The 125,244-nt window shown below is 40.9% G+C and overlaps 2 protein-coding genes across 7 annotated transcripts; both read right to left on the bottom strand.

The window, feature by feature from the left end:
- Positions 1-5,821: 5,821 nt before the first annotated feature.
- KIZ (kizuna centrosomal protein) lies at positions 5,822-118,365 on the bottom strand. 6 transcript variants are annotated; one of them, XM_032248132.1, is made up of 13 exons: positions 118,147-118,347; positions 112,194-112,256; positions 107,807-107,969; positions 98,672-98,761; positions 81,495-82,140; positions 80,817-81,132; positions 48,111-48,150; positions 38,614-38,779; positions 37,671-37,736; positions 23,982-24,086; positions 19,914-20,010; positions 8,509-8,552; positions 5,822-6,009 (listed from the first exon to the last, which is right to left on the bottom strand). In XM_032248132.1, the coding sequence occupies exons 1-13, from the start codon at positions 118,233-118,235 to the stop codon at positions 5,912-5,914; spliced, it is 1,983 nt and encodes a 660-aa protein (XP_032104023.1). In that variant the 5' UTR covers positions 118,236-118,347; the 3' UTR covers positions 5,822-5,911. The 6 variants fall into 6 exon arrangements, with proteins under 6 accessions (XP_032104023.1, XP_032104021.1, XP_032104024.1 ...); XM_032248130.1 differs by having other exon boundaries at positions 48,057-48,150; positions 118,147-118,346; XM_032248133.1 differs by lacking the exon at positions 107,807-107,969 and having other exon boundaries at positions 48,057-48,150; positions 118,147-118,365.
- On the bottom strand, positions 13,475-14,798 carry LOC116530140. The gene has a single exon (XM_032248135.1). The coding sequence runs from the start codon at positions 14,457-14,459 to the stop codon at positions 13,806-13,808; it is 654 nt and encodes a 217-aa protein (XP_032104026.1). The 5' UTR covers positions 14,460-14,798; the 3' UTR covers positions 13,475-13,805.
- Positions 118,366-125,244: the final 6,879 nt, after the last annotated feature.

Below are 125,244 nucleotides of genomic sequence, written 5' to 3'. Positions count from 1 at the left end.
AAAAAAAAAAAAAAAAAAAAAAAAAAATTTGAGAGACTAAAAAAGCCTATGTGCATAGAAAAAGTGTGGAAGGGCATCACCCAAGTGTCAATAACATTTATTGATGGAGGTGTTTGTGGAATTATTTTAGATTTGTTGCAAAGATAATGCAGACTTCTTACAACCCCTAGCCCAGTTTCAGTTGCCTTGAATATTATCATCTTACATTGCTGTGGCAATTTGTCAAAACTGAGAAACCAACCTGGTACACTAAACTCCACGCTTCACTCACATTTCACCAGATTTTCCATCACTGTCTTCTTCTATTCCAGGACCCCAACAGGGCCCCACATTGCATTTTACTTGTCATGTCTCTCTCGCCTCTGGTCTGTGACAGTTTCTTGGTCTTTCCTTGCTTTTCATGACATTGAAGGCGTTGAGGTGTGACGGCTGGGTGTTTTGTCAAATGTCCTGAGTTTATCTGATTTTTTTTCATGAATAGGCTATGGTTAAGATTTTTAGAAAGAACACTACAGAGAAGTGCCATCTCCTGGAAGCATGTCAGGTTCCAGATATCCACACGAGTCATCACTCATGGGTGCGAACCTTTATCACATAAGGGGGTGTCAGGCAGGTTTCGTCATTGTACCATTACTATTTCCCCTCTCCATCTGTATTCTGTGGAGGTGAGTCACTAAGTCCAGCCCACACGAGAAATGGGAGGAGGAGGGAGAATTCAGTTTTACCCCTTAGGCCAGTTCATTTGCTATTTTCCAGCTGAGATATAAACACATACCCAGAGAAATGCTCCAGATGCTGTGCCTGCTGTCCAGAGACCACAGGGGGCTTCCCAGCAGGCTGTAGTTTCTGGGAGTTTCCCTGTCAACAGTCTCCCTTTTATTGGCTACCATAGCTCAGTTCTAAATATGTCCCCCAACCCCTGCCCCAAGGTGTGCAACTTATTCCCACCTTCTGCAACTGTAATTGTTACCACTTCATTACAGATGCTTGAGGTTCTCAACTTGAAAAAGGAAAAAAGGTGTTCTTTATTCAGGATCAAATTTTCTTTAAGAAAATCTCGGCCAGGCATGGGGCTCACGCCTGCAATCCCAGCACTTTGGGAGGCCAGCGTGGGTGGATCACGAGGTCAGAAGTTCAAAACCAGCCTAGCCAAGTTGGTGAAACCCTGTCTCTAACAAAAATACAAAAATTAGCCAGGCTTGGTGGCGGGCACCTATAATCCCAGCTACTCAGAAGGCTGAGACAGAGAACTGCTTGAACCCGGGAGAGGGAGGTTGCAGTGAGCCAAGATCATGCCACTGCATTCCAGCCTGGGCAACAGAGTGAGACTGTCTCAAAAAAAAAAAAAAGAAAAAGTCTCAAAGGTGTAATGTATATTCAATAAGCATTTAGGAAACCTTGCAAGTCTCACCACTCCAAAACTAAATTACACACGGCCTAATCAGAATATACATAAGTGGTTGGGCATGGTGGCTCACGCCTATAATCACAGCATTTTGGGAGGCAGAGGTGGGCAGATCACTTAAGCTCAGGGGTTTCAGAGCAGCTTGGCCAACATGGTGAAACCTCTACTAAAAATGTATAAATTAGTCAAGCATGGTTATGCATGCCTGTAATCCCAGCTACTTGGGAGGCTGAGGCAGGAGAATCGCTTGGGAGGCAGAGGTTGCAGTGAGCTGAGATCCTGCCACTGCACTCCAGCCTGGGCGACTGAGTGAGACTCTGTCTCACACACACACACAAAAAAAGAAGAAAGAAAAAAAAATAAAAAAGAAAGAAAGAGAGAGAGAGAGAAAGAAAAAGAAAGAAAGAGAAAAGAAAGAAAGAAAGAAAGAAAAAGAAAGAAAGAAAGAAAGAAAGAAAAGAAGAAAGAAAGAAGGAAAGAAATAAAAAGGAAGGAAGGAAGGAAGGAAAGAAAGAGAAAGAAAGAAAGGAAAGAAGAAAAAAATATATACACAGATGGAAGAATAGTATATTGGTCAGGATAGGCCAGAATTTTCCTGTGGTAACAACCTCCCAATTCCAGTGGTGCAAACACGCCTCAGCAGGGGAGGTCTGCCCACTCTAGTCACTGAGGCACCCAGGCTGATGGAGGCTCCACTTGTCCCATGCTTCCTTGGCTGCTGACCCAGGAAAGAGGACACAGAATCACACAGCAGTTACAGCTTCTAACCAAAAGTGGCATTGGTTACTTGTATTCACATTGCATTGGCCAAAGCAAGTCACACATTTTTCCATTTAACTTCAAACCTTGCCAGGCACACTTCTTCCTTGTCTTCTTAGTGTTTACTTAGTATCTATATTGCTCTTCACTTGGCTGCCATATTTATGTATCACTTTTGATCAAGTTTTCTAAAATGAGAAGTTTTGATAAATAATGTCCTTTTTTGACTCTAAAATTCAAAGGACCATGTGATCTCTCAAAGCTTTTTCAGTCCTAAAATAGCATGATGATTCTAAATCTTTCCATCGTGTGCTTTGAGCCATAATGTATCCCCTTATTTATGCATAGAATTATTTAATAATGGTAGAAAGGGAAAAGGGAATATAGAAAACAGTGCTGTATAAAGCTTAAAAGTTTTAAAAACCAAAGAGTGAAATATTTTCTTATTAGAACAAATAATCCAGAACAACATAATGCAAAAAAACAAAAAAAAAACAAACAAAAAAAACAAGGCGAAACAACCAATATTCCTTGCCTCCCATCAAATGGATAAACCCATGGATTTCAGAGTTGTATTTACTTGCCCACAGTAGATAGGTGTTTCTAGAAGAGTGATTCCCACTGGGGTGCCTGCTAAAAATGCAGATTCCTAGTCTCTACATCAGCTTTGAGTTGGTTTCTATGCTGACCAAGCAAAGTATCTGGGACATAATAGGGTGCTCAACAAATAGCAGCTATTTTATTATTAGCAAATTAACAATACACAAATTATACCTTTTTAAGAAGAAAGGAAAAGGAAACCCACAGAAGGATCTTTCTTAGTTGCCAAGGGCAATATCAAGAAACCCAGGTGTGAAGGCTCAGATGAGGATGGTGATCATGGCCTCCAAGAGACAGGAAGGGCTTTGGTAATTTGAGTGAAAAGAAGAAAGAGTAAAGGAGTGAATCAAAGACAACTCCCAAGTTCTTGAACAGGGTAAGTGACAAGCAGGAGGTGATTTAAAAACAAAATACACACAATGCTTGAAAAATCATTTCAATTTCAGAGACTCTGAGTGCTCAAAGGAAGCCAGAGTAGTCACATGACCCACCATGACCCCCAGGCTCCTGAGCTGCACAATTAACTTCTGACATTGACTAAAGTGACCATTTAAAAGTGAGAAAGTGTTGCACCAAGAGTTGCCTGAAGTCACTCGACCCCAAAATGTATGAATTATTAATTTCCTTTTTCTAAACAGTAGTGACATGTAATTTACATAGCATACAATTCACCTATTTCAGGTGGACAATTCAATGGTTTGGGGTGTATCCACAGAATGATACAATCATCGCGACAATGAAATTTAGGACATTTTCATTATGCCTGCCAAAATCCTTCATACCCATCAGCAGTCACTCCTCTTCCAACCCCAGGCCTAGACAACCACTCATCTGTCTCTATGGATTTTTCTATCCTAGACACTGCATAGAAATGAATCTGACATTACGTGGTCTTTTGTGACTACACTTCTTTCAAGGTTCACCCATGCCATAGCATGGATTAGTACTCCATGCCCTTTTACTGAGGAATGATATGCTATTGTACGGATATTCTGTTTAGCCATTTACTAAGTGATGGACATTTGGGTTGTTTCCACTCTTTGGTTCTTAAGAAGAATTCTTTTATAAACATTCCTGTACAAGTTCTTGTGTTGATATGTTTTCATTTCTCTTGGAGTAGAATCATTAGGTCATAACCCCTCTATGCTTAACCTTTTCAGGAACTACCAGAATGTTTATCAAAGTTGCTGCACCATTTCACATCCCTGCCAGCAATTTCTCCACCTCACCACTCGTGTTACCTGCCTTTTTGATTCCAGCCATGCTAGAAGGCATGAAGGTGTACCTTACTGTGGTTTTGATTTGCATTTCCTTGAAGACCAATTATTTCAAGCATCTTACTGCTCATTTGTATATCGTCTTTGGAGGAATATCTATTCAGATCCTTTGCCCATTTTAAAAATTGGGCTGTCTTTTTATTGTGAGTCATGAGGGTTATGTTATTTATGTATTTCTGGATACAAGTCCATTTTTAGATGTATGATTTGCAAATACTATCTCATTCTATAGATTGTCTGTTCACTTTCTTTTCTATTTTTCTTTCGAAATGGAGTCTCACTCTGTCGCCCAGGCTGAAGTACAATGGCGCTATCTCAGCTCACTGCAACCTCTGCCTCTCAGATTCAAGCGGTTCTCCTGCCTCAGCCTCCGGAGTAGCTGGGACTACAGGCACACGCCACCATGCCCAGCTAACTTTTCGTATTTTTGTAGAGATGGGGTTTCACCATGTTGGCCAGGCTGGTCTTGAACTCCTGACCTCAATGTGGTCTTTTGCAACCACATCTAAGGGTTATAACTAAGGTGTTATATCTAAGAAATTGTTGCCTAATCCAAGGTCATAGAGATTTACACTTTTTTTTTTTTTTTTAATATGAAGTTTCATTGTTGTCACCCAGGCTGGAGTATAATGGTGCAATCTCGGCTCACTACAACCTCTGCTTCCTAGGTTCAAGTGATTCTCCTGCCTCCGCCTCCGAAGTAGCTGGGATTACAGGCGCCTGCCACCATACCCAGCTAATTTTTGTATTTTTAGTAGAGATGGGGTTTTACCACATTGGCCAGGCTGGTCTCAAACTCCTGACCTCAGGTGATCAGCGTGCCTCAGCCTCCCAAAGTGCTGAGATTACAGGCATGAGCCACTGCGCCCAGCCACCTATGTTTACTTCTAAGTTTTATAGTTATAGCTCTTAACATTTAGTTTCTTGATCCATTTTGGTTAATTTTTGTATAGAGTGTGAGGCAGGGGTCCAGGTTCATTCTTTTGCATGTGACTATCCATTTGTCCCAGCATCATTTTTTTAAAAGACTATTGTTTACTCCATTGAATAGCAGAAATTGCCAGTCTTGTCAGAAATTAAAATTGGCTCAAATGTGAGAGTTTGTTTTGGGATTCTCAATTCTAGATACATATAAATCAACAGAGTCAATATTCCATTGATGTCTGTTAATCTAGTACCACAGTATCTCAATTACTGTAGCTTTTCATTAAGTTCTGAAATAAGGAAATGTGAGAATTCCAACTCTGTATTTCTTTCTTTCTTTCTTTTTTTTTTTTTGAGGCAGAGTCTCGCTCTGTCACAAAAAAGCAGCTTACAAAACAGCAGGCTGGAGTGCAGTGGTGTGATCTCGGCTCACTGCAACCTCTGCCTCCCTCCCAGGTTCAGGCAATTCTCCTGCCTCAGCCTCCCGAGCAGCTGGGATTAGAGGTGCACACCACCCCACACAGCTAATTTTTGTATTTTTAGTAGAGATGGGGTTTCACTGTGTTTGCCAGGCTGGTCTCGAACTCCTGACCTCAAGTGATCTGCCCACCTTGGCCTCCCAATTGTATTTCTTTTTCAAGACTGTTTTAGCTATTCTGGGTCTCTTGAATTTCCATATGAATTTAAGATTGGCTGGCTAATTCCTACAAAGAAAGCAACTTGAATTTTGATGGGCATTGCATTCATCACTTTGCTTCATGATGACACTTAAAAATGATTATGCAAGTTCATATTTATAAAATTTCACTTGAATAGCAATGTAGTCCTAAGTTCTCCTATGAAACAATTAGAAAACTTAAAAGAACATATTTATTTTGGCTATCCCATATGAACACAGGATTTCAGTTTGTTTAAAGACTTCATTTCCAACAGATGTTACAGCATATTAGTCATAAAAATCATCAGAATCGTCGGCGTTATAGTTTCTAGGGCGTAATGCAGCCTCAATTTCTGAGTTGCTGTCGTCAGACTCATCCCAGACGGCTGGAAAATAAAACCAGACAGCCATTTAACATTTCTGCACTCTAGTTAAGAGCTTACAAAACAGCACAGCACTGAGGGACTGGTTGAGCAGAGTGTCAGTTTGCAAAATGCCTAACAGGGACACCACATGATGTACCTGACCAGATACATCCAAATGCATGTCCGTATTGCACAAATGTACACATTTCAAAGTGTATCCTATGCAGTGTTATGGAACACACTTTGTAGAATGCTTCCCTTTCCCTTCTGTTGTGCCCAACTCTTTATCATAGGATAGGGATTTAAAGTCAGGGTTAATGGCTGGGCGCAGTGGCTCACGCCTGTAATCCCAGCACTTTGGGAGGCTGAGGTAGGGGTATCACCTGAGGTTAGAAGTTCGAGACCAGGCTGACCAACATATAGAAACCCCAACTCAACTTAAAATACAAAATTAGCCAGGCGTGGTGGCACATGCCTGTAATCCCAGCTACTTGGGAGGCTGAGGCAGGAGAATTGCTTGTAAACCCAGGAGGTGGAGGTTGTGGTGAGCTGAGATAATGCCACTGCACTCCAGCCCGGGCAACAAGAGCAAAACTCCCTCAAACAAAAAGACAAACAAACAAACAAACAAATAAATAAAAATAAAGTCAGTCAGAGGTAACACGGAAGCAGGGTTCCCTGGGGTGTTGTATCATCCTGATGCCACCCCACCCCAGCTGCCCCTCCACTTTTATCTCCCTCTCTTCTTTATGAGAGCAGAGAGGAGAATGGAAAGATATGGCAGAGGAATAATCAGAAATGTTTAGCCTGAGACAGGACTTTGGTCCACATTGTTTACTTGAGAGGTGATCCCAGGAACCATGGAGACAGTGACACAAGGAACCCAGTGAAGGGTATGATGACGAGTAGCTGCCTGGCAGTGAGTGGATGGGCGAGGCTCAGCCTGCTGGGGCCCCTGAGAGCCTGAAGACCTCTCCCCAGATTGTCCCAATGAAGAGTAAGGGAACGGGGTTACCGATCACCAACTCACCTCTGCTGGCTGAGGGTTGCTCTCAACCCAGGGCATCAACTCCCCGGCACTTTGGGCTGTCCTGTGAGGGCTGGTCTGCTCCTACAGCCAGAGAAAGCCCTCAGGCAGACAGGCACAGCTGCCTGGTGGAGCTGAGGTGCCTTCAGGTGGCCCGGCAGAAATGTGGTGGTGGAGCTGACCACATCTACTACAGCAACAATCTCTTAACTCTGCTGACACCTGCACGCACCGCCTGCCAGCTCTGTGCTGACCTCATATGTGACCCCATCTCAACCTCACACCAGCCTAGCAAGGTAAGTATTAATGTTTCCATTTTACTGAGCAAACAAACTGGGGCTGAGGGGGTTAAGTAACTAGCCACAATCACAATGCCAGTGAGTGGCCAAGCCGGGAGTCCCACCAAGTCATCTGACTCAAGCCCATACTCCACATCACAACCCACCGAGTACTTGTCTCCCCAACTGTAGGTAGCTGTCCTTCTAGAAGAGTGATTCACACTGGAGTACTTGCTAAAAATGCAGATTCCTAGGCCTAGGCACTACAGCAGCTCTGAATTCGTTTCCATGCTGGGTTAGCAAAGTGGGACACATTGGGTGCTTAATAAATAGTAGATATTTTTGTTATTAGCAATAAAACTATTAATCAAATATACCTTTAATTTACGGTATAAGGGTAAGTTTAAGGAGACAGGAGCTGCGAAAGCCCAAGCTGGGCAACAGGTATGCCACAGTGTCATGGTAGAAGGAGGGCTAGATCTTTCCTGTGAGCTGGGTGTTGAAGGATGAATAGGAGCTCCCTGGGCTGAGGAGAAGGAAAAGGGACTCCCTACAGAAGGAACAACATGGGCAAAGATACAGAGGCATAGGTGTGGTATAGCTGAAAAAAGCTGACCGTGGCTTGACTCAAAGAGGGCAGGACCTTGGGAGGAATAAGCTGGAGAGCAGGGCTGGGGCCTCCTGGGAACGGAGAAAGCTCAGACTCTGCCCTGCAGGTGGTGGGGAGGCATCGGTAGTCCTTACACAGGAAGGTGGGGGAAGCCAGGGTTTGGAGGACCTGGCTGGTGGCCAGGTGGAGGACCGTCAGGAGCTGGGAGGGACTGGGTATGAGGAAACCGGTTAGTTACTTCAAGAGCCTGTCCAGTCATGAGCAACGGGTACTTCTGAGGATGGGGAGAGAGGCAAGAAACATTTTACTGGTAAAATACACAATGCTGGTAATTAATTAGATGCAGGGGCCAGGATCCCCCTGCAAAGCCATAGTTGCAAATTACAATGCTCTGCCCCTGTGGTCCATGGCACCTGTGTGGCCCTGTCTATGAAGAACTGTGCCTCCAGAGCCCTCAGGTCCCACCCCAGGGAGAGCTGCAAGGGCAGTCCCTGTGAGCATGGCCGCTTCAGGACTCACATGAGGGTGTAAACAACAAATGCATGTCGCAGAGTTTTTTGGTTAAAACAAAAAATGAAAATCTGGTGTCCAGTTATTTCTCTTACCATTAGATATTAAATTGATCATGGGTTTCTTTTTGTTTTCATGCCTGCAAAAAAAAAGAAACAGTCTTAAGTTCTGGAAAAAAAAAAAAGACAATGAGACTAACATTTTCATAACAAATGCATTAGCACTTTGAGTCACTGGAGGCCAGAACTTTGCACTTAATTCCCAGATTTTAAAAGTAAAAGGAAGATATTGGGATGCAGCGTGGCCTTGTTGGGAGGGTCGCTGCTCAACAGCATTGCTCCTGTCTTGTGTGTGTCCCCTCGGCAGGTCAGCATGGCCCGCCCCCCACTGCTAAGCTGTGCCTGGGTGGGGCCATGTGTTCCTGGGGGAGGATGATCGCATGGGCCCCTGAGGCAGAGGACCGGTTTCCCTTCAACAGACTTCTGGAAAACACCGATGTGTAAAGCTTTAGTGCTTTTAGGCAAGCTAAAAATGAAACACTTCCAGTAGGGAATTTAAGACGTTGTTGGGGGAAGTTAAAATACTTAGTCAAACCAGTGGCAGCAATGCTAACAGCTTAAGAAAGGATTCCAGAATAAACACCTGGTAGAGAGCACTGCAAGTGTCACATAAAAGCCAGTGTCCATGACATCCAGGACTGAGTGACTTCTCGACTGAGGCCAATACAGCAAGAAAACTGGCTCTATATGATATGATTTCTCCATGTGCCTTTTCAGGAGCTTTTGCAATTTTAATAAGTTTAAGATTCTTTAAGACTTGGTCACAGGAGATGTCAGAAGAGAAACCACTCTTGGTGCATGGCTCGACACCGCCCTACACCACGCACCACCACCTCACGGCCGCAGCCTTGCTCTTCTGGACAGAGTAAACCCTGCAAATACATCTTTTCCTTCCCTTTGGGCAAGTCTGGTTGACTTTTGGCTTAAAAATCTACCTTTTGCTATAATTTCCTTTTTATTTTTTTCAGAAAAACATGCTCCACTAAGGTATCATTTTCTAGGCTATCTTTCAGTGTTCGCTGTAAACTTAGTGCTTGTTTCTTTAATTACCATGACTGAGTAGTGCTCACAGCCATTTCTCCATGAAGCATGGAAGACCTCTATGAGCATCTGGAAGGGTCAGCAGCTGAATGACAGTCCTGGAGCTGCCAGGATTGTGGGGACCTGCCAGTGAGGTGAGCCTGCAAGAACCCATTTTACAGAAAGTGACACACACACACACACACACACACACACACACACGCACACACACACACACAAATGCAACTGTGGGGATGTCTATTATTTCCCCACCTCCCGATACCTGAGGACACAGGGCTAGGTGCTGCAGGGGAGGGTGGATTATAAAACTCTAGGAGGAGTAGAAAGAGCCTAATTTGCCAGCTGTGGTCCATACAAGAAGAGCCACAGCGGGAGGGGTAGAGAGCTTTGCTGGCTGGGGGGACTGAGAGCACTGTGGCGGCGATGGGGGAGCTGCAAGACCGCAGAGGAAGCCAGGTGCCTCCCAAGGCAGAGGCCTTCACAGGCTGGGACTGAGGAACAAGGTGTGGTGTGGTGGGGCAGCAGGGAGTCCAGGACACAGGAGAAAGGACACAGTGGCAGGAGAGCTCAGCCAGGTGCCCATGTCCTGGGTCACTTCTCTGAGCTCCAGAAAGAAACACATTCAGTGCCCACTTGGTGGCTTCATGTAGCTCCTCCGAAGTGCCTCATGGTCAACGCTCCCATCCACAACCAAACTCACCATCCTCTCTGCCAGACCAGGCCCTTCCTCCCATCTCAGCGAACGGCACCCCGACCCACTAGTCCTCCCAAGCCTCTCTCCAGTCTCCACTCCTCTTTTCTCCACACTGGCCCTTGTCCTGCTATTCCTCCCAAACTTCCACAAGACTTCGTGCAGTCCTTGCCAGTTCCCTGGGCACTGCCACCATACTGGTCAACAAAACTATCAGCTCTTACTTCTGTCTCTGCAACAACCTCCTAACTGGTGACACACTCATCTTGTCCCCTACAATCCACTTTCCACTAGGCAATTAAGAGTGAGCTTTCTAAAATGCAAATCTGGTCACTCCACTTCCTCGCTTAAAATCTTCAATGCCTTGCCACTGATTTCTGCTCAAAGACCTAAATCCCAAGCAGTCCAAGGTGGATCCCCAGGGGTGTCGTGCTGTCCCGCTGGAGCCTTCCCACTTCCGACTCCCTGTCTTCACCACTGAGTCCTCATCAAGTTGCTGTTTCACATTCACTTGTGCAGTGAACTGATGGGCCACCCTTTCCCCTCTGACTGCAAGCTCCATGCACGCAGTGACGACACCTGTTTCAGCTCACCTGGGTAATGCGGTGCACAGCACTTAACAGGTGATTAATGAACATGTTCACTTGGAATGAACAAGTGCTCCTCACTAAGCTGAGGGCCCTGATTAAAGGCATTTGATCAATATTCAATTATACAATACTTAATTTGCCTATTTCTATTTAATATTACACTTCAGAATCAAGTTCAAGTTTCTTTGGCTTTCCTGCTGACAAAGAAAAATAAAAATAAAAACCCAGAAAAGCTAAAGGTGGGGGAGGAAAGGAAAAAAGTCACGTACAATGCTGTAAACACAGACGCATGAGAACCATCTATGCGAGTGTGTGTTAGTAGTCACTTAACTCATCAAAAGCAATCAGCCAGCAACGCCGAGTCCTGCCACGGAGGTGACCCACTGCGCATTTCAGGGATCTCACTTCTGCATGTGGTACTCTAGGAAAAAATGATTTCCTGAAGCCATGTCTCTATGAGGCCACTTGAACTTGCTTTTTCTGTCTGTCCTGTGGTTATACAGTGTGGCTTTGAGAACATTTAAGCCACAGGGAGCCAGTAAACATCCCAGTGAAATGTGAATTAATTGTGTAATGGTTCTTAATTGTCTGTGTTATTGGTTTACTCACAGGAAACATGTTTCAGAGCTAAATGTGCGTGGTGCGTGATCTACCCACGGAGAAAGGCAGAGGGTGCTTTCCAGTGTTTTGTTCTCAACTCTCACATTGAAGGGGCAATTATTGTTCCTTTTGAGAAAATCTCTGAAAGTCAATGTGACCCTGCAATTCAAGGTTGATTTTTTATTATACAGAATTCTTAGGGTCAACTTTTTTTTTCTTTAGGTCATACCTAATATGTAAAGCTAAGGCAAGGTTGATGGAGAAGCCTGAGAACTTTCTCTGGTGTCCTGGATAGAGCCAACGACTTTGTCTACTAGAGTAGATGAAATAATAACAAAACTGCATTTCAGAAAGTAAAAGAAATCAGAGTGAAGGGTGTAGGCCATGGGATATGGTCACCATGTGGTCTTATGTGCTTGGAATCTGACTGCCTAATCTTTGCTGAGAGTGTAGAAGTAATGTTTCCATCTTGTAAGACAGAGGTTGGCAAAGGTTTTCTGTAAAGAGCCAGACAGTAAATAGTTTGGGCTTTGTGGGCCATATGGTCAGCTGCAACTACTGAATTCTGTGGTTGTAGCATAGAAACAACCATGGACAATTTGTAAACTAAAAGATGTGGCTGTATTCCAATTAAACTTCATGTATAGACACTGGAATTTTAATTTCATCTAATTTTCAGATGTCATGAAACATTATTCTTTGAATTTTCTTCCAACCATTTAAAAATGTGAAAACCACTCTTTGCTTGCAGGCTGCAGAGACCCAGGCAGTGGCTTGGGCATGGCCCAAGGGCCATTACAGCTGTCAAGAATTGCCTCACATGAGGCCCATGCTGCAAGCCTAAGAGCCTGCCTCTCCCCTGCACTGTGGCTCTGGGGTGACCCTTGGAACCCCAGAGAGCAGACTTGATATTTTTTCCCCAGAAGTTTACAATTGGACTGGAGGTCCTACTTCAAAATAAACCATTTTCAGGTAAGACACTAGAGATGATTAACTGAGTAAATTAAAATAAAACTATGTTCCGCTGGTCTCATTTTAATGGGACAATCAGCTGGGTGCGGTGGCTCTCACCTGTAATCCAAGAACTTCAGAAGGCTGAGCCAGGTGGATCACCTGACGTCAGGAGTTCGAGATTAGCCTGGCCAATATGGTGAACCCCTGTCTCTCCTAATAATACCAAAATTAGCCAGGCATGGTGTTATGCACCTGTAATCCTGGCTACTCGGGAGGCTGAGGCAGGAGAATCACTTGAACCTAGGAGATGGAGGTTGCAATGAGCCGAGATCACACCATTGCACTCCAGCTTGGGTGACAGAGCAAGACTCTGTCTCAAAAAAAGTTAATTTATTTTTATTAATTTAAAAATGATATGACAATTATCTCTGCGGAATTTCCCAGTAGGTTTGGTCATTTTTTTCTCCCAGTTGTACCAGGAGTGTCCTATTTCCATTAGGGAGATGCCCACTTATTACCATTCTGCCATATTGACTTCATCACATCTCTCCCCTCTACCTATCCATTAAGCCATCTCATTTCGGATGCATTTTGATAAATGCTTATCAATTCCCCTGCCATTGATAAGCCAGGTTAGGACAATTCTAATCAGAGTCACTTTTGTTCTCAACCTTGTTAAGAAGTGAAGGCCAGCCAGGTTTTAACAGAACAGGTTTTATCTGAGAGCAGTCCTGACACACGGTAAACATCCTATGCATGGGGTCAGGATGACACAGTGTGCGATGGAAAACAGTAACAATTACGTGTCAGTTGTTCACTTTGTAAGAGCACAAGGCTAACGTAGCTAGAATTGGTCTACACAGCCAACACCAATATAAAGTTACATAGTAAGGATTATTGACAATAACAAGTTTTGCTTTGTGGAGCCAACAAGTAAAGACAAAAATGAGACACAAGAATACCCAAGGCCAAGAAGGCTACTGTCAAATTAGAAGACAGCATTTACAGATTATCAACCCAGAGCCTTCGCTGTACAGTGGTTGAGCCCAGAGAGGTTGAGAAATGTGTCCTAAGACACATAGAACGAGCCAGCAGTAGAGCAGAAGTGGAAGAAAACACTCCTTTCGGGACACTCCTAAAATGCACACGTTGTAGACACCCACCCCACAGGACTCCTGAGAAGCGGGAAACACTAGGACAAGGAGAACCCTGCCGTCGTGCGTGCCTTGCTATATGAGCTGCTTTCAGTAGCTGAGACAGAATCAGCTCTGGGGCCAGACAGACTCTGCTCACCGCAGGGTATTGCGCAAGTTCCCTACCTCGCCAAGTGCCAGTTTCCTTGTCTGTAGAATGGGGACAGTAATGCCTTCTTGGAAGTGTTCTGATAAATTTACAGACAATCCTGTGTGAGAGCCTGTAGACAGCAGACCTCAGTAAGCAGTACCACTGCACAGTCATCACATTTGAATCAACAAAAGCATGGGCTCAGTTTGGTGATGTGCAGCCATGGGTTCCAGGTGGGGGTGATCAATACTCAGACACAGGGGCCAAGGAATGGGAGGTTCGGGGACTGATGGAGAGAAGATAGGCCTGAGATGCGTGGTTTCTTCCTCGAAGAACCTGATGGATGGGTGCCCTTGAAACGGGAAGAGACAGGGAAACTGCCTTAGCCAGGCCTTCCAGGAGCAGGGGCAGAGCAAGGCATCAGACTTTGTGTTGGGGCTGCAGCAGCAAACAAGACAGACTCGCTCCATGCCCTTGAGGTGCTTGTCCTCCAGTAAAGAGACTGACACCAGAATAACCACCATGACACGGGCTGAAAAGGCAACTGCAGGGTTGGCTGAGAACTGGCAACAGTGGAATTGGGGGATGATGTTCCAGGCCTTCAGCATGTTCCAAGAGCTCTCATCAAGGTCAGGGCCCGAAGCCAGACACCTCTCCATCAGCAGACAAGACAGCAGCCAGGAAAGACCCCCAGTGAGGCTCTCTGCAAGTGTGTTCAGCCAGGTCCTACTTCCCGAAACTGTGGATGCATCAGCAGAGGGCATATTCACAGTCACCACCAGTCTCCTTTTGAAAATGCATGTGTCTAAACACATATGCATACACATTCACACACACATACTGTCTCATACACACACAGTCTCTCACACACTTATGCAGATAACTGTAAGAAATGCATGATTCCCTGCAGCTCAAGTACATGATGCCATACAGAAGGGAGGGAACTTGTACAAACTGACTTTCATAAAAAACAAAACAAAAACTGGAGTGAATGGTGGAGCTATATATCCATGCTTACTCACTCAGGAAATGTAATGACTATCCAGCACCGGTGATTAAGAAACCCGCCACTGGGCATGGTGGCTCGCCTGTAATCCCGGCACTTTGAGAGGCCGAGGAGAGAGGATTGCCTGAGCTCAGGAGTTCGCAACCAGCCTGGGCAACATGTCGTTTCTACCAAAAACACAAAAAAATAGCTGAGTGTGATGGCATGTGCCTGTGGTTCCAGCTACTTGGGAGGCTGAGGTGGGAGAATTGCTTGAGGCTGGGAGGCAAAGGTTGCAGTGAGCCAAGATTGTGTCACTGCACTGCAGCCTGGGTGACAGAGCAAGACCCCGTCTCAATAAATAAATAAATTAATGAAATGTGCCACACTGTGGGAGGGAGGATACCGGGAAATGGCTTCTACCCCTACACTACAGATGATAACAGAAATAGCTAGGGTGACCACAGGAGGGGTATGCTGTACAGCCAGGTCTCTGCTTAGGAAACTTTCAGAAGGTTGAGTTAAGCCTTGAAAAATCTAGAGGGCCTTAACCAGGTAAAAGAGTGGGGCAGGAACATTCCAATGAAAGCTAGGAACATGAAAGAGTGGGTCATATGTGAGCACGACACGTGGTCTGGCTGTCAAGTATTCATGAGCAGGGGGGCAAGGGGAGCTGCCTGGTAAGGGTGTGCAGTGTGCAGACCACCCATGCTTGACAGGGTGCAGGTCCTCCTCAGAGATTCATGGCAGCAGAGGTGGGTGTCAGATACTCATTCCTGTTCCAGAGCGGGAGGAGGGGGCAGAGTTTGGAAAAAAGAGCAGAGGGAAGGCCTAATGTTTGTAACACATTGGCTCAATTTTGTGATCAATTTTTTTTTGAGACAGAGTTTTGCCCTGTCACCCAGGCTGGAGTGCAATGGCATGCTCTTGGCCCACTGCAACCTCAGCCTCCCAGGTTCAAATGATTCTCCTGCCTCAGCCTCCTGAGTAGCAGGGATTACAGGCCCCTGCCACCACGTCCAGCTAATTTTTGTATTTTTAGTAGCGATGGGGTTTTGCCATGTTGGCCAGCCTGGTCTCGAATTCCTGACCTCAGGTGATACACCCACCTTGGCCTCCCAAAGTGTTGGGATTACAGGCGTGAGCCACCACACCCAGTCATCATTTTTTCTGAAACAGTCTTGCTCTGTTGCCCAGATGAGTGCAATGGTACAATCTTGGCTCACTGCAAATTCTGCCTCCAGGTTCATGAGATTCTCCTACCTCGGCCTTCCAAGTAGCTGGGATTACAGGTGCATACCACCACAACTGGCTAATTTTTTTTTTTGTATTTTTAGTAAAGATGGGGATTCACCATGTTGGCCAGGCTGGTCTCAAACTCCTGACCTCAAGTGATCTGCCTGCCTCAGCCTCCCAAAGTGCTGGGATTATAGGCATGAGCCACTGTGTCCTGCTTGTCAATATAATGTTTTAAAAAAGAAAAAATAGTCATGGTCCATTATTAACAAACATACCCAAGTTACTGTGATTTTGAGGCCACACCAGTTGAATGTGGCAATGAGACTCAGAGGGGTCCTGCCAGGAGCACTGTCTATGGTGTCCAGGATTAGGAGGAATAGCTCCTGGCGGGAAGTGTCCTTCCAGTTCTGGAGTCTTATTAGAAGGATGAAAATAGCTAATTTGTGAGAAGACATGGTCTTTGGACTCCAAATTCTAAAATTTTTAATGGTTTTTGAATGCTAGCAGAAATCAGTGTTACAATTTCTAAAGGAGCAACTTCGGCTGGAATGTTCCTCAAAACAGACATATGTTTCTGAAAAACAGAAGGCAAAAAATAATCCAGAAAGAAAAAAACCCCAATGACTGTGCCAACAAATTTCTGTAAACACTAATTTTAGGTTTTAAAGGCCAACCAGTAATTTAACAAAGTCTGAGCGCCCCCTGATGGTTAATCAGGGGTCCTACAAAGGATGCCACTTTTAGTGGAGTGAGGTCAACTTGTTAACTTTTTCTCTTCAAATAAGCAGTGATTGTTCTTATTTGCTTTGTGCAGATAAAGAAAGTATGTGGGCTTGTGATAAGAAACATGACATATTTAGGAAGCTGCTAATTCAATGGAATTTAAGAACAGAGATTTGCCAAACCCAAGACAGAGAAGAGTGCTTTTATATAAGAACCTAAAGGACTTCCAGCAAAAACTCATTTTTATTTCATTGGACTACTGGTTCCTTATAATCTTTGTTATTCCCGGAAATATGCACAGTGACCAGGCAAAGACAGATGCCACCGCCCCCACCAGAGCATTAACTGTGGGCTGGCGCCCTCCACTGGCCACTCCGGTGGCTGCAAGGTTGGCACCGAATGCCACCCACGGTGGCCCTGCCAGGGTACAGTGGCTGGGTGACTTCTGCTACCTTTCCCCCAAGCAATTATGTTGCAAGCACACACCCTTTCCTTTTGGCAAAACATTATCTGGTCCAACCAGTAAGCTGAAGTTACAAGGCAGGAACCAGTAAGCTAAGGGCAGGCTGTTAAAATATACTCTCCACTGAACAAACGGATCCGGGAGAGTGAAAACCACTTGCTGGGGAAGGTAAAGCGAGACAATGTTTGCAGAAGAGAGGAAGCTCTGGCATGCACCCCTGAACAAAAGGGAACAAGTGGTCTTTACTTGGAGAACAGCTTCCTATTAGGACTCACTCCTTCGTACATTATGCCTTTCATCCCCACTCAACCACAAAATGATTTTGCTGAAGCAAATACAATGGTAGAAAAAGATTTACACTGAAAGAATCTTTAATAATAAACTGTTGCCAATCTGCCTACTTGCCCGTGATTTATAATACAATAAACATCAGATTCTATTACGGCTCATGCACTGAAGCTGCTGCTCTGAAAAACGGAATATGAAAGCACCCAAACCCCACCACCATCACAATGAAATGAGCATGTATAAATGTGCTAAGAGTATCTCTTTGCATCTTTTAAGCTTGTGTGTATTAATCTGTAACGCTTATTAAGAAAGTCATTGCTATGCAAAGCAGCACCCAATCCCTTTCTCTGGCTTTTCAACAGGAGTGCACTGTTTAGCCAATAGGACGGACCCTCTGGCCCTCATTCTGCATTCATCACAGGCAACATTTGCACAATGTATCTCTCAAAGGCGGCTGAAAAGAAGGCCTTAATACTCATGTAAACAACTGCAAACCAATTACTTAATGAATCAGGCCCACACATAATGAGGTGCAGACAAAGAGCTATAAATGCATTTTTGCGCCCAAGCCGCTGCTTTAAAGTAAAATCCCTCAGCTGTAGTTTGGGCTTAACTAGCACATCATAATTATTGTCTCTAGGACATCAGAGGAAGCCATTTTTTTTTTTTTTTTTTTAGTTTTTTTGGGGCCGGGGGGTCTTTTTTTTTTTTTTTTTTTGAGGTTGCTCATCAGCTCACTGACAAAATAGAGCAAAGAAGAATTTTTAAAGTGCTACAGCAGCACTGCACTGTTATGTTTATTCTCAAGTACCGGGTTTGAGACCACTTGTAAAAGCAATAAAGCACAAGGAGTGACTGCAGTAAGTGGGATCCTTAAATGTAAGCCTCTAAGAAATTTCAGTGAATCCAGCACAAACAGCAAAACTGGAGCTCTCCAAAGCCCAGGGTGGCGTATTAACAACACCAAACCCAGCACAAGAACCAAACCGTGACAAACAGCACACCAAACCCACGCACTCTGAGCCCAGACCTTTTCATCACTGGATTATTATCAAGTGCCTAGAACCAAGAGTTCCTTGAAGGCCTTTTTGTGTGATATTTTTTTTTTCCCCTTAGAGGGGATGATAAGATTACTTGTAATTTATTAGGAAATTAATTTCATACAGAAACAATGCTAATAACAAAAGGCCTCTGCCTGAATTTGAAGAAACAAAAAGGTTTGATTAGACAAGATGTGAAATTATTAGACTGAGAATTGTTCTACAAAATCCAACTGCTTTCTCAATGTGTTTAAAATTTTCCCAAAGAACCTATGTAAAGACTGTTTAGGAAGAACTGAGTTTTTTAGTGCCTCTATATATTATTAAGCCAAATGGTAACATTCGACCCTGAAAACAATCTGTAGAATTTATTGTCATTTAAAGACCTAGAACTTGAATTTATAATCTAATCATAATAACATAATACTTTAACACTCTTCCTGTCCTGTTTACCTCCCCCTTCCTTCAAAAATATGGATGAAAACCTGGGTATTAAAAATAATAATTTCTGATAATTAAATGAGTTGTTTCCCTAAAACTGAACTTGTCAAGCTTCTAAAACCATTTTAGAAATTCAATCTTGTTTTAATATATTCCACTTTCTAAAAACATTGTATTGTTTTATAAAATATGAATAAAAATAGAATTTTTTCATTTAAAAAATTCTACACTTCTGGCTCAAATCATTTTCTCTTATGAAACATTATATGTTACACTAGAAATGCAAAGTTCCTGTTCTAAAATTTCATCGGGGACAAGGAGTTAATTCAAATGTAATATAATCATCTAAAGGACATCTTTCTACTGAACAATACTGTTACAAAAGGAAACTTGCTATGCTATTTTAAACAATATTTAGCTCAAAGCAAAAGAGTAGGGTATTTCATCAGATGATAGCTTATATTCCCATCTACAAATTCTAAGTGACCTGAAGCTTCTGTGATTAGTATTTTATGTTAATGACAAATTCAGCACACAACTCTCTTATCACTGCTTACAAAAAGCTACTGCTACAGTTTAACAAATGTGAAAAGATAAATTTTGTTCTTTATGGAAAATAAGCAAGAAAGTATTAGAAAAGGAAAGAATCTATCCTAAATACTTGGTTGAAAAAAGAAGAGGAAAATAAAAATGAATATCCACGAATTACTAGTTTATATATTAGCCATCACAAAAAGAAGAAACATGCCACTTTATTTCTTTTAAGGCCTGATGTTTTCTCTCTGCCCTTTTTCTGACAACCTCCATTGTGTGGTCTCTAAGCAGTCCTACTGCGAGCAGCTGTAGACGCTAATTTGTGGTTCACTGAGGTGTCAATTGAGTCTTAAACCAAGGAAACAACAGCTGCAAAACAATACTTGGCTCTGGTGCAAATATTTTCAAAGGTAGACTAAAGTTTCAACTGTTATTTTAGATAAACAAAAACCCAAACCATAACCTTCCAAGTCACACAACAAAATAATATGCAGCCAGACTTTAATTCATTGCGTTGTGACATTTCTCATCTTGCTGCCACGATTCAGACAGCCTTTCACAACTTTACCTTGACAAAGGACTTCCTTCGCTAGATGAAAAACTAGCTTCCGAAGCAATTTTGTTAGTTGTCTTTGTCTCGAATGCACCGCTGCCAATGTTCAAACCTGTGATAAATGTAAATATGGAGAGTTAGCTTTGGCTGTCATGCAGCCATGGGACAAAACTAACAAAGTGGCTTCACAGTAAGTTTGGTGAAACAAACGCCAACAGAGGAAGATGGTGTTCAAGCCACAGAAGGCAAGGGAGCTTCTGAGGCAGAGAATGAAATGTTGGTAGAATATTGAAAGGCAGTGGGATGTTTCCCTGTGATACCTAAATAGAAATCACAAAAAATAAAAACTGAAATCATCCAAACAGCTCAGTTTAAAATGACCAAGATGCACGTGTAGGCATATGGATCTTTACTGTGTCACAAAGCACTGGATAATTCCCATTGTTAAAACACATGGGCAGCAAACCAGGGCTCAGAAATAATTGAGACCCGTGGATAAGTTACCCACCTTATCCACTCTCAAGCCCCTCTGCAAAATCCTCTATTTTCCATTCCACAGAGGAGACTGAATTTCCACTGAAAACCATCAAGACCACTCTTTATCAGCCTCTAAAGGTTGAGAAGGAGGATGCACACTCCACCTCTTTTCCTGGAGCCAGAAACCTGGATAATCCCATGCTGCCCCATTTGCAGGGTAATCCCTGATCTTTGCCTCCTGGGAGTTCTCAGCCTTGGATGTTTCTGCTACAGGTCCGCTTCTTAACTGGCAATCAAAATCACAGATACAGCATGCATGGGCATCTTTGCAAAAAGCATTTGCTGAGTTTGTAACCTGTAACCTGCCTGCTTGCATGTACGCTCTGCAGCAAAGCAATTATTTTTAAAATGTGTCCACATTCAGCCCAAAGAGGGTGTCCACATGCTTAACAGGAGGCAGTCTTTTCAGACATGAAAACTAAGGCTGAAGTTTTAAGTGGCTTTCCTCAGGACAGATCCAAAGACTCAGGAGTAAGTGAAACATGCACTGCTTCTTCACTAGTTAGATTTGGGGTTGGCTCCTTGAGTGCAAAGTGCACCACCTCCCACCCCTGCTATTTGTAACAGCACTGTGAAGCTGCCCTCCACCCTCCCAGCCCACTTTCTGCTTTTCTTTAGGGCTCAGATAAGTCCTTAGGATCAGAATAAGAGCAAGGGTGAAAAGACAACACACAGCCAAATGTAGGATGAACATCAAGGGAAGGACCTGACTACAATGACAATGACAGCAAACACAGGCAGGAGCACTTCCATGATTCTACTGCCAGAAACTCTGGAATCTTGCAAAACACGTAGTGCAATTTTGAATATGGAGTAAGGAAACTGGATTTAGGGGTGCTTGACTATACAACCTAGAGCGTCATTTCACTTATGAATAAATTAATAAAATGCATTAAACGTGAGATTAATAGTATCACAATCTATAATTTCTTATACAAATCCAAGGGACTACAACTTACATGTCAAATTTACTCATCTTTTGTTTTTTTGAGACAGAGTCCGGCTCTGTCACCCAGACTGGAGTGCAGTGGCATGATCTCAGCTCACTGCAACCTCTGCCTCCGGGGTTCAAGCCTTTCTCCTGCCTCAGCCTGCTGAGTAGCCGAGGCGCTAGTCACCATGCCTGGCTAATTTTTGTATTTTTCGTAGAGACGGGGTTTCACGATGTTGGCCAGGCTGGTCTCAAACTCCTGACCTCAGGTGATCTGCCTGTCTTGGCCTCTAAAAGTGCTGGAATTACAGGTGTGAGCCATGGCCCAGCCAAATTTACTCGTCTTTTGCACCTGTCCAATTAACTATGGAAAATAACACTTACTAGAAACAGATGTGTGGAGTCACTTTTCAGAGTATGTGTCAGCTATCCAGCTGTAAGGCTCTGAGCAAGGTGTTACTCTCCTGGGGCTTGGTTTGTGAAATGGGGGGGTTGGCTGCATTCTAATATCTCTCTAGATTCAAATTCCATGACTCAAATGTGAAGAATGTCATGGAAAGCAAACAGTTAAAGAGTTTGCAAGTGATGACAATCTCCAGCAGGACAGAGACCCTGTTGTTTTTTTGTTTTTTTTTTTTTTTGAGATGGAGTCTCATTCTGTCACCCAGGCTAGAGTGTAGTGGCGCAATCTTGGCTCACTACAACCTCCGCCGCCCGGGTTCAAGCAATTATCTGTCTCAGCATCCTGAGTAGCTGAGATCACAGGTGTCCATCACCATGCCCAGCTAATTTTTGTATTTTTAGTAAAGACGAGGTTTCACCATTTTGGTCAGGCTGGTCTTGAACTCCTGACCTTGTGATCTACCCGCCTTGGCCTTCCAAAGTGCTGGGATTACAGGCATGAGCCATCACACTCGGCCAAAGGCCCTGTTTTATACCTAACAAACTACAATGTCTTATGTTTGCAGAGTTCAAATCACCACTACCACCACAATGGCCGGCTCTCCTAGGGGGCTTTTCACTATCAGACACTGTGCTGGGCACTTAACGTGCAGTGGGTCACCAAATCTTCAAAACCACCAAAAGAACTGGATTTTGCCGCACCTGACTCCACCACTAGTATTATCCAGGAAACAGCTCTCCAAACACAGACAGCTAAGTCTGATGCACCCTAAGTATGTCTCTCAAAAATGTGTCTGAAGAAGACATTTTTTTGTTTTCTTTTTTAGATAGGGTCTTGCTCTGCTGCCCAGTGCAGTGGTGTGGTCATAGCTCGCTACAGCCTCAAACTTCTGGGCCCAAGTGATCCTTTTGCCTTAGCTTCTTGAGTAGCTGGGACTACAGGAACACACTAACATGTATGGCTAATTTTTAAATTTTTTGGTAAAAACAGTGTCTTGCTATACTGCCCAGGGTGGTCTCAAACTCCTGGCCTCAAGCAACCCTCACATCCTGGCCTCCCAAAATGCTGGGATTATAGGCATAAGCCACTGTACTTGGCTAAAGAAGACATCCTTGAGACAACTGGGAAATCTGAATATGGAGTGGGAATTATATGGTATTTAGAAACCACTGTTCATTCTGCTAGGTGAAATAATGGCATGGTAGCTAAGAAAGTCATTAATGTTCATTTCCTCCTGTATTAATCCATTTACTCTCACAGAGGACGTTAAGGTGATTTATACTTTAAAAACCGGTATAATGAAAGGAAAATCACTGAAAATAACAGATAAACAATAACAAAGTATAACAACCAAAATTACAATTAAACCAAAATCCTAGATGGAAGGAACTATAATCAAGTTTAAAATTTAGCTTTCCTGGCTAGGCATGGTGGCTCACACCTGTAATCCCAACACTTTGGGAGACCAAGGCAGGTGGATTGCTTGAGTCTAGGAGTTCAAGACCAGCCTGAGCAACATGGCAAAACCCTATCTCTATTAAAAAAAAAAAAATACAAAAGTTAGCTGAGTGTGGTGGTGCGCACCTGTAGTCGCAGCTACATGGGAGACTGAGGTGGGAAGACTGCTTGAGCCTGGGAGGTTGAGGCTTCATGAGCCATGATCATGCCACTGCACTCTAGCCTGAGAGACAGAGCAAGACCCTGCCTCAAAAATAATAAATACACACATACATACATAAATACCTAAATAATTAAAATTTAGCTTTCCTGGGATTTATACACCTTTTAGTAAAAGATCTCAAAGGAGTTCTTTTTAGTAAAAAAAACTCTTCCAACATTCTGGTGAGGGAAAGCAGCCCAACACAACACTGCCCACTGAATGACTAAGAAACTGGCAGCAATGGGGAAAAGAAGGAATTTGGGTGTGTCTTCTCAGGGTCACTGGTGACAAGTCACTATCATGACACGCCTGGCAGAATCCAGGGCCTGGGAGGGCCATTGCCATGCTGGCCAGCACATGTCTAGGACACAACAAAAGGGCTTTCCCACACGTCCATTTGCTAAGAATAGAAAAGTACTAGCTCATTCTGACCTGCTGACAGCTCATTACAGAGCAAACTTCAGAAACCTTCAAAGAATAACCACCCTTCCCTGAACACAGCCCTGCCTTGCCACTTTGGTCCCCTGGACACTGCCATATGCCCTTACTTACCTGACAAGTGTGACACAGGAGCATCTGCCTTTTGAAACCTGCTTTCAGTTTGATTTGTATTATCCTGAAGGGTAGCCTTCTTCAGCAACTGGTAGGCTTCTGTTTCTATTGATTAAAGAAAAACACAAAAACACTACATTTTTTACTGCCCAGAAAGAAGCTTCTTAAATTCTTCCTATGAGATTAACACTTCTCAAATGCATGCAAATTATTTTTTTCTGAACTGTCGCTTTTTAGACATTCTGAAAACAAACCAAAAACAATTTAGTTGAACCCAAGTTTCAGGACTCAAAGACAAGTAGTATGAGTTTATCTGAGGCAGCCAAATTCTAGTCATTGTTTTGAGTGGATCTGTGGATAGGTTCACTATCACAGTAAAGTAGTTTCTCTTCCCTCTGGGCCTTGTAGAGGCAGCTACTGGAATGAACCAGAAGAGAGAGCCAGTCTTTCTAAGTGGTCAGGTTACTCAGAAACACTCTTTCCTCCGGCTCTTGGACTCTCACATTTGAGTGCAGGGGCTCTGGCACAGGGCTGGGGGAATGGGGAGAGGGTCAGGAAGGATGGTGACAGCTGGATGAGCTCAGAGTCCCACAGCTGAGGAAATCTAACCAATTCTTGCATGGGGAAGGAGTGAGAGTGAGTTTGCAGACAGCAAAGCCAGGTGTTCACAAGGATCAGCAGCAGCCTGCACCTGCTCATGTTCATAGGATGCCCTTGGCTATGCAGGGCTTCTAATGGCATCTGCTGTAGATGAAATTGAGGAAGACGTGGGAAAAACAGTAAACAAAAATATGTAAAGAACCTGAGTGACACGACCTTCCCCATTACTCTAAGTTTCAAGGGCACCTAGATGAAATGGAGAATGGAGAATCAGAGTTTCAGCACAGACATAACAAAATAGGATCTATGTCTACATCTTCAATGTGGCACAAAGAGTCCCACTGTCAACGTCAGGGGCTGGCAATAGGTTGCATTTCTGCTTTTGCTGGCTTCATTTAAGAACTTAACCGTGAGACCCTTATTACGAGTACTTAAGATGAGCATTATACTTTGGAATATTAAATACTACGTAATTAAAATATGTACAGATCAGGGATTCTTCGCTCTGAAGATAAAAAATTCTAAGGTAACACTTGCTGGATTGTGAAATCAGTTTAGGTCGTTGAAACTAGTATTTTGAAAAATCTAACAAAGAAAACATCAGATAGTGCATACAGAGGGGAAAGTACTGTTTTGTGTAATGTGTGTTTGTGTGCGTGGGCAGGAGGGGTGGGGGCTGGGACAAAAGTATTTCCTGATGAGGCTGGTCACATTGTCCTAGGATGGCTCCGATGGGATGGTGTCATGATGCCCTCTGGCTAGTCTTTACATCCGCGTTACTTCAACTACACTGTGAGGTAACTGTGAAAGAGGGACAATGTTAACAAAATCAAAAACAGAGTGTCTGAATTCTAAAGGTAAAGAATCAGTGTAAAAGAGGTAAAAGTGCCCTGTTTCATTTTTATTTTATAAAAATCAACCAAAAAGTTTTTCAGCTCTCAGGATACAAGTCCAGATCTTAATTACCATATATTATTTCTGCATTCAATTAAACTTATTTCATCAAGGAAAAGAGAGCAAAGATGAAAATTAAAAAAAAAAAAAAAAAAAAAAAGGAGCAGCTTCTTGATCAACAAAGCCTCCTGGCCACTGGAAGCTGGAGCTGCACACTGCAAGTTCTCTTGTCCTTTGTCTGAAGGTAAATCACTTGACTCCAGTGATGGCTCTCCTGCTTCTCAGAAACCAGGAAAATGTGTCATTGGCAATCAGAAGAGGATTTCTGTCAGAAATATCAAGCTAGTAGTCTTGAGGTAATTTCAGATTTGGGAGGGATTACGCATTCTGCCCAAACAGAAGAAGGACTGATAATAAGGCCGGGCGCGGTGGCTCACACCTGTAATCCCAGCACTTTGGGAGGCCGAGGCGGGTGGATCACGAGGTCAAGAGATCGAGACCATCCTGGTCAACATGGTGAAACCCCGTCTCTACTAAAACTACAAAAAATTAGCTGGGCATGGTGGCGCGTGCCTGTAATCCCAGCTACTCAGGAGGCTAAGGCAGGAGAATTGCCTGAACCCAGAAGGCGGAGGTTGCAGTGAGCCGAGATCGCGCCATTGCACTCCAGCCTGGGTAACAAGAGCGAAACTCCGTCTCAAAAAAAAAGAAGGACTGATAATATTACTGGTTTGAGGTAAGCAAGGGAGGAAATTACCAATGTGAAGTGAAATCACTTATAGCAACAAGGGACCATTTTGATACTCTGGAAAAGATGGGCCCTTTCTATGCTCCACATTTTCCATTCTGGTACCCCTCCCTTCCTTACTGAAGAGTGTGGGCTCTGTAATCGGGCTTTCGCTCCATGGCTTTTGGCTGACCACCCAACCTGTGATGGCTCACCCTCCCGCCCCATTCAACCAGAGCCCACCCCTTCCCAACCACACTCCTCACCAGTGTTTCATCCTTCAGCCTTTGTGGCCCTTCTCCAAGCACAGTCACTGAAGCCCACCTGGATAGTTTTTATCCTGACATGAGTCATAAAGGGGTGGCAAGATCAGGCTGAGGACTGTTGGGCATATCTCTCGCCCCCAATCCCAGTGTGCACTCCCCTCCAATTGCTTAAAGGCAAAGTGAAGTTTAAAGGGAACAAAGATGAAGTGTATTCACCTGGAGGAATGACAACCACTGAGGCAGGACCACAGACATCAAAGCAGCTGGAGAGGGCAGAGCACCCAGCACTGCTGCCGTCTGATTGAGGATCAGATGCATCAGAGCTGAAGTCGTTTTCCCCACAGCATGCATCACACCTCTATTTAGTCAGAATTGTTGCACAAAACTATTTATGAAAGACCAGAAGATTATCCACATAGGAAAAACAAAATTAATAGGGCTGGTTAAAACAAATTAGAAGTGGTTAAAGGATGCATAGCCTGCATAGAACAAGGTTGGAGAAGGGAAGGAAGGTTCAAGGACAGGTATTGCAAACGGACTGGACAGGGTGGGCATTGTGGATGCAGATGCCTCTGGGGCCAAGCAGGTACCTCCACTAAGTGACTATGGCCAGGCAGGAGCGGCAGGAAGGGCCTGCCTTGCAGCAGGCAGGGAGGCACATGACCTGTCCACAGAGCACAGCTGCTCCTTGGCTCCAGCCAGTTGCTGCCTGGTGGGAAAGTGGGCCTGGTCTTGCCAGACTTCTGCCTTTTCTTTCTTCTTTTTAAAAATAAAACACTGCACAGACAAAACAGAACATATTTGTAGCCTCAAAACTAGATGGTAGTGAGCAACTTTTTGTGTTCACTGAAAGTGGTACAAGAATACTTAGGGAAAAACTGCAGCCAAGAATACAAGTTAGATGTTAGGAAAAGCTTTCTTGTTGAAAGGGTTGTTGGAATACGTTATCCAGGGAGGCATCAGCTGTATGAAGATTTTTAAGGAGCTGTCTGTATCAAACAGATCAGGTTTCAAACTATGGCGGGAAGAGGGTACTTTTTGCTAGAAGTTCTCAAACAAATCAGACATCCTCCTGAAACAGCCCAGAAGACTTGGCCAGGATGCTAACTTCATCAAGCAAGAGTGTAAAGCTATGGACACTCTTTAAGGTTTGTGGCAATTCAGGCCCAGGATTTTTTAGAAGGAGGAAAGACAGTGATGAACCAAGCAGTTAAAAGCTGCACTTTGTTGCCGCTCTGCAAATTCATAGTTATTAAATGAACGAACAAATAAAGAAGCAAAAGTAATCAATCTAGAAGTTCAAGTTAGTCTGTTATAAACAAGGTAGGGACAAAGTTGATATATGTCCAAGGGGAAAAGAATTTAGTTTTTTCAACTGCAAGTAAACTGTAAGTCTGAAAATTTGAGGACTGGGTGGCTGCTTTAAAGGCTTCACTTTCTAGCCTCACTTAGAACTCCAGGGAAACACTTCCTAGCCTAAAACACTCAGAAAACATTGAGTAGTAAAAATGTTTCAATAAAACAAACATTTCTAAAGAATAGAATTATTTTTGGTTGGAATATTCTGATACACACAGAAACAAACACACACACGCATGTTCAAGCCTTCAGTTCTGAATCTTTTGTTCAAGCATCAATTATATACTCAAATCAGTGCCTAGATTTAGTTTAAAAACCAGAAAATATTGCAGTTTAAAATGTAAGGCAAGACAAGGAGGGCCATCCCATGCAGTCTATAGCTCCAGAAGGTGAAAATCTATCCTTGTCTATTAACTCCTGACTGATGACATGAGATAAATGTATTTTCCTCTACTTTGTTACATAAGCTGCCTGAACCCAATCATCTTCCTGCAAAATGCTGAAGGATCCCTGAGACTGTTTATTTTTTGATATGTGTTTTGTGTCTAGAAAATAGAAACGGTGAGAGAAAGAAAGTGAAAACATGCTGAACAAAGAGAGGTGAGAGAGAGATGATGTTGAGAGAAGAAAGAGAAAGCCTCAACTTCTTATCTTTTTTCTCTTTTATATGCAAATGTACACCTGCTAAAATACTTCTAAATCTACAAATAAAAAGAAAATATCTGATGAACAAGTGCTTTTAACACCCCATTACAAGAGCCAGACAAACACGTGGTTCACCAGTCTCTAAGGGGTATCTTGGAGGCAGGGAATTTGCCCATTGCTTTTTCAGAAATCCTTGATGAAAAAAAGAAGAGTTGGGCCCGGAAAAAAAATAACAAAGGGAGATGCAAACAATACTGTCACTACGGCTAAAAAACTGACCTTGAACTGACAGAGAACGGGGCATGTTTGAGTAAGGGAGGATAACTGCTATTTCTATATGAAGTTAAAATGAAATCTGGAAAATATTCTCTGTCTACTGAGTTTTTACTTTTCACATATTTCTACACTTACGTGTTTTTTCATATTGTACTAGATGTGTTGCTGACAGGGCAAAACTCAAGTCATTTTCTGGAAAATATTCTCTGTCCACTGAGTTTTCCAGCCTTGTTACTTTTCACATGTGTTCTACACTTACGTGTTTTTCATGTTGTACTAGATGTGTTGCTGACACAACAAACTTGGTCATTTTTGCAAAATAAAATAAAAATTGTGAGATATATTTCTTAAGTTAGTTCTAAAGGTAAATATTATCATTGAAAATCCAGAAATCATTTGCCTAGTAATCTGCTTAAATAAAAATAAGGGCCGGGCGCTGTGGCTCACGCCTGTCATCCCAGCACTCTGGGAGGCTGAGGTGGGAGGATCACCCGAGGTTGGGAGCTCAAGACCAGCTTGACCAACATGGTGAAACACTGTCTCTACTAAAAATACAAAAATTAGCCGGGCATGGTTGCACATGCCTGTAATCCTAGCTACTCGGCAGGCTGATGCAGGAGAATCACTTGAACCCAGGAGGCAGAGGTTGCGGTGAGCCAAATGCCATTGCACTCCAGCCTGGGCAACAAGAATGAAACTCCATCTCAAAAAAAAAAAAAAAAAAATGGAGATAGGGCCAGTGGCTCATGCCTGTAATCCTAGCATTTTGGGAGGCCAAGGTGGGTGGATCACTTGAGGTCAGGAGTTCAAGGCCAGCCTGGCCAACATAGTGAAACACCATCTCTGCTACAAATATAAAAATACAAAAATTAGCCAGGCATGGTAGCAGGCGCCTGTAATCCCAGCTACTCAGGAGGCTGAGGCACGACAATCGCTTAAACCCTGGAGGTGGAGGTTGCAGGGAGCCAAGATAGCACCATTGCACTCCAGCTTGGGTGACAGAGCAAGACTTTGTTTCTGGGGGAAAAAAAAAAAAGAGAGAGAGAGAGAAAAGATATGGTTGCTTTTGCAATTCTCAAAATATAGAAAAGTCATCTATATTTAGGAATTTTTTTTTAAAAAGGCAGGAAGATACACAAATTTGGGTCCATAACAAGAATCACTTTTCACATCCAGACTTTCTGCAACAAACTCCACTCCACCAGTAGACCTGGACCTGCAAATTCTATTGCCAAGGCTGTTCTCTGTACTCCTAGGAAGAGGGCTGATGCACGAGAAGAGACCAGCCTAAATCACACGGGTTGCCTGGCGCTGCTTCAGAAAACAGAGATCTATATTACAAATTAATTTCTATGGGGCACTTAACAATTAAACCTGAAAACAAATTTCAGACTTGAAACTGACCTTTAACCAACATTCCCCAAATGAGCTGAAACACTTTTGCTGGTATTACTTCCTACATACACAACCACAGTGCTGGCCATTTAACACTGTTCAGTCATGAGAGGTCAATTTTCAACTCTCAACCTCATGAAACCTTTGACTTTTCAAAGCTTGAGTAATCTTAATCAAAAAGCTGTATTTTATTGATATAATTAAATAGATTTTTAAAAAACAGTATTTTTTAGCCATTTGTACTTAATAATTTATTTAATGAGAGAAATTAGAAACAATGACAATATTATCTTTACCATTGTTTATAGTAGGTTCCAGAATAATTACTGTACAAGATGAACTGGATGCTAAAAATGTAAAATATGAAGAAGTCCGTATTCCCTGTAGTTAAATAGTGCTGTTCCCCTCAACCCGACAAACTCATGGCCTCCCAGAACGTCAGAATGTGACCTTATTTGGAAATAGGTTCTTTACACATATATTAATAAAGGTTCTCAAGATGAAATAATTCTGTATTTACAGTGGGCCCTAAGTCCAACTTCTGGTGTCCTTTTAAGAAGAAGAGCAGACACAGAGACACAGAAGAGAAGGCCAAGTGCAGACAAAGGCAGAGATGGGGCTTACACTCCCGCAAGCCAGGAGCCACCAGCTAGCATATTCAGAGGCAAGAGCTCTGCTGACACCTGGATTTCAGACTTCTAGCTCTCACAACTGTGAAAGAGTGCACTTCTGTTGTTTTAAGTTTGTGATACTTTGTTCTAACAGCCCTAGGAAAATAATACACTCCAATCCCCGATTTATTAAAATATTTAAAGCTGGATTTCATTTCTCTCTTAGTCTCCTATGTAAAATGAGGGAGCTCCACAACAGGACCCTACAAGGGCTCTTCTGAACCAGGACCCCAGCTCCACAGTTCTCAAACCTAAGAATTCACCTGGATGTGTTATAAAGTAGTTATGCCTGGGTCCCACCCCCAGAGGTACAGAAATAGTTTGCCAAGGGTATGGCTGGGGCACGGGTATGCTCTAAAAGTCTACATGGGATTCTACAATGAACCACTGGGGAGAATTTCTCTTGGCATTTATGAGTTCATCTCCTTGAACGTAGAAGCATCCAGTCAGGAAGACCCTTTAGAAAGGTACCTTTTATCCTTTAATGACCATGTTAAATAAACAGCACTGCCCTGCAATATAATGAGGAATGTTTCGCTACTGCAGGTAGCAGGCAGCAGGCACCGTGGGTGAAGCCCCAGCAGGCTGACCCCTGGCAGAGAAACGGCCACGTGGACTTTCAATGGACAATCCAGCAACATATGGTGCATTCCTCTGGTTTTACAAAAGCCTGGCTTCCCTGTCTCAGGGACGACGGGTAACATGCTTTGACTGATTCTTGTCAGGGAAGTGCTTCTGGGACAGGACAGGTGAAGCACATTCTTGGTAAAGCCTCAGTACTTGCAGTGTTATACCACTGTGCTTTCCTCTCAGGATAAATCCAGTCACCAGTGACAACCCAGCCACTTATATCTTTCCAGCCCCTTTCCAAATTGACGTCAAACTCAAGCAATCATGTTTTGAGAAGCACTGCCTAGAACTCCAAGTGGCACCCTCTAAATCTATGCTGACCTCCTGGAAAGATTCTAAATGGATGTCTCAGCATTACCTTGCATATTTCAGCTTGCCAAAGAATATCCATGAGGAATGGCACAGTCAGGGAACTACTTTCAACACAGCTTGACCAAGAGAATTGGTGTCAAAAGAATGAGAGGCTGAATGGACATTCTTAGAGGCTTAATCTTCTTGAGATAAAAGCTGAGAGCCCTTTTCACATGGAGCTTAAGGAGACTAGTTTTGCCAGGATGGGCACGTGGGGTGGGAAAAGTATTGGTGGAGTGAATGATGGAAAGAGAGAGCATTCTGTCCTGAATCAACAAGCATTTAAGAAAATTCCTTAATATCCCTATTTTTATTCATTTGACAAATTAAGTGCCCACTCTGCGTCAGATACTGTGCTAGGTGCTGAATTTTTATGACATTTAGCATAGCTGCATCATCTGCTGAAATAAAAACTCACTTAATGCTGAAAGGTAAATTTTAGTGTGAATACAAACAAAATTGTCAATGTGGGGAATTTTCACTTTGGAGACATAAGTAGTTCAAAAGACAGACTTTCTCTCCCAATCTAGACAAGTATCACTTTCCTCATGGTCTGAGAGCTTCAGGAAACTGACTTCCCAACAGCCCAGCTGGGCTCAGGTTTGCCCTATTTTATAAAAGGCATTCCTCTTGGGAGAAGCTGCATTTGAAAATCCTTGCAAGCTGCCCACCTCTCCAGGCCTAACCCAAGAGAAAAAAAAGGCAATCTTTATCATTACTCTCAGAAGCAGCCTTGCAATGCTCATCTTCTGTTATAATGTACATTGATGTTTAATTGATCCTGATATCCTGATGCATTTGTCTTTTTGGTAAAATAAAAGAGGCAGGGTAGGCCAGGCATGGTGGCTCATGCCTGTAATCCCAGCACTTTGGGAGGCCAAGGTGGGTGGATCTCTTGAGGCCAGGAGTTTGAGACCAGCCTGGCCAACAGGGCAAAACCATCTCTGCCAAGAATACAAAATTAGCCAGGCATGGTGGAACACACCTGTAATTCCAGCTACTCAGGAGGGTGCCGCATGAGAATTGCTTAAACCCAGGGGGCAGAGGTTGCAGTGAGCCGAGATCATGCCACCACAATCCAGTCTGGGTGATAGAGTGAGGCTGTCTAAAAAAATATAAATAAATAAATAAATAAATAAATAAAAGAGGTAGGGCAGTGAAATGGAAGAAGTTAACACACTAGCTACACGGCCTTGAGCAGGCACTTTTCTAAGTTTATTTGAGCACTTGTAGGGTGAGTGCTAATGTTTACCCTATAGGACTGTTGTGAAGGTTAGAGATGAGGGAGGCTTGGTGAGGGCAGGGATCCCATCTTTTGTAGTCCCTGGTATCCCAGGATTCAGCCCAAGTAAAAGTATTAATTATATTAACTAATACAATTAAGGATTTTATATCTGATTATATATAACATATAACTAATATATATCATATCAATACATCTAATTATATACTACTTATTACATACAGAAAACCATACATTTAGAGATATAAAAATTCATCTTTGATTTCCACCAGATTCTTTAGTAAGCAACAACTAGACTAACAAAAGAGGTAGATTATATTCACAACAACAGATCATACAGGCTATGGAATATTGACTTTGTGTGTGTAGTTGGGGCAGCAGTGTGTGTCCAGGAGAGTTTCTATGTAAATCTCAACACAGAAAACTCACATGCTCCATAATGATTAACAAGGCAGATGTCTTCAAAGTGACAGCTGACTCTTTAAGGAGGAGCCCCTCGGCCAAGATAACCTCCATTTGGGGTGATGAGCAAATGAGAAAGGAAATGAAGATACGAGAATGCTGCCACACTGTATTCCATTTAGCACAGAGTCAGAAGCATAGTCCCTTGGCATTAGAAGGGATGTCAGGGGTCACAGAAACAAGAATTCCTTCCAAAATGCCTCTTTTAGCAAGTCACAGGGCCAGGCAAGGTAGCTCACACCTATAATCCCAGAATTTGGGGAGGCCAAGGCGGGCGGACTGCTTGAGCGGAAGTTCGAGACCAGACTGGTGAAATCCCATCTCTATAAAAAATACAAAAATTAGCCAGGCATGGTGGTTCATGCCTGCAATCCCAGCTACTTGGGAGGCTGAGGAAGGAAGATCACTTGAGCCCAGGAGATGGAGGCCGCAATGAGCTGTGATCACACCAGTACACTCCAACCTGGGCAACAGAGCAAAACCCTGACCCTGTCTCAAAAAAAAAAGTCATGGTTCCTGTCATGGTTTAAGCACTCACACCTGGAAGGTACTGATCTTGGTTTTGCTGAAATGAAGAGCTAGAAAGTTGTTTTGTTACTGAGCTACTCTCTATAATTAAGCTCAATAAATATTCTGCCTGGTATATGGCAGCTCCTCAAATATTTAAAGAGCTACTGTGCACTTCCCAGGTTAAACATCCCCAGGACCCCCTCATTCTGATAATGGTATGGCTTCACAGCTTTCCACCCCCAACCTCCTGTGACTTCCCAGATTTCACCCCAGCCACGTCTTCTCTTATACATCTTCTGAAATGGCTAAAAAGCAAGTAAAGACACACAGAAGGACCCCACACTGAAGAACAGTACCTCTGGGCACCTTTAGTTACTTTAGTTACTATTGTAACCTCCTCGTCAATTCAAGGAAAAGCAGTAACAAGCAGCTGTCAGTCATAACATCTGGGTGTAGTTACACTAAAGTAGCCCCAAATCTCATTACAAAGCAATCTCACCCACAAAGGAGCTTCCCACAAAATGAAGCCACAGGAAAATGTTGAAGATAATTTTCGTGTATTGAGAAAGCTGGTGCCCCCACTGGACTCACTGCTTTAAAAAGTGTTCCACATATATGTGTGTATATTTTACAAAGCATGCTCCACAGATCATTAATTCTGTTGGATGTTAGGAAGAATTCCATTATCAAAAAAATAAGTTATCTTAAACTCTAGGATCACACTTCTAAACAATTCCTTTGCTGAAAGTTTTCCGAGTCTTCACTATGCTTCTATGCATTATGCATACTGCAGAGAGAGAGAAGGATCACACAGGGCTTGACAACAAAATATGTGTTAATTGATGTATTTTCTGAGTGGAGCATTGCAAAGAACACATTTTGGGAAATGCTGCATTAGCTCATCAATACTTGTGGGGCAGCACACACATCAGGGGAGGTCTGCCAGCTGGTACCCTACAACGTCTTCCACTGTGAGTGCATGGGGTTACTAAGGACACAGGGGCACTCCCAGGCAGAGATGCCTGGGCCTTGACTAATGAGATCTTCAGGAGTACTTCGGCAGCTGTTTGGGATTTTTCTCAACCGATTTCCGCATGGGACTAAGTGGAAGTTGGAAAAGTATCATCAAACTCTCCTTGAGATTCCTTTTTGATAACGTAAACATCCTTCTGGATTTGAATCTCAATTGTGTTCTCAAGTAGCAATTTCTTGCAGAAACTAAGGGAAGTACCGTCTTGCAGGTATTGCAGCAGCACTGTGCTTGTGTGGGTCCTGGTCCCAAGTGGTTACCACAACTCAGGGAAGGTATGCAGGTCCACAAGAACAGACTGGAAGTGTCCACTCTTCTGGGGGTTCATCTCGGGACGGCACTTCTGTCTTGCTGCAACCTCATTCTCTCTACTTCTGTTCCTCTTTCAGTTTGCTTTGTGAGGCTCCTCATAGCTGGTATGGAAATGCTGGGGATTGTGGGGGCCAGCACAGAAGACCAAGAACTCTAACAATGTTCACATGAATATTATTACACATCACAGATAAAATTGACTGTCTAGTATCTGCTTGGCACTTTCACAAATGATTTCATTGAAACTTTAAGATAATTCTATTGGGCAGTATGTCTGCTTTCCCAATACAGAGGCTCAGAGAGGGTGGAGAAACAGCAAGGAGTAAAAGAGCTGACAATGATGGCTCGTCCCAAAGCCCCAGCCCAATTGCTACATTTCCTCAACCCCCAGCAACATTTCTTTTCTTTGGAATATTCTAGAAGGAATGCAGCCCATACATACACAACCAGCATGCACCCACACAAACAGGAAACTCCAACAGAACTATTATAAAGAGGCAGGCAGACTCTATCTTAAACTACGTACTTGCTTTACTCTACCAAAAGCCAAATCTCCCAAATAGTTATGACAAAGTCACAAACATTTAATAAAGGGATGATAGTCAAGAACTTAGAGAACAAAGTAGCCACAATGATGGACAAAGCAACTGTATTAGTAGTGCCAAGGTGCATGAGGCCCTCAAACATGAATTTCATGGGAGGTCCCTGGGTGGGGAGAGTGCACTGGCAAGGACAGAACAGCAACACTTTAACAAAGTATACGGCTTTGCTAAGCCTTTTTTTTTTAATTTCCAAAGGTTTTCTTTATGTCTAATATTTTGGCACAAAATAGGCACAATGCATTTTTTTAAAAACTGCCAACTATTGATTAATCAATAGCAGGTTGTTAGAATTACAATTTCTTTTAAAATCTTAATGGCAAATAGCCAGGTTGCTTCTAGGCATATTGCACATCTTTCTGCATAATGGAGGATTTGAAACCCTGGTACTTAACTATCGGTTTTCTTATAAAGAAAGTCTATGAGAAAATACATTTGCATTACCTTTGGGGAGAGTCAACTGCTCCCAGCAAGGGATGATTATAAAGAATAGTGAAAAGAGAAGAATGAACAACTAGGTCATTTCCTGGTTTTGCCTCAATAAGCTTTTATAATTTTAACTGAAATAAATTCAAAGGCCATTAGATACTTCTGCATCCAAAAGTAAATGCAAGGGAAAAGCATCCAAATGACTTCTTGGTTATCTGTAGTTTGGGATCATCTATATTTCTATTAATAAAAATAACAGGGAACCATACCAGATTTTTCTGAAAATGAAAACTAAAAACACAATAAACATATCATTGGGGAAAATGTTTAAAATTATAAAAAAACACCTGCATTTTGGAGTGAAATATTATCTGGATGCATAATATACACAATAATTGTTCCACCATAAGCTCCATTTTCAAAACCAGAGTTCATCACAGAAACATGAGTTTAAAAAATTAATCATCATGCCAGGAACTGCACTGCCATAAAAGCAAGTCATTCTTTTCTGCTTATAAACAAAAACAAAACTACCACATATGCAGATGCATGCCTCAGTACCTTGGTGCAATGGTGTATTTACTTGTATAAATATTTAAAGTCAAACCTTTGAATTTATAATGAAGTAGTACACCACTTTACAAAATAAGGTACTAGTAAATTCAGATGTATGACAAATAGAACTCTGTACAGAATACTAATTGCTGCTGTTGCTATTCTAAAAAGAAAAAAAATAATGATATCATTCAGATTCCACCTAAAAAAGCCTAATACATGTGCAGAAATCTTAATAGGTCTTGATGAAGCCTGATTGGTACAATTTTTAAATTATCAGACAGGCTTTGTAACTGAGGCAAACGCAAGCTTCCTATCTGGCATTTTAAAAAAAATTTCCTGCTCTTATTCTAATATACATATTCAATTACAACAGGAAAAAAAAGAATAAAATCAGACACATCTATAGTTTGCTATGTAATGACTGGGTGTTCCCCAGGGAGATGGACCTTTTCACACAGACGCAGGTGCTGAAAGGGTGCGTGCTGGAGGATGTTACAGATGTAAATATATAACATGGTGAGGAAGAATTCAATAGACACGGTGATTTTCCACCTTAGTTTATGTTAACATAAGCATTTACGTTCTGCCCTTATGATTAATCTCCTGCTCCAGCATGCAGTAGCTGAATATACTTGCTCTTAGTGGGGTCCAAAAACCACTAACCAAAAATGTTCTGATTATATAAAAATGCTAAATTTTGTGTTTGAAACTCTTATACAACCATGGCTTTACCTGTGATTGGGACATCTGCAGCCACATTTTCTTTCTTGCTCTTGTCTCCACAGCCACTTGAAACTTCTAAAAATTGAATGTATAGTAATAAAAATATATTTCAAAGTTAAGAAATAGATCCTTTGGATGTTTAATTGCCATTCCTTTTATGTTCACTTTTTTTGTTGTTGTTAATGTATTTCTTGTCTGAAATAATACTGTTCCTAAAAGGAAACCTATTCTAAAATTAAGGTATCTCATAAATGAAAATTTAAAAATAAAATTAAATTAAGGTACTCTATGTTGCTTTCATGCAAAATAATTTGCCCTGACATCTATCAAATTTGGGTGAGACATAAAATAAGTGAGTCTCACATCCTGCACTTGTACATCAACTCGAGCAATTCCTGAGGCATTCATAGCTGTCTTGGAAAACCATTAAAGCAGTTAAATGGCATGTCTTAGCAGTAATGCTAAAATAATCACAGTTTCTGGGTACTCAAAATTGGTCATTAAATTTTGGGGGCATAAATTCATTGATTCTTAATCAACTGTTCGGACACTGAAAAGGTTCTACTATAACTAAAAGGTATGTTTACAATTATGAGTAAATTCTACTAAGAGATATCAAAAACTTCACAGTATTTTATGGAATCATCTTCATCTTTGTGGGAAAAAAATTATCTACTGCCAAGTGATTAGCTTTGTTAAGATTTCCTAATTTCTTCATACTTATTTTATTAGAAATTCACTAGACCTACAGAGTTACAGTTAGATTTCCCATTCCTGTTAGACTAAAGGAGAACATACGTATTTATTGGAAGGTGGTATAAAACAAATAACATATTATGCATATTAAAATCAGAGGTATTCTCTAGTCAGTGATAGTCTATAGGTATACCTCAAGAAAGGTGATGATCCTGAATGCCTTTTTGCTGTGGACACACACTTTAACAATAGTTACCTTGTTCCCTTGTAGGAACACTGTTGAGCCATACAGCAGGTTTGGGTTCCTTTACTCCACTATTGCTATTCAGAATAGATGACAAGCTGCAAGATGATTCACTACTGTGAATAGTTGACCTATGGCCACACTCTTCTGTAAGGGCTTTTCTCAATAATGCTGTTGCCTACAGTATTTCAAAAAAAAAAAAGCACAAAGAAATAAAAAACTGTAGCCACATTTCCCTTGTTCTCAAAGACATAGCCTTCAAATATAATTTTAAGTTAAGCTTTACTTAGGATTTAATTTGTTTCCTACATTTAAATAAAATTAAAATGTCAAGATAAACAACACCTGGTTATTTTCTACTATAATCTAATTCTTTGCAAGTTACCCTCACAAGAATACACTTTTTGAGGGCTGAATCTTACATAATGCAGAAATGTTTTTCTGTTTGTGAAATATGTATATGAAATGTGACTACCTCTGTTAATCTGGGCAGGTTTATCCTCCCTTTGATACATACAAATGGCAGAGCCTCAGACCTCCTTTCTGAAGGAAAAATTTATTCTGTCATTACACGAATCCTATTTTCTAGGCATGTCAGACAGAACTACTCTGAACCGGGAAAGAGATCTGGAAAGATGTGACCTTGCAATACCCATATCCTCCTAAAAATGACCCATACACTTCCCCTAAACAAGAAGATTGCAGAAAAATTTGTAACTGAAGAGGATGCATTGGGCAAAAAGATAACTGCCTTATTCTAAATCCCAATCTTCAATCAAGTACTAACATGGTCTGCACTTTGCCTCTAAGTTGGCTGGGGATCTGGGGGAACTCACCCACCACATTGCTTATCTTTTTTCAAAGGCATTGTCTTACCTATATACATCATGTATTCTGAGCAAGGATGAGGACACAGGTTTTTATCAGAGCCAACTTTAGAGGTGGAGAAAAAGGGGCAATTCACAGGACCTGGGTTTGTAGTAGCCATGTCTCTTGATTTTCAGGTCAGTACTTTCCCCCAAGAAATAAAAATATGCTCGTAACAAGAGTTAAACTTTTAGTAGATAACCACTGATCACATTATCCTGCTGCCAGAGTGTACATTTCTTTCATTTCCTATTGACAAGTGGCGATTTCCTTAGGTAGCTGGAGGGGAAACCTCAGTGGTGGTGGTGGTGGTGGTGACCAACCGCTATCTGATAATGACAGTAAATACTAGGTAGTGCCCAACCCAACTGTGGGAAATGCACATGAGAGTTTAAAATTAACATGAAGAGCAGAACTGGACAAATGTTCACAGGTCACCTTTAGTCCAAGAGTGAAGGGGTAACAACATAACTACCCAGTGAACAAGGTGGGAAAAATAACCTTCCTTGTTAACATGAAAGAAGATGAAGACACGCTGACAGGGAGAATCACTAAAGCAGAGCATGGATGGTCTGGCCTTGCATGTTTGGTGTTTCAGACACTTCAAAGCAACTGCCTTTAGTCCTGACATCCCTGCAGAGTTCTTGCCTTCTGCTCTCCCTAGGACTGGCTGACCTCCTAGGCCCATGGCCTGCCCTAGGGGCTGGAACAGCTGATTAGGGGAATTTAAGGAGTTCTAGTCCCCTTGGCCAAAGAACTTGGTGTCAAGTTAGCCTTGCAGCCAGGACCTTTCTGTGGTACAGTTCTAGTGACCAGGGGCTTTTCCTCTGTTTCTAGAAACTACTCCCTGAATTTCACTCCACTGTGATAACTCTGTTGGGATGACCTGCTCAGTATCCCCATTTCTGCAGACTAAGGGGAAGGCATAGGGTCCTGCCTTTGAAGCCCAGGCCAACGCTGGTTACAATCAATGCCCCCCCCCTCCCAATTGCCTACAAGGACCACTGCACTGTACCTGCTTCTGGAATCTACCATGAACATCTTTCCAATGAGTCCTTGTATGCTTGATAAGAATACCGCCATTGCTAACTGTTCTACACTGAGCCCTCTTTTCCATGGTGAGGTAAGTGATGTGGTGAGCACGCTGTACTGCTAGTTTAATTTACTTTGTATACAGACGCTCCTTGACTTTATGAAGGAGTTACATCCAATACACCCACCACAAGTTGAAAAAACTGTAAGCTGGAAATGTATTTACCACACCTAACCTTCTGAACATCATAGCTTAGTTTTGCCTACCTTAAACTGCTCAGAACACTTACATTAGCCTACGGATGGGTAAGACAAAGCCTATTTTATTATAAAATGTTGATTTTCACATGTAATTTGTTGGATACTATACTAAAAATGAAAGATATAATTGCCGTATGGGTATCTGCAGTATGGTTTCCACTGAATGCCTATCACTTTCATACCAGTGTGAAATCAAAAAATTGTAACTTGAACCACTGGAAGTCTGGGACTATCTTATCCCATTTATGTTTACTACTCAGTACTTATCTCCAGGATTTCTGTTACTTTTTTGATAGAAATGTTTATAAAAGAACATATCTTTTAAGATAATTCTATAGATAATTCATCAAAGATGATAAGCAGGGACAAAGACAAAAGTAGCCTCAGACAAGGATAGACAAGAATAGGTCACAGATTTTTAGTCAAAAACAACTTCTTTTTGAGATGGACTCTCATTCTCTCGCCCAGGCTGGAATGCAGTGGTGTGATCTCAGCTCACTGCAACCTCTACCTCCCAGGTTCAAGTGATTCTTGTGCCTCAGCCTCCCAAGTAGCTGGGATTACAGGCGTGTGCCACCACACCAGGCTAATTTTTGTATTTTTAGTAGACACGGGGTTTCACCATGTTGGCCAGGCTGGTCTCAAACTCCTGTCTTCAGGTGATCTGTGCTCCCTGATCTCCCAAAGTGCTGGGATTATAGGTGTGAGCCACTGCGCCTGGCAAAAACAACTTCTGCAGTCAGGAAAACATCTGTAACACATTCTCAAGATGTACTGTTTGCAGATGTTCCAGAAAAGCATATTTCTTTTTTTTTTAATAGAAGTATCACAATAGAATCAAATCATTTTTAATGTAGATTAGCAAGCTGTGTTTACATCACTACGTGATAAAAATATTGTTCACTGCTGGCCCAGCTAGCACATGATGTTTACTCTTGCTACATTGGGTAGGTATTTGTTTTTTTTTTTTTAGAAGAAAGAAAGAAAGGAAGAAAGAAGAAAGAAAGAACGGAAGGAAGGAAGGAAGGAAGGAAGGAAGGAAGGAAGGAAGGAAGGAAGGAAAAGAATAAAAGAAAAAAAAAATAAAAAGAATAAAGAAGAGGAAGAAAGAGGAAGAGGAAGAGGGAGAGAGAACAGGGGTGTTGCTTTATTTCCCAGGCTAGAATGCAGTCTAAAAATGCGTATACCTGTAATTGTGTTTAATAATAGAGACATGGAAAAAAAAAAAAAGGCTACTTTTTGTCTTTGTCCCTGCTTATCATCTTTGATGAATTATCTATAGAATTATCTTAAAAGATATGTTCTTTTATAAACATTTCTATCAAAAAAGTAACAGAAATCCTGGAGATAAGTACTGAGTAGTAAACATAAATGGGATAAAATACAGATAGTCCCAGACTTCCAGTGGTTCAAGTTACAATTTTTTGATTTCACACTGGTGTGAAAGTGGTAAGCATTCAGTGGAAACCATACTGCAGAAAAGCATATTTCTAAGGAAACCTCCAATATGAAGGAGCTTGCAATCTGTGACTGATGACACTAACCCACAGAGAAGCTCAGAGAAGAGTTAACAGGTTGTTTTATTACATTTCATGCTGGGACTGAATGGGTTCTGCAAATTGGCGCTAATTCTCTGAAAAAATATCATCAGACAACAATTTTACCGCAGGCTTTCTGATAGTGCTTATGAATAAACAATGCATGGGCTCCAACTTACCTGTTACTAATAAAGGCTCTCTTTGAATCATGTACATTTGGAGCCCAAAAGAGATAACTAGAGATTGTTTCATTGTTCTCAGCAGTCTGAAGCCTAAGTCAATACCAACAAACCACCCTCTCACTTTTCAGCCTTCCCAGGAGTCAGGAGAAAGGGCTTGGAAATTAAATGTCAGGGCACACACTACTTGTGGAATGACTGATGTTGATACCTTCATATTTCAGACATTACGGCAGATAAAGTGTTCAACGAATTACACCTACAGTGCTATTCCTTTAATTATTAGCTCAGTTCTACTAGAATTTTCCTCCATATTCAGTTTAAGTATTAATCTTGCTATGTCTAGAACCCCAAGAATCATCTAGGCTGACTCTTAAATTATATCCAAAAATTTAATGGTTGTGATATTCAAATATATAAACAGACAGATGAAGATACTAATGGAAATGACATTGTGTCCAAAACACCATTAAGAAAAATACATGAAAAAATTAAACTGCTAAAAATATTGCAACAAAATGTCCAAATTTATATTTTAAAAGTTTTTGCAAGTCAATAAGAAAACATATTACTAACCTAATAGAAAAATGAGCAAAGAACATGAGCTGACGATTATGAAAAATGAAATACAAATAGCTAATAAATAGGTAGAGAAAAAGTTTGACCTCAATTGTAACAAAAAGGTCAAATGAACAAAAAAAAAACATTGGATGTCATTTTCATCTCTCAAATTGGTGAACCTAAAAAAAAAAGCTGATAGTATCTAATTTCATAAAGAACTCAGAGAAATGATATTTTCATCCATTACTGGTAACTCTGATGACCCTTCTAGAGTGAGAGCTGGCCATGCATAGCAAAACCCTGAAAGCTATATCCACCTTTTGACCTAATAATTCTACATCTAGGAATTCATTCTAAGGAAATATTATAGATATTTGTAAAATCTGAATTGCACAGATACTCTTTGAAACTTTTTTACTAGAGGAAAAATTAGAAACAAATGTTGAACAACAGGTAAATAACTGAAGTGACAGTAGATAGGGGACCTCCAGAAAGCCATTTGAAATGATGTAAATAGAACATGTAATGGTATGAAAGAGTTCACCTTGCAGCATATGGGGATAAAAAAACGAGGTGATATGTACAAATAATGCAACCTATGTTTTTCAACATACTGAATTTTTTTTTGTTTCCTTGAGATGGAGTTTCACTCTGTCACCTAGGCTAGAGTACAGTGGCGCAATCTCGGCTCACTGCAACCTCTGCCTCCCAGGTTCAAGCAATTCTTGTGCCTCAGCCTCCCAAATAGTTGGGATTACAGGTGCGTGCCATCATACCTGGCTAATTTTTCTATTTTTAGTAGAGACAGAGTTCTGCCATGTTGCCCAGGCTGGTCTCGACGCCTGACCTCAGGTGATCCGCCCATCTTGGCCTCCCAAATAAATATATTAAATATTAGAAACCATACATCATAATGTTAACAGGGTTATATATAAATAGCAGAATAGTAGGATCATGACCAATTTTCTTCTTTTTGTTTATCTTACTATTTCAAGATTTTTTTAATGCTTGTTTTTAAAAGAAAACATATGCTAGCTCTAAAGAAATCCAATTTCTGCTATTCGTGGTACCAATACACAGAGAAAATGAATGCAAACGCACCTGATAAAACTAAATTCCCTTCTATATGCAAACCAGTGTTACTAACACAGACACAGAAAAGTAAAATAATTAAAAATCATGGATGTGGACAGCAAATGATATTTTCCCCTAATATGCAGATTTAACTGACTCTTCCTCAAGGTTCAAGAATATTCCTTTTGGACACTGGAAGTAATTTCTTGGTCTTTAAAGAGAATTGCAAGCATCATCACTTAAGTTCTAAGTTAAAGGGAATGAAGGGATTTTATCTGCGCAGCATTTTTTTTAAATTGGGAAGATATTTATATGACCCAGCAAATGAGTATGCAGGAGATAAGAACAAGAAAACAGTCCAGCATTTGGGGAAAGCATCTTCCCGGTGAATAAAACTGGTCTGTGTGTATGGTGAGGGCAGGACCCGATCTACTCTATGAGTGTCACCAGCAAGTTGCTCTGCTGTGACAAAGTTCTCCAGGGTAGAAACAGATACCATTGGGAGAATAGTAACATTAAGCACTTTGTATTTTAATGAAGCACCCAACTCATTTTTTCTCTACAAAAAGTAATTACAAATTTTTCTGATTTAAAAGCATGCAGCTCAATTATGTAATTGCCTAATAGGTTATGCGGGCACTGTGGACCTTATCTGGTCTCCAGGGGACATAATCTGAGTTTCTGCGGCTTTGATGATGTATTTACTCAAGAGAAGGGATTGACTCGCTGACAGCACAGGGACCCACAGGTAAACATCATTTACATGCGGCTTTTTAATTAGCCATTTACCCAAGAGATCAAAGTAAATATTTCTGAGCTTCATCAGACTCTTAACCAAGTAGTTTCTAGTAGAGCTTTTTTAAACTTTGAAAATCACTTACTTTTAAGATTTTATCTAAAGAGAGAGATTTAACTCTAGTATTTACTAAATGTGTACATGGTTTCAAGATACAGAAACACTCAAAGACACTTTATTTTACTAATTGAAAAAGGATGACATGTAAACCAAAACAGTTCTAGGACTTACAAAAGCATTTTGTCCTTAAGTTCACAAGCTTGCCCTGCTTGCATCGTTTTGTTAGTATTGTTCTTTTGGGTTGTGCATTTCTTCAACCACAACCTAACTGTATGAAAAATTACCAGTTTACTTCCATTTTTAAGGCTAGATTTTGTCATTAATGTATTGGTAATTTTTATGATTGTCACTAAAGTGATTTAAAAATGAACAAAGATCTTTTATGAAGGCAGAATATAATTTGATTCATTAGTTATTAGTTGGACAGCACCCCCTCCCATTATTGGAAAAATTATGAGTAGATTGAGTGATTGGGACTTGGACCATGTTTTCTAATATAAACAATACCATTTAAAAAAAAAAGATTAGGCCGGGCGTGGTGGCTCAAGCCTGTAATCCCAGCACTTTGGGAGGCCGAGGCGGGTGGATCACGAGGTCAAGAGATCGAGACCATCCTGGTCAACACGGTGAAACCCCGTCTCTACTGAAAATACAAAAAATTAGCTGGGCATGGTGGTGCATGCCTGTAATCCCAGCTACTCAGGAGGCTGAGGCAGGAGAATTGCCTGAACCCAGGAGGCGGAGGTTGCGGTGAGCCGAGATCGCGCCATTGCACTCCAGCCTGGGTAACAAGAGCGAAACTCCGTCTCAAAAAAAAAAAAAATAAATAAATAAATAAATAAATAAATAAAATTAAAAAAAGATTAGATAGCAAAAGACAGCCAATCAACACTTATTTTACCCTTAAAATGCCTGAGATGTGATATACTTGCAGTGAACAAGTATAAAAAATAATGGTGTTATAAGACAGTGCTAAACCAAAGGAACAATAAAACCAAAACAATATCTTTCTTAAGATCTACGTTCATCGGCTGGGCACGGTGGCTCACACCTGTAATCCCAGCACTTTGGGAGGCCAAGGGAGGCAGATCACCTGACGTCAGCGGTTTGAGACCAGCCTGGCCAACATGGTGAAGCCCTGTCTCTACTGAAAATTAAAAAAAAAACCAGCCAGGCATGATGGCATGTGCCTGTAGTCCCAGCTACTTGGATGGCTAAGGCAGGAAAATCGCTTGGACCCAGGAGGCGGAGATTGCAGTGAGCCAAGATCATTACTGCACTCCAGACTGGGCAACAGAGCAAAACTCTGTCTTGAAAAAACAAACAACAACAAAAAAGATCTACATTCATCAACAGAAGGAATTGATCTAGGTTATCTTTGAAAAGGGGCATGAAATCTATAAGAGGCATACAGGGGGCTGTATCTATCTTTTTAATAATTTATTTCTTCCCCCTAAAGCAAAGGGGAAGGGGAAGGAAGTTTGAGGAGAAGAGAGAAAGAGCAGAAGAGAGAGGAGGTGGGTGAGGTTGAGGGAGGACACAAGGAGGAGGAAGGGAATGGGGTTCGAAGATGAGGGAAAGGTGGACGATGAGGAGAAGGGGGTCTGAAACAAATATGGTGCAAAGGTAACAACACATGTGAATTGGGTTGTGGGCATGGGATTAGTGGGTCTGTCCTATCACTGAATATATGTATGTTTGAAATGCTAAAACACAAAAGTCCTGCTACTCTCTTAATTGGAGAGGCAAGGAAAGAGGTGTCTGAGTAGGACTAGAGGTGCTCTGGAAGGCTGGAGGGGCAACGCTAGATGCTTAGACGGCATAGCTACGTGGGCATGTGACTTTAAGACAGATGCAGCAACACTTGTCTCCAGAAGGTGCAGATATATAATCCTTGAACTATGAGCATGGTAATAACAGTTTTTAAAACACCTTAAAAAGAATCAAAGCCAGAAAATTCTATATTATGTATCAGGATGAAAAAACATGCTTTGAAGCAAGACACATTCCCAAGACGTTCAACCTAGGAGAAGAACGGCTGTTTCCCTGGGTGTGGCTTTTCTAGGGAATGAGGACAGAATGTGCCAAAGGACATGCTCTAAACTTGGGCTTCTGGTTCCTCCCTTCACAATTTGCTTGTGAACTTGCTCCATCCATTTCCACTTTCTGTTCATCCTCAAACTCTCTCTTGGCACCAGCTCCCAAATCAGGACCCTCCTTCCTCTTCCCTGAACCACTGCAGGGCTCTCTCCTTCAATGTCTCAGTCCCAAACCAAACATGAAGGCACTGCAGAAATCCTATTACAGTGCTGTTCAAAAAGCTCCAGTGGCTTTTCAAAAGCTACGAAACTAAACACAGTCTCCCTGGCCTGGCACTGGAAGCTGCAGAGCATGGCAGGAAACTACCTCTTGTGCTCCCCAGACTTGAGCCCACGCTTTGGCCTCAGGATGGCTCTGTTGCCTGAATATGTGTTGGGTTCCCCAGTGTGTTCTTTGGCTCATGGCAACCCTTTCTTGTCGCTTCTGCCCCCATGCAACTCATACCATCAAAAACCTGTCATTTAAGCGTTCTCTAGGAGTCTTATCTTGGCTCTTTTTCCTGAAAGCCCGTATTTTTGCCATTTTCTTGTTACATGCATCCCATGATGTCAGACCCCAGAAGGAGGGGCCACATTTTATTTGTCTCTTTCCCTCTAATGGATCTGGGCTGATATCTGTGTATAGTAATGGATCAATGTGTATTTGCTGAATTGACGTGAATGACTACACAGTATTTCTAAAGCATGGCGTGGACAAGGAAAACCAGAGTGTTATAAGATGCCTTGATATTTCTTGGAAAATGAATTCCTACATAAAACATTATGCAGAAGGCCTGAGATCAGAAAGTCAAAAACCAACCAACCACAAAACCTCACTCACTACTTTTCTTATCTTTTTTTTTTTTTTTTTTCCCCAAATATAACATTTCCTCAAATTAGTAACTTGCACATCTGGAGATGTATTTTTTTTTTTTAAGTAAAAATTACTAACCTTTCCCTCTGGTCCACATCTGCGATTGGGAAAACTTCAGATAGTTTAGCTACTTACCTCTTCTTTGAGAGAATTATCATGTTCTTTCAAGGTGGCAACATGCTGACCCACCTGTGCTCTCGGTCTGCTTAAGTCTGGTGCTTGTCCAGGTCTATAAAATAGAAACAGGACACTCACTATAGATTTGTTATAAGATTCCTACATTTTTAAAGGCCTCAATTATGTTAGGAGAAGATAGTTTATCCAGAAAAGTCTGGAACTCAACATATTCTGGACTAAGGGAGTTTTGAGTATAAGTATCATTTTTTTAAAAAACTTTTAAAAATTTTGGTTATTATTTCATTGCTAAATGAGTATTCTCAACTTTTGCTGCACACAGAACAACCTGAGGAGCTTTGCACAATCTGGGTGCCTGGCGCCACCCCTACAGAGTCCAGTAAAATTGGTCTGGGGTGTGGCCTGCCAGTGGGATTTTTTTTTAAATTTTATTTTTAAATTTTAATCTATTTATTTAGAGACTGGGTTATGAGACTGACTAATTTTTACATTTTTAGTAGAGGCAGGCTTTCACCATATTGCCCAGGCTTGTCTTAAACTCCTGGACTCAAGCAATCTACCTGCCTCGGCCTCCCAAAGTGCTGAGATTATAGGCGTGAGCCATCACGCCCGGCCTGGTCCGTGGGGTTTTTAAGGCTCACAGGGTGATTCTAAAGTACAACAGCGGTTTTGAAACACTGCAGAGATGATCAGTCTCCGACATGTAGTTAAGAGAAACAGATCACATCTTCATCTCAACAGCAGTTGTTGTTACACTCTTACCATGGTCTACTTACAATATTTTAAAAATTAAGATATTAGGAAAGAGTTAAAAAGTAAGCCTATGTTGCTGCCCAGGTTGGGGTATTTATATACTAAAAGGAACCAGAGTTCTTTAAAGAAATGCCCTACTCAGGGCTGGGGCAAGAAATGCACAAGATGAATCTGAAACTTCTTGTTGTATCAGAAAGTAAGGAAGCTCTCCAAGCTGTGTCAAAAGAACTGAAGATGGGGAGGGGGTATCTTGAGGAAGCTCCCACTGTCAAAGGTGGGACAATTTAAACAGCAATAACTGTAATGGACTGAAATATAGGGAATACATAAAAATCCATGAGTTCATCTAAAAATACATAAACAAAATTTAAAAAATAAAAATAAAAATCTTTTGATTCAGCCTTAAAAGGAAGGAAATCCTGTCACATACTACAACATAGATGAATCTCAAGGACATTATGCTATGTGAAATAAATCAGTCAGAAAAGGACAAATACTGTATGATCCCACTTACATGAAGTACCTAGAATAGTCAAATTCATAAAGACAGAAGTTGAATAGTGGGTGCTAGGGCCTGGGGGGAAGGAAAAATGGGGAGTTGTTTAATGGGTATAGATTGTCCACTTTATAAGATGAAAACATTCTGGAGATCTGCTGTACAGCAAAGTAAAGATATTGAACACTACTGAACTGTACAGTTCAAAATGGTTAAGATGGTTAATTTTACATTTTTTTAAACCACAATAAAGACAAAATAAAAATAAACTTTAAAACCTTTGGAGGCTGGTAGGGCAACAATTCATTATTCTGCAAATTGGTAAAGAAATAGAATTAAGCATTTCTCCCACTTTTGTGGTCAAATAAATACATTTCAGAGTCACCAAGTAGTTTATAAGGGAAAGTTCTTCCAATAAATGCAGAAGAAATAATCAAATTAGAAAAGTCACCATTTTATAAGTCCAAATTAATGAATTTGTCTAGGAAATAGTCATAATTTTATAAAAATTATATAATAGTAAACTTCTGTACTGAAGTCATCAACCTTCCAACATTTGAACCTACAGATCGGTCTCAGTATCACTAACCATGGGGTGACCAAGTATCATGAGCTGCCCAGTTTCAAGTACAAGCACCACCCATGACATTTTCTTGCCAAAATAACTGGCCTGGAACTTAATCACATATTTGGATTTAACCACCAGTTTACAGGTAATAAAGAGTAAAGAGGAACTGGTTAAACATACCAACCAAATAAAGAATGTAAATTCTCCCGGATAAATGACCCAATTCCTTCAACAAATCAATAGTATAAAAAAACAGAGGGAAGGAATGTTACAAAATTAAAAGAGATTTCGGAGACATAGCCAATTGTAATATGTGGGCCTTATTTGAACTCTGATTCAAACAAAACAAATGTAAAAAAAAAAAAACATTTTTTGAGATAAGCAAGGTAAACTGACAAGGATTAGGTATTAGATAAACTGAATAATTTTGTTATGTTAAACAATAATATTTTACATCCTTATATGTTAGCAGTATAAGTATTTGTGGGTGAAATGATATGTTGTCTGTTTTAAACTACTCTAGAAAAAAAGGGTTAGAGAAAGAGATAAAACAAGACTAATGAAATGTAGCCAGTTGGGTGAATCTGAGTAATGAGTATATGAGACTTCAAATGTTTAAAAATGTCAAGCTAAAAAGTTAAATGTATGCTAGTGTCTGCAACTTACTTAGAAATGTGTAAAAAGAAGAGATTGATGGAAGGATGGATAAACAAATATGAGAGTGCAATAAAATGTCAGCAGTAGAATCTGGGTGGCATGTATACAAATGTTCACTGTATGATTCCTTTTACTTTTCTTTATGTTTGAAAAATTTCATAATAAAATCTCTGGAAAAAAAAGTAAGTCTCGGTATAGTTCAGAACCTTCCTTAATAAATCTTAATTGTTATAACTGGTACCTGACCTAACCCTATTTTTTTTCCAGGACTTTCATAAAGTGAGATGAGTCACTAGAATCCTTTAACGTATTTAAAAGCTTCCAAAGAGTGATTCTAAGGCTTCTGATGAGTTTGATGGAAAGACCTTTCAGCAACTTGCCTTTCTTGGTTAATACCATACTGCAATGATGTCATTAAACTACCCAATTCTTTTGTCTTGACCTTTGCATCTATATTCGGTTTCTTAACAGACTGCCCTGCATTTCAGGGAAAATGTACTGACCAGTCATCAGCAAATTCTAGCCCGTTCCGCAGGTATATTTCTTATAATAAGTAATACAACTATGCTTTTGGCTTGAAAGCAAGTTTAATTAGGATGAACTAAATTAATTAAATAACTAAGTGAGTCAAATTAGCAAAGAACAATCCCTCTGGTGGCTAATGCACATGAATTTCTGCAGAAGCAAAACCAAGGCAAGACTCTGGTTACTAATACGCCACTCAATTGCAACTACCCTTTGGGTCCAAGCAAGAAAAACTAGTTAAGACTTCCTATAATTATTATACTTTTTCCCACAAAAGGGCAAAATCGATTAACTGACTTGCACAAGATCAAATGGAAAATGAGCTGGAAGGAGGTACGGCACCTAGGGTTTGTGACTTCTGAACAACGAACACAATCCCTAAAGCACAAAAGCAAGCTGACTTGCAGATTTACTTCAGGACAGATGAGGCAAGAGGGCAAGAGCCATGGCTAACTTAAATGGAGTTTTGCCCATGGCACTACAAAAACATGCCGTATCAGAAAATTTGCAAAGTGGTACAAGGATTTAAAGGAGATTTTTCTGTTTTGTCTACTTTACATTGGAAAATTTATAACATTGATGACACATAGAAAAAACAAAGTTTGATGTCAGGTAATTCTTTAAAAATGTAATGAAGAAATATACTTTAAATTGTCTATAATTAATTTCACGTACTTGGAAGGGCTTCCAATCACAAAACAATAGCTTGGTCCTCTACATGATAATAGTAAACATCGCATATGAGACTTTTTTTTTTTTTGAGACAGTGTCTTGCTGTGTCACCCAGGCTGGAGTGCAGTGGCACAATCACAGCTCACTGCAGCCTTGACATCTTGGCCTCAAGCAATCCTGCCTCAGCCTCCTGAGTAGCTGAGACTATAGGTGTGTGCCACCACACCATGCTAATTTTTTTGTATTTTTGGTAGAGACATGGTTTCTCCATGTTGCCCAGGCTTCAAACTTCTGAGCTCAATCCACCTGCCTCAGCCTCCCAAAGTGCTGGAATTAAAAGTATAAGCCACTTGGCCCATATGAAAGTCTTAATCCTTGATATAACATAAACAAATAATGATGACAAGAGTGATTTGTTCTTTTTTTCTCTCAAGATGCTTCATTTTGTGAGCAGAAATTCAGAAATCTTCACATCATCTTCTAGAGCAGGGGTCCCAACTCCTGGGCCACGTACTGGTACTGGTATGTGGTCTGCTAGGAACTGGACCACAAAGCAGGAGGTGAGTGGCAGGAGGACAGAGCATTAGCTCTTCCTGAGCTCTGCCTCCTGTCAGATCAGGGGCAGTATTAGATTCTTATAGGAGCACGAACCCTACTGTGAACTGTGCGTGCAAGGGAGCTGGGCTGCATGTTCCTTATGAGAATCTAATGCCTAATGATCTGTCACTGGCTCCCATCACCCACAAATGGGACAGTCTAGTTGCAGGAACACAAGCTCAGGGCTCCCACTCATTCTCCACTATGGTGAATTATATAATTATTTTATTATACATTAAAATGTAATAATAATAGAAATAAAGTACACAATAAATGTAATGTACTTGAATCATCCTGAAACCATCCCCCTGCCCACACCCCCATAACCCCGGTCAGTGGAAAAACTGTCTTCCATGAAACCGGTCCCTGGTGTCAAAAATGTTGGTGACTGCTGCTCTCGAGTATGCTACCGCGGGTGGTGTCTCATTTTACAGATCAAGCTTAAAGGGATAGATGTGAGCTGCTGCTATACCACACACTCCTTTAAGGACTTTGTAGCCAGTCAAAGCCTTTCCACCCCACCTGGATTAGAATTCTATGACACTAGGCCAGGTGTGATGGCTCACGCCTGTAATCCCAACACTTTGGGAGGCAGAGGCAGGCAGATCACTTGAGGCCAGGAGTTCAAGACCAGACTGGCTAACATGGTGAAACCCTGTCTTCTACCAAAAATACAAAAAATTAGCAGGACGTGCTAATACAAAAATCCAAAATACAAAAAATTAGCATGCACACTTGTAATCCCCAGCTACTCAGGAGGCTGAGGCACAAGAATCCCTTGAGCTCAGGAGTAAGAGGTTGCAGTGAGCCAAAATCATGCTACGGCACTCTAGCCTCAGTGATAGAGCAAGATCCTGTCTTAAAAAAAAAAAAGGAAAAAAGAATTCTATGATACCAGAGTTATTAACCATTAAAGAACAAGAATAAATCATTCTCTCCAAACCAGTGTTTCTGCAATGGTTGATCAAACTGGCCAGATGATGATCACAAAGCAGACAGGTCTATTTCACTTAGCCTTGGAGTTCCCAGCAGGGACTTCTGGGTGCTAAAGGGCACAAGGGGAAGCTAGGGTAAAGAGGGCAGCAGGGGAGCCTGGTGAATAAAATCCATTAGAAAGAATCTGTATTTAAAGACCTGACTGCTGTTCTCTCAAAGGTCACAAATACTTGGCACTTTTTCAAGGCGGGAGAGTGAACCAATGACAATCAGTGTGCATTAAACTCCAGTCACAACGTATGAGGCAATTCTAACTGTAGCAGAATGTAATGCTGACAGCAGAAAACATTCTTGACTTCTTTATCTGGCTATAAAATATGATTGTGGTAAAGAAACAGTTTTGAAGACTCCAGATATTAATTTAAATATTTGTGGTGGTCATAAAGAAAGATCATTTCTTATGGAAGGCTGATTTACACATAACTGTAGATCAATAGTCATGTAAAACACAACCTTTCATAATGGAAATCAATGCTCTATCATGAATGATGAGAAACTCTAACAATCGTTAGTCTAGTAGGTGCAGACATCATGGCTTATCACCTATAATCACAGTTTGGCAGCCTAGGTTAAGAGAGTCACAAAATGAATCATTTAGTTTAACAACTCGGTTTGCACAGAGAATTATAAATGCATATATCCTTCCCATGCTACACCACAACTGTGGTTTATGCCAAATAGTGTATAAACAGATATAAAAGGGAGTGAAAAAGAAACAGGAGATTAAAGAGCCTTCTAACACATAATCACCAAATGACCTAGAGAGCTCAGAAGGACTCCTCCCAAGCCAGCTTCTTCCACCACGTTGTAAAGGAGTATTTTAAGACTGTGGTTTTTATTTTGCATGATAAAAATGGAAAGAGGGTTTTCTTGCATTGCCCTTTACTGCCTTAGGTTGAAAAGCTACTGACTGGGAAAGTCATTTCCAGCATTTTCCATAGCTTCAACATTACAACTACAGATGCAGAAGTTAATGTAAAACGGAGCCACTTCATCCGGTGAATTTTTCTTGTGACGAGGTCCCTTTAAAGACTATTATCCTGGTTTCTGTCCACCCTTTCACAGAATCCAATGTGTACTAGATTTAAGCCGAATCCTCTAAATATCCTATTTATATCATTAACATAGAACAGCCTAAATGGCACATGACAGGTAAGGAAGACAGCACCATTTGTAGGCTAAGCAAACCCAAAGCCACGCGCTCACTCGGCCAGCCAAACAAGGTCCCTTCAGAGGGGCTTTCACAGACATGCATCTACTGACCACTTCTGAGTAGTAATCTGTTCTCTGCTAGTAAACACTGCAGATGTATTTTAATAAGAGGATTGCAACTTGACGATCTTTTTGATTTTGGAGCATTTAGGAGCAAGAATGGCCATCCCATCACGACAGCAATGCCAAGCCAGTAAGACTTGATTTGCTTTTCATTGCTGTCACCCCCAGGTAGGAGTCCTGGGAGCTAGTAAGGACAGCTGCCCTGTGAGCTTCAAGGTCTTCTTTCAGAATGTCACTGTGATTACAGAACCTATAAAATAAAACAGGTGCTGCAGGAGATGCTTATATAAACACAGATTGCCAGCTTCTAGAATCTACGGTGGTTCTTCATGGTTTACTGCAATATATTTGTAATATAATCTGAACATTAAAATGCAGCAACTATACTGTCTCTCAACAAAGATATAAAATGGGGCAGTCTGAAAAACTTGTTTGTGTGTATGTGGCAATTTTAAATCCATCAGAGGGAGCCACTTTTAACCCTTTGCTGACTTTACTGATGTTCAAATCCACAGCTGGGCAATCTCATTCCACATTCCACCTGACTGATAGGTATGCTAGATAATCTTAACAGCAGAAAAGGCTAATTTTATATTGTCAATCATAACAAAGTTAGATCCCCACAACTCATAGGAAATTTACTTAAATTGTCACTGCTAAGAAATTGAAAACTTCTGGCTAAAGTATAGGTTACGTCCTCTATTTCTGAATGTAGAAAAATGACTATCAATTTTTCATTCAGATCCTATTGTAAAATTTTCTTTATTCTTAATAAGAATAGGAAAGTATGGAAAGAAGGATTTACCCTCAATTAGCTATATCCAGTCTGCTGGGTAAGTGATAGAAGTCTTAACAGTTTGGTCACTGTTTTAGGTTAGGTCTGTCATTGCATCATAGTAGCCTTCAAACAGATTGGTTAGTTACTATCTTTAAAAAAATGTCTATTTTGGGGGATACATGATTCTAAAAAGCTACATGAGAAGACATTAAAGACAAAACAGCGTTTCTATTTTAAAGCTGTTCACATTTGTAGTTGGGAATATTCAGCACATACCCCAAAAAGAAAATGAAGATTAGGTTACAAAGCAACTTATAAAGCAATATGTTATTTGCAAAGTACTAATCTGTAAATAGTACTACAGTTGGTGGTTACTGGACCTAGCTGATGGCCATGTGCCTGATGCGATAAGGATGAAGGAGACGTGGTCCATCTATTGCAGGGTGAGTGACAACTGCAGACTCAGGCTGAAGTGTATCTTTACACTGGGAAGGAAACAGTAACAGGCACACAGGATTCAGGTGCTATTCTTGACTCTTACCCACACTGTTGGTGCTCCAGCTCCTTGCCAAGTCCCAAGCTTCTGTCTAAACTCTAAGCCTGGATTCTTAGTTCTTATAGATCAGACCCTGAGTTGGGTCCTTCACTCCTCCATTCTGCTACCCCAAAGCTTCCAGACTTCAGGCCTACCTGACTTATTGTACCTATGAATACCTCTTATTGCCTAGGCAAAATTTGGATCCTAATTCTTCCTGGAAGCCTTTATCTTGTTATCACTCAATTCCCAGAATAACACCTGCCCTTCAGAGGTCCCATCAATGGTGAGCCGATTTTAGGGCAGTGAAAGAGAACATGTAATCAATGGTGAGAGGTAAAGAGCAGGCCACCAATCAGGAATTATCAAGCAGTAAAGACAGAGAGAGATCACTGGAGTCCCGGGGCACTAAGGAGGAGGAACCTGAGACAGGCAGGTTTTCAGGGAGAAGAGGAGATGATGTTTGAAACTAAGGAGAGACACAGGCAAAAGTGATGGGAAATGGCAGGGTAAGGAGGTGTGGGGACCAGCAAGGGAGACAGGTTTGGCTGGGTGGGGGTTGCTGCTGGTGATAGGATAGTAATGGAGAATTAAATTCAATATGAAACATTGGAAAGAATATAGTAATAAGCTTGCAGATTTCTGAGCCATCGCTGGCTCGAAAGCAGTGTTTTTCAGACGGTTAGCCTGGCAGCCCTGCAAGCAGGGAGTTGGTGAGGAGAGACCCGAGGCCCAGAGACCATTCAGGGGACTGACCTTGTGCTATAGATGGCAGACGAAGAACAGTAAGTAGGTGAGGCAAGGGAGAAAGAAACAGTCCTTCACCGGTCACTAGGATGGCAGAGATAAAATACACCCTCCCATGGAGGGAACCTGCCCCCACTGCATCGTCCGCCAGCACCGACAACAGAAGGCAGGCTGACTTTAGTGGTCTTATTATTGTTTTCAAATTCTCCCACAGAATGCACCTACTTATTACCTGCATCTGCCCTCCTGCAACGTCCCCTCACTACCACCATGCCGTGGCACGTCAGTGCTCAGTAATGCTTGATTGTCCTGCCAGGACAAATGCTAGATAACCTGTGTTCTTTGCCGATCTGATCAATCGAAGTGTCAGACTTACTTAGACTAGCTCATCTCACAGCCCACTAGAAGCTTCCCTGACTACCTTACTCATAGGAATCTTTCTTACCCCTGAATTCTTTAGCACAAAAGAGACAATATCTGACCTTCTTACCTTGTGCTATTCCATAGTTGAGTCATGCCTGTCGAGTCTTCTCAACAAGAGCAAAAGCCTGGTGAGAATAGCAACTGTATTTCTGAATTTTTATTTGACTTCGCATTTCTCACAGCACTCAGCACAATGCTGAGCATATAACTTAATGATACTACGTGTCTAATGACAAGCCGAAACTTAAACCCAGATGAAAGAAATTCACATGACACACTCATCTTTACAGTATACATATATTTTATAAAAACGAGATGGGGTCTCGCTATGTTGCCCAGGCTGGTCTTAAACTCCTAAGCTCAGGTGATCCTCTCTCCTCAGCCTTCCAAAGTGCTGGGATTACGGACATAAGCCACTGCACTGGGCCGACAGTACTTTTTGTAATGTTGTTGTTACACCAGTCCAGGGCTTTCCCCCTTGGTATTGGGTGATCAATCAGCTGGCCACAAGTACTATGCACAGAGCTTATGATCTACTCTAACTCAGAACTTTGTCTGGCTAAAAGATGAGCTGGCTTATGCTGAGGATTTCTAACAGTGCTCTTCCCAGATACCAGACTTTAGTTTATAAAATATCATCAGTTCTTTTGCTGAAAAGAACTCAACTAAAGAATTCAAACACTGTATGGAGTTAAACAGTAAACACTATGTGTTATAAGAACCCTGTAACTGTTTTAGAACTCAAGACCTCAATTCCTTTTTCTATGTGCATTCCTGCCAAAATCATTCCAGCTAGAAGGGCACTGGCCTGAGGAACTCGTGTCCAGTCTCTGGCACCAACACACTAGCCCTCCCATCACCTTGCTCTCTGTGAGGTCTGGCAGGTAGAGAAACTGCTGAATGACAAGTAACCTTGGGATGCACAAGTGGCACTTTAAAGATGTAGATCTTATCCAACACAGTTAAAGCATATAATAAATTTTTAAAAATTTGGCCAAATTAAAAATAATTGTGTTCTAGCTTCATTTTTAGTCACACAGAATTTGGGAGACAACTCCACTCCAGGCTACTGTGAACACTGAAATTAAGGCACAGATTTTTTTTTTTTTTTTTTTTTGGAGATGGAGTTTTGCTCTTGTTACCCAGGCTGGAGTGCAATGGCGCGATCTTGGCTCACTGCAACCTCTGCCTCCTGGGTTCAGGCAATTCTTCTGCCTCAGTCTCCTGAGTAGCTGGGATTACAGGCATGCGCCACCATGCCCAGCTGATATTTTGTATTTTTAGTAGAGACGGGGTTTCACCATTTTGACCAGGATGGTCTCGATCTCTTGACTTTGTGATCCACCCGCCTCGGCCTCCCAAAGTGCTGGGATTATAGGCGTGAGCCACCATGCCCGGCCCAAGGCACAGAGTTTTTTAAAGTGAGTAAGAGAGAAAAGGTGCTACGCTCAGAACTGCAAACTGAGAATTACGTCTTGGAAAAATGACCCTGTATGAGGGCTGCAGAAAATAAACTTTTCCTTAACCCTACCAGATAACTTTTACATATTCCTGCCATTGTTATCTTTTTGGTGAGTTAACTGTGTTTCAGTTGTGGCACGACAGGCTTGATTTGCGGATTTTATTTTCTCCAAGGAACAGCAATCTCAAAATGGTGTGGTAATCCCTGATCATAAATAGTAACAAGTTTACCAACATTGGGGCTCAGAAGCTGATATCCCAAAATACAGCACTTTGAAATGCTGGGCTGCAGCAGCGATGCAAGGTCTCTCTGATCTTCCTCACCTTCCTGTCTCTCAATTCTCTGTCTCTCCTAAAGCACAGGATGCAATTGTTCTCCGAAGTTCCCTTACATGCCTAAAGTCTGGACCTGCTGGAAGAAGAAAACAATCACCTCTGGTCCCTTCTCTGAATTTTCATTCTCTTAACTTACACTGCAGGAAGAAAGACTAAGTCTGTCAACACACCTGGACAGGTTTTGTCACAAACCACTGTCTACTCTGCAGGGCCAACAGACTTTGTCCCAGGCCACTGTTTGTTCTTCAAGTCCATTCATTTTCCCCTAAAAATCATTTACTATCCCCCAAATTGCCACCTTTCAACAACTCCCCTCCTCTATGAAGAAGGGTAAAAAAGTATCCATGCCCCAATGGGTTATTGGGTAATCATTCTCCTGTGATTCCCCTGTGCTGTGCATGTCAAAATAAATGTCACAAGTCTTTTCTCCTATTAATTTGCCTTGCATCAGTTGATTTTTCAGGGAAGCTTATGTGTTCCCTAAGTGATGAACATGTAATTCAGGGATACCTGTATTCAGAAAGGTGGGAAGAGGCAAGGCAGCCAAGCTTTGTTATTCAATTCCGATTGTTTTCCAGTGATGTGAAAAAACTGGCTAGGAAACTCAACTACCATCTTCTCACGGGATTGGCCCTACCTTCCGTCCTGGTCCTGTTCCTTGAAGCCCTGGTTTCCTTTCTTTCAATTCCAGTGTACTCCTCCCTGCCAGCAGGAGCTGGAGTTGGACAGTTCCCAACAAAGAGGGTTTGTGAGTGGAATAAACTAAAACATTCTCCATAAGGGAGCTCCGGGCTGCTTTTAATGCCTTCTCTCACTAAACTCCTTTTACTGGTAGCAGTCTGGGGCTGCTTTTTTTTTTTCTTTTAAACAACCCCCATCTCCTTCCCACAAAAAACAAAACAAATTTGTTGTTTAACCTCATATACTAAAATTCTTTTCAGGTACAAATCAACGAAGGTAAGTTCCCTCTTGGATGCTTCCTCACCCTCTGTTCTTTTTTAGCATGTGTACAAAGACACATTAAAGCAAAAGGAACAGGCTTCCTTATTTCATATTTTAATTTTTAAACCATGATGATTTCTTTAGCCTCTGTGAGGATCAACAAACATCCAGTCACTGCCTCAAAATTTTCCAAAGTTAAAATGCAAAAAATAATTTAGTTGTGGTTGTTTTCTTGGAATGCCAAAGCCTTTGCCGTGGCTCACCTCTCCAGGAATGCCTGGCCACCATGCTTTCCCCCTAGGCTCAAAACAACCTTTCCTGGGGAGTACCCCAAAAACCCTTCCACCCAATGCATTCAATTTCTTTAATGTTTCTTAAAAGGGCAATATTCATTTATAAACAGTTGTATATACTTTCCTTCTGCCTATTACATGGAAAACTTGCAGGCTGCAAAGTCTGTTTAAATTATGTTTACCATCCTGACCACTCTCAGCAACCAAAACAATTCTCTTTACTCCACATGCAATATCACTAAATTCAGTGGCTAACACCATGCCTGAGATGGATACTTATTAACTATTTGTTTAATAAATGAACAAATGCTTTATGAGGGAAAAATAGTGGAACTGGTGATAAGGTGGTAATTAAAATGCCCCAAGCTTTGTCTTCATTCCAACCAAGCATTCCAAACTCCATCAATTTTCATCCATTTAATGCAGTTTAATACCATCTCTTCCTGCCTAGCTCCTGACCTGCTAGTTTCCTTCCCTGTCCACTCTCCCCCTCCACCGCCCCCCCGCCACCACTCCGTCTTACAATTAGAACTCACTCAGGCCTAGGCTGGGCAATCTGAAATTGGTGTGCAGTTCCAGCTTACGCTATGAAAAGACAAATTCATCTATTGTTTATTGACAGGGCAATTCTAAACATAAACAGGCTTTGATCTTTAAAAATATATGGTCTGGATAGAAAAAGATTACTTTCAAAACTATCACGTTCTGGTTTTGGTTTTTGCATGTAATTCCCAAAGAAATTTGTTGCTTACAATCAACGACATTTAGAATTCTCCTAACACATGGACACGGGGAGGGGAACATCAAACACTGAGGTCTGTGGAGGGGAACTAGGGGAGGGGCAGCACGGGGTGGGGAGTTGGGGAGGGATAACATGGAGAGAAATGCCAGATATAGGTGATGGGGAGAAAGGCAGCAAACCACATTGCCATGTATGTACCTATGCAACAATTCTGCAAGTTCTTCACATTTACCCCCAAACCTAAAATGCAATTTTATATATATATATATATATATATATATATATAGAATCCTCCTAAGACCCATGAAAATTTTTACTTGAAACAGATGTAGAATAATGCATCCAGGTACCAAACACTCAAAGACCACAACTGCTACAAAATATTATTAATGAACCAAAGCAGGCTATTGCCTGCCAGTTGGAACCTGAGAGGCTAATTCAGTATTTGTGACATACAGGTTATCCCGAAGCAATTTAGCCCCCTCATCAATAAGAGAAATCTCTAGTGAGTCTCCCATCCACAGGTACATAAATCCAACTGGGAACCAGAGAGGTCTGTAGAAGCTTTACCTCCATAAGGATGCAAATTAAGATTTAAACAGTGTAACAATTGGCTAGCGCTAATCCTTTTACAGAGGTGTAAATGGCTATTGAGAACTGAATTCCGGGCTGCCAGCTTTTGTTAAGTAGCATTACAGGCAAATTTCACCCAAGAGCAATACCCAGCCGTCAACTCAGGGCTATTGATAAAAAAAAGTTTAATAAAGCCAGTGTAATTTGCTTGTTTTGACATCACATTTCTTGGCCATAAATCTAAGCATGTAACTAGAAACCACATCAAGAATTAGTGTCCTGGGAAAATAAACTGGAAGCGACTATCTCAAGGCTGACACCCGATGGCTGGAACAGCTGTATGTGAAGCCACAGTGAAGTTTGTATACAGGGTTTTGTTTGCCACACAAAACAGTTGTAGAAAGGACAAACACATACATAGTTAAATGGTATTTTTCTTTTAAAGGGCTGTCTTACAAAACCTGTGTTTTGGTGGCTACCTCAGTCTCCATTGTGCAGCCCCCTGGGTGGTCCCTTCCAGGGGGCCACTTGAAGGGAACACAATGCCAAAAAGGAGGGAAGGAGGGGACAGTGACACAAAGGCCAGCAGAGCAAGGCGACCACAGCAGGCTGTGGACCAGGGGTCAGCAAACAACGCTCCTTCTCTTTACCCAGGAAACAAGGGCTCCTTCTCTTTACCTGGAAACAGTGTGATGAAGCTGACAGCTTGAATGGTGGGCTACATTTGGTAGGGTACCGTCTGTCTGCACTAATGTCCTCTTCATTGTAGCACCGGCTGCACAAGCAAAACCCTTGCCTTTTCCCCACTTTGGCCTCTGAACAGACCTCATCATTCTGCTTCATTTTAATTTTCAGAACTAACCCCCTCCCATGTGACTTTTTTAAAAAGTTTCTTAATTGGAGAGCTGGAAGGCCTGGGAGAATTTATAATACATATTTCCCTCCACCTTAAAGAGAGAACCCATCACACATTTTTCCCTACGTCCTTAAATTGCCTGAACCCATCACCCATTTTTAATAGCCAAGCATCATTTGTAATGGTGGCAGACATCCTTTATGAAATGAATAACATTCTCTCTTTGATAACTCTATGGATCCCAAACTTAACCCCTTCACAGAACAGAGGTTCTGTTTTTTTCAGGTTGAAAAAAATCCTGAGTCCACTGGTACCATCTGAGGCTTGGGCAAAGCCAGCCTGAAGACTGTCTTCCACTGGACTGCATTGACATGTGTAATGAAAGAGTCCCAGTGCATACAAAGAGAAAATACACTTTAAAAAGAGGTGAAAGGACCGAAAATAAATCCTGTAATTTACTATTTCTGGATCAGTTTTATTTTCATTGTAAGCATGCTAATTCTTTGATTACAAAATACAAAATGTTTTGCATGGCCTGAAGAATATTTAGCACATATGTAAAAAGAAATGGTCATTAAAACATCCCCATTATGGGAAGATTTCCAAGGCCATCCATGAAAGCCGTGAAGCTAGCCCCACAGCCAAAGGTGCCCTTGCCTCTACAGAGCTGTGGTACATGCTTTTAAAGCTTTGGAATTCAAATTTATTTTTAACTGCTCTACCGAGACATGATTCACTGATCATAAAATTCACTAATTCACTAACACTTTAATAGTTTTTATTAGTATACTCAAGAGTTGTGCAGCCATCACACAAATGAATTTTAGAACATTTCTGAAAGATGGTTTTAATTTTTTTTCTGATTATAAAAGCTATCTATTCATCCCAGACAACCTGCCTGTGGCATTCCCATTTTAACCCACCAGACACAGGTCAAACACCTTGCTGGGGTAGAGTTCTGTCTCTAGACTCAGTCCCTTTGGCTGTTTCCTACATCTACTAACCTTCCTTTGGACCAAATTTAGCAATGCTGTGGTTGCCTACTCAATGTCCACCTCCCTTCTTCCTTTTTGTGGAACCCCATTTTGTTCAGTAATCAACTTCTCTCTTGTATAACTCATGGGGCAATACCTCTTGCCTGATTCAGGAGTAGACTGTGATTAGTCAGTCTACTGACTAACCAGGTGTGACCAAATCCAGCCAGGGTGACCAAATCCAGTCACAGCCTGATGTTGTATAGCTCTTAAGCATACACTGAAAGAGAAGACAGAGAGAGGGAAAAGGAGGAGAAAAGAAGTCTAAAATATTTATTATTATTATTATTATTTTGGAGACCATCTTGCTCTGTTGCCCAGGCTGGAGTGCAGTGGCACAATCTCAGCTCACTGCAACCTCCACCCCCCAGGATCAACTGACTCTCATGCCTCAGCCTTCTGAGTAGCTGGAATTACAGGTGCGCACAAACACACCCAGCTAATTATTGGTATTTTTAGTAGAGACGGGGTTTTGCCGTGTTGCCCAGGTTGGTCTCGAACTCCTGAGGTCAGACAATCCACCCACCTTGGCTACCCAAAGTGTTAGGATTACAGGTGTGAGCCACCACGCCCAGCCTTACTATTTGGTCTTTTACAGAAAAGGCTTCCTTAGTCTAGGCCAAATATAGTAACTCTTGCCAGTAACTAACTTAGGAATGGGTCTCTGAACAAATTTTGGTCAACGAGATGCAAGGAAAGCATACTGAATGCTTTCCTTGCTTCTAACAGAGACCCAAGAAGAGAGTGTCTCTTCCTGTCTTTGGAAGCTATTAGGCTGTAGTGTCTAGATGGGGTCCTTGGTACCTACCCACCTTCTCACTCCTCACTGTGTCCTCAGATGGTAGGGGAGAGAGAGCGTGCCCTTGTATCTCTTCTTATAAGAGCATTTAATTCTACTATGACGGCCCTACCATCCTGACCTCATCTAACCCAGATTACCTCCCAAAGGTCCCTTCTCCAAATATCATCACACTGAGGGTTACAGTTTTAACATAATGAATTTTAGAGGGACACAAACATTCAGTCCATGATAGCACTGCTGCTGTCACTTTGCTCCTGGCCATAGTAAGAGGTCAACACTGAGGATGTCAGAGCAGGGAAATGGAAAGGATCTGGGTCTTTGACAACAAAAGTGAAGGGCAGTACCAAGCAACTCCATGGCCTGTTCTACTTCTGGACTTCCAGAAATGAGACGTAACAAATGTATTTCTTGTTTAAGCACATGCGTTTGAGACAGTGTTCCTGTTATTGGCAGCCAACAGCATCCTGATATATCAAGATAATTAACAGCTGCATGTTCAACAATGCCAGAAAACTAAGTTTTAAAAAAGAACTCTGAAGCCAGGTGCAGTGGCTCACACCTGTAATCCCAGCACTTTGGGAGGCCAAGGTGGGTGGATCACTTGAGGCCAGAAGTTCAAGACCAGCCTGGGCAACATGGTAAAGCCATGTCTCTACTAAAAATACAAACATTAGCCAGGTGTGGTGGCGCATGCCTGTGATCCCAGCTACAAGGGAAGCTGAGGCATGAGAATCACTTGAACCTGGGAGGCAGAGGCTGCAGTGAGCCAAGATTATGCCACTGCATTCTAGCATGGGTGACAGAGTGAGACCCTGTATCAAAAGCAAAAAAAAAAAAAGAACTCTGATAGATAGCTTTTCAGTAATTCGAATTTATGTTTCACTGAAAAGAATTTAAGGAGGTATTTTTAAAAGACAAATGTGCGTCCTGCCCCTAACATGTCTCCTCTTTGCCCTTTTAAAAAATCTGAGTTAAAAACAGAACCCTTGCCTTTGGTGTAGCTAAGGCAGCAAGAGGCAAGAAGAGGTGGCTGCTCTTGTGTGGGGACTGGAGAGATGAGGAAAAGACACTCTGCAGACCCTCACTGCATCCCCTGGGCCTGCAGTGCTGCTATTTGCTGGCATGTGAGCCACTCCTTCAGCTGGAATAACAACAGTTCCCAGATATGGGCATGCTGGCTTATCTCCAGGCCTCTGCTCAGATGCCATGATATACAGAAAACTCTAAAGATCACATACACACACACATGCTGCACACTGTTAGAATTAATAAATGAATTCAGTAAAGTCGTAGGATACAAAATCAACATACAAAAATCAGTTGTGTTTCTATACACTAACAACAAACTGTCTGAATATGAAATTCAAAAAATAACCCCATTTACAATAGCACCAATAAGGATAAAATATAAAATACTTAGGAGTAAACTTAAGGAGGTCAAAGACTTCCATGCTAAAAACTACAAAACACTGATGATAGAAATTAAAGAAGACACAAGCAAATAGAAAAAAAAAAAATCCATGTTCATGGATTAGAAGATTTAATATTGTTAAAATGTCCATAGTACAAAGCAACCTTCAGATTCTATGAAATCTCCATCAAAATCTCAATTGAATTTTTTTTTTAAGAAATAGAAAACCAAGACTAAAATTCACATGGAATCACAAAAGACCATGAATAGTCAGGACAATCTTGAGAAAGAAGAAAAAGTTAGAGGCATCACATTCCTGATTTCAAAATCTATTACAAAGCTACAATAATCAAAACAGTATGTATTAGCATAATGAGAGACATATAGATCAATGGAACATTCAGAATAGAGAGGCCACAAATCAATCCATGCAAATGCAGTCAACTGATCGTTGACAAGAGTATCGAGCATATATAATGAGGAAAGGACAGTCTTTTAACATATGGTGCTGGGAGAAACTGGAAATCCATATGCAAAAGAATGAAATTGGACTCTTATACCACACACAAAAATCAACTCAAAATGAATTAAGGATTTAAATGTGAGACCTGATGCTTTAAAACTCCTAGAAAAAGACATAGGGAAAAAGCTTCATAACACTGGCAAAGATTTCATCGATATGACACCAAAAGCACAGGCAATAAAGCAAAAATGTCTAGACAAGTGGCACTACATCAAACTAAAAAGTTTCTGCACAGCAAAGGAAACTATTAACAGACTAAAATATGGGCTAAAGACTTAAGTAAACATTTCTCCAATGTCTCCCTAAAATATACAGATGGGCAACAGGTATATGAAAAGATGCTCATCACTAATCATCAGGGAAATGCAAATCAAAACCACAGAAAAATATCAGTTCATATCTGTTAGGATGGCTATTATCAAAAAGAACAAAAGATAACAAGTGTTAGCAAATATGTGGAGAAAACTGGAACTCTAGTACACTGTTGGTGGGAATGTAAAATCATGCAGATGCTATAGAAAACAGTATGGAGATTCCTCAAAAAATTAAAAGTAGAACTACCATTTGATACCAAAATACTCAATTTTGGGTATTTATCCAAATACCAAATGCCAAAATACTCAATTTTGGGTATTTATCCAAAAGAATTGAAATCAGGATCTCAAAGAGGTATCCTTAAAGAGGAACACTTCAATGTTCATCATAGCACTATTCAAATAGTGAAGATTTAGAAACAACCAAAATGTTCATCAATGGATGAATGGACAAAGAACAAATACATACAATGAAATACTATTCTGCCTTAAAAAGGAATGAAATTTTGAGACATGTCCTAAAATGGATGAATTCTGAAGACATCATAATAAGTGAAATGAGCTACATATCATTCTCTACCAAGTCCAATCTACTGGTAAGCCCATCAAAGGCATTCTTCATTTCTGTTACAGTTTTTTAATTCTAGCATTACTTTATTCTTCATTATAATTTCCATCTTTCTGTTTACATTATCCATCCTTTCCTACACATTGTCCTTTTTCCTTTAGAGCCCTAGCTCCCTAGCATATTAATCAGTTATTTTAAATTCCTAGTCTGACAAATCCAACATCTGCCATATCTGAGTCTAGCTCTGATGTTTGCTCTGTCTATTCAAACTGCATTTTTTTTTTTTTTTTTTGCCTTTTAGTGTGCCTTGTAATTTTTTGTTGAAAGCCAGGCATGACATACTAGGTAAATACTCCTTTAGGGTGACTATGTAAACAGGCCTTCAGGGTGAGGTTTCATGTTCATCTGGCTAGAAGTTGGGCTGTGTTTATTGTTTGTTGTAGCTACAAATGTAGGTATCAGAGGCTAACATTTCCTTGGGTGTCCTTGTTTTTGTCTTCTTCAGGTTTCCCTGAAGACTTATTTATTTGCGTTTTTGAGAAAAGTCCCACTCTGTCACCCAGGAGAGGGTGCAGTGGTGCGATCTTGGCTCACTGCAACCTCTGCCTCCTGGGTTCAAGGGATTCTTGTGCCTCAGCCTCTCAAGTAGCTGGAATTACAGGCACCTGCCACCACGGCCAGCTAATTTTTGTATTTTTAGTAGAGACGGGGTTTTGCCCTGTGGGCCAGGCTGGTCTCAAATTCCTGACCTCAGGTGATCCACTCGTTTTGGTCTCCCAAAGTGCTGAGATTATAGGCATGAGCCACCATGCCCGGCCTACTTTCTTTTTTGGACACGGTCTTACTCTGTTGCCCAGGCTGGAGTACAGTGGCACCATCTTGGCTCACTGCAACCTCTGCCTCCTGGGTTCAAGTGATCCTCCTACTTCAGCCTCCTGAGTAGCTGGGACTACAGAAGCACCACCATGACCAGCTAATTTTTGTATTTTTTGGTAGAGACTGGGTTTCACCACATTGGTCAGGCTGGTCTCAAACTCCTGACTGCAAGCGATAGGCCTGCCTTGGCCTCCGAAAGCTTTGGGATTACAGGCGTGAGCAAGCCACCATGCCTGGCCTCCTAGAGACTTCTTAACTAAGGTCTGAGACATGTGGTTCATTCAGTTGTATAATAGTTTCCTGCTACTATACAGGATCCCTATTGATGTGGTGGCAAGGTATGGGGGAGGGGAAGCCTTTATGGTCCGTGGATTAAGTCTCAGTCTTCTAGTGACCTGTGCCCTGACCTGAGCTGTGACCTTTACAAGTGCTTCTCAGTTCCTATCTAACCCCTGCCTTTGCTCCTTGTCACTCATGTTCTTCTGACTGAGGCTAGAAGCCTATATGGTGAGATGGCTGGCAAAGGATGGGGAACTGGGTTCATTCAAGTTGGCCTATGGAGACTTCTTTTAATATCTCCTATACAGACATCAAGTAACAATGACTGTGATTATGATTATTGCCCATTTTGCTGAGGATCATGTCTCAGGACTATTCCCTTCTTAGAAACCTGGTTTGGACTTTTAAAAATTTAAACCAAAACAAGGATAATGAAAGTCTTATATTTTTCAGATCAAACTAGATGAGCTAACGGGAAAAGCACAGGCAAGATAAGAATGAAGTGACAGGTAGAAAACAAAGGGAATACTCTGATGGCCACACCTACTGGAACTGGGTTATTTTTCCGGAAGTATAATGCATAGCCTTACTTTGGGAACAAAGGCCAGAATCTGTGTGGTGGCAAGAAAAGCCTCAGGGGCCACCTGTGTTGAGGGGCAAAGGTCATGTTCAAGAAAAACAAGCAAATGTGCTGATGAAAACAGAGAGCTGAGAACAGACATTTAAAGGCATCGCCACATCTGCAGGAAAGCTGAATTTCTAAATATGCTTCCAGCTCCTCATAAAGTGAATTTAGGGTCAATTCTAAAAGAACATAGTACAAACCTATTATTCCAGGCACATGACTTTTAGCAACAAATTTTTCTCAGATGCAATAACTTCTTTTCTACATTTAACTTTGAAGAGGGGCTAAATTAAAATCACTGGATGGGATTCAATCTATGTGATCACATTTTCATGACCTTGAGAAACCAAGGCTTTCATGTGACTTAGTTTAAAAGGCAGCATTACATTCTGTTTTCAGTCACACTCCAGGGGGAGAGAGAACAAAGCAACTTTGCAAGTACTTTGTTCAAGCTTGAATAAAGGCAGATGGCACTTCATCGGCCTATTTGAGGCTGGAAAGCACAAAAATCAATATGGACGGAGCAAAAGGTCAAATTGCCACTGTTTAATTTCTTTTCTTTTTCTAATTAAAGAATCTAATTTGCTTCTTGGGCTTCCTATTTAACCTTATAAAATATTATCCTTGATGATACTCCTACTATCTAGGTAGTAAAGATTTACTGGGAGACAGCATAGGGCACCAGTTAAGAACACGAATTCTGGACACAGAGGGCCAGTTTGGCACACAGCTGTTTTATGACTTTCCATATGTTACATAACTCCCCGTGCCTCAGTTTCTTCATCTGTAAAATGATGCTGATAATAGGATTAAATTATTATAAATAAAGGTGTTAAAACAGTGCCTGGCATGGAGTCAGCAATATTGAAGGGTTGTGATTTAGGTGGTAGCAAACAGAACATAAGAGCATGTATTCTGGCATCAGACTGTTAGTTTAGACCCTAGCTGCACCTCTGTGGCTTGGGCAAGTGATTTAAGCTTTCTAAACCTTATCTGAAACATTCTACTTGCCACCTGCAGCACAAGACCCCGTCTTGGTTCTTGTTCTTCCCTGCAGCATCTTCTCAAGACTCCTTTCCTGATTCCTTCTGATCTTCCCGACCCTGAACCGTGGAGTCATGCCCTGGGCCGCTTTCCTATTTATATTCACTCCCTAGTGTTGTTCTTAGGGCCCATGGCTTTAAAATGCATTTATACCCTGATGATTTACAAATTTACTTCTCTAGCCCTGACCTCTCTCCGAATTCCAGGTTCATGAAATCCATCTGCCTACTCAGCATCTCCCTGTGAATGTCAAAAAGTCATCTCAAATGTAACATACCCAGAACTTCTTTCTTTTCTTTCCCTCAAGTCTGTGCCTCCTACATGTTCCTTATCTCAATAAATAACTCAATGGTTATTCTCCTAGTCACTCTGCCCCCAAACCTTGGAGTCATCCTTCTGCTCCCTTTCTCATAACCCACACCCAATCCATAAAGAATTCAGCTGGTTCTTTTATATAAAAATATATCCAGAATCTGACCACTTCTCACCACCCAACTGCTGCCACCACAGTCCAAAGCAACAGCACCTCTCTACAGGATCTCTGCAATATTCTCCAAACACTCCCTGCTCCCATCCTTCCCCCCAGTTTATTTAACATAAGTGGCCAGAGTGATTCTTCATTCCTCTTGAGGTTCAATCCAAAGTCCTTCCTTCAGCCTACTGACCCTTCACGATGTAGCACACTGATACTCTCTGACTCCAGTCTCTCCCTTCTCCCCATCACCTGTCCAAATTCAGGTGCACCAGCCACTTTACTGTTCCAGGAAACAGTATGCTCCCACTGCATGGCCTCTGTACTGTGGTTCCCTGTGCCTAGTCTGCTCTTTCTCAAGACATATCCCATCCCGCTCTCCTCTCTCCCCCAGAGAAGAGAGGAAGCACAAACTAAGAAACAAACACATAGGCTGAGCACAGTGGCTCACGCCTGTAATCCCCGCACTTTGGGAAGGCCAAGGCAGGCAGGCCACGAGGTCAGGATTCGAGACCAGTCTGTGCAACAGAGTGAAACCCCGCCTCTACTAAAAATACAAAAAATTAGCCGAGTGTGGTGGTGTGTGCCTGTAAGCCAAGCTACTCAGGAGGCTGAGGCAGGAAAATTGCTTGAACCCGGGAGGCAGAGGTTGCTGTGAGCTGAGATCGCACTAGAATAGATCAGGTTAAGTGGATAGAGAAGGCATGGGCACAACTGAATGTGGCTTACCAACTCTCTCACTTCAGGTCCTACTCAACTACCATCTTACCACAGAGACCTTTCTCCACTATCTTGTATCCTATATTAAAATGCACCCATGCCTTCTCTATCTACTTAACCTGCTTATTCTTCATCACAATACTTTTTTTTTTTGAGACAGGGTCTCACTTTGTCACCCAGGCTGGAGAGCAGTGGCACGATCTTGACTCACTGCAATCTGAACCTCCCGTGTTTAACTGATCCTCCTGCCTCGGCCTCCCCAAATAGCTCAAGCATGCACCACCACACCTGGCTAATTTTTTTTTGCATATTTTATAGAGAAGAGGTTTCACTATGTTGCCCAGGCTGGTCTTGAACTCCTGAGCGCAAGCAATCCATCTGCCTCAGCTTCTTAAAATGCTAGGATAGTACGTTAGTCATCGTGCCTGGCCCTTTGTCATAATACTTTTCACACAGATTGTTTACTGGTTTATATAATTCCTTCCTCTCCTCCACATGCATGATCATAAATACCATAAGAGCAAGAACAATGTCCAGCACAGAGCAGGTGCTCCAGATTTAATGTTAAAAGAATGTAGCCCTTTACACATTTTCTACAGATTCATAACAAACTACCTCAAAACTTAGTAGCTTAAAACAACCAACAAGTCATTGTATCTCATGCTTTTGTGGATTAGGAAAGCAGGCAGGGAGTGGCTGGTGATTCTTCTGTTTCACATATTATCAAGAATATTTAGCCTGTGGATGGACTTGTCTGGAGAGTCCAAGAAGGCTTTACCAACATGCCTGGCACCTTGGTGGGGAAGACTGGAAGGATAAGGCTCAGCAAGGACTATGGACTGGGGCACCTACACATAATTTCATAGCAGCCCTAGAATGATCAGACTTCCAATATGGTGGCTCATGGTTCCCACAGTGAGAGTGCCAGCGAATAGGGTAAAAATTGCAAGGCCTTTTAAATATAACTCAACCTCAAGAGTCATATATCAATAGGCATGGCCTGGTGGCTCACACCTGTAATCCCAGCACTTTGGGAGGCCAAGGCAGGTGGATCACCTGAGGTCAGGAGTTCGAAACGAGCCTGGCCAACATGGTGAAACCCCACCTCTAGTAAAAATACAAATTTAGCCAGGCATGGTGGTATGCACCCGTAATCCCAGCTACTTAGGAGGCTGAGGCAGAAGAATTGCTTGAACCCAGGAGGCAGAAGTTGCAGTGAGCCGAGATAGCACTACTGCACTCTAGCCTGGGCAACAGAGCAAGACTCCATTTCAAAAAAAAACAACAACAACCAAAAAGAAGTCATATAGCAACAATTTTACCATGTTCCATTCTGTTTAAACAGCCATAAGTCCACCCAGATTCAAAGGAAGTGGATGGAGATCCATCTTTTGACAAGAGGATACTGAAGAATTCACATTCTATTTTAAACTGCTACAACCTCACAACAAACAGACTAGAGCTTTTGGCATAGCAGGTGTCCAGGAAATTTTCGTTGAATCAAAATGGAATTATAGAATGGTATTTTCAATTATGGTACTCTAATTGGAAGGGAGAGTAGTTTGATTATTTAGTATAAGGGCTTAGAAAGAATAATTAATTTACATGGTGTATAAACTTTGAAAACAAAAGTAAACATCAAACTCAATACAGAATGCCTGTGGTGGGCACCAGCAGACTAGACATAGTTAAGATAAGAATCAGAGAGTTTGAAGATACATCAATACAAACCTCCCAAACCGAAGTGGAAAGAAAAAAATTAAAAACTGGAACAGAATATTCAAGAACTGTAAGACAATTTCAAAGGGTGTAAATATATGCAATGGGAATACCAGAAGGGGAAGAAAGAAAAAGGAGTAGAAGAAATATTTGAAGTAATAATGGCTGAGAAATTCCCAAAATCAATGACAAATCCCAAATTACAGATCCAGGGAGCTCAGAGAACAGCAAGCAGGATAAATACCAAAAAATCAATACCTAGGAATATCATTAACATCCTTAACATATATGTGCCTAACAAAGGAGCATCAAAATACTTAGAAAAAAATTAGCAGAGCTGTAAGGAGAAATAGGTAAATCAGTCACTACTACAGTTGGAGATTTGCACAGACTTCTCTCAGTAACTAACAGATCCAGCAGGCAGGGAGGCAGTAAGGATATAGCTCAACTGAATAGTACTATTAATCAACTAGACCGAACTGATAATTTATAGGCTATTTCATCCAATAACAGCAAAATACACATTCTTCTTAAACCCACCTGGAACATTCACCAAGACAGGACACATTTTGGGCCATAAAACACACCCCAACAAATTTAAGAGTAGTCATAGGAAGTTTGCTTTCAGGCCAAACAAAATACCATAGACCGGGTGGCTTAACAATTAAATTGTATCTCATAGCCCTCGAGGCTGGCAGTCCAAAGTCAAGGTGCCGGCCAGCTCAGTTCCTGCTGAGGCCTGCAGATGGCAGCCTTCTTGCTGTACTCTCACACGAAGGAAGAAAGAGATCTGGTGTCTCTCTTCTTACAAGAGCACAAGCACCTTCTTATATGGGATCTCACCTGTGTGACCTCATTTAACTTTTATTACCTGAATTTGGGGAGTTGGGGAGAGACACAAACATTCAGTCCATAACACCAAAGTAGCTAAGAAAAAAGACAAGAGAAATATCAGAAGATACAAATACCAGCAATGATCATCGTTACTAATCCCAAGGATATTAAAAGGATAATAAAGGAATACTATGAGCAACTCTATGCCCAAATTTTGATGACTTAGATAAAATTGACCAATTCCTTGAAGGACACAATCTACCAAAACTCACACAAAGAGAAACAGATAATCTGAATAGGCCTATATCTATTAGAGAAATTTAATCAATATTTAACCTTCCAAAACCAGACCTAGATGAATTCAGTGATGAATCCTATCAAACATTTAAGAAAAAAATTATACCAATTCTTTATACTCTCTTCCAGAACAATAGGAGCAGAGGGAATACTTCCTAACGCGTTCTATAAAGTGAGCATTATTCTGACACCAAAACCAGATTAAAGATATTACAACAAAGGAAAATAATTGAACAATCCCTCATAAACATAGAGGCAAAAATCCATAACAAAACATTAGCAAATTGAATCTAACAACATGTAAGAAAATTATATACTGTGACCAAGTGGGATTTATCCCAGGTATACAAGGTTGATTCAACATATGAAATCAGTAAGTATAATCCATCACATCAACAAGCTAAAGAAGAAAAACCACATGATCTTATCATTGAGTGCAGAAAAAGCACCTGACAAAAGCCAACATCCATTCATGATAAAACTCTCAGCAAACTAGAAACAGAGGGGAAGAGGGGAACTTCCTCAACTTGATAAAGAAAATCTACAAAAAGCCTACATACAGCTAACATCATATTTAATGGTGAGGAACAAGATGCTTTCCCTATAAAATCAAGAACAAGGCAAGAATGTCCCCTCTGATCACACCTAGTCAATGCAATTAGTCCTAGCTAAGGCAATAAGACAAGAAAAGGAAATAAAAAAAATACAGATTGGGAAGGAATAAACCTTTGTTTGCAGATAACATGCTTTTTAAATGCAGAAAATACCAAACTGACCAGAAATCTCTTGGCACCAATAAGCAATTACAGCAAAGATGCAGGATATAAGGTCAATTGCTTTCATATATGCCAGCAATAAACAACTGGAATTTAAAATCAGAAGCACAGTATCTTTTATTTACTACATTAGCACCAAAAAACCTTAAGGATAAATCAACAATATATGTGCAAGAGCCACATCAACAAAAGGTCAGAACTCTGATGAAAGAAGTCAAAAAAGATATAAATAAGTGGAGAGATGTTCCATATTCACGCACAACAAGGTTCAATGTTGTTAAGATGTCAGTTCTTTCCTAACTTGATTTCTGGACTCAATACAATCCAAATCAAAATTTCAATAACTATTTTGATTAAAAAAAAAAAAAACAAAAAAAAAAAACTAGTTCTACAGTTTATATGTAAAGGCAAAAGACCCAGAGGAGACAACACTGTACTGAATTAAAGTCAGAGGACTGGAACTATATATATGACATCCAGGCTTACAATAAAGCTGCAATAATCAGGAGGGTGTGGTACTAGTGAAAGAATAGACAAACAGACCAATGAAACAGGATGGTGAGCTCCAAAACAGATGTACACAAATATAGACAACTAATCTTTTACAAAGAACCAAGAAAATTCAATAGAAAAAAGGCAGTTTTTAAGAAATGGTACTTGAAAAATGGACATACACATGCAAAATATATATATTTTTTTGAATCTAGACAATGACTTTATATCTTGCACAAAAATTAAGTCAAAATGAATCGTAAATCTACATGTAAAATGTAAAACTATAAAATCTCTAGATAACAGTACAGGAGAAAATCTAGGTGACCTTGGGTTTGGTAATAAGTCTTTAGATACAACACCCAAAGCACAATCCATTAAAAAATATTTGTTAAAATTTAAGCCAGGTGTGGTAATACAAGCTCATGCCTGTAATCCCAGCACTTTGGAAAGCCAAGGCAGGCAGATTGCTTGACCCCAGGAAATCAAGACCAGCCTGGGCAACATCGAGAAACCACATCTCTACAAAAAATTTTTTAAAAATTAGCCAGGCATGGTGGCATGCACCTGTGGTCCCAGCTACTCAGGAGGCTGAGGTGGCAGATCACCTGAGCTTGGGGAGGTTGAGGCTGCAATGGGCCTTGATCCTACCACTGCACTCCAGCCTGGACAGCAGAGTGTGACCCTGTCTCAAACAAACAAACAAAATACATTTTAAAAAATAAAATTTAAAACCTCGGCTCTGTAAAAGTCACTATTCAAAGGAAAAGACAAGCCATAGACTGGGAGACAATATCTGCAAGACACACGATCCCCCTGATAAAGGACTGGTATCCAAAATACAGAAAGAGCTATTAAAGCTCAACAATAAGAAAATAATTGAATTAAAAATGGGTGAGAGATCTGAACAGCCACCTCATTAAAGAATATATACAGATGGCAAATAAGCATATGAAAAGATGTTCCACAGCACGTCATTGGGGAACTACAAATTAAAACAATTGCATACCACTAAACACCTTTTAGAATGGCTAAAATTTTAAAAACTGACAATACCAAATGCTGACAAGATAGAGCAACAAGAACTCTCATTCATTTCTAGTGATAATGTAAAATGGCACAGCAGTTTCTTACAAAGCTAAACATAGACTTACCTATTTAGCCATAGAAAAGAATGAGATCCTATCATTTACAACAACATAGATGGAACTGGAGGTCATTATGTTAAGTGATATAAGCCAGGCACAGAAAGACAAACTTTGCATGTTCTCATATTTGGGAGAGCTAAAACTTAAAACAATTGAACTCATGGAGAAAGAGTAGAAAAAAAGATAGTTACCTGAGGCTGGGAAGGGTAGTAGGGTTTGGGGTGAGGGGAGGTGGGGAAGGTTAATGAGTATAAAAAGATAAGTTAGAAAGAATGAATAAGATCTAGTATTTGACAGCACAACAGGATGACTATAGTAAATAATAATTGTGCATTTAAAAATAACTGAAACAGTATAATTGGATTGTTTATAACACAAAGGATAAAGGCTTCAGGGGATGGATACCCCATTTACCATGTGTAAAAAATATTTCATGTACCCCATAAATATACATATATATACCTACTATGTACCCACAAAAATAAAAAATAAAAAAACAAACCCAAACCAAAAATAGACTTACATATGATTCAGCAATGACACTCCTTGGTATTTACTCAAATGAGTTAAAAACTTAGGTCCACACAAAAACCTGCACAGAGATATTTATGGCAGCTTTATTCATAATTGGCAAAACCTAGAAGCCACCAAGATACTCCTCAGTAGGTGAATGGATAAACTGCGGTACATCCAGACAATGGAATACTATTCAGTGCTAAAAATAAAGTATGAAGCCATAAAAAGACTTGGAAGAACCTTAAATATACATGACTTAGTGAAAAAAGCCAATCTGATAAGACTACTTGTTACATAATTCCTACTACTTGACATTCTGGAAAAGACAAGACACTAAAAAGATCAGTGCTTGCCAGGGGTTCAAGTGGGGTTAAAGGAAGAGGGGTGAGTAGATGGAGCACAGGTGATTTTCAAGCAGATAAACTATTTTTTAATGATACTGTAAAGGTGGATACATATCATTATGCATTGATATATAAAACAAAGCAGGCCGGGCGCATGGTTCATGCCTATAATCCCAGCACTTTGGAGGTGGGCAAATCTCCTGAGGTTAGGAGTTCGAGACCAGCCTGGCCAACATGGTGAAACCCCATCTCTATTAAAAATACAAAATTAGTTGGATGTGCTGGTATACTTCTGTAATCCCAGCTACTTAGGAGACTGAGGCACGAGAACAGCTTGAACCCGGGAGGCGGAGATTGCAGTGAGCCAAGATCATGCCATTGCACTCCAGCCTGGACGACAAGAGCAAAAACGCCATCTCAAAAAATATATATATATAGTGAAACAAAAAACCCACTAGCATGAGAAACTGTTTGTTGATTAATGCGGATAGGCACACCCACTTTTAAAGTCCCTATCAGTCTATAATGTTCTACCACTGCTACCACAGTATGAAAACGCACTTGCTCAGATGGTGAGGATACAAGGTGAGGGGAAGCACAGGTTACCTTGGCTGCTGGATCACTCACTCAGATACCTTATTACCATGTGTTCCCACAACGAACCCTGAACATGTCCAATTTAGCTTGTTTCCAGTCATTATGGGTAGACACTTCAATCCATACAATCCTAGCTTCCAATTCTTCAACTGAGTTGTATTAATTTTCTTATTGCTGTATCACAAATTCCCATAAATTTATTATTTAATAGTTCCCATGAGACAGGAGTCTGGATCTGGGTGAGTGGGGTCATCTGCTCAAGTTTTCACCAGGCTGAAATGAAGGTGTCTGCTGAAGATGCAGTCTCATCTAAGGCTCAGGGACCTCTTCCAAGCTCACTGGTTATTGACAGAATCAATTTCCTTGGGGCTGCAGAACTGAGGCCCTCAGGCCCTAGAGGCTGCAGGCCATTTCCTGTCATGTGATCTTTCCCACAAGATGATAGTTTGCTTCTTCAGGCAAACAGGAGAGTATCTTAGCTGTTTTACATCTCTCTGGCTTCAGGCTGGATGCAGCGGATCATACCTCTAATCCCAGCACTTTGGGAGGTCAAGAGGGGTAGACCACTTGAGGTCAGGAGTTTGAGACCAGACTGGCCAACGTGGTAAAACCTGGTCTCTTCCCAAAATGCAAAAACTGGCCAGGTGTAGTGGTGGGCATCTGTAATCCTAGCTATTTGGGAGGCTAAGGAGGGGAATAGCTTGTACCCAGAAGGCAAAGGTTGCAGTGAGCTTAGATCATGCCACTGACTTCAGTAAAGGCCCAGTCTCTTTTAAAGTCTCATCTGATTAGGTAGGTCCAATTGGGATAATCTTTATTTGACTAGCTCAAAGCCAACTGATTTGGGACCTTTATTATATCTGCAATATCCTTCATCTTTGTCATGTGACATAGCTTCATCATGGGGGTAAAATCCATCAAACTCCCAATCCTGCTGACTCTCAAGGCAAGGGGATTACGCAGGGCACATACAACAGGGAATGGGAATCTCGGGGCCATCTACACTTCTGCCTACCACACGGATAATTAATCCTAATAAACTAATGCTGTCAGGTTAATCCTCCTAAACCAAGCCTCATCACACTGTCCTTCTCCTAAAATAACCTTGAACAGCTCTACAAAGCATAGAAAGTGACCTCTAAATTCATCAACCTGATATTCCAGGCCTTTCTTAACCTCAACCCAGGTGGCATTTTGAACCTTAACTCCAAAAGGCCCTCCTTGCCCACAGGGTCCTTTGCTCTGTCCCCCCATTCCCTCTGTGTTCTCTGCTCTGCATTCCTTCTTGTGTTTTCCTCCAACCCTATTTGCTCTTTCGCTCCTCCTCCTCCTCCTTCAAAGCCTATACAGCCTTCAAGGAGCTGCACACATTCTACATTCTGGATCACATGCTCCTATATGTCCTTCTTTGTCCCATTTATGTATTTTTGCTAATTAAATTCATTCAAGTGATTTTTCTCCAGGCCCCCAACAGACCCTGAAGTAAACTGAAATACTAAACTGTTGGGGTTATAGTGTTAGCACTATAAATATGATGCTATGGTCTTAGACTAATAACCCTCAGAGCAAAGGGGGAGAGCTTCAGCTAAACAATAAATTAAGAAAACGCGGGGCCTCAAATGCAGTGGTGATGTCAGCAAGTTAACTAGCATCATTTAAAACCACCTTCAACCTATTCCTAGAGAATATTCTTACCTAGAAAATCAGTAGTCTTAAATTTGATAATACAGACACAGAAACAACCACTGCTGACTGACATTTTCATTTTGGGAACATTTTATTAAGAGAAATATTCAAAATTCCCCACATGCCCATATTTTCCATTAACTATTGGGAAACAATATGCCAAAACTCCAAGGAGCTTGACTTTATGCCTCCAAGATCATTAAAAAAAAGTCATTCGAATGGAGACAGAATGAACATTCTTGACTCTTAGAGAAATGTTAAGTAGGAATTCCATACACATACTCAATTTTTTTTCACCTCAGAAAAAGACCGAGTCCCGGGTAAGTATATTATGCGTTAGCCTACCAAAGTACTAACTTGTCCATGATGATGTAATATGTGTTACCGGCGCCTCTTTGATGACAGAAGTATTATTATTAAAAAAATCCAGGCTGGGCACGGTGGCTCAAGCCTGTAATCCCAGCACTTTGGGAGGCCGAGGCGGGTGGATCACGAGGTCAAGAGATCGAGACCATCCTGGTCAACATGGTGAAACCCCGTCTCTACTAAAAATACAAAAAATTAGCTGGGCATGGTGGTGCATGCCTGTAATCCCAGCTACTCAGGAGGCTGAGGCAGGAGAATTGCCTGAACCCGGGAGGCGGAGGTTGCGGTGAGCCGAGATCGCGCCATTGCACTCCAGCCTGGGTAACATGAGTGAAACTCTGTCTCAAAAAAAAAAAAAAATCCATTTGGCTCGCCTCCCCAATAAATCAAATTTCCCAAAGACTGGAACCATGTTGGTTCTTTCATCCATAGTGCAAGAACTCCGAGCAGTAGCACAAAAGCATATATGAGCTTTTATCAGTCGGATATTATAAGTTTTCAAAATGTATAGAGCTGATGTTCCCATTTAACATTAGAGATTCCAATGTTTCCTATTTACATTCAAAAAAGGATAGCTTGTAATATATACAACTAGAAGAACTTATTAACTCATATTTAATCAGATGACAAAAATGATACTATGGCAAGGAATATAAGGATTAAGCAAATTAATTAGGCATAAAGTTCTCAGGCTCTGACGCTGCATTCCTAGTAAGTTAAACTGTCACTTTCTGTGGTACCAAAACTTCAAAACAGATTTATTTTCTGAAAGGCTGGAGAGTAGGGGGTTGGGGAATGACTTACAAGTTAAACAGGGATTATGTGTATATAAGCTGTCAATCACCAGGATTCAATGATATTCAAACTTTTAAAGCTATTTTGGTAAAGAAAGAAAGAAGGAAAGGAGGGAGGAAGGAAAGAAGGAAGGACAGAAAGAAAGAAAATTAGTTCTTACCTAAAAGACTAGTTATGAGACTTAAGGAATTTACACATTCATGGCTGAGTGCTCAACAATACATTCCCAGTGGAATGGTCTCTAAAAATGTCTACAATTAAAAACAGAACAGTAGGAAAAAAAATTGAATGGCTTACTTTCTTATTGGTGCGTTAGTGGAAGATTCCTTTTCTGAATCAGGAGAGCTTAGGGTTTGCAAAATACAATTATTTTTTTCAGTAGATAGGGCATCTCTTTCTTGCTCAGAGTGGATTAATTTTAACGCCTCTATTCCATCTTCTCCCTCCACCTTGCCATCCGGATTTGGCTGTGGTTCCGGGCTCTTTAAAATCAGATCATCTTCACTTATAGAAACGGTGAGGTCACTGCTGGTGCTCCAACTTTCCTCCTCCTTCTCTTCCTGCATTTTTCTGAAGGGCTTTTGTGACTCTGGGTCCCCATGAGCAAGATGATCTGCAAGTGGGGACATTAATCGATTACCAATCTCTGACTTCAGGGGGAAGCAAGGGAACACACAGCAGAATTATTCATCAGTTATAAACATGGAGGAGCAACCCACAATTAATTACAGAACTTAGAAGCTTAAAAATATGTTCAAATGCTTTTTAAAAAATCAGTGGGTTTAAAAATCAGCAAATTCATTTGCATTTAAGAGTTCAATAGAATGGAATTTGTTGGCAAAGACAATATTTTATGACAAAGAGATATAACTGGAGAGTATATTTTGTCCTTACGTAAGATCACTACCACCCAGAAAAGGTAAAAATCGCCACCACCCAGAAAAATCAGCAACCAAACTCAGCCTCCTGTCCCACCTGAAACACCTTCCCAAGCAGAATGCTTCTCTTGAGACCACTTAGTTTCAGATCCACGGTATTCTGAAACTGATATCGGAGAGACTGGTGGGCTGGCTCTTTCTTCCTCAACTTCAATATGTTCCCGTGTCAGTATTTCTCCCTCTGATCCCCCTGATCTGCTGGAACTGTCACACTTTAAATCAGTGGTTCTGTTCTCTGGACTTAATCTTTCCTGTAATGGGGAATTGAGTTCAGCAGACTTTTTGCCTTCAGATAAATTACTCTTGCCACGACATGTGTTACTTCCTATCTCCAAGCAATGAGTTTTTTCCTCCTCAGACAATACACTGGCTGTGACTGGCGTTTTCTCACCAGTCTGAAGAGATGCCTTTCCATCTATGTTGTCAGACTTATTTAAGCACTGTGTGTCACTACTAGTTTGTACTACACAGCTGTCTGTCACATTACTGCTCTGGGCTGTCTGTTGGTGTGAATGTAGGTCAGGAATTGAAAAGTTCTTTGTGGGTTGGGGAGATTTGTGCTCTGTACTGCAATCTCCCATGCTTGAGACGGCTGACATTTGGCGGCCCATAAAAATTGCTGCTGGTTGATACAATCCTCTCGACATGGCTATTCCTGAGTTAATTCCCTCCTGCACTGCAACCTGCAACAACAAAAGAGATGTGAGTTAAACATACTGTGTATGAACAACTAGGTGGGTTGTTTTTTTCTTCAGAAATAAAAGGAGGTCAAACAAAGCATGACTATTGAAATCAGCACCTATCATGTTTTATAAAACTCATGGCTTTCTACATAATGAATGAGAAAAAAGCAGCAAAATCCATACGATTTAATTTTAATAATAATGATAGTTCATAAAATAAATATAGTAAAGATAGCAAGCCAGGTGCAGTGGCTCACACCTGTAATCCCAGCACTTTGAGAGGCCAAGGCTGGCAGATCACCTGAGGTCAGGAGTTCGAGACCAGCCTGGCTGCCATGGTGAAACCTTGTCTCTACTAAAAAATATAAAACTCAGCGGGGCATGGTGGTGGGTGTCTGTGATCCCAGCTACTCAGGAGGCTGAGGCAGGACAATCACTTGAATCCAGGAGGCAGAGGTTGTGGTGAGCCGAGATCATGGCACTGCACTCCAGCCTGGGCGACACAGAGAGACTCCATCTCAAAAAAAAAAAAAAAAAAGAGAGTAAAGAATATGTTTTTGAAAAAAGAAATACATGCTTTGAAAAGACATCATTAGGAAAGTGAAAATAGAATCTACACAATGGGAGAAATTAAATTATCTGATAAGGTTCTAGTATCCAAAATACACAAAGAAGTCATATAACTAAATAATAAAAAGGCAAACAGCCCTTAAAAGTAGGGAAAAGATTTGGATGGCCATTTCTCCAAAGAAGACATATTAATGGCCAATAAACACACAAAATGATGCTTAGTATCATTACTCATTAGGGAAACATAATTCAAAAGCACAATAAGGTATCACTTTCCCCACTATGATGGCTATCTTGGTCTGTTCAGGCTGCTATAACAAAATACCATGGACTAGACAGTGCATAAATAACAGAAATTTGTTTCTGATAGCTCTGGATGCTGGGAAGTCCAAGGTTAACACAGGAGCCGGCAGATTCTGTCTCTGGTAAGGGCCTGCTTTCTCTCAGACAGCATCTTTCTGCTGTGTGCTCACAGGGTGGAAGGGGCAGACAAATTTCCCTGGGCCTCTTTCATAAGGAAACTAATCCCACTCATGAAGGCTCTGCCCCTTGACCTAATAACTTCCCAAAGTCCTCATCCTCAAAAACCATCACCTTGGGGATTAAATTTCAATATATGAATTTTGCGGGGTGCACACAAATATTTAGTCCATGGCAATGGTTATACTTTATACTAAGAATGATAGGTGCTTTAGTTTAAGATCTTTAAGATGGAGAGTACTCCTCCAATAATCAGAAGAAATAAGAGATGGAAATAAAGACATTATCACTTACAGGTTCTGGGAGCACACAGCATGCCTGCAAGCCAAACACACAAATGTCAGGGAGTACAAGCAGAGAGAGAGAAAAGGGACCCATATCCTCACATGGTAGAAGTGGGGTTTGTGGGGAAGGACACATGAGCCAATGTCTTATTTGAGTCCCAGGTGTTTCCAAACAGATTTCCCACAGGCAGCATGGAGTTTTTTTTGTTTGTTTTTGAGATGCAGTTTCGCTCTTGTTGCCTAGGCTGGAGTGCAGTGGCGTGGTCTCAGCTCACTGCAACCTCTGCCTCCTGGGTTCAAGCGATTCTCCTGCCTCAGCCTCCTGAGTAGCTGGGATTACAGGCATGCACCACACGACTGGCTAATTTTGTATTTTTAGTAAAGACGGGGTTTCTCTATGTTGGTTAGGCTGGTCTTGAACTTCTGACCTCAGGTCATCCACCCGCCTTGGCCTCCCAAAGTGCTGGGATTACAGGTGGGAGCCACTGTGTCCGGCTGGGGAGTTTTAACTGGTGAGTTTAAAGCAAGCAGGCATGAGTTCTGGGAGGTTACCCAGTGACTGGGAGGTGGCCACTGTGGCATATCGGTGTGGTCTATGGGGGATGCGAAGGTCAGAAGGGCCTGTCAAGCAGGCTGCATCCAGCTGTCCCACAGGGATGTGGTCACCAGAAAGTAGCTAGATCGACCACACTGAGGAACTGGGGAGGAGGGTGGAACTGCAAACTGTGTCAGGGGTGACTGAGTCTTTCTTCTGGTATGAGACGGTTCAATTTAGATTTAAAACGGATGCCGAGGCAACATAAGATTATAAGAACTCACTACAACAGGCAATAACAAGTGTTGTCCAGGATGTGGAGAAATTAGAATCATACAGTGCTGATGGGAATATAAAATGGTGCAGCCACTTTAGAAAAGTTTGGCAGCTCCTGAAAAAGTCAAATAGAGTTACCATCTGATCAGTAGTTCCATATCTAGGCAGAGGTATGGAGAGTGTAAACATATGACTATACAAAAATTTGTACAAGGATATGCATAGCAACATTATTTATGATAGCCAAAAGTAGAGATAACTCCAATGGCCATCATTAGATGGCTAGATAAAATGTAATACATTCACACAAGGGAATAATTTTCAGCTATGAGAAGAAATGAATTACTGATACCTGCTACATCAGGGATGAACTTTGAAAATATCATGATAAATGAGAAGCCAGTCACAAAAGTCCAATTACTCTAAGATTTCATTTACAGAAAATGTTCAGAATAGCCAAATTTTTAGAGACAGGAAGTAGTTAACTGTTTGCCCAGGCTGGGGACTGAATGGAAGGGGTGGGTGATGGGGAGTAGAAGGAATCTGAGGAGGTAAAGAGTGATTGCTAACAGGTGTGGGGTTTTTTTCAGGAATGAAACTATGCTCACATTGATTGTGATTATGGCTACACAACTCTGAATATAACAAAAATTATAAAGCTATTGCCAAAAAAAATGAACAAACGAATAAAAAATTCTCAGAAAAGAAATTAAGTTATGCAGTTAATCTGAGATTAGAAAAAGTTCCCAGCACTGAGGCTGGGGTAGGAGGATGGCTTGAGCCCAGGAGTTCGAGACTAGCAAGACTCCATCTCTACAAAACAAAAAATTGAAAAAAAAATTTTTTTTAATGAAAGGATATTCAGGCACCTGTAATCCCAGCTACTCAGGGGCACTGATGCAGGAAAATCACTTGAACCTGGCAGGCAGAGGTTGCAGTGAGCCGAGATCACACCACTGCACTCCAGCCTGGGTGACAAAAGCAAAACTACATCTCAAAAATAAATAAATAAATAAATATTAGCTGGGCATGGTGGCACACATGTGTGGTCCCAGCTACTTGGAGACTGAGGCAGGAGAACTGCTTGAGCCCAGGAAGTCAAAGCTGCAGTGAGCTATGATGGCACCACTGCACTCCAGCTTGGGCTACAGAGTAAGACCCTGTCTTCAACGAACAAAAAAAAGATTAGAAAAAGTACATCTCTCCCATCTCTCCCCATAGAGGGAGGACGGACAGGAAGATCCAGCAGGATAAAAAAGTACAGAGGAAAAAGGAAGTTCTACCTTCATGATCCTTTATTCCTCTAGCTGTTCTCCCCAGAGAAAGCAACTCTAGGTTCCTGCAGAAAGGACCTGGACACACCAGTAGGTATGTGTGTAAAGGGTGACATACTTTGCATTATATAATTACAGTTTTTATTACATTCAATTTTAACAGCTGCATATTATCCTATTCTATAGATGTACCATAATTTATGTAAACAGTCTGCTATTGAAGGACACTGGTTTGTTTCCCACCATCTTCCACTCCAAATCATGCTGCACTGATTACCCCTGAGTGTATGTATCTCTGCACACAGGCGAGGGTATCAGTAGGATGCTTTTCCAGAACTGAAATTGCTGGGTCAAGCCTGACTTATAGAATAGTGTCATTTCACCATCCAAAGAGGCCATTATGTCATTTTAAAGAATTTTCCATTATTCCATGTGGTTTAAATAGAAAAATGATATTAATCAACATTCTAACTCATCAATGAATAGTATTTGTAATACATGTGTCTTCTATTCTTTTGTAATAAAAAAGCTGATATATATTATACTGATATAATAACAAAGATAAATTTTAAAACAGGCCTGTAACAAATCAGGAGTTATAAAAAGGTGGCCCTTAATGACATATAAAAGCAAAAGTCTGTGGATGATGCAGGGCCCAAAAAAGGCAATGTGTAATCTAACAGCTACTTTCATTTTTCCTGCAAATAGATGGCTCTGAGGGTGGAGACTTCAGCAGGCTGGTTGGGGGCGGGGTGGTCTCAGAGCGGCTGTGCAATAGCAGTCATTTGGTGGAGACATGAGGCAAATCACTCTCAGACTTGTAAGTCTGAGAAGCCTTTAATTTTTCATGTTCAAGACCAGTTTACGAAGTGTTAATGCACCAACACCAGAGCAACGACTAACCCAGTACAGGGAGGACACAGGAGGCCTAAGCACCTTCCTCTTTTGATCTGCTAAAGGCCAAGCCAAAGCGTAAAAGAAAGCACATTTCAGATACGAGAAAGTCAGCTGAGGAGGGCCAAAGGAAGTGCCCCTGAGTTACTCCTTTCAACTAGTGATTCTCAAATGTTTCTCGCCCACTAAGAGAGGCAAAACTTAACAATGAATCCAGAGCCAAGGACTAGAGAGAAATAACAATCAGATTGGTCATCTGTGCAGTCAGGAAAAGTAGTGGGGAACCATGATGCAGCATATAGTAAATGCTTCAGAACTACAGAACATAAAAATAAGGACTCAATTCAAGAGACAACACTGTTAGCAGAGGTTTATTTCCCAAAAAGAGGAGCATTTACCAGTCTCTGTGACAGTAAGTCATTATTAACTGTTTTGCAATTGCCAAACTTCTTGGAATACTGAACTCTGGGTCCTCAACAAACTCCAGTAATATACTAATTAATAAGTACATGGCATGTTAGTTGCCTGTAACAAGTCAGGAGTTATAAAAAGGTGGCCCTTAATGATGTGTAAAAATAAAAGTCTGTGGACAATGCAGAGCCCAAAAAAGGCAACTTGTACTTAAGGATCTGCTTTGATTCAACAGGAAGGTCATCTTCATCTTCCTGCCATATTTCTGGTGGTTGCCAGATTTATTTTTAGGAAGCAGTAACTTTCTATTTTGACATAATTAAAAAAAATTTTTTTTTAAACATAGAGAGATGAGGCCTATGTTGTTCAGAGTGGAATCAAACTCCTGGGCTCAAGTGAACTTCCTGCCTCAGCCTCCCAAGTAGCTGGGACTGAAGGTGTGCACCAACATGTGTGGCTTTATTTTGATATAATTTTACACTTACAGAAACACTACAAAAATCATACAAAATATTTCCCTAATAGTGTTTAGTCAGATTTACCAATTGTTTACATTTTATCTCATTTATGATTTTCTCTCCCTCTACATATATGAGTTTGTATCTATATGTGTGTATACTTAAATATAAGCATAATATTTTTTTTCTGAATCATTTGAGGGTAAGTTAGGACACCCTGCCTATCTACCACTAAGCAATTCAGTGAGCATTTCCAAAGGCACAGGGACATTCTTGTTCTTGAGTAAAGTTCATGATCAAAATCAGAATATTTAACATTGATATAATCTTGTTTTCTATTCCACAGCCCATAATCCAATTTTGTCAACTGGCCCAATAATAAGCCAGTAACAAACTCAATTGTTATTATTATTCCAAGTATTATATACTATACATTATTGATTGTGTTATACTTTTATACAACTGGCAGCACAGTAGGTTTGTTGACACCAGCACTACCACAAACAGGTCAGGAATGCATTGTACTACAATGTTAAGTCATTAGGCAACAGGAATTTTTTCAGCTCCATTATAATGCTCTGTCTAAGACGGACAACAATGTGATACCATTCGATACACATTATACTAAATTTTTAAAAATTAAAATTGTAAAATCCTGGATTGGGTCCTGGAACAACAAAAAAAGAAGACATTAATGGAAAAACTGGTAATACCTGAATAAAGTCTTGAGTTTAGTTAATAGCAATGTACCTGTGTTGGTTTCCTAGATTTGACAAGTGTGGCATGGTAATAATGTAAGATGGTAACAATGGTGAAAACTAGGTGAAGGATCCAAGGGAGCACTCTGTACCATCTCTGCAACTTTTCTGCAAATCTAAAATTATTGTAAAATAAAGATGATTTTAAAAAATTATAACTCCCCAGTACCAAGGAAGGTTAGGTGAAATAGAAGCTCTTAAACTATTGTTAGCTGAATAAATGGGCAGAATCCTCTTAGAAAAGAATCTGGCATCAAGAGTTCTAACCATGCTGTTGTCTTTGATTCAGTAATTCTACACGAAAATCCATCATAATAAGGAAATAAACCTAACAGAAAAAAACAGCTATGTGGACAAACAAGTTCACTTATAGCATTATTTAAAATCATAAAAAGCTGGAGCAACCTATATGACTATAAAATAGGGAAAGATCATGAAGTCATAAAAATGAGACAAAGACTATGTCATAACAAAGATACTTAGATATGATAAACTTTAAAAAATGATATACTCAGTATGCTTCTAACTATATAAAATAAATTCTAAACACAGGAAAAAATATTTACCAAAATGTGTTTATATAGAATTATGTCAAGGATATTAACATTGCTATTCTCTTTTCTTTTTTCTGGTTTAATAAATTCAACTTGATTTAAACTTTTTAAAACCATTTTACTGAGATATAATTCACACACCATAAAATTTATCCTTTTAAAAGCATATAATTCAGTGGATTTTGTGTGACCATCACCACAATCAATTTTAGAACATTTTTTCATCACTCCAACAAGAAACCCCATACCTTTTATCAGTAACTCCCCATCCTCCCCAGTCAGTCCCCAGCCCTAGGCAACCGCTAATCTACTTTCTGTCTGTAAAATCCGCTTATTTTGAAAATTTTATTAATATGTAAGTGGAATCATATAATATGTTGTCTTTTTTGATTGGTTTCTTTCACTTACCACAATGTTTTCAAGCTTTAGCCATTTTGCGGCATTTATCAGTATTTTTTTTGTGGCCAAATAATATTCTGTTTTATGGATATAGTGTATTTTGTTTAACCCTTCATCAGATGAGGGTATGTGAACTGTGTCCACTTTTTGGGTACTATGAATAATGCTGCTATACTTTTGTCCACTTTTTGTGTCCAGTCTTGTACACAGCAACGTGTGACTGAAATTGCTGCCTCATATGGTAACGATATGTTTAACATTTTCAGGAACTGCCAAACTGTTTTCCAAAGTGTTTGTACCGCTTTACATTCCCACCAGCAATTACATACACACAAAAATGAGAAACTTGCAAAAATTAATTGTGCTCACTATAAGTTGCAAAAATTAATTGTGCTCACTATAAGTCAATGCTACATTTGAACTAGCTCAACACTTGCAAAGTAAAATAATGGCTCCGGTAAAATGCAAGCTGGGTTTCTGTAGGCTGGCAGGTTTCCCATTTGCTGAGATCAGGCTCTAACACAGGTGTCTCTTTTCTTTTTTAAAAGTCTGTCATTTTATTAGCTTAGCAACAGGAAACAGAGTGCTCTTTAATCTTAAATTCTGAACATTATTTTATGTCTTCTCAAAGCAGTTTCTGAGCCAGGGAAGCTGAAAAGAGAATGCCATGTTTCACATTATTGTTGACATAGGAATAATGTTAGGAATTCAAAAGTTTTTGAGAGACAGGTGTTATTGCCAAAAGCAGCGGCATGTATCAGTATTTAAGGATCTGACATAATGACCAATGCTTCCACACCTTCCTATTACTTTCTGTAGTTGAGTGCTAGAGATAAATCTATAATCCAATATTTTAGTTCAGTTCTTCATTTCTTGTCACAGTTATTCATCCGCAGTCTTAAAAAATATTGGGAGTTGGGGGAAGCAATAGCAAAGCAAATGAACATGACTGAAAATATTTATTAGTGAACAGAAGGTAACTTTTAAGTTAGGAATTCATCTCTACTGGGGAAAAGAAGAGGAGTGAACACAAGAAGATATTAACAAGTTTAGAATTCTAATGATGTCTTAATCATTATGAACTATAGTATTTAAAGGCACACCTTAACCATTAATATACTTTGAAAAAAATGTTATGCTTCATGGTTTGCAAAATGCTAAGGAAATCTTTATTTTTTCTTCTTATCATTATTTTCACAGACAAGGGAACGAAAAACAGCAAGTTAAATGCAGAATGGAAATGAAGCTGTTAGGCCAAATTTTCAGCTTTTCACATGGTACAATTATTGTTTTTAATTTCTATGTAAGTAAGTTCTTAAGTCATATTGAGAAGATTTTTAAAAATCCATTAACAGTAATTTACATGCGATAATCCTAAAGAAATTATTTTGCTTTACCACATATCATGCACTGAATTACGTCCAATTCATACGTTGAAGCCCCAATCCCCAATGTGGCTCTATTTGGATATAAGGCCTTAAAGGAGGTAATTAAGGTTAAATTCGGTCATAATGGTGAGCCTTTAATCCAGTAGAATTGGTGTCCTTGTAAGAAGAGAAAGAGACACCAGCAATCTCTCTGTTAATGCACACAGAGAAAAGAGCAAATGAAGACACAGTGAGAAGGCCCCTTCTATGACTCAAGGAGAAAGGCCTCATCAGATGGCAACCCCGTTGGCACCTTGATCTTGGACTTCCAGCCTCCAGAACTTCAAGAAATGCATTTCTGTTGTTTAAAACACCCAGTTTGTGGTATTTTGTTATGGCAGCCCTAGCAAATTAACATAGCATGCCATTGTGATTTTTAAGTCTTCTTACATATTGCCACCATGATAAATTATAGTCACCACCAAAATCTCACAACTTAGACCACAAAGACATAGCTCTGGTGATGAAATTCAACAGTTATTGGAACTATCTAAATTTTTAGATGTATCTGTTAAATTAGGTTTTAACGGTATAATCTGTAAATTATGTTGCACAGTAAATCACTACGAAATTAATCTTCATGAGGTGTCACCATCAAGTGGCATTACCTCCTATTTCTTCAATTCATAGGTAGTGTCTACGCTCACACCAGCCTCTTCACTATCTTAAATAAGTGGCAAGAATCAGGATCAAAGTAAGGCTACCCTAGTGGAGAACAAAAATGGTGATGATGGTGTTGACGGTGGCACCAAGAGCAGTGAACATTTATCAAGCACATACAGGTGATAAGCTGCAGCTAAGAGATGTATATTATCAAAACAACCGTTATTATTAGCCCTACTCTTATGGGATGTAGCCAGGTTGAGGAGCTTGTCCATCCTCACAGAGCCAGGATTCAAACCCAGACACCAGGACTACAATGCAGATTTCTTACACTACAATATCCAAAAGGGAGTCAGTCAAACTCAAATTGCGTTACTTAACCAGGCTTTTTAAAACAAACAAATATAAAAATTCCTAATAATGAATCTGAAGGCTGCACCTTATTTCTAACTTCAAATAATTCAAAATCTGATCTCACTAAAATAGACCCTGAATAGAACTTATATATGATAAATAAAACCTACCCTGTATGGGGCAAATGGAAGAGTAAGAGAATAGCAAGTATGAGCTTTCAAGAGAAATCCAGCATTCCAAAATAATGCCAGCAGGTAACTTTCACAAAATAAACATGTACACCCCAGAACCACTCTCTCTTAACATCTGTAGGCCTATCCAACTGTGTTGGTCAAAGAAATACAAAGTTAAGTTATGGTTTTCAAGTAACACTTCCTAAGAGGCTTAACAAGTACCTAAAAATGTCAAGGTAACAGCCCTTTCTTTTTATAATACAATTCATATTCCCTGTAATGCCCCACCATCCCCAAATAGGGTAACTTGGGATAGAACTCTCTTAAGAGATCCCCATTCACAAAAGAAATATGCAGAACTACATCAGAGGGATAGAAAGGCACCTCCACTTTCTATAATTCTGAGGGATTTGAGTAAGGACATAAGCAACCCACACTCCCCCACAAGTAAAAGAACAGTCTCAACCACAAGCAGGCTCCTTCTTCCTAAAATGAACCAACCACCTGCTCATCCCTTCTTCATACGTTTAATTTTTAAAATTGCATTAAAATTATTAAATTATAGAAATGAGACACAAAGCAAAGATATGTAAAGAACAAGTTACTTATTTTCCCCACCTCACTGCCTCCCTCCACGAGGTAACTGAAGCAAACCAGTTAGGATGCCTATTAACACCTTCCTTCAAACCCATGACAACAAATTCCGTACTAAGGTTTGGCTACTTGCACAAAGTGAGGGTGTGTTGTAAGCAACCCCTTGCAACCTGCTTTTCTCTCTTAAGAATATTTCTTGGACACTGCCCAGATCAAGAGTAACGCACTGGATTCTGGGCACCATATGCAGAACACTTGATCATGAGGATGCACTCTCTCCCTAGCTCAGCCTCTCCTCTGCAGCTGCTCATTCAGGCGGCTTCCATGTTTTTGCTACTACAAGCAATGCTGCAACAGACAGACTATATTTTTGCTGTTTTGAACTAAAGATTTTCTTTCTAGGGGACATACTGCCAAAAGTGGGACTGCCAGGACAGAACATGTGTATGTATGCATCGTGATCATTATTGCCAGATTATTTTCCAAGAAAGTTCTAGGCACTAACTTTTTTTCCCAGACTGCATGAAGTGTATCTTTTTCTAAAAATACATTATTTCATGGACTATAAATATATGAATTTGTAAAGTCTTCTAAAGAACAAGAAATCAATACTTGTTCTCCCGTGGAACTTCTATAAACCCTTTTCTACTATCAAAAGGAAAAAAGAAACAGTCTTTCCCCACAAAATTTATCTTCATCTTGTTAAACTGACTTATGTTTCTTTTCCCCTTCTCATCCACTTTTTTTTCTCTTCCCTCTCACTCCACTACACCACAGGCACCTGTATCTGTGAATACAATTTTCTCACTTGTTAGAGCCTTTGTCACATGATAGACTTGCACAGAGGAGAGCAAAGGAAGATAGCTGGCTAGCCAAATGTCCCCACAAAAGGTAAGTTTTAAAAATAGTTTTTCTTTCATTCTTGACTATAAGAGAGTAGCTAATACCTTTTTAAAAAGGCCCTCTCCCACCAAGTTAATCCTTTCTTCCAGTAACTGAAAACCAGGCTGATGTTTATTAAAACTTCAGACCAGTGTGCCACTTACCAGCTGTGTGACTGAGAAATTAAGTGACCTAATTTCTTTGAGCTCCCATTTCCTAATCTGTAAAATGGGCATTAAAATAGTTCTTATTTTGTAAGGTTGCTGTAACCAATGTGTATTTGTATATGCCTATATATACAAAGTCCTTTGTACAGTGCCTGAAAGACTAATGGGGGAGCTGTCCATCAGAGCCACACTCCCCACTTAGCTCCTTGGAAGGCACCCCCAAAAGCAGGAGTGGAGAGTCCCAATGTCATCTGCCCTTGAACACTACATGAAGTGGGGAGCATCCGTCAGTCAGAGAGCAGCTCTCTCCTCTTCCTCCTTTCAGGTCAGCAAGCCATCATCACTCACCAGGTGCAGGGTGCTGTGGGGTGGCGCGGCAGGCAAGAAGGGGCTGGGCCTTGCCACGTGGAAGCTTACTGTCTAGTAAGCTGGGAAAGAGTATGCTCTACCCACTCCTGAAAAAAAGGTCTGCAGATGTTAGGGACAGGGCTTGAAATACAATTTGTATAATTCGGGTTAATTTTTAATTGTTTTCTGAATATAAACACATATAAATAAGAGATCAATTAATATAAAAAGGGCCAGCTGAACAAAGAAAGACTAGTTTTTGACTTGTCATGGTTCTGTGTAAGTCAAGTACAGCCCCAGTTTTGAGGATGGCAGAGCTGAGGGCTACATTCCCTGTGAAGGCAACTACTCAGAGCCCCCCTCTAGGGAGATTTTTGTATTGTTTACAGTGAGCAAGGAGACTGCTGGTGAAGGCAGCACTGTGGGCTAGTAAGGACTACCTCCTCCACCCACTGTTCCTTCCCATAGCAGGTGAGAGGGCGGGCCTATATCCCTGGGCCTTCACTGTTCCAGTACCTGCCTGGCATCCTCCTGTAAGCACCTGTGCCTCTTGGCCCAAGCACTTCTCTTCGCTGCTGCATAGCACCAGAAGAGGAGCCAGGCATGGCACTTGGGCAGTGGCAGACCTGGAGGGGAAACACCTCCCTTTCCTACTCCTCAAATGGGATATCCCTGACACATGCCCTACACAGTCATCCAAGTTTCCCAATGGGACTAAGCACCAGGTGCTCTGAGTGGTAACCCACTCAATCACACACTCCTACAGCCTGCTTTCCTTTCCCCATGCCACTTCCTCCCTCTTCTATCTGTGCTTCCTGGGACTGCCTCCCAAATAAACTGCTTACACTCAAATACTTGTGTTAGGATCCTTCCTGGGGGATTCCAACCTAACTCACTTGCTCTTTCAATAGGGACACTTCAGTTTAGTTTTAGGATTCCTTTCCCCTTGCTGCGATATTTATTTCAATCAGGTTTCCCCCACACAAGGTATCTGGTTCCTTTACTCCTTGGAGATGAGCCAGGCCCTACAGTGGGGGCCTTGGTCTTATGAATGGTGCTCAGATCCTGGGAACAGCAGTCTATCTCATCTGGAATGTAAGAACCCTTTCCACCATCTCACACTGGGGTGTCATCTTCTCTGTCTTGTGCCTCTCCTGCAGTGGCACTGGTCCTGGGAGCACCTTGGACACCTCTCCTGACATGCTCATTTCTGTGGCGAAAGCCACTGCACAGCTCATCCCTGCACACCACGCACACAGCCATCTCCTGTGGCTGTGCAGGCTTTCTCCCTTCAAGTTCTTCTTCAGTTGAGCTGTAAGGCATTTCTTCTGCCCAACAAAGCCAACAGAAACGGATGCTTCTTTTATTGCAAACGTGGGCAGTTTAGGGGGTGGGTCCTCTGCTTGCCATGGCTCACCTGATTCAGTTTCAAATGCTACAGCACCAAGGAAGATCATTTCCTCCCTTAAGGCTAGGTAAAAATGTAGAACTTAAAGTTGATTTTATTTCACCAGGAATTTCTCCAACATTTGAAGAGCTACCCCTACTACCCTAGAGGGCATTGTTGCAAGGTGGTTAATAGCATGGACACCGAAGTCCGATGGCCTGGGTTTGAATTTTGGCTCTGCCTGGCTGTGTAGTTTTCGGGGAGTTAACTAACTTTTCTGAGCCTTACTATAAAATGGGAGCAACAATATCCTCTGCTTCCAGGGTTCTTGAGAAGATTAAATGACTTGATATATATGAGGTGTTAATACAGCACCTAGCAAAGTAAAAGTGCAGTGATTATTACCCATTGTTACTACTAGTATTAAAAGTGGAAGTAACACCTTTATAACCATTCTCCACCTGATCCTTGCAGGGAGGGTTACCACAGTCGAAGTGACACTCCCCAACAAGTCTTTAGCTCTATAATGAAATTCCCTGGTCCTCCACACCTATCCAGCCCTGCCAGAGTATAATCAATTCGCTTCTACTTCTAGTACAATATATTTCACAGCATAATAGTTCAAAGAAACTGCACAACCCCCATCCCCAAATGTACACTCTCATTCACAAACACTATCTTGATCTTTCTTTGTGTATATTCTCTAGTCATTGTTCTTCAACCAGAAGAACACGCCTGGAAAAAAACAGAATTTGGCCCCAAAATAAAAAATAACAATATATACAATAGAGGTGAAGAATTATTATAGTAAAATTTTTGAGGATTCAAGTGGGGCTTGAAATGTGTCTTTTTGGTATCTATTTTTTGTTAAAGTTGACTAAATAAGTTAATAATGGAAACAAGCATGACGGATGAATAGACTAGCTATTAATCCTTCTAAGTGAATGCGTGATTCTCAAGAGTAACTACTGGATGCAAGCCAACAATGGATGTCCTACACCAAAACTGAGCCAGAGTTTTATATTTAAAAAATGGACACCCACCACTTGACGACTTTTCTTGGCATCCAACTTACTGCCTATGGTTGAAAGCTATACATCCACTTAAAAAATGTATCTTTTTATAATTAAGAATTATTACCAATTTGATAGATCCTCTCCCCTTTATTAGTGTTTTCCACCTCAATGGCCATCCCCAATACAGGCCCTCCATTCTGTTAATTCCTCCTGCCTGAACGGAGCCTGATTTCCTCAGCTCCATGTACTCCTCCCCAGGCTCATCCTGCACAGTACTGCCTGCCTCATCTTCCTTGTGACTGCTCTGCTCACAAGTCCTTCCTTCATCTGCTCCAACACACACACACACACACACACGTACTCTCTCTCTCTCTCTCACTAAATAGAGAAAGAAATCCCAGTTCTTAGTCTGGTACCATAGTTCCAGGTACCAAATCCCACAACGTAACTTTCCAAGCTCATTTTTCTACCACTGACTGGCACCCTGCCTGTCCTTCAACGCCAGCTCATACACCACCTTCTCCACCAGGGCTGCGGCTACCCAATTCACAGGAAGCAGGACTTTCATTCTCCTCGTTGCTCATGCTTGTCCCATATGACTGGCACTTTATCACACACCATTCTCTGCCTTAGAAAATTGCTTTGTAAAAAGCACCTTTAAAGTAAGAAAATTGTGGCATTCATAGAGATACCTACTGTGGCTTCTCAAACAGAAGAGATGCTTAGTAACTATTTACTGATTCAACCAGTGACTTGCACTACGCTTCAAGAAAGGCCCTGGAGACCAGTGACCAAGACCAATTCATATCACTGCCCAGAGAAGAGGAGCTTGGATTTCTACTAAGCAATAAGACATAACTCATATGATAAGGAATTGTTCAGGAATTAATATATGATAAGGATTAACTAAAACATTACTTCACTGAAATGTATTTTCCTTTTAATTGGTTGAACATCAATGGAAAATTAGAAAAGGCAGAACATAAATTTCTCCAAATTTTACCTAATTGATTCTTATGTAGCCAATATTCAAAGCATTTAAGGAGATGACACCTTTCCATATAAATGAAAAGACTTCTAATTATTATATGTAACATTTTAAAGGGTTGTCAACTATATGTCTCTTGCTCTAATTTTAAATATGTCCTAAAAGGAGACTCCATAGCCATATGTAAAAAATCAGCAGTGTAAATACAGGGAAAAAAGCTTCCATTTTACTGAAGTACCATTGACACTGCCATACTAAGAATATGTCTACCAAGAATGGCATAGAAAGAACTAACTGGCTTATAGATTAAAAACACATCAATTATTTCATGACCGAATGTCAAACGGAAAAACTGCCTGAATGGTTTAGAAGTCTATCACATCATACCACATTTGGCCCACATCGAATGGCATTATACATCATTTATCATTAAAGGCCTTTTTATATAGGTCAAGGTTGCTGGGGCTTGGTGTTTTGTATCTTACAGTTTAAAGAATGCTCTAAATTCTAGTTTTTTTTTTTTTAACTTTTTAATCTATGAGAAAGGAAAACTAAAACTTCCTATAAACTCAGATTAATGCCTGCTAATGCACGGAAGAAAGAAAAACTAAACCTTCCTCCTACTATAAAAACAAAATAGTGTGGCCTCTGTTTCTTTTCTGATAAGAGTCTTAAATACCAAACAGTTAACTGCATAATAACATTTACTGGCAGCCAGGCAGCCTGCTTAGCAGATATATAAAGCAGGTAAAAGGAGAAAAAGTTAATTTCTTGGCTGAATGATTCCATCGGTAGCTATAGGGCAAACCTGAAAGTCTTTTAGTAAAGTAGCAGTTGATTCTTCTATCAATCTGTAGCACACATACTCTTCCAAGGAAAGCATTAAATATGAAAATCATATCCCGTTATCATCTGTTTCCAGCTTTCAGCCCAGTAAGCTTTTCTTAATGAATGCTGCAGCCTAAGGAACAAGCACGCTGTTGGCTTTTCTGAATAATGGAGTGATGCTACCATTTTTGCTTATTACAATATCGACTGGCTGAGGGGGTTTCACATATAGTCACAAGTGACTACTCTTGCCAGCATGCTCCAAGTTATTACAAGATGTTTTTAGACATTTCATCTAAAAGAGCTTTACTGCTTTTAGCGAAGAAAACATCTATGGTCTTGAACAGAATCATTTATATGGAGATAGGCAGGAGGATTAGAAGCCTGCATTACAGCAGATACATAACAGAATTTATTTAAGTATTCCTTGCTGATCTTTTTGTCTATTGCTTAAATATGCAATCTTTTCTTTCCACTTTTTCTGTGCAAAGGTTAACATGTACAAAATTATATATATTCACACAAAAGAATCAAAATGCCATATTTTGTTTACTTTTCATTTAAAACTCTTCACAAACTAAGAAAAGAGCAGCTAGAAAGCATGATTTAGAAAAACGATTTTACCGATTGAGAACATTGAGGTTTTCTTTAGAGTCTATCCTTTTACCCCAAAGTAACTCCTTCTTTTCAGCAAATTTAATTAAATTAGACATTAAAGCAATACTCTGTAAGCAAAAATCTTTAAATAATCACTTAAGGTTTAATCAAAAGGATCTTACCAATAAGATGATTTTATTTAAAACAATATCTTAAAATATAAACACTCTAGAAACTCTCTGTTAACAGAAAGTTTATCACTTTAGCTTATTACCTTTTCTCTGTCTTCATCTTTCAGTTCACATTTTAGTCCTAGGCTATCTTTTTCGAGCAGCATCTTCTTAATTTGAGTCTCATATTCAATCTAAATACAAGCAAAGTTTGATTTTGTGATAAATATCTTTACAACTAGCATCTGTCTCTATATTGCAGTCTTTACAACATACAGGGAGCACTGAAGTAGAAAGTAAAGGCTGATATTGCCAAGAAATTCACCTTATCTTAGAAAATGAACCATTTTGCAAATAACACATATCAAAAGTTGAATTTTACAAGATGCTACAATTTTTAAATAAAATAAGATTTGGGCCGGGCTCAGTGGCTCACGCCTGTAATCCCAACACTTTGGGAGGCTGAGGCGGGCGGATCACAAGCTCAAGAGATCGAGACCATGGTGAAACCACGTCTCTACTAAAAAACACAAAAATTAGCTGGGTGTGGTGGCGCACACCTGTGGTCCCAGCTACTTGGGAGGCTGAGGCAGGAGAATTGCTTGAACCCAGGAGGCGGAGGTTACGGGGAGCCCAGATTGCGCCACTACACTCCAGCCTGGCATCTGGCAACAGAGCAAGACTCTGTCTCAAAAAAACAATAATAATAAGACTTGAGTGATTTTTACTTTCATCAGTTTAGGGAATAAAATTTATACATATATACACACACACACACACACACACACACACACACATATATATATATACGGTTTGATACTTTATCACAAAAATATAATTGCTTTATTAGGGAAGTAACACATTAGACAGCATTTCCTTCTAAAAGTTTTACCCCAAACAAAAGAAAAAAATCAATCCTACTGATTTCTTATCTATATATCTACATAACATCATGGTTCTGATAGTCACAGCAATTGAGTATACCTGCTAGATCATCAGCTTAAAACAAATTCCATTTTCTATGAATAAAAATATACTGCAGACATCAATGATCAGAATCCAGTTTGCTCTGGCACTAATAACTACATAAAGATGTCTGCATCATTACTACACTATAATTGGTGAAAGTGATTCAATCTTAAAATGACTTTTTCTTAAAAGCAAGGCATAAAAAAGCACTTTGATTCAGTATGCTAGTAATTAAAGCCTTAAAAAAGTCATGGATTGTGGTCCATCACAGATAAGTATCAGAACATTTTCTAAATTAGGTAGTTACGCACTGCAATTAGAAACACACCTATGAGATGATGAAATTAGAAAGCTGTTTCCTTAGTCCTCTGATAGAACATAAAATAGGCCTGAGCTTTGTTTTGACACACAGAAAACAAATGGGCAATAATAACCAAACTGATTTGTTTCCCTCAAAATATTTTAAGAGGTATTATTAATATATGCTGTCTCATTTTTAGTTAAGAGTTAGGTATGGATTTTTTTTTCCTCCAGCAGAGTACTATTAATATGTAGATGGCAGTTATTCTCTAAACAGATACCCAATTAAATGAAAATTTTATAAGACCAGTACAAATGATAAAATAATAAACTAAGAATACATAAAGCAATAACAAAGATACAATTTACATCTCTCTGTACTATATCTATTCCTTTGAACTTAGAGATGTTTAAATTGTAACCCCAAGGGCTTTAAACAGGCATCCTTTACAGATTCCAAGGAATAATATCTCAAAAAACAAATGGGGGATGAATTAAAATATAAACATACAATTATAGTTAAACAAATTTTTTTCCTGTGACACAAATGTTTTCTTATGCTCTTTGAGATCAATGAATATTGTGCCTGATTTCCTTATTATAGGATCATTGCAGAGTCATACCTTCCAAAGACAGAGCACTTTCTCATAGAAATATGGGAGATTTGTTCAATTCATTTTGCTGAAGGAAAAAGGAAGTGATAACTGCATAAAGGCTTCCTAAAGAACAGAAAGAAGTATCTCTAAGAGCCCAATTTAGATTGCTCTCAATACATCTGAAAAAGTCACTGAACTGTAGATATTCTAAAATAGAAATGGCAGAATGAAGTCAAGGAGATACTATGATAAATTAATGACTGATACAGACTGTACGTCTGCATTCCCTAAGTCCCTGGGTTTTCATCAAAAAATGCTTTGTTCTCTTTTTTCTTCTTTTTTTTTTCCTTTTATTTTTACATGCAACACTTGGTTATTATCCATATCCTAAACACTGGAGAGCAGGAGTTTTCCACAGTGCTCTTCAGAGCCTGCTCATGCCCCAGTAACATCTCCTGGTCTAGAGACCCTCTAAGGATAATCCCCTCATCTCCCCCGCCCCAACCCGAGAAATCTGTTTTAATAAACCCAAGAGCACTGAGTTAATCCGTCAGGTAACTTGATCTGTCTGTCACCGTATCCCTTCACAGCATTGGCTTGATGCTCCCTACCTAAACTTAGCAGGACCTTCCCATTTACTTTCTCACTATGCACAAGCAATTTATTTCAGCTTAATTACTGAAATCTGTTAATGACTGGGGGTTGACAGAGGTTCTGGCAGAAGTTTCAGGTCTCTGGGATCTCTCTCCATGCTCACAAACGCTTTCCATTAGGTTTCTTTCCGTATTCTCATTTCCGTCAATTTCCTCTCCATCACTTCACTGTTTGCCTGAAAGTGCCACCACTACCTTTTTTGCCACAGACTTCCTTTTTCATTGTTCTTCAGGGTTGCAGAGCTAATTCTCAGGTAACAGAATAAGTAAACAATTGAAAGGAATCAGCATTTAAGATCTGCTGGCCCTGTCTCCTCATATTAGAGTTGAAGAAATGGGTACAGAGAGTTACATAATGGGCTGATTTGATCCTTGGGTGAATATGAGAGATGGGACTAAGATTCACAGTCTTTTCTTTTCTCTTCTTTTTTTCCAATATCTGTGCTTCGTCTTAGATCATGAACTGTTACCAAAAGATATGGGGGAACGTTTATTTGTTCAACTATTGCATATTAACAGGCAAGACACTCTCATTGAGGCAGGAGAATTGCTTGAACCCGGGAGGTGGAGGTTGCGGTGAGCCGAGGTCACACCATTGCACTCCAGACTGGGCAACAAGAGCGAAACTCCATCTCAAAAAAAAAAAAAAAAAGGCATTTGCTACACACTTTGTCCTCCAGGGGCCTGAAGGTTGTGCCCTGCCCACAATGTCTCTTACAATCCTTAGTAGAAATCAAATTAGACTTCAAAAGATTTGTTCTCCTCAAATATTAGCTCCTAATAGCCATACATAACCTAATGACTGAAGTGTCATGGAGAATCACATCTATCTTATTTTACTTTATTTTTTTGAGACAAGGTCTTGCTGTCACCCAGGCTGGATTGCAGTGGCATGATCACAGCTCACTGCACTTCAACCTCCCAGGCTCGATCAGTCCTCCTACCTCAGCCTCCTGAATAGCTGGCACTAGAGGACTAGAGCTAGTGCCACCACGTCCAGCTAATTTTTTCTATTTTCTGTAGAGACAGGGTCTTATCATGTTACCCAGGCCTGCAGAATCACATCTTTAAATAATGAAATTATATATTCAGAATATCTCTGCTATTAAACAGAAATGCTAACTGGGAAGGTATAATAGAGTATCATCAATACCACATTAGTTCTTACATAGTTGTTCATGGTCCATAAGAGAATAAGGTAAAAAATATGGGAGAATTAATTGCAGTCAAGGGGAAAGTCTCAATGCTTACTGAGTGCTTATTATGTGCCATATTCTGGGTCAGATTCTGAGAGCACTGAAATAATAAGACAAGGAGCTCACAGTGAAGTGGGAAAACAGACATGTAAACAATTATAATACCATGAAGGAAGTACTTACTGAGATAATTATGACACAGACCTAAGGCAGGGCAGGGGGGAAAAGGCCTTCTAATTGAAGAAGGTTATGAGATAATGTGGTGCTTTCAAGGAAATGCAAATTGTGCAGCACGCTTAAAGTACTGTGGGTGCATGTAAGAGTGTGTGTGTTTGTGTGTGTGTGTGTGCACACGTGCGTGCGTGCGCACATGTGCAGGAGATAAAGATGTAGAGAGACAGTGGTTAAGATCGGGGTGGAAGAGTTAGAGGATCTGGAGGAGACAGATTTGGGGGTAAGGAGAGGCAGGGAGACAGGAATAGGAGAGGAGAAAAGATAAGAGGGAGAAATGGGGATGGCAGGAGAAGGTGGAGGGGGACAGATTAGGGAGAGATGGGAAGAAAAAATGTGCACATCTGTGTAGTTGTGTGAGAGAGACTGCAACAGCGAGGGAGAGAGAGAGTGTGAGTGTGTGTTGGGAGGAGTAATAATGGTGAGGCTATTCTGTGCAGGCAGAGACCAGTACCTGAGCTTTGTCCTGAAAAGCCTGGTCCAGCATTTCAGGCCAAAGAGAGACCTAACCAGATGAAAGCTTTTGTGCCTGCCATGGGGATCCTCCCTGAACGCCCTGACATGTCGGCCCCATGCCTGACAATGCTGCCATGAGGGAGGCTATTTAGGGCAGATGTTGGCAATGTTCCACACATGTCTCTGGGATCTTTCTGGCCACTCCTAAGTTCTGGAATCAGGGCTCTGTGCCTAAGGCTTCTCAGAACCTGGAAAGGCTGCTGTGGAGAGCATATGGTTAACTCCCTACCACCTACAACCTCACCCATCTGTCCTCAATCAATGTTGCTTAGGAGCTGCTGGACATATATCACAAATGTGCAAACCACTTGCCAGAACTTCCCTGTAGGATTCAGTACTAGAGGCTGACTATGGTAGCTGGCTTAATAATATACCCAGTGCTCTCCCTGCCTCCCCTCCCCGCTTGCCTACTGATACTCCTTATCTCCCAAATAAACCACTTAACGTCAATCCCTGTTCTCCAGGTCTGCTTCAGGGAGAACCCAACCTGAGACAAGGATAAGGGGCACCTGAGTGAAAATGCTTTAAGTTAGGACCAACTGGGGACCCTTCTACAAAAGCAGCTAATACAGGGAACAGGGGCAGAATGAGGAAGAGAAGGGTACACTCCTCACGGCGTTAATACTAATATTTACATTCTTGGATTTTTAAAATTTATTTTATTATTTTTTACAAAGACAGGGTCTTGCTCTGTCACCTGGGCTAGACTGCAGTGGCACCATCATAGCTCACTGTAGGCTCAATCTCCTAGGCTCAAATAATCCTCCCATCTCAGACTCCTGAACAGCTGAAACTACTGGTATACACCCCCAGAGCTGGCAAATTTTTAAATTTTTCATACATTTGGGGTCTCACTATGTTTGCCAGGCTGGTCTTGAACTCCTGGCCTCAAGTGATCCTCCCACCTCAGTCTCCTAAAGCACTGGAATTACAGGCATGAGTCACCATGCCCAGATCTAATATTTATATTTTTGAACTGTGTTTATTCAGCCTCTTTATCCAACTGACAAATAGCAACATAGATACACCACCATATTTTCAAAGCTACATAACAGGTCAATATCCTTTAAAAGCTTTAAAAATTATTATAGGCGCCGGGCGCGGTGGCTCACGCCTGTAATCCCAGCACTTTGGGAGGCCAAGGCGGGTGGATCACGAGGTCAAGAGATCGAGGCCATCCTGGTCAACATGGTGAAACCCCGTCTCTACTAAAAATACAAAACATTAGCTGGGCATGGTGGCGTGTGCCTGTAATCCCAGCTACTGAGGAGGTTGAGGCAGGAGAATTGCCTGAACCCAGGAGGCGGAGGTAGCGGTGAGCCCAGATCGCGCCATTGCACTCCAGCCTGGGTAACAAGAGTGAAACTCCGTCTCAAAAAAAAAAAAAAAAAAAAAATATTATAGGCCTCCAAATAAAGTATTATGAGTCATAAAATCAGTTGGCAGTGTTTTCAGCATTTAGCCCATTTTAAGAGATTTTAACATTATACAATGAACTGGGCCCAGCCCACCTCTACAAAGTGGGAGAAACTCACCTGGTGTTAATCTGGGCAAAATCCCCACTTCTCTCATATTGCTTCACTTGGTTTCACTTTCTGGAATTCTACCAATTTGAAGTTCATTTGTATTAACTGTGGTCTATTCAAGGTGAAATTCCTGTGGCATTTTGGGGTGTGTGGGCAATGCACTGTGAACACCTTTCTCCTAAGGCTTATGTGAGGTCAGTCAAGAAAGGAGTTAAAGATCCGATACCCAGATGGGCAGCATTAGGAGGAGACAAGTGGTTCTGGCATACCTGGGCCACCACTGGCCCAAAAGGAAGAAGAAGAAAGAAATGGGAAAACACCAGAGACAAACATCACCTGTGTTGAACCTCAGCTCACTGCACAGCCTGCTGAAGAAGGTGGGATCACTAGTGGGGTCTCTGACATTGCTGTCTGGGTTTGTAGGCACACAACAAACATTGGCTTTGGACTGAGGGTGACAGCCAAAGTCCAATTCTCCATGGAACTCACATCTTTCCAGAGTGTAGTGCCATGATTTGGTCTTTTATGCTATCAGAAGAATTTTTTTTTTTTTTTTAAGACAAAGTCTCGCTCTGTTGCCAGGCTGGAGTGTGGTGGCAGAATCTCTGATCACCTCTTGGGTTCAAGCAATCAATCTTCTGTCTCAGCCTCCCGAGTAGCTGGGACTACAGGCATGCACCACCACGCCGAGCTAAATTTTGTATTTTTGGTAGAGACGGGGTCTCACTATGTTGGCCAAGATGGTCTCGATCTCTTGATCGAGGGTTGGGCCTGTTTCATACTTGGATGGAAGACTTCCTGAGAATGCCAGGTACTGTTGTAGGCTTAAAAAAAAAAAAGAGGTTGAAAGAAAAAAAGGAGGAAAATGCTCTTCATTATAGAGGAAAGTCAGCTAACAGAAGACACAGTAAAACAGAAAATCACCACTTTTCATAACTTCCACTAGAAATAACTGATTCAGGCAAGGCTCATTTATGGATCCTAAAACCATTAAGTAAAAGGATATTGAGGAACACAATATTCCCATGATGCCAACCCATCAGTCCACAGATTAATTACTAATATGCAAAGGGGAAAAAATGTACCTTACAATAGAGACATCTAGAGATCACCACCTTAACCAAGGGATCAAAGTCAGCCTCACTCAGGGGCCACCTGACATCACGGGCCTCCTGATGGGATACAGTTGGAAGTATAACCTCACCTGTGACTATTTAACTTAAAATTAATTAAAATTGGCAAAATTAAAAATATAGTCCTCAGTGTCACAAACCACATTTTAAGTGCTCAATAGCCATATATGGGCAGTTAGCTGTATTGGATAGCACCAGCATAGATACAGAACATTGCCATCACTACAGAAAGTTCTATTGGACAGTATTTGTACAGACCACATTTCCAGTTCACAGGAAATACAGGGGATGCTGTGCAAGTTTAATGATGCCTTAGATTCAGAATGAGCATCATTCTACAAGCAGATGGACTGCCCTTTTTCAAAATAGCCAATAACACGGGGGGGAAAAAGGAGAAATAGTAGGAGACTAAATGAGATTAAAAGAGACAAAAAAAAAAAGGCAAAATAACCAATAACATAAAAAACAAACAATATGTGATCCCTAGTTGGCTCCTGGTCTAGAAAAATAAATTACTTTTTGGGAGAGGTGGGGAAATCTGAATATGAGCTGAATATTAAATAATATTATGTCTGGGTGCAGTGGCTCAAACCTATTAATTCCAGCACTTCGGGAGGCCAAAGCAGGAGAACTGCTTGAGACCAGTAGTTCAAGACCAGCCTGGGCAACATAGTGAGACCTTATCTTATGAAAAATAAAAAATTCGCCAGGCATGGTGGTGCACACCTATAGTCCCAGCTTGAGGCTGAGGAGTGAGGCTCGCCTGAGCACAGAAGGCTGAGGCTACCGTAAGCCATGATCACGTCACTGCACTTCAGCCTAGATGACAGGTTGAGGCCCTATCTAAAAAAAAAAAAAAAAAAAAATTATGGAATCACTTTTAATCTTCTTAGATGTGATAATGATATGATTATGTAGGAGACTGCTCCTGCATTTAGGAGATCCATGCTCAAGTGCTTAGGAAAGAAGTGTCATGATGCCTGCAGCAGACTTGCAATGGCTCAGAGAGAAAAAATATACATACAAAGCAAATATAACAAGATATTTACAACTATTGCAGCTAAGTGAATTATGAGTGTTCATCATAATGATTATGGTAATTCTTCTGTGTATTTGAAAATTTTACAATAAAAGGCGGAAGAAAAACTATAGTGCAAAAAAACAAAAGTGTGGGGGGCTCAGTAGCAGGGTAGCAGACAGAATACTGAATCCAACTCCTCCTGTGACCAGTGTTCACCTGGGTTAAACGGGTCAATACCTGACCAGTACAAACGGCGAGGATAAAGGCCTAGCTCCTGGCCCTCTACATTTGGCATAATTTGTAGAACAGCAAGTGGCTAAGCACCTTCACCTTAAGGCGAAGAAGGTGCCAGAACCAGAGAGGGCTGCAAGGGCAGTCACTCTGGATTGCACAGTCCAGGAGCATGAAGGCAAACTCCTTGGGGACAGTTCTACCCTTACTGCTATTTCAATGCACTGTTTGCCAGAGAAGAGGGGCCCAGACCATAGAAAAACAACCCTTTCAAGACAGAAGCAGTTTCTAGAGAGAACCCCAATGCTGCTCAAATTCAGTCATTCAGCCAACAAATTCCATGTGTCACACTGTGCCAGGTACTGGCTAGTGATCCTGCCTGTGTTACAGATATCCCATTGATTCCTCAACTAAAGAAGAATGTTGGAAAATGCAGTATCAAGTTCTCTGATAAAATTTAGCCACATGGTAATTCACAGAAAAGGCTGATACTTAATCCTAAGTATGAACAACTGAACATTAGTGACTACCACTGATCTGAAACTTACTACTCACTATTTCTCATTTTAGCAAAAAAAAAAGATTAGAAACAAAACATAAACCTGGGGTGTGCACCTCTAATCCCAGCTACTCGGGAGGTACACAGCTACATGGGGTGCGCATGTGTAATCTCAGCTACTCAAGAGGTACACGGCTGTGGGGTGTGCACCTGTAATCCCTGCTACGCAGGAGGCTGAGACAGAAGGACGACTTGAGCCCAGGAGTTCAAGTCTAAACTGAGTAACACAGTGAGGCCCAATCTCAAAAATAAATAAATAAATAAATAACAAGAAATACAATAAAGCATAGTAAAAAACAGGATGTCACCTTCAGTTTCTGAAGCTTCTCTGTATTTGTGGTGAAGTGCCCAACATGAGCTTGGACATGCTCCAATCGCTTTAAATATTCTTGATTTCGAATATGAGCCTTCTTTTCAGATTCACATATTTCCTTCAGATAATTCTTTAGTTTCACATATTTCAGCTTAACTCTAGAAAAATAAAAGCAGGTTTAAAACAATGGACTAGAGTTGGACGAATCTAAGAGAATTTTCTTTATCAAAATTGTTAATGAGACAATGTATTCTAAGGTATTTTACCCAAACCACTGAAACCCAAAGGACAAAATATATGCACATATTTTTGGAGGGAGAAAATGAATGCGGTACCACTGAGGTATCATACTGGTTTCCTCTAAAGCATAACTCTCCTGAGAAATATATACAAGACCACAGTCTAACATTCATACAGTAAAGATTTCTATGGATTTATTTCTCAAAATTAAATGTGATGTCAAGAGTGGTGTCTATGTGGCCATGTTCGACAAATATCTCACTAACATTCTGATATATGATAGACAATTTCAAAAACAACTCCTCATATGGAAATTAAATCAAACTGCAAATCACAATCCATAAAATTAAGAAATCAAAAAGAAATTTAAAAATTTAAAATACAAAAATTTCTCGTTTAGCGAATATAAACATATTTGTTAGAAATTACAACAATATAGTTCACTATTAAAATATTTTAAAATAATATATGAACTGTAACTACTCCAACTGTGAAAAACCCTTTAAGACTCTTATCCAAAGTGTAATAGCAAAAACATACTTTGCATTCCAACTTTCCTGTACTTAAAAAAAAAAACCTGGATAGTTCAACTTGTGCATCCACTTTTCTCACAGTACCCATGCCGTTAATTCTAACTCTTCTTCCCTATTGCACAGCATTTCTATTGTTGGCTCAATAAATCATTCAACATTCTTTCATCAAACAAAAATACATTTTAAAATGACAAAAATATTTACCCTTAAAACAAAGATTTGCAAAGATGCTGGAGATGTCCAAAGCTGTTTAGTAACAGACCTTAAAATTCCAACCCTAGGCCAACAATTTTCAAGAAAGTCTTTATTGTGTTAATAATTCTGTGCTTTGACCATGGTTGGCTGTCTTCATTTTTCTTTCTGAACAAAAAACTGAAGGCTGGTCTTATTGCTGCCCATGTCTCTGCATTTTTGATGCAAGTAACTGTAATGCAGGTGGAACCTAACATACTGTCTTTCACACTCAGGCACTCAGTAAAGCTGCTGCTGGTGGTGTCTACCTGGAGTGGGTATAATAGTACCATGCCTTTTCCATCCAAATTCTAGTTCCATTCCCGCCACCACATTAACCTTCAAAGTGGAACACATGAGTAACTCATCTGCCCAAGAAATCATCCATATATTCAGCACTCCAAATATCAAAGTCTTTCAGCTAAGCTCAACAAAGAAAACAATGAAATAAGTAAATACATGATGAATGAATGCTATGAGGGAAACTTATAAAGGTCTTCTACATACTGGGCAACCTGATCTAGCTAAAAGAGTCAGGGAGGCTTTCCCAGTGGAAATAATTTTCAGCTAAGACCTGAAAGATGGGTCAGGCACAGTGGCTCAGGCCTGTAATCCAAGCACTTTGGGAGGCTGAGGTAGGAGGATCACTTGAGGTCAGGAGTTCAAGAGCAGCCTGGCCAGAATGGTGAAACCCCGTCTCTACTAAAAATACAAAAATTAGTCAGGTGTGGGGGCATTGCCTGTAATCCTAGCTACTCAGGAGGCTGAGGCAGGAGAATCACTTGAACCCAGGAGGCAGATGCTTCAGTGACTTGAGATCATACCACTACACTCAAGCCTGAGCAACAGAGCAAGACACTGTCTCGAAAACAAACAAAAAAAAAACCCTGAAAGATGAATGAGAGTCAATCAAAACTGGTAAAATCAAAAAAGAAAAGATGAGGGTAAAACATTCCAGGCAGGGAAAACAACATGTCAGAAAGCTCAAAGGCAATAAATAGGAACAAGAATGTTGATAAAATTATAATAAATAATAATTGACTCTAGGTCAGACGCTGCTTTAAGGCTTTATATGAATCTTGTTGAGTTCTCACAGCTATCATTATTCCCATTTGCCAGAAGAAATGGGGGCACAGAATGTTGGAGTAATTGCCCCAAGGTCACAGGCTAAGAGCTGGTGAGGCTCAGATAGAACTGAGGTAAACTAACCACAAAGCCTAGAAGTCTATGTTATATTACAAAAGATCCCATCATGCTTAAGAACCTGACGTTTCAGTCAGTGTCAAATCTTAGGGGGAGGCTGGAAAGAGATGGTGATGGTAAATTAAAAAGGATATACATAATGGCAGGTCTGGTGGGCTGCTGGATGGGACACCGCTCGTGCCCACCTCACACCTCTTGGCCCAACCTTTTCTCTACCAGCCAGTCACCATAGCTGCCACGGCCTGCTGCATGTGGTATAACATCACCTGAGAACATCTGCCTCTGCCTCAGCTGCACTTAGCATCTTGCTATCTCAGGGATGCCTTTCTGAGTTTGCAGCATGGAAAAGCCTAGATGTAAGAAGGAGTTATCGCCACCTGGGGCTGCCCTTACCAGTGGGGGTCAGGAACCAGTAGGAATGCAACCCCCTCTCCTTTCGCAGGAGTCACTGTGCAAAGCAGAAGGGTACATTACTCCTCTGAAGGCTCCTCTGAAGGTCTGGAGGGGCTGAGCCCCAGGTGCTCACTGCAGTGAACAGCTCTTATTTTGTTCGGTCCAGCTCTGCTCTCCAATTTTAGGTGATCACCTCGTCAAATAAATTACCACCTATACACAGACCCTCATCTCAGGCTCTGCCTTCTGGCAGGTACCAGGTGGAAGCAGCCTTGTTTGGATTTTCTCCTACAGGCAATCTAAGCAAGCCTATTTTTAGAAAATCATATCCTTAGTAAGAGACTGGGAGAGATGCAGCAGCTCAGTGAACTGACAGCTTGGTAAAGGTGCCCATCCTTTTCTCCCACCACCAGAAGGCCAGGAGGCTTCCCAAGAACAGACTACATGAAACGTCTACACACAGTCTTCTGCCTCTTTAGCCATGGGCTAGAAAACTGGCAGCTGCCAAGGATCCCCTCAGACTTCGGCCCACTCCTGAGGCCACAGCATCCGCAATGCTGGCTATTTCTTCCTCACACAAAACAAGTGGGTTCTTGTCTCTTTCAGAGTTACTAGAGACATATGGCTGCTTTAGAAGCCATACATCTGGCTTTAGAAGTACACTAACTGGAAGCTTTAGAAGTACGCTAAATCTTAAAACCAAAGAATGATTTTGAAGACAAGGAAAAGAACTGACCTAAGACGTAATTTGATTTTAAAGGATTCTTATAAAGGATTCTTAGCCTCTCTCTTCTGGATAGATCTCTTCATTTCTCACTCATAGTGTGACATGAATAAATCACAAATTTAATGCTATCAAAGCCAGAAGTTCTTCATATGAATAATACAAGAGGTAATGCCGTACTTTTAGCTTAAGGATAAAGTTCAGTTTTTATAAAATAGAAATCAAAATATTTAAAATCTGCTCTTAATAGCAGAGGAAGAAACCTAAAAAGGATAATATGTACAATATATTATTCACTGCTTATAATTTTAACAGCCATTCTCATATATCCATGAACAAATGGGATACCATGTAACCCTGCCTACAGTAGTACGTTGAAAGATCAACCACAAAATTATGTCTTAATCATCACACAAGCTCAATGTGTTTAAATTGCAACCAATAAGATAAGACTATGTCTTACTTTAATATTTTTAAGCAAATTTTAAGATTCTTGAAATAAAACAAATATGAAATAATGAAAATATTTTGATCTCATACCAATTTTAACCAAATTTATTTGATAGTAATTAAACTGCAATGTTTTATTTCAAATTATTACACACTAAAAATAAGAGAATGGTTAAGAGTACTCCAATTAGGCTGGGCATAGTGGCTCACAGCCGTAATCCCAGCACTTTGGGAGGCCAAAGCATGGGGATCACTTAAGCTCGGGAGTTTGAGACCAGCCTGGCCAGCACGGTGAAACCCAGTCTCTGCTAAAAATAGAAAAATTAGCCAGTGTGGTGGTGGGCGCCTTCCCAGGTATCCCAGCTACTTGGGAGGCTAAGGCATAAGAATTGCTTGAACCCGGGTGGCAGAGGTTATCACGAGCCAAGATTACGCCACTGCACTCAGCCTGGGCGAATGAGCAAGTCTTCCTCTCAAACAAAACAAAACAAATAAACAACAAAAAAACCAGTCTTTAGCTACAATATTTATGATATAACATTAGGGTTAAATTTTTTATTAATATATGGAAGCCTGGCTTGAAAACTGTCCCCACTGTCGTCTCTTACCTGTATGTATCAGACTGATGATATTCATAAAGTTTCTTTTCCAGGTCCAATCTCTTCTTTTCACTATAATAAAAAAAGAAACATTTTATAAGTAATTATACTGATAAGTAATAGGGAGTTGGATTTAGACCATGCTCTCCTTTGAAATCATGCCTTTGATGCAAGGTGTTGATTAGAGGTCAAAAAAAACTCCAAATACCAAATTACTCCTTTATGAAAATGTTTCTCTGGTCTAAGAAGAAAATGCCAGATGCATCCAAAACAAAGACATAAAAGTATGCAGCCATCACCAGGGAAATCTAAAAAACAAAATGAACACCAATATGAGGCAAAAGAACAAGATTCACAAAGTAAATGGGGAAACACAATAGGAAAAGGCTGGGAAGCAGGTACCTTAATTTAGCAAGTATTTCTTGAGTGCCTATGATGACCCAGGCACCATTCTAGGCCTGGAAACTAATATGGTAAACTAGTCAGCCAAGATCCCTGCCCTCAGACAGTTGACATTCTAGGGAGAAGGACAGGCAATAACAAACAAGATAAGTGTATAAAATGTAATGTGGCTAGACTTCTCTGAGTCTCTGGCATTTCAGTGATGGGGTCCCATTATATCTTGTATACAGATTGAAGACTGGTGGCTTGCTCTGTTTTCAACCAGACAAGCCTGGGCACAGCCAAGTGCATGAGCTAGAAAAGGCCTCTGAAAAGTAAACCTGGCCTCACTTACATGAAAACCAGGTCTCCTAACACTATCATTTCAAATTTGGAAGAATTTCTTTTTATAACTCTGTAACGGTACCATTATTTGTCACAGGTTGCTGTTTTCCTGGAGCTACTATCAGTGAAGACTGAACCTGTGCTGTTCAGGTGAGTACTAGCAGGAGGGGGAGGGGAACTGGGCAGCAAAGGAAGCAGAAGCAGCCAAAACCAGGGGGCTGGGAGGTAAAAATGATGAAGCCATTCAGTCCCAAGAAGAGTGCCTGGGAGGTTTAGCCACAGAGGATTTCATTTGAGCACCACCATTTGCTTCAAACCCACCTAACTGGAGCTAAATTGCTAATCTAAGTTAACATTAAGTAAAGGCCAAAAAAGAAACCACATAATATCCTATCCAAGTGGAGAATCCTAAATAAAAGGCTGTGAAACAAAGATAAAGACTCCAACAGAGGTGATCTCAGGTTGGCTTCCTGAGGGAAAGGGGCTGGGCTCATGTTCCGTTTGTGAGCTCTTAATTATTAGTTTCCATATTTCTTCAGATAATTTTTTTCCTTTAAAAAAAGATCATCCCCAAATTCGCTGTTAGCTACATTACAGGTTAAATAAGTTTCTTTCTTTTGCATAATGTTAAATGGAAACTACTATTTAACCAAAATTCATTTACTGGAAAAATGGAGTCCAGACACAGAATCTTCACTTGGGGAACACAACCTATGGGCTGGAGTATGCCTATGTTAAAAAGGGAAGAAAAAAGATTAAAAGGAAAAAAATGACAAAAACACACATTTTTAACTAACAGCATCACAGATCTTTACTTTCTCACTAAAAGCTAACTTAGAATAGAAGTGAAGGGCATATGGCATAATTGCTTCCACATTAGAAATTTTTATTAGTTACCACTCCCCCTCTAGAGTTTCACAATCAGTTGGGTACTCAGTTCATGAAGAATGAATGACTGAATAGTGTGAGTAACTTGTCATTACATTACAAGGACAGGAAGACCTCTAAATACATCTATGACCCTGCACCCTGGGGTAGTGCTTCATTTCTGTTGTATTCCTAAGAAAGCATGACTGTAGTCTGGTAAGGAGACACCAACAGACAGACTCAGCTTGAGGGTCACCCTCTAGAATGAAAGCTGTACTCTATGAACTTGTTAGGAACATGAAAGACAGGGAAAGATTGAGGAATCATTCCAGATGTGAGGGGACTGAAGAGACATGGCAACCAAATGCAAGCCAGGTTCCCAGATGAGCCACTAGACCAGGACAAAAAAAAAATGGTTGGGGGGAGGGGGGCATTGTTAAAATAGCCAGTGAAATCTGATGGGGTCTGTGGGCTGGTTTCACCACTAGGAGGGCTGTACGGTGATTATGTACAAGAACATCCTTGGTTTTTGGAAATACACATTGAAGATTCTAGGAGTGATGAGGCATCATACATGCACTTCTCATAGCTCAGAAAAGGCTAATGGTTTTAGACAGAAAGATTTAGATAGAAACTGAACTGATAGTATCAATGAAAGACAGAATGAAAATCTAATAAAATGTTAATAGTTGAGGAATCTGGGTGACAGGAATATTAGAAGTCTTTGTCCTACATTTGCAACTTTTTTGTAAACTAGAATTTGCTTTAATATATAATTGCATTAATTATATAATTATATACAATTAATATTTAAATTATATAATTGTATTAATATATACAATTATATTTCTCTCTTTCTCTCTCTCTCTCTCTCTCTTTGAGACGGAGTGTCGCTGTGTTGATGGTCTTGCTATGTTGCCCAGACTGGAGTACAGTGGTGCAAGCTCGGCTCACCGCAACCTCTCCATCCCAGGTTTAAGCGATTCTACTTCAGCTTCCCAAGTAGCTAGGATTACAGGCGTGTGCCACCACACTCAGCTAATTTTTGTATTTTTAGTAGAGATGGGGTTTCGCCATGTTGGCCAGGCTGGTCTCGAACTCCCGCCCTCTGTTTCTCAAAGTGCTGGGATTACAAGTTTGAGCCACCACACCCGGCCACTTTAAAATAATTTTTAACATTCATCTATGACTTCTAGTGAAAAAGGACCACAGTCACTTTGGAAATCCATCACCTCCCAAGCAGCAAGTTCTTAGTAATTAATATAAAACTTCTTCAGCAGATGCAGACATCTGCTGTTCACACTTCTTCTCTATCATAACACTTCATACCCTGACAATCAAACACCTCTTGGCTTTCTCTCCCAGGCAAAATGGCACTAATCTTGTTAACTCTTCTTCACAGGCCTATTTTCTAGCCCCTCATCCACACTGCAGCACCTCTGAATGCTGAGCCCTCCATGTCTTTTTTAAATTTAATACTAAAAATCAGGTATTTGCCTCAATGAAAAGCTTTTCCATGATTTGCAATTCCTACACATTAAATCTCTATTTCAGAATCTCTGAAACATCCATTCCTGGGATGCTTACCCATAGTTCATGCTTTTAGTCACCTGCACCCCTCACTTGGACCTTTCAGTTTTACACAGCTGAGTGGTCCTTATCTGGCTGAGTTTTCTACTTTTAAGCCACTCGTAACTCTGTTTTTGTCTCAATACTACAATTCTATACCATCTTCAGCTTACTCTACTAATAAATATCTCAGTATCAGTTTCTAGACTATTATGATATTTTACTCTGAATCAATATAGGCACTGAAAAAACCATGGCTGGCTAATGGGTCCTTTTAAAGGGATGTTTTTACATAACTGTAAGAGCCAATTCCACTTACAAGTTTCTATCATGCTTGTGGGTACTATTCACACTGTAACAAGTCACTCCATTAGACTCTTTTAGATTCAATTATTGACTTTCACCACAATGCAGAGAAAACACTGTACACATACAGGAAAACATTCCGACTATAAAATTGCATCTGCATGTAATCACAGCTAAGATGACTTGGGCTAGAAATATGCTGGTTATTCGACCGCTAACATTGCAATGACCACCTCTAAAAGGGCTGAGAAAGAGGGAGTTTTTTTGTCTCTCACTTCCCAGAAGTTTCTGGATTGATAAAGCAGCTGTGGCTACCCAGGGTTGCAACCTATGAAATGACTCAGAAATTTAAGAGACAGTGGTTTCCGTAGTCACTGGGATTGTTTGTGTTTGTTTAAAAAGGTATATGCAAGGCTGGGTGTGATGGCTCACACCTGTAATCCCAACACTTTGGAAGGCAGAGGCAGGCTAGATCACCTGAGGTCAGGGTTTCAAGATCAGCCTGGCCAACATGGTGAAACCCCATCTCTCTGCTAAAAATACAAAAATTAGCTGGAGTTGGTGTGGGTGCCTGTAATCCCAGCTACTTGGGAGGCTGACGAAGGACAATCACTTGAACCTGGGAGTCGGGCATTGCAGTGAGCTGAAATCATGCCATTGCACGCCAGCCTGGGTAACAGAGTGAGACTATGTCTCAAACAAATAAAAAGGTACAACCAAACACTCAAATTGGATACAGACAATAATATTCTTTACACATTGCTTTGCAAAACTACAACTTTCGGCTTTTTTCTTTTTTACTTTAAGGCCTATTATTCTAGCAAAGAGAAAAAATAAATCTGTGGCTTACTTTTGCATATTAGTCAAGCCCCCTCATTCTGGTAAAGAACCAAGATTCAGAGAGATGGAACAACCTGCTCAAGGTCACACAATTGTTCATAACCTAGAATCCAGGTTTTGATGTTTCTACTGCAGCCTTTTCTGTATCTAGAGTTATTTGCCTCTATAACTGTGTGCAATGTGCATTAATCTGAATCTGTTGTAAATTCTTAAAATAAAAAATGAACACACAGATCAACAGATTTATACTGACTTAAAAATAAAACAAACCACCAAATGCAGAACCATGAACAGACTATAAAATTTGACTCAAATTCCTTATATGTTTTCAACAGCCTCACCTTGTTTAATAATTAAAGGAATAAGTGTTAATCACAAAGTACATAATCATTATACAATTATTGTGCCGTAAGGACTATAAACAGCCAGGTGTTCCTAGCACAGCAAACAAAAATAACTTACAACTAATAGTTCAAAGAGAACGCAATTTATGAGTGCTGTATGAAAGCCAAGAGTCACAAAAGTTAAGGAATGGGTTGAAACAGGGAAGGCTCTGCAGGAAGTGATTTCTTTCTAAAGTTAGAAATTAAAAGGTCACTGATATGGATGAGTGATGATATGTCAGAAAGAAAATAGGGTGTAGAAAAGGAGCGCAAAGGAAAAAAATGATAAGGACAGTTAAGAAAGCCTGTTGTAGATGCTCTATAAACATCTGACAAGAATTAAATCTAGCATAAGATAAATGTAATTCCTTTTCAAAATCACTTACTTCTGCCTTTATTTTCCATGTAATTATTGTTATCATTTTAGCATTGTCATACACAGAGCTCTCCTGTTCACTAGAATGGTTTTGTAACTTTTAACACTCATTAAATGTTTTGTTTATCAAGAGATCCAAAAATCCATTTCTTTTCTTGTCAACTAATGAGATTTACAAGTCTAATTAACTTAGCAGCTAAATAAGAGGCCCAGCAATTTATTTTACGTGGTTATTTATAGTGCATTGCGGTATAATTTTCTCTTTCTATGCACTCTTAGATCTAACTGTTTTCGGTGGTTCCCATCTTTTATATCTTAATCAAAGGCATCATGAACCTTCTAGAAGCTGGACTTCTCTAGCTGGAAATTCATCCCTTCGCTGGAAATCTAGCCAGCCCTCGCTCCCCACAAAAGTCTCCAGAGTTAAACAGGGCACATGTTTGACAAACACACACACACACTCCCGTCTGCGTTCCAGGACCTATCATCATTGATGCAGTGCAGCTGTCACGGCGGGATGACAATTTGAAGAGAGTTGGGAGGGGGCGTGTAAAGGGGACAAGAGAAACTCACAGGGCTTGATGGAGAGTGACAGGCAGAAGAACTCCCACTTTCACTTCTGGGCAAATTCTGTGACGCGGCCGCATCCTCCAACCCGAGACCAGGCTTTAGCAGCTATTGAGGGGCACGGGGGGCGGTCTCTCACCTCTCTCCGCTCCCATCCCAAATACAGGGGGTGTCTCTACTAAATGCTGTCCTCTAGGCCCCACTGGAAGCCTGGGGGGCGGTGCGCGCGGGCCTAGGCCTCGGGGAACCTCGGGAAGGAAAAGGGGGCAGCGCTCGCGGAAGACCCTCGGCGCCGGCCGACTCCCCACCCCTGCCCCAGTGGACCTACCTGTCCCGCAGCCCGTGCTGGAGTTGGCCCAGCCTCTCGTAGTAGTCTACACTCGACTGGGGCGCAGACGATACCGGGGTCCGGCTCATGCTGCAGCCGCCGCTGCGCCAGCTCAGCACAGCCTCTGGGCGGCTGTTGGGCCGGGGTTGCCCGAGGAGACTGCCCCACGATGCACCGCGGGTAAACACCTCGCCAGGCCGCCCGCAGGAGGCGGGGCAAACGCCGTAGGGGGCGGGGCGCCGAGGAGGGGCGGGGCGCCGAGGAGGGGCGGGGCGGTGCCGGCTTTGTGGGGGGCGGGACGGAGACCTGCATGGGGCGGGGAAGAGGCGGGGAAGAGGCGGGGCGTCGCGAGGCCGGGGCGGGCCACGTCTGAGGGGCTGGGGCTCGGTGCTCTCTTCTCTCCGCCTCGGCACCCGCGTCTCTTCCCCTCACCCTCCAGAATTCGCACCAACTACGGTAATGTTTACAAGGCGCATTCCCTTCCTTTCTCCCGTCTCTCCTGGCTTACTTCTTTTCCTCGGCCTCCTTTCTTGCCAGGATTTGCTGAGCGCCAGGCACTGTGCTAAGCTTGTTCTATTATATCAGCACTCAAAAGCGACACAAAACACCGCAGAAAAAGACAAACCCTCAAATACTGAACAGCTGTGCTCAGCCCCGACAGTGCACCAACCTTTTACTGGAAAATCCTTGCCGAATCTAAGGATGTGTTTAGTGCTCCAGGTGCCAGAATCATTGGCGAGAGGGAAACATTACTAACTAGTCGCTTGGGAAGCAGAAGCTTGTGAAGACAGCTCTAATGGACAATGCTCCAACGTCCTGTAGGATCCTGTAGCAGGAGTCCTGGGGCCAGACTGCTGGGTTCACATTCCCTATCCGCTTCCCAGCTGCCAGGCCGTGTGCAAGTCACCCTTTGAAGCCCAGGTTTACTCATATGTAAAGTGGGAGGCTGTTAACACAGGATTAATTCGATTGGTTAATACGTGTTAGTGTTTATAAGAGAACCCAACACATAGAAAGCATTAGGTTTTATCATCACCAGCTTGGGGAAAAAGCTTCCTGAAGGAAGCCAACCATATTCCAAAACCCACTGGGCAGAAAAATTAAGCCTTTGCCTGCCTGTCTCTGCCTGCCAGCCTTTGTTCGTTCATTCCTTCCTTCCTTTTTTTTTTTTTTTTTTTTTGTTTGTTTGTTTGAGATGGCCTCTTGCCCAGGCTGCTGTGCAGTGGTGCAATCTCAGCTCACTGCAACCTCTGCCTCCCAGGCTGAAGAGATTCTCATGCCTCAGCCTCCTGAGTAACTGGATCACAGATGTGCAGTACCATACCCAGATAATTTTATTTTTGTATTTTTTTCTGTTTTTTAGTAGACACAGGGTTTCACCCTGTTGGCCAGGCTGGTCTTAAACTGCTAACCTCAGGTGATCCACCCACTTCGGCCGCCCAAAGTGTTAAGATTACTGGCATGAACCACTATGCCCAGCCTGTAGAGTTTCTTTAGTCTCTTATTTTTCACTTCTTTTGTTTTCTTTTCTATGTCATTAATATTACTTACACTTACAAGATGCAAGGTGTGACAAACTAAAATTGTAAGAGAGATGGAACACTCAAAGACCAACAACACAAAACTATGATGTAACTCAGTCTTCCATTCACATTTGCCTCGTCCAGGGCAAGAGTGAATGGAGGCCCTCATACCATCTGCCTAAATATTAAATTATAATTCAAGATAACGAACTGTAGGTAAAATATGTGTTCTCCTCTCCACTTTGACCAATGCCTTCTTAAGAACCTGGAAAACTAGGGTGCAATTTAGTTTGCCTCCTTCTCTCGCTCCCCCCAACTCCATTTCCCACTCCAGGCTCAGTCTTGCATTGTGAGGGGTCTCACACACAGGCAGGGATGTGTGTGCCCTGCTTCTTCTCCTCCTCCTCCAGCCAACAAATCCTAACTCTGCCCACATCCCCACCTCAGCTTCCTCTTGGTCCAGCACTGAGCCATGCCAGTGATGGTCACCCTTGCAGGAAAGACCCAGCCAAGAGGTTTTTTAAAACCTTAGAAAGCAGCTTGGGCCCCACTGAGCAGGGAATGTCTGGGTGTTGGGTACTTAGAATATATTCTAGAAGAGCATGTGTATGTGCACCCCAGGTGGGCCTGTCATCTGGCCCTGGGAACTCCCTGCCTTGCATGGAGCACCATGGGCAGAGAAGGGCTAGAACAGACCCTCTAATATACAGAAGCCAGGGCAGAGGCCTTGTTGCCCTAGTCTAAGGGTAGCACTGATGTGACTTGTATTTAGTTATTCAAGTTATAGCCAATTGATTCAGTGGTAACGTGCAAAGGCTTATTTTAATGAGTTTAGTGTCACTAACATTTTACTAATATTTTAGTACAACCCAGGCCAAAAAAAAAAAAAGCATTAAATTTTTAGGATATTTTCTTTAGGACCAAGCCCCCAGATTAGTTTTTTTTTCCTTTTAATTATCCCAAACAATCAGTATAACTATTTTCAGCAAATAGCACAGAGTAAGCAGATTAGGCAGTCATTTAACACCCACAAAGTTTTGTTAGGCAATTTTAGGAGAGTCTAAAATTAAATGTAATTAAACAGTAAATACATAATTCATAATAATTGTAATTTGCATCCTATGGTTGATTCATTTGTCATACGTCATGTATGACAAATCTAGATGTAGGATCTCCTTTATTAACAAGAACACATAGCAAACAAAGGGACTATTTCTAGGGAATTTATGCTAAAATTATGCATTTTAAATGGTGACAGGGTTTTAATAAATTCCAAGTTCTTCATTTCAAATATTTAATTTGCTGGAGCCCTCTCTTTTAATATTTTTCTTTAGACCCTTGTTTAGCTGAGATTATTTCTGTAAGCAGCCCTGCTTTTAGCTCACTGGCCCAAGAGTCATCAAGTCTGCTTAGATGAAGGCTTCTTGTAAGTCCCGGAATGTCTTAGCTGTAACTTAGAGGGAGACTAGCCTCATTTCCTTGTTTTACATGGGAGGAGAAGGGTTCAGGGCAGGTAAGGGACTTGGCCAAAGTCACATAGCTGAAATCTATGTAATATTAATGAGTCTAGTTCAAAATATGGATCCCTAGTGGTCCCATTAAGCAAACAGCAAGGGGAGCCAGTGTCTCAGCCCAGAAATCGCATGAATCTTAGGGTGCACCAAATGAAATTGATGTTTTTGTAGCTCAAAAATAGTTAATAAGTGAAATATTGATTTTGGAAAATACATTGAAATTAGAATTTCATATGTATTCTAATTCTGGGAAATTCTAATGTCAACGTATTTCCATACGTATATGTGTGTGTATATATATGTATACATATATATGCACATATGTGTATATATGTATATATACACATATATACATATATGCACATATATATGTGCATATATATACATATATACATATGTGTATGTATATATATGTATACACATATGTATATATGTATACACACACACACACACACACACATACACACACATTACATTTACAAGTTTATTATAAGAATACCACAAAGGATACAGATGAAAAGATTAATCGGATGAAGTCTGGGGGAGGGGTTTCAAGTTTCCATGCCCTCCATGGGCACACCACCCTTCAGGAACCTCCTACACTTGTTCAGCCAGCTCAGAAGCTTTCTGAACTCTGTCCCTTTGGGTCTTTTATGGGGACTTTATTGGGCAGGCATGATCGACAGTTGTGTAGAAATGTGACTGTACAAAGGGGGCATGATCTAATACTAATTGAGTGGTGTTGGAAACAGATGTTCGAAATAGATGCTGGGTGCCACAAAGAAAAATTAGCACTGAGACAAGGGATCTTTCAGCAACGCAATTTTTACTTCCTGGACTGTAGGAAGGGTACTCTCACTAGCCATCTTGCCACGAGAGTACAAAGAACAAAGGGAATACATACAAATTTATTCCTTATGCATTTGGGGTGGTCCTTACTGCACCTCACAATCTAAACTAAAACCCAATTCACTAACAACTTAAAATTTTTCTAAACAGATAAAAGAAGTGGAAGGCTGGGACATGCCTGTGAGCACATCCAGCACAGATATCTTGTTTAAAGTACAAGCACATAGAATGTACTATGTACCTGTAAGCATGGCATGTCTAACAGCTACATAGGATAAAGCTTAACAAAGTTATTAGCACACTTATTCTTTAACAAGAAAGAAAACTTTAAAAATGAACTTTTCTGCTTTCCACAGGTGGGGAAACCCGATAAGTCCTGTTTTGATTCCTCTGGGCCTCTCAATGCAGCAGCATTTTATATTTTAAAAGGTACATACCATATTGCCTTTAATGAAATCATGTATCTTTGAGTTAATAACTGCTTTGATATCATATTAGTTTGCTAGGGTTGCTAAAACAAAGCACCACAAACTAGGTGTCCTAAACAATAGGATTTATTGTGTCACAGTTCTGAAGGCTAGAAGTTCAAGGTCAAGGTATCCTCATGGTTTGTTCCTTCTGAGGGCTTGTGGAGAGGAATCTGCCACCCACCCCTCCCCTGGCTTCTGGTGGTTTGCAGGCAATCTTTGGTGTTCCCTGGTTTGGAGACACATCATCTTGACCTCTGCCTTCATGTTCACATGGTGTTCTCCCTGTGTATGTGTCTCCAAATTCTGCCTTTTTATGAAGTCACCAATCATATTGGATTAGATGCTCACCCTTCTCCAGTATAATCTTGTCTTAACTAATTACATCTGCAATGACCCTGTTTCCAAAGAAGACTACATTTTTAGTCTCGGTACTTTAGGTACCGAGAGTTAGAATTTCAACAAATGTATTGTGCATGGGACACATTTCAACCCATGACAGCTTTGACAGGAGGAAAAGATTTCATTTTGCAGTCCCTATGCAGAAATATAAGACCTTGCTTCTTACCCCTTTAGAAAATTTGATTTAGAATTAGAGATGAGGCTGGGCAAAGTGGCTCACTCCTATCATCCTAGCACTTTAGGAGGTCAAGGCAGGAAGATCACTTAATCCCAGGAGTTCAAGACCAACCTGGGTCACATAGTGAGATCCCCACACTCTACCAAATTTTTTTTTTTTTTAGTTAGCCAGCCTTGGTGGCACACACCTATAGTCCCAGCTACTCAGGAGGCTGACATGGGTTGATTTCTTAAGCCCAGGAGTTCAAGACTGTAGTGAGCTATGCACTCCATTGCACTCCAGCCTGGGCACAAGCCAGTTTGGGCAAGACTCTACCAAAATAAAAAAGCAGAGATAAATTAAATGTAGGAAGTAGGGGGGAAAGCTGTGATGTCCCATGTGTGAATATGTAACCCCTTCTGTCATAGCATCATTTAGATCTACAACAGTTCTTTGAGGGTACCACAAGTCTAAGCAACTAGCCCAAGATCACACTACCAGTGTGTTCTTGTCAAGCTAATGGTAGTGGTAGGACTAAGAATGGTAGGATTTGGACACAGCCCTTTTCCAATTCCAGAGTCCATCCTCTCTTATATATATTCTCTCTCTCTGTATATATCCTTTGCCTTGATACTCATCATTTGAAGCTACCTATATTTTTTATTTTCCTTGTATGAGATGTGTAAAATACATACTATGTGACCCAGAAGGGTTTTTACAGGTACGTGGTTCATGTATTGGGAATAGCATGCATAGAATGCATTTTTCTACATGCTGTGATTCAGCACGATGTGTTCACCATTCTGGTTAATTTTCCTTCTTGGAACTCAGAAAGACTGCATTTATCATCCTTGCTAGCAGTTAGGTGGGTCTACATGACCAAGTCTGACTAGTGAAATATGAGCAGCGGTGATGCGGCCACTTCCAGGCCTGACCCCAAAACATCCTGCACAATCTTCTGGTTTCCATTAGTTGCCTGGCTAGGTGGAAAGAATCCACTGGAGAACTCTGAGGCCCTGGAATAAGAGTGACTGACTGCAATAAGCATGGGACAGTGACTTGAGCAAGAAAGCAATCTTAATCGTGTGGACCCACTTAATTAAAGGTTGTTTGTCTCAGCAGCTGGCATTGATTATCCTAATACACAAGCATTCCATGCAGAAGTTACACAAATGCATCAAAATGTATTTCCATAAAATTCTCAGTGAGAATTTATGTGACTATTCAGATGGTAATGAAAACGTGGAACAGTAACATTAAGAGCCAACACTCAAGGAAAGAATCCCAGATAATGAAGCCAAGGCTATAATAAAGAACCATTCAGAGCAACACTGTCCAATAGGATTTTCTGCAATGATGGAAATGTGCCATTCCGTGCTATCTAGTCTGGTAGCCATCAACCACACATGGCTATTGGGCAATTGAATGTGGCTAGTGCAACTGAGAAACTGAATTTTTAAATTTTATTTTAATAATTAAAATTAAAATTTAAGAAGCTACATGTAACTAGTAGCCACTGTGTTGAACCCTGCAGTTCTAGAGATAAAGTGGAAAGATGGGAACAGGGAGAGGGAGGACATAAGTCACTGGGAAGTGGAAAGGTAAGAATAGAAGAGAAGATGCCATTTTTGGTGGAAGGTTGATATGATTTTGCTTTGTGTCCCCACCCAAATCTCAGCTCGAATTGTAATACCCCTGTGTCTAGGGAAGGACCTGGTGGGAGGTGATTGCTGTTCTTGTGGTAGTGAGGGAATTCTCATGAGATCTGGTTGTTTGATAAGTGTTTGGCAGTTTCCACTGAGAGTTTTCTCCCTCCCTCTCTCTCTCTCTCCCTCTCTCTCTCTCTCTCTCTCTATCTATATATATATATACACACACACATATATATATCTTACCTGTTGCCATGTAAGACGTGCCTTGCTTCCCCTTTATCTTCTACTATGATTGTAAGTTTCCTGAGGCTTCCCCAACCACGCAGAACTGTGAGTCAATTAAATGTCTTTTGTTTATAAATTACCCAGTCTTGGGAATCATCTTTATAACAGTGTGAAATGGACCAATATAGAGCTGATGGTCATCAAGAGGAGAGGTGTGCTGGTAAATTTATTTTGTGTGTCAACTTGGCTAGGCCATGGTGGTCAGTTGCTTTATCAAACACCAGTCTAGACATCACTGTGAAGATTTTT

This window comes from Sapajus apella, unplaced genomic scaffold (assembly GCF_009761245.1).
Source record: "Sapajus apella isolate SASKATOON/1434 unplaced genomic scaffold, GSC_monkey_1.0 scaffold65, whole genome shotgun sequence".
NCBI lineage: Eukaryota > Metazoa > Chordata > Mammalia > Primates > Cebidae > Sapajus > Sapajus apella.
The sequence above is the reverse complement of the archived record's forward strand: the minus strand, read 5'-3'. Positions and strand labels throughout refer to the sequence as shown.

Excerpts from the sequence above, each read along its gene's own strand:
- KIZ (XM_032248129.1), bottom strand. The coding sequence starts at position 118,235 with ATGAGCCGGACCCCGGTATCGTCTGCGCCCCAGTCGAGTGTAGACTAC. Across the intron at positions 82,141-98,671 it reads AAGATGAAGACAGAGAAAAG|GTTGCAGTGCAGGAGGGAAT; the intron begins GTAATAAGCTAA and ends TTGTTGTTGCAG. Across the intron at positions 20,011-23,981 it reads TCCTGTGTCACACTTGTCAG|GTTTGAACATTGGCAGCGGT; the intron begins GTAAGTAAGGGC and ends CATTTATCACAG.
- LOC116530140 (XM_032248135.1), bottom strand. The coding sequence starts at position 14,459 with ATGTGTATGCATATGTGTTTAGACACATGCATTTTCAAAAGGAGACTG.